Source organism: Tachysurus vachellii, chromosome 7 (genome assembly GCF_030014155.1).
Source record: "Tachysurus vachellii isolate PV-2020 chromosome 7, HZAU_Pvac_v1, whole genome shotgun sequence".
NCBI classification, from domain to species: domain Eukaryota; kingdom Metazoa; phylum Chordata; class Actinopteri; order Siluriformes; family Bagridae; genus Tachysurus; species Tachysurus vachellii.
This window is the reverse complement of record NC_083466.1, coordinates 21174302-21311690: the sequence shown is the minus strand read 5'-3', so window position 1 is coordinate 21311690 and position 137389 is coordinate 21174302. Positions and strand designations below refer to the sequence as shown.

Here is a 137389-nt window from a genome sequence, read left to right as displayed (position 1 = left end):
AACGAAGCCTATAGGAAACTACGTTGTTTTGAAAGATCACCATTCTATGTAGACTCTATCACTTCCTCCTTCTTCCCCTGGGTGCCTTATGGGGAGAAAATTCTGCAGAAAGACAACAGACCCCCAAGATTTCCCCACAACCCCCACATCACACACACACACACACACACACACACACACTGTTCCATTTGTGATTTTATCTGTAACCAAAACAAACTCATGTATACGTCACAGGGTGTTAGGGGTGCAGACACACGGTTGAGCTGTAGATCTAGTTTCCATGTCAAAACTGTAAAAAAAAAAAAAAAAAATTGTTTGGATTTAGAGAGTAGATAATCCCTTACAATAAGTGACAGGAGAGGAAAGCGAGCATGTATTCTTAACATCAGCTACCGACTTTCAGCTGGAGGTTCAGCTCAGGCAATATGCGTACCGTCAAAGACCTGCATGGAGAAAATGAGGAGATGGAGACGGACTGTGAGGAGAACAGAGGAGTGACAGACTGAGGTGAATGATGGAGAGATAAAGGAGGCCACGGCAGGGTCAAAAAGCACAGGATTTCCTATGGAGATTGGAAGCAGGCAAAAGTATTCGAATATGAATTTCATGTATTCGAATTATACACCTCACATTTAACAAATAAAGGTTTTTTTTTATCAGTTTCATTTTGATTCTTTTTAGTTTCTTCCTAATGTTACTAATAATATTAGTAATAATAATACTAATATTAATACTAATACTAAAAAACCAACTCAAAGATATAAGGGCAAAGCATCAGGCATTCTTAGGGAACAGGAGATGTTTTCAGAACTGTCAAGCAAATAAAGTTTTAATGTTAATTTCTAGTTTTCTGATGTTCCTAATAAAGAGGCCGGCGAGTGCATATGTAGAAATTTAGCTATATTAGTAGAACTTAAACATGCTTATTGTATCTTCATTTAACTCTCCGGCCTTCGTCTTTGTTTCTTTCCCGACCACGAGCGAAGATACACGACTCACTAAACGCTTAGTTCCCTCTCTCTAAAATTTGTATTTTTTAAAATTGAATTTTTATATTTGTATTTTCAGCTCTGATGTTTTTGTAGACAAGCAACTCACACACTCTCACACACACACTGAGGTCAAAGACATGTTCTCTCGTGTTCTGCTCCACAGCCTCATCTTGTGCCAAACAATGAAATATCCCTGCGCAATAAAACAGCTGGCACACAAACAATGTAAAACAGTGAGTATTAACTAGCACTGAATCTGTTCAAACTTTCATCAAATCTTTATATTTTTTTCCAGTTAATTAGTGTGTAACGACTTCATTTTGTTAGCAGTTCCTTGGGTAACTTCATATCTTATGTTCTTATGTGAACTGAATTGCATTCCATTTGTTAGGACTTTTCGTTTCTGCCTAATTTTGTTCCTACAGATGTTTACATTATGACTTCAACACTAATGAGTCATAATTCAAATAAAAATTACTTTTCCAACAAAGTAAAATGAGCAAATCAGTAAAGAAAGCAAACTATTACATAATACACAACTTAACAAAAACATAATGAAGGCTTTCATTGAAAGCAGGCAAAAATGTGAATATGAATTTCATATATTCGAATTCTAAACATTTCATTAATAAAGACTACAGTATGAATGCTTTCGATAGTAATTACTGTAAGTCTGGTTACACAATAATTACAGTAGAGCTGCTGTCTATATAGAAATATAAACCTTCTGCACAACAACACAACACCTATTTGGCATGTAAAGTGTAGGACGTAAAGTGTAGGACGTACAATGTTGTCTTTATATCTGGCAGAACAGCGTCCCCTACAGGCCATTTGACTCCACTCACATGTAATCATTAGGTACATAAAAAAAGCAGCATTTTTGAGCAAACAGTCATATTTTTCATAATATAAATTCATTGCGTTCATTTCCAAGGTAAAACCAGCTTCTTATGTTAGTCCTAAACTTGGGATTTGGGATAAACTTGTGAAAGTGACGTGACATACGGCTAAGTACGGTGACCCATACTCAGAATTCGTTCTCTGCATTTAACCCATCCAAAGTGCACACACACAGCAGTGAACACACACACCGTGAACACACACCCGGAGCAGTGGGCAGCCATTTATGCTGCGGCGCCCGGGAAGCAGTAGGGGGGGTTCGGTGCCCTGCTCAAAGGCACCTCAGTCGTGGCCGGCCCGAGACTCGAACTCACAACCTTCTTGTTACAAATCAGACTCTTGTTTTTAAGGGTACTTCAAAGCGGCGTAATATTTTGGTGTTCATGCCCTCGGTGTTGAGGAGCCTTATTCAACATCTTTCCTGCACCCAGCTGCATTATCTTAGACTTTGTTGTGAGGAAGGTAAAAGTGCCATTTTACTAAGTTAAACTATTTTTATACTGTGAGGGATTTTCAGGGAATGTTGCCCTTGTTTAGAAGTATTAGCTCAGTGTTAAAGGTATCTAACACCTTTACTAATCAGAAGGTTGTATGTTTGTGTCCCATGTCCAGCAAGCTGCTGCCCCTGAGCAAGGCCCTTAACCATCAGTTGTATAAATGTAATCAGTCTGGATGAGGGAGTCAACCAAATGTATTTGTGTGTTATTGTTTTCACCTGAAACCATTTTAGGTTTTTTTAAGACCACAAGAGGGTCATTTTTTAAATCAACTCTAGTTAGGTATTAATTTTTTACTCTATATTTTAGAAGAATTTACTAGAAGTTTAGTTTTAACTCCTGAAAAGTTTCAACTCCCAGAAAATAGTTCATTTAACTTTGTGCTAGAGTTTATAGGATGGTCACGCAAGTATACACTCATATGTAGTTCATATCACAAACTCACAAACTTTATTCGAAAGGCCAAATTTTGCTGTGATAAAGTCCTCACTTTCATAGAGAACAGTGCTGCTAAATCAATGAATATGAAAAGAGAGAATTAAACCCAAAACCCTAACCCACCAGGAACAATTCTAACCCACCAGGAACAATGTGGATGAAAAAGTAATTGTTCAGGGCATCCATCCAACTATTTTCTGTTCTGTATCCTAGACAGGGAGCTTACAGCATCTCGTGGGACATCCTGGATGGGGTGAGAAACCATTACAAAGCACAATAACACAAACCTTTTAGGGATGCAGATCAGACTATGGCATGAATCCTGTACCTGGAAGAACCCCCAGGAGTACAGTGAGAACATGCAAACTCCATGCACACACACTGGGCTGAGGCAGGAATCAAATCCCCAACCCTGGAGGTCAAACATGTTAACCCATTCCATGATTCTTATCATTCGGTTCATCTCCTTTCTGCTTTTATGACAGTGCGCACTCGAGCTGGCACGGACTCTACAGCTATGTGCAAAAACTTATGATCCATTTGAGATCAAATTCATCAGTGTCATCTAAGCACGCACTTCAGGAGAGGAGATTAGGTAGATTAGGAATGATGAAAATCTGACCCTTTGTATAAAGTAGTTACCATGTACACAATTCAGTACATGTAAATAGAAATGTTATAGAATCTTAAATATATTAAATACTGTATACTAAGCAGCACTATTGTTTATTTATTTATTTATTTATTTATTTTATTATTTAAAAATCTGTAATGTAATATAGATCGTGTTGTCTGCACGGTCTCGTATTGCAGTTTTTATGTACACATGGCCTTTATGTAGCTAGATTAACTTTTTAGTCCTTAGCTCTGTGTTGATTTATGTCTCCTCAGTTACCTCAGACTTGCTCATTGGGGATAAATACAAACACATTTAAATAGGTAAATATGTCTATTATTAATATTAATCTACAACTTTTATATAATATTGATATTTGTATTATATTCAACTTTTTTGTATTATGTTTCTTATGTTCTGTAAATCTGCTTTGAGACGATGTCCATTGTTAAAAGCTCTATGCAAATAATATTGAATTGAATTGAATTGATTTGATTTGAATTGAATTGAATTGAATTGAATTGAACTGAACTGAATTGAATTGAATTGATTTGAATTGAATTGAATTGAATTGAATTGATTTGAATTGAATTGATTTGAATTGAACTGAATTGAATTGAATTGAATTGAATAGTAGCTCTGTGTCTTATGTATGTAGCACCAGAGTCCTAGATGAATGTAGTGTCAGTGTCTGAAACCCTACTGTACTGTACAATGTAAAAAAAAGTGTAGCATGTTTGTGTTTACATTTTTTGACCAGTGGATGGCAGTGAGAAGAACAGAAAGGAGAACAAGGTTGTTAGGTCTGATCATGTCTTCAGCAGGTGGACGGCTGTACTCCAGCTATAGACTGCTCATTACACTAAATACTTTATCACTGGTTCTCAAAGATGGTGTTTTTTTATGATTTAATACAGTGGTTGAATTCACAGCTCAACCCACATTATTCTATTTATTATCTAGTTCTGTTTTCCAGCCTGTTTGACTGATCACCTGATTTCAATGGGTTTAATTCAGACCCCCAATAACCCTAAAATAAGTCTGTCTGTAAATCATATCAGCTTGAATGCTCTATGCTCTGGCAGTTGAAGGTTCAGGAACAGAAGGTTCTATGGCTCTAATAACTAGCCTAATATTTAAATAGGATTTTATCCCAAAAATAAATCTTTACTCAGGGGTCAGTGGAATTTATTTTAGAGACAAAGACATCCTTGGCTACAAAAAGGAAAGATTTATTTGAAGGCTGTCATCATCACCAGGTTTCTCTTTAGCTGACTAGCTGCCTTTTTGGTTTCTTTGGCTCATATTGAGGCATGTTACTGAATGTGAAAAGGACAGAAAGTCCATCACTGTTTTGAGGAAATCTAATTTATCCCTCAGATTGTTTTCATCTGTTTCAGGCTTCTTTAAATCTCACAATGAGTTACTGCTGCATGATTATTTGTTTAAAATTCTGTCAACATTTTTTCACGTACACAATCATACACAGTACAGCTTGCTGTAAAACTCTTTCTACAACCGACCATGTTTTAAAAAGCCACAGGAAAAAATAGTAAAAAAAAAAAAAGTAAATTAAAATGTTGCCATTGTCCTTTGCTTGCTCACCACAGCAGATCATACAATTTGCAGGGAATCGAGCCCAGGCTGTGGTGGTGAGAGCTGGACCACCAGGGACCCCAAAAGTAAAGTAAAATAAAATAAAATAAAATAAAATAAAATAAAATAAAATAAAATAAAAATAAAGATTAATGTAGAATTTACTACACAATAAAATGGGATTCGGATGTATTAGGAAAATGTAATAGACAAAATCTAGGAAAAAATAGCGTGTGAATACAGTGACTTGTGGAGTGGTGACATGAACAAATATGAATATAGTATTGTTGGTGTTTATTTATAGTTCTGTCATTTCTGGTGTGCAGTTTAAGACTGAAGAAAGGTTTCATTTTTACAGAGACACATTGAGTGCTTCAATCCCAGCAGTCAACAGGTTAGATGTCATGTTGTCGTAAGATGGTCACATTTAATAGAAAATGTTTTTTTTACCATACAGACATTGACAGAGTTGATTGTACAGTTTTTCTGAGGAAAGCAAAAACAAACATGTTTCTCTTCCCTGGAAATGTGTTGAGGTCTACTAATTAAATGCATTTCAAACAATCCAATCATCAGAACCTGATGATCCATTGATCTTATCTAAATTTACTCAATGTGGCCACTGTTAGTTTTTTATTAATTGGTCATTCTCCTCTAGAGAGACATGCTGTAAAATAATTCAGCACATTCATGGGTGAAGTCCAGAAGATGGTTATCCAATTTGGTGATAAATACAGCATAGTTCATTCATTCATTCATTCATTCATTCATTCATTCATTCATTCATTTTCTACCGCTTATCCGAACTACCTCGGGTCACGGGGAGCCTGTGCCTATCTAAGGCGTCATCAGGCATCAAGGCAGGATACACCATGGACAGAGTGCCAACCCATTGCAGGGCACACACACTCTCATTTCCAGCATAGTTAATCGTTCAAATTCAAATTTATTTGTAAAGCGTTCTTAACAATTGACATTGTCTCAAAGCAGCTTTACAGAACATAAACCTAAAACAAAAAGCTAATATTAAGATTAATATAATACAAAAATTCAAGATGAATATTAAATATATTTAAATGTGTTTGTATTTATCAGCAATGAGCAAGTCTGAGGTGACTCAGGTGACTGTGGTGAGGAAAAACTCACTTAGAGGTAAAGGAAGAAACCTTGAGAGGAACCAGACTCAAAGGGGGACCTCATCCTCATATGGGTGACACTGGAGGGTGTAATTATAAATATACGCTAATTCAATATACAGTCTGACAAATTTTGTATTGATGAGGAGTTTGTTGTCCTTAAAGACCACATGTAGTTGGCATGTTCTCATAGTATGTCCGAATACTTCAATACAGCAATGAAGTTCAGCTCACAGTCAGTCATAATGCTGGTATACAGCCATCACTGTTCCAGAAAAAGAAAAAAAGGTCATTAAAGAAAGAAGAAAGGCCTTAATCATCAACACTGTTGTCAGCTCTTCCTTTTATTTGCTTTCCACCACAACTCCATGGGAGGAAGTATCTGAAGAGGTTGTTGTTGGAACACAAGTTTACACAGTCAGCACTTTTTCAGCTTACGCTCAACTCAGCGAACTCGGTGGCTACATTAGTCCTCATTAGATCATGACATCTTCATCAAGTTTATCCAGCTCATCCATAATCCATGCTAGAAACACTGTACAGAAGCAATGCTTATCAAACTAGTCAGGAAACCGTTCAGCAATTTCAACCACATACTGTAACCTGAGTCACAGCGTGATCTTCACGTACCCGTAACAGTCATGATATCCAAAACCTCCCTTAGTTCTGTTAATATGGTCATAGGCAAATGATTGCTTAGGAGAAAAGAAAGAAATATAATTATCAATGTCAGCACGAACAATTTCAAAAGTTAGCATTTACTGTTTAAATGTGGTATAGATCATTTGTAATAGCTTGCATACAAACCTAATTTATTATTATTATTATTATTATTATTGTTGTTGTTGTTATTATTATTATTATTATTATTATTATTATTATTATTATTAAAATAATTAAAATGCTTGTGTTCATTAAGTCACAGTCCTCTATGACGGAGTTCATCAAGTTCTGGCTGTAATTTTATTAAAAACACGCACAGAGAAAAGCAGCAGCTGATTCATTCAACTCATCTTCAGTATCCGGTGTATCCTAAGGGCCAAAGTGGATTTTGATTTTGTCCCAGAATCACTGGGTGTGAGACAGGAATAGGACCAAAAGCAGGGCTGGAAGGACTTATCAACTTGATAAGTTTATGTCAGTTTTATTTTGTTGCATTTATGCTTTACTTGAGTCTTATTACAGTAAAGCTGTATACTTGTGCTCTTACTTATTTATATTTTCAAGAAGAACGAAAATCAAAGTCCGTGCCTGTACGCCACACATCAGTTATTTCTGTTTAGCATCCAATTGTGTACATGAATAAATGAAGAAAAATGAGCTGAAAATACATCATCTGTGACCTTCATGCCTTCATGCACAATGTAGTTAGTAGTTAGTAGTTAGTGCTATAGTTATCTTTGTGCATTTGAAGATGGATAATTTACAGGACTTCGGTGTGGATCTCGAGTCCAAGTCGCTGGTATTAAACCCAGTGAAATGACTGAATAAGCTGGATTCCGTAACTGGGACAGTCTCTGGCTTTTCATGCAAAGGGAATTTCAATTATTCAAAAAAATATACAAAACATATTGCAGTTTAAATGTAATGCTTTGTGTTTTATTAATTCTGCTGTATGTATTCTTGCTATGTTTAAACAGTTTGTTGAACAATTAATTAAATCCCCAAAACGACCTGGACTCAACTCCAACTCAACTGATTTTGTTTTTCTCAGCAACCATTCAGGAAAAAAAACCAGGGAAATTTTATGATTTGATAAAAAGATCCACAGTTCAGTAAAATGCTTTACACAACTTTATATGGTCATAAAAAAGAAATTTCAGTGGGTTATAAAGAAGTGAATTTAATGCATGATGAATTTCACCTTTGCTCTTTTACTACATCTTGTTAAGAAGTTCTTCTGTAGCAGCTTGCATTGCCCCTGTCCTCTGTGCAACACCATGATAACAACTGAAATATCAGTTACAATGATCAGCTAATCTTGTCTGAGTCACAGATTTACACAAGCACTGATAATATATTAATAAACCTACAACTTTATGAGTGAACACTTTAAGGCATTCTCATTACACTGCTGAAGAATGTCATATTTCATTTATTGGGTTTATTTCAAAAGTAATCATCATATTAAACAGAATTAATCAGGAATACAGAATTTTACCAGAATAAACAATCCTGGCTTTAGGTTTATAAAATTCCATCACAAATATCATCTGAGATAAATCCAATTTTTGTTTTTATTCACATACTTTTTTAATGAGATGGATAGAGAATACAGAGAATTGTAGAGGTCTATGTTTGAACCTCATTGCAAAATAGATTGTTTGCATTTCACTGGCTCCATCTGCTGGATATTTCAAACAATCTTAACTCATTTGAACACACTGGACTTTAAAGTTTAGTGAGTACAACGTTTATAACACTTACAACACTGACTTAACTGTGTCCTCCATGTGTCATGGCAGATATAATAAGTTGTAAGTATTTGCCATGATGGTTTATGTTCAGTTGTATAACATGTCATGTCATTATTACAGGGAACTCTCAGTAAGAGCTTTCATCATAGGTAATGTCATGACAATGTTCATTCATCCATCCATCCATCCATCCATTCATCTATCCATTCCTTCATTCAGGAGGTGTTTTATCATAGTCAGTGTAAGGATGAGACCAAAGCTTATCCCCAGGGGAGACACCAGTCCATCACAGGGCTCTAAGAACACACCCATTCACACTCATTCACTCATATGTATGGAGAATAAAAAATGGAGGAAGCCCACACTGACTGGAAGCCAAGCTCAGGATTGAACTGTGAACATTTAAGCAGCAACACTACCCACTACACTACCATAACACCCACTACACTACCATGACACCCACTACACTACCATAACACCCACTACACTACCATAACACCCACTACACTACCACGACACCCACTACACTACCATAACACCCACTACACTACCATAACATCCACTACACTACCATAACACCCACTACACTACCATAACATCCACTACACTACCACGACACCCACTACACTACCATAACACCCACTACACTACCATAACACCCACTACACTACCATAACACCCACTACACTACCACGACACCCACTACACTACCATAACACCCACTACACTACCATAACATCCACTACACTACCATGACACCCACTACACTACCACGACTGCACCCCAGACCTCCTCACCTTTACAACTGTTCTCACTAATTCTAAATCTTGTAGCCTAATGATCCAAACAGTCACACTCCAACATCTCATCTAAAGCCTTCTCAGAAGAGCACAGAAGAGACTGAATCTGGGATGGGATGTTCACCAAGCACATATGGTTGTGATATTCATTCATCCATACACTTTTTAGCCATATAGTCGAAGTGTTACATCGATTTTCCATGTATATTTATAATCACACCCTCCAGTGTCACCCATATGAGGATGAGGTTCCCCTTTGAGTCTGGTTCCTCTCAAGGTTTCTTCCTTTACCATCTATGGGATTTTTTCCTTGCCACAGTTACCTGAGTCACCTCAGACTTGCTCATTGGAGATAAATACATACATATTTAAATATATAAATATAGATAATATAGATATAGATAAATATATCTATAAATTTATCTTAAATTTTGCATTCTATTAATCTTTATATTATTCTTTATAATAACCTTTTGTTCTATGTTTATGTTCTGTAAAGCTGCTTTGAGACAATGTCAATTGTATAAAGCACTATACAAATAAACTTGAATTGAATTGAAGTGAATTTTCACCTCATAAAAAAAGCATCAACAGATGTCTCATCAACAGTGTTTGTGCCTGGGATGCAAGTGTGTATTCTGGTCTTTTCCCTGTGGTCTTGAGATACATTCCTGGTTCCTCAGGAGCCTGACCAGGAAATAGTGTTTACTACAATTAGGTAGCTACAGGAAAAGATTACGAGGTCTTTCACTTGTCCTTGCTTTATCTCAAGATCAAGTCAAGTCAAGAAGCTTTTATTGTCATTTCAACCATATATAGCTGTTGCAGTACACAGTGAAATGAGACAACATTTCTCCAGGACCATGGTGCTACATAAAACAAAGACAGAGATGAGGACTTATCTATGGCAACATTATTAATGCCTTGTTGCGATATCTTTAATCTACAAAAGCCGCTTTAAAGATGATAATAAAAAAACGTCTAGGCATAAACACCCAAGATATATTCTGTTATGGAGACAATTGAAATATGGAGACACATATTTACACAAGCACTGATAATATATTAATAAACCTACAACTTTATGAGTGAACACTTTAAGGCATTCTCATTACACTGCTGAAGAATGTCATATTTCATTTATTGGGTTTATTTCAAAAGTAATCATCATATTAAACAGAATTAATCAGGAATACAGAATTTTACCAGAATAAACAATCCTGGCTTTAGGTTTATAAAATTCCATCACAAATATCATCTGAGATAAATCCAATTTTTGTTTTTATTCACATACTTTTTTAATGAGATGGATAGAGAATACAGAGAATTGTAGAGGTCTATGTTTGAACCTCATTGCAAAATAGATTGTTTGCATTTCACTGGCTCCATCTGCTGGATATTTCAAACAATCTTAACTCATTTGAACACACTGGACTTTAAAGTTTAGTGAGTACAACGTTTATAACACTTACAACACTGACTTAACTGTGTCCTCCATGTGTCATGGCAGATATAATAAGTTGTAAGTATTTGCCATGATGGTTTATGTTCAGTTGTATAACATGTCATGTCATTATTACAGGGAACTCTCAGTAAGAGCTTTCATCATAGGTAATGTCATGACAATGTTCATTCATCCATCCATCCATCCATCCATTCATCTATCCATTCCTTCATTCAGGAGGTGTTTTATCATAGTCAGTGTAAGGATGAGACCAAAGCTTATCCCCAGGGGAGACACCAGTCCATCACAGGGCTCTAAGAACACACCCATTCACACTCATTCACTCATATGTATGGAGAATAAAAAATGGAGGAAGCCCACACTGACTGGAAGCCAAGCTCAGGATTGAACTGTGAACATTTAAGCAGCAACACTACCCACTACACTACCATAACACCCACTACACTACCATGACACCCACTACACTACCATAACACCCACTACACTACCATAACACCCACTACACTACCACGACACCCACTACACTACCATAACACCCACTACACTACCATAACATCCACTACACTACCATAACACCCACTACACTACCATAACATCCACTACACTACCACGACACCCACTACACTACCATAACACCCACTACACTACCATAACACCCACTACACTACCATAACACCCACTACACTACCACGACACCCACTACACTACCATAACACCCACTACACTACCATAACATCCACTACACTACCATGACACCCACTACACTACCACGACTGCACCCCAGACCTCCTCACCTTTACAACTGTTCTCACTAATTCTAAATCTTGTAGCCTAATGATCCAAACAGTCACACTCCAACATCTCATCTAAAGCCTTCTCAGAAGAGCACAGAAGAGACTGAATCTGGGATGGGATGTTCACCAAGCACATATGGTTGTGATATTCATTCATCCATACACTTTTTAGCCATATAGTCGAAGTGTTACATCGATTTTCCATGTATATTTATAATCACACCCTCCAGTGTCACCCATATGAGGATGAGGTTCCCCTTTGAGTCTGGTTCCTCTCAAGGTTTCTTCCTTTACCATCTATGGGATTTTTTCCTTGCCACAGTTACCTGAGTCACCTCAGACTTGCTCATTGGAGATAAATACATACATATTTAAATATATAAATATAGATAATATAGATATAGATAAATATATCTATAAATTTATCTTAAATTTTGCATTCTATTAATCTTTATATTATTCTTTATAATAACCTTTTGTTCTATGTTTATGTTCTGTAAAGCTGCTTTGAGACAATGTCAATTGTATAAAGCACTATACAAATAAACTTGAATTGAATTGAAGTGAATTTTCACCTCATAAAAAAAGCATCAACAGATGTCTCATCAACAGTGTTTGTGCCTGGGATGCAAGTGTGTATTCTGGTCTTTTCCCTGTGGTCTTGAGATACATTCCTGGTTCCTCAGGAGCCTGACCAGGAAATAGTGTTTACTACAATTAGGTAGCTACAGGAAAAGATTACGAGGTCTTTCACTTGTCCTTGCTTTATCTCAAGATCAAGTCAAGTCAAGAAGCTTTTATTGTCATTTCAACCATATATAGCTGTTGCAGTACACAGTGAAATGAGACAACATTTCTCCAGGACCGTGGTGCTACATAAAACAAAGACAGAGATGAGGACTTATCTATGGCAACATTATTAATGCCTTGTTGCGATATCTTTAATCTACAAAAGCCGCTTTAAAGATGATAATAAAAAAACGTCTAGGCATAAACACCCAAGATATATTCTGTTATGGAGACAATTGAAATATGGAGACTTTACATTTGTTTTGCTTAGAAATTTGACCAATATCTTTATATATATATATATATATATATATATATATATATATATATATATATATATATATATATATTAATTTTCTTTTATTGTACGCGACGTGACATTGCTGTAACATGTCACTCATATCATATCAGTGAATGAATCGTCATGGCAACTCATGACAGCACGTGACATTTCCTTTATGCTGGAGATATTTTAGAGCATAGAGACGTGAATAATTCATTAGCTTTGCGGCTGGATGAAGGGCCACGCCCACACACCGATGCTGTCTGACCAAAGATAGAATGCGTCAGCAAACGATTAATTTCTTCACACTGTGTTCTCGGGATAGTCTTCAAATTGGCTTTGACCCTGAGGACCGAAAAGCTGTTACATGAGTATAGTGAGAGAGGTCGGTGTGATTAAATATATCCACAGACACATGTATACACACACACACACACACACACATAGGAATATTGTTGTTATTTATGAAACTATGCTTGTAAAGCGAAAGACTATATAAAACCCTGCGTGTTTAAATTCAGGAGAAGGGCAGCATGGGAAACTTCGCCACAGACACACTGTGAAAAATTCCACATAAAAATGACATAAATTATCTTCAACACACACACACACACACACACACACACACAACATATAGACAAAATCAGGTCAGACTCCAACACTGACTTGTGCAGTTGAACAATTTGTCAGTTTGCTGACTAAAGAATTATCACACATTCAGACAGACAGGAGAGTCGAGGGTGGAGGGGTTGTGGCATGCCTGAGGAAAGGGAAGAAGCAGAAGGAACTGGATTGAGGCGGTCATGGAACGAACCTGCAGTTAGAGGTGAAAACAGACAGATAGTGTGTACACCATGTTCAAATACATCTGAGGGCAGACTACAGCATGACCTACTGAGTGTAACAGCTGGATTAGGAGATTCACGCTGACTCCAGCTGCAGATATATAGTACACTTCAATATACATGCCCACAAAAATCACTACTCACAGCATGTATACACACACACACAGGAAGCTGTGACACATGTGAATCCAGGTCACACGCAATAGCTAATCTGAAATGAAAGCAACGGCAAAACGTTAAAAAAATCATAAATCAAGGTCCACTGGACCAAAACTCTTACACGCAAAGGATTAACATGGTGACAAGAAGCTCAACAAGAAGAGAACAAGATAAGATCAATCTACCAGGATTTGGTTACTCAGCAGCAACCATTCAGCAAAACCCACAGAGAACTTTTCTTGGCTAATGACAATTTTTTTTTTTATTCTAATATTTTATTTTATTTTATATTCATAGTTATATGTATATGTAACAGACAAAACTAATTTTTAAAGTATAAATTTCACTTCATATTTTTTAAATCAATTTTAAAAATAAATAAATAAATAAATAAATAAATAAATAAATAAAAAGTATAAACAAACATGTTGGGACAAAAATACTACTTTTTATGTTTATATTAATTTATTTAAAAATTAAAATTAAAAATTTTTAAATCATTTTGAAACAACTCGATTAAACCAATTGAGCTCGATTCCAATATTTTGTGTGTGCACATCAATTTAAAGCAGTTTTCCCACTTTCTTCTTAGTATGGAGATTAACTCTGAGGAAAAGACTGTGTTCTGCTTATTATTATCACTGATGAGCTGATGTGCAGTGCTCATGTTGGTGGTTTTGTAAATCTGCTCCTGAGGCACATTCAGCTTTCTCACTTCAGCATTTTTTCCACAATAAAATCAGTATTCATTTTCAGTCCTATCAAACATGTCACTGAGGTGAGCTGCTCCTATTGAAGACTACAGGAATAATATTTCAGTAAATCTATTAAAACCTTTACCAGGTGTTGTCCTGTGCCTGGATATTGAACTCTGTGTCTTCTACTAGTCTACTACTCTACTAGCATCTTAGTGACAAGGTGACAGACCGTATGTCAAATAACAAATGAAATTTACGCACTTAACACTTTGTTTCATCTCCATTTCCTTACTGAAGACTGTAAACTGATAACAAACAGAAGCAGTTAAGTGTTGGGTGAGATGTTAGTGCTGTTTTTGGTGCTACAGTTTTGGAATGACTTTTGTAGCCACTCTCACAATAACTGATAACAGGAACTAAGATTCATTTTGCATGAAATATAGAGACTGACAGGGTGTCCCAAGAATCTATATACATGGAGAAACAAAACCATTTCTTGGCTGATCTGGGAAGCTATCACAAGGTTGTGATGAACTTTAACATGGAACATGGTCAGCAGCACCTCAGACACTTTGGCAATGATCACAAACTGGATCCAGTATTGGGAAAGAGAGACTCCATGTGTGTTTACAAAGAAATATCAATCATGTAGAAGATTTTTGTAAATAAAATTATTTTTGCTAAAAGGTTTTCATTTCTGGGGGGCACGGTGGCTTAGTGGTTAGCACGTTCGCTTCACACCTCCAGGGTCGGGGTTCGATTCCCGCCTCCGCCTTGTGTGTGTGGAGTTTGCATGTTCTCCCCGTGCCTCGGGGGTTTCCTCCGGGTACTCCGGTTTCCTCCCCCGGTCAAACCAAAGACATACATGGTAGGTTGATTGGCATCTCTGGAAAAATTGTCCGTAGTGTGTGATTGCGTGTGTGAATGAGTGTGTGTGTGTGCCCTGTGATGGGTTGGCACTCCGTCCAGGGTGTATCCTGCCTTGATGCCCAATGACGCACAGGCTCCCCGTGACCCGAGGTAGTTCAGATAAGCGGTAGAAAATGAATGAGAGATGAGTGAGTGAGGGTTTTCATTTCTTCTGTGTATGGAGACTTTTGGGACACTCTGTAGTTGACATGATAGCTAAAGGTCGGTTAAAAATTGTAAAATAAAAAAAAAGGAAAATATTCCAAATGATTTCATTGGAAACGATAGCACCCACTCTTACTGATTATTTTGTCTGAGATATCCCATCATATCACACTTTCAGTGTGTCTTGTTTACTGTATAACTAGTGATATGGTGTTACTGTTCATATGATTGAGTCCCAACACAATCCCCCTGAAAATCCCATTTCCACTCTACGATCAATCAAAACCATTAAGCTATAAAATTTCCATCAGCCTATTGAAAACAAACAAAGGGCAAATCATTCATTTCCATTTGGCTTTTACATTGAACACATTTTACACAATGGCTGTGTGATTAAAACGTTCACACCCATTCACATAGCCATCACTGACCTGCAGTGATCAATCTGACAATCAGTGAGACAGCCGTCTGCGGTCACATTAAAGGAAAAGCAGCACAGCTGGACTGCACAATCATGACTAAGAAACAATGTGAAGAGCTATTCTCAGATTAAAACAACAACCCTGAGACACAATGTTCTGATCTGAGAGTCTACAAATTTAGCTAAATAAAGAAGCTAGGTAAACACAGACACAGGAGAAGGTGTGGACAAACACGACCAAGGGCTTTGACACAGTAATTATAGTCTGTGTGAATGGCCTTCAAAGGCTTAGTCGTACAAACGCTTACAAATAAACACACATGTTCACATTAATCAGAGATTATCTCGCATTAACATAAGAGTGAATGCTGTGATTAATGGCATAAAGACTCTCTGGTGGACCTCAAGTATGCTAACACACAAAGACACACAACACAACACACAAAGAGAAAGGCAATCAGATGTAACCTTAAGCTTATTAAACTCACACACCAACAAAAAGCTACACATCATCACCAATCAACTTGTACACAAAATCAATCACTTTCACTCACACACACACACACACACACACACACACACACACACACGCACACACACACACACACACACACAATCTAAAGAGGAACAGGGGAGCAACAGAAGATATTGCTGAATAATTTTATAACATGTCAGAACCATCCTGAAAGCAAATACACAACCTAACACAAATATAGAAAGAGGGAACTACATGTATCGTCAACACTGCCTTTGGCCAGACATGCAGGGTCGAATTAAGCTAAATACAAAGTCGCTAGGGAGAGAAGTCTTCCTGGAAACATTGTTCTTAGAGCACATGTCTCTGTGCATGGTAAACATGCTTCTCATATTACACTCTCTCCAAAACACTCACGCCCCCTTTCAACCCCCTTCTCTGCTTTTCACGTTGGTCCTTGTTTCTCTTCACTCATCTTGCAATTCCATTTTCTTTTTTTTTTTCTGTAAATATGACACAAACTGCTCTCCATATCAATGTGTTTTTCTCTTACATGCATACAGACACCCCTTTAGCTGTCACGTCACGCTCTTATTTTTCCTCTAATACTGACACTAGTTCCCTTATTCCTCTTTATCCAGCTGTCTCTGCTTAGCAATTCTGGGTAGGTTACGCAACTCACTGAGAAGTCAGTTGTCTCATAGCGTAGGTCTATAAATGAGGTATGCAAGCAAGAGCCGGTCACATCATCATCCTCTACATGGTCAACAGCTCTTGGGAATTATTTTCCACCATGTCCTGCTGTCAGGATAGAGGGTTTTGTCCTTGCACTCTCTCCTACCGTGCACACTTATTTCTCTGTCTCTCACACACACACACACACACACACACACACACACACACACACACACACACACACACACACACACACACACACACACACACACACGAATGAACCAGGAAGTGTACATTAATATTTAACTTTTAAAAACAGGTTTTAATGTTCTTCTTTCCGTTTGTTCAGAATGTTCAAGTTGTTCCCTACTTAAAAAGTACATACCACAATAAGAGGTGTTTTACATGTGTTTGTGTGTTTAGAAAATAAACCCTTTTCTCGCTTGATTCTTTGAGTTAAGGAAATTAACATCTCAGCTGAAGAATGCCTTTCGTCATGACCTGCAAAGCAAGAAAAACTGTACAAACTGGTTGCCTGTGCATTTGATTGCATCTTAAATTATGCCAACTATCTCAGCTTTTCCACCATTTTGCATCCCATTCTGCACCCCAAATTCTCTGGCAGCAGATAACACACAAAGTACAGCACAACAGGCTTGCCTCAATTTTTACATGAGTCATAAACTGTGGAATTGCCCTCCCTCAATCTCTCCAGGACTTCTATTGGTTTGTTCAAATCTCAATAAATTTGTACCCAGTGTTAGTAACAGTTACTTTGAGTCATTTGTACAGCAACTTCGGATATTTTAAAGACATTACATAAATCATCTCTAAATTAATAAATATGCAAATCATTCCAGATTTCGTCCTCAGACAGACTTCTGATATTTCTTCAAAAGGTGTTTAAAATTCTAACTGCTTTTAGGTGATGTTATTGGTCCCTATTTTCCAGCCACTGGGCAGCAAATGGGCTTAAAAGCTTTGGTTATTTATTAACCCCATATCTCTTTTGTAAATCTGTGCACCTTTCACTGCCCTGTTATTACCAAGAAAGCACAGCATGAATCTAAGAGAGAGAGAGAGAGAGAGAGAGAGAGAGAATATAGACTTGGGCCATAATCAGTCTGAGTAACTCACTTATCTACACCTCTAAGAGTTGCTGATCAGTGACAATGTGTTGGAGTTTAAACTCAAGGCAGGGCAACAGGTCTTACTCCAACACTCATGATTCTGCTGCTACAGTATCTGCCCTACAAACGCCTCATGCCTATCAGCCTTTCTTAGGTTTCCGTTGTGTTAATATCTCACTTTTGTAATGCAGATGTGGCAGTTCCAGGTCTGGAGGCAGAACGACTGCATTCACAGTGCCTCCTCTGTTCTAACATGCCTGCTTCATGAACTTCATGAGACAGATTAGCTTTATAAGAGCAGAGTGATTAGACACCACTCACTGACATTAAACCTCGTTTGCATTTCCATATTCTCTGGCCTGTATCTGCATGATTTCAAGATTCTTGTTTAATTGTCCAGTTGCATGAATGAGCTAGAGTTCAGATGATCCCGTTAAAGCTGCAGGAGAGTAAATATGTACTTCTGTTATAACTCATTTTTAAAACCACACACATGCTGCACTCATGACTTGCTTCCATAAGGTCATTAGGCCAAAGATAAACAAGATAAGTGTCAGCTCAGCAAGCAGCAATTCGCCATACAGTAGCATAGCTATCACTCAGATAGACAGTTTCTATAAACATTTAATCTGGGAATGGTGTTTAGAAATGGTGTCACTTCTGTAATACTTCTGCTTTACAAAGGTAGAATGTGTTGAGGATAAGAATGGGAAGATTTAGGCCATGTCAGGTAAAGAACTTGGGCTATTTATTATTTTCTCGTTTATCCATGAGGAAATCTAGTGCCGTTATCATATCAGACAACGTCCTCCACCTCCCTCTCTCTCATTGTCTCTATCTCTGAACAAAATGGCCTTTGATCAAGACAGTTAAGATTAGTGTAATATATTACGTTTTTTTCTCTTATCAACACCACATCAGCATTGTTGAGGGAATCAAAAAATTATATTCATACTATATATTTCATTATATTACATTTTCCATTTGTAGTATATTTCTATTCATTTTGCTTTAGAAATGTTCGTCATTTGAACTTTCTTTAGTTTAGAACAGGAGGTTTGAGATTAATGGAATTAACAAAACGCAAACATAGGTTAGCCTAGGAATTATCACACAACCCTCTTTAAAAATATTGGGCAAACATTTGTCTCGGTAATCTTATTTGCACATAATCATGTTCATCAGCCAACAAGATGAATTTGAAACTAATTTTATCATCTTAAATAAGAGCTCGTGATGATTGTGATGCTTGTGTGACATCATGTCAATCTGAGGTTAGGGGCTCTGTGCAGGACACTCGATGTCTTCCGCTCCAACCTTTACCAAATTATGTCCTCATGGATCTCACTTTGTGAACATAAGCATTGTTATGATGGACAGGTTTGGGCCTCTTAGGTGCAGTGAAATTAACTCTTAAGGCTACAGCATACTGTAACGTCTTCTCTACAGGGACACTTGAGTTTCTTGCATAAGTGATTTATTGAACCAGGATACTGTGGGTTTGCAGCCACACAATCCAAGAACAAAACAAAAATAAAGAACAAAAAAGAACCCAGTCCTTTACTTCCAACCTGAACCTTCTGCTGTTCTTCCACCCCATACGCATCCCCAATGACTACCTCATAGAACAATCTCACCCACCACCCAATGATCCACCATCCCTCAGGGCCTGGCTTTTATAGTATACAGGCATTCCAATTACTAGTTTTCTGAAGCTTAATAAAAAGTTTTCCCAATTATTGTCCATCATAAATTCAGTGTGAGATATTATTCAAGGAATAATATAAGAAAGCTCTCGTGCTAAACCAATGAAGCAAACTTCAGCCACTAAACGAGTCTTGACTGATTCACTAAGTCTGGGAAAACTATTGATGTAAAAGTTCACCTGCAAGATATCTAATATCACAGAATCAATGTATATCAGACATTTCTCTTGCGAGAAAATAGCTCATATAGCCTTGTACACATGTGCTTGTGCCACACCTAGGGTATGCAAATTTCCTAACATCTCCATGGTTCATTGCAAAATTACAGTGAAGCTTAATTAGGAGCTTAGGAGTAAAGTATAAATGAGTCACTATAGGCAGAAAAACAGGATTTCAGTAGATTGTGTGTCTGGGTGTGCGGTGTTGGTGTAAGGAGGGATTGAACTTAACAGGGAGGAGCCACTGTTGGCTGTCTTAGGTTCAGGTTGGTTGGTCTTTATAACGTCATTGCTTTACGGGTTTTAAAGGCCGACTAAGCTCAAATAAATACACACATGCATACACACACATCATCATCGTCGTTGTCGTCGTCCTCATCCTCCTCCTCATCTTCAGTGCTATTGCATCAGTGCTGTGGGAGAGAATTCTGTCTGCTCGGAGGATGCGCTTTGGATACAAGGAACAAGGAAGCGCTTGAAGCACACGGTCTCAGTGAGGACAGAGGAAGGACATTCAGTTCAGGTCTACATCAGGGGGTGGAAGAAGCTGTCATTTTAAAAAAAAGTATATGTATAAATATACATTATTTTCCTTTTTTGTGCAGTTAATTTGTGGGGTCTCAGGATAAGCCGGAAACCTAAATTACACACAAAGATATAAATAGTAAACAAAGAGTCGCTCCACTGATTTGATCTCATTCCTAATGGGATGTGTTCTTAGCTTCATCTAAAACTGTGACGTCACATTGATTAGATTACAGTAATTGAAATTGAAAGCTGGTCTTTCATCATATCATATATGCATCGTGTATATCCTCGCTGTGTTTCCTATTGTGCTCTGTACGTGTGTGAAGACGCAGACCGGGTACGCTGATCATCTCTGTAAATGTCCGAAGACGCAGACCGGGTTACGCTGATCATCTCTGTACATGTGTGAAGACGCAGATCGGGTATGCTGATCATCTCTGTACATGTGTGAAGACGCAGATCGGGTATGCTGATCATCTCTGTACATGTGTGAAGACGCAGATCGGGTATGCTGATCATCTCTGTACATCAGCTGTTCCTCACCGTGTCCCATTTCTTTACGCGCATTTGAACTGAGATCAATCCGGTGTCGTCCCTCCCCAACGAAAACACTGCGCTCGTTCGGCTGCAAATCACACCGTGCACTCAAAACCAGCAGGCATCACCAACACAGCCTTCTCCAAGCGCTTTCTCTGCTCTGCTCAGTAGAAGTGGACATGACGGACGGACCGAGACACCGAGGAAGCGCGGCTTCTGGATGCGGGGAAGAAGCGACACAAGCCGGGAAAGGAGAAGGACAATCATCTGTGGCTCTGAAGAAGGAGATCGGGCTTGGGAGCGCATGTGGGATTATTATCGGTTAGTAATAATACATTTCTTTCTTGTAATAAGGCTTTATGAGTGATTACTTTGGTCCTCTGGCAATCCTGGGGATTTGAATCAATCTTACTCAGAACTGACATTGAAGTCAATTACTAAGGCATAATAATAATAAAAATATTTATCAGACATATTACTCAACTGACAATGAGAGTTCATTATTAAACCAATAACGGTTGTAGTATCTAACTGTCAGTGTCTAAGGTCCATTTTCAAGACAGAAGGTTAAAGGTCCTTATCCTACATCACTTGTACTTCCACACAGCTTAGTCCTCGATTGTGAACACAGGCAGGTAGCTAAACATTGATTGACATTGAAAGACTCAGCGCATGGGAGCAAAGCACATGTGAACAAACCTTTTGTTCTTTCCTACTGATCTGGCAGCAGCATTGCTTGTGACATAATGTCTCATGTTCATATTAGGGCGCGGAGTCCTTTTAGAGAAACGTAAGACTGTTCTCATGGGATTCAGTGAGCCAGGTGAGGGGGCGAAGGAGGAGCTGTGACCTTGAAAAGAAGCATGGCCATAAGGTTTCCATGGAAACTAAATAGTCTGGGCCTGTTTGATGGCTCTCAAGAGAGAGTTGAACCTCAGAGCTAGTGGAAGCAGAAGCATCATCATCATGTCTAATAATGCATATGTTAAATTGTTGTTTAGGGAAAATCAGTCACTACATCATCTTCTGCTCAAAGACAAACAGGAAGTAAACATTATTTGTCTACTAACTGTGCTGAAATATTTCCAGAGCTTTATTTCTTGATCCTGTAAATAAGAGTGCATCTGTACAATCTGCTCAGGTTCTGATCAAGTGCAAATTTCCAGCCAACATCATCACCACCATCACACCCTTCAATTAATAGATTAATAACTAGCTGCCCTAATTCTGTGTTGTAACTCAGCACCACTGCATATAAGTTTAGCTGCTTGATGTCCAAGATTTGCTTTTTCCACTATTTCATTCTAATGAGTTAGAAAAGAAGCTCTTGTTCTTGACACCCGAGTCTGACTGTGTTTATGTCAAATGTTTTGAATAATTGTTCCTATTAATTGTCACTGTAATTATGCTAACAATGTGTCCCATCAGCTCAGCGCCCAGACTGGTTTGATCATCTCACAACAGATTAACACCACACTGTGTTTCAGGGTGGAGTTTTCCTCTTTAGCCTTGTTATAGTCACTTGTCCACATGCTAATCACGTGAATATTATTAAAAGCTTACTGTTGTATTGGATCTCCCACAGGACTCCCAGCCGGCCTTTGTTCAGTGCTCGTTTCATTGAATTTCTCAGAAAGTATCAGGAACACCACTTTAATTTGCTTCAGCTAGGGTTTATTTGCATATACAGTACAGGGTGTCTCAAACGTCTGCATACTTAAGAATAATGAACATTTTTAATAAAATGCAACTTATTTATAAAGCATCATCTACATGATTGACATTTCTTTGTAAACAGATGCAGAGTTGCCCAACCTTGGCTTTCAGTTGTTGGATGATTTCAGTATGTTCTTCTTTTGTCTAAATTGTGATGAGGACAAGGTGATCAGGACAAGGTAAATGTTTCTTGTAGTTCCAGGTTGATGTTTAAGATTGATGAAGCTCTATTAAATGCTAAAGAAGCAAACGTGGGAGGCGGATAATCATCATGATGCATTCAAGATGATGAATGTTATTAGCCTGTAGGCCGTTAAACATTCTTTACCTCAGATATCCTCAGAGCTGCTTCGACTCAAACGCAGGTTAGCGGTGCTGATGGATTTACTGCTGGCCTAGTTGGAGTGCATCCAAGCACTAAATGTCCAGTAGCTTCCCTCTGAGTATGTGAGTCTGTGGTTGTTGAGGTTAATTTGTGGCTAATGTTTGTATGAATAGTAGTTTAATCGTGACTCTAGTGAGTGTGATAGTGTTGACTGTGATGCACCAAGCATTGGAAAAGTGAGTGAAGATAAAAATGCTGGTGGATTCCAGCATTTACAGTATCTGGTAAGTTTCAGTGAGTAAAGGAGTCATGCAATGCTTACATCATCTACACAGTCGTGTGTGGTTTGCAAGCGGAAGTAAAAGCTGCTTGTTTGCGAAACTGAAAAGAGCACAATTCTGTTTTCCTTTTGCTAAACAGATGCTTTTGTCTGATGCAAAAGTCGTCTATTGTAGGAGAAAAGCTCGGTATTTATTGTTAGTGCAAAATATTAACAAGGTCACAATAGTTCGAAACAGGATATTTAATGTTTGTGTATAAAATTCCTTCCGTAGAATGTTCAAAGAGCTGTATATGTGAACCACAGCAGGCTCATGACTATAGGAAGTCTTAGGCTAGATTATATCTCAGAGACACCCTGCGTCCCTTATTATTTATATCGCTAAACTCCCAAATATCCTCGCAAGCCTAATTATACAGTAGTACTGTACACACAGTGTTGCAAGCACAAACATTTCTTAATTTTTTTTGTCAGCATAGTAAGTGTAAAATAAGAATGTAAGGATCCAGGAATTTAAGCATTTAGTCTTAAGGCATTTATTTGGATTTTCTTCATGTCATCACATTGTCCTTTAATTGATTTAAATCACATTTAAAAAAAAACATCTTCCATACATGGTTACTTCGTGAGAAGGGTTTTTTTCTGGAAACTTTGAACACTTTTAATTTAAAAGAAAATACAGTCTTGCCACTGAGCTGTCAACATGGGCTATTTTTTCCCGTAAGACTCGTGGCAAATGCTTAAAGTTGTGTTCAATAACTGGGTTCTGTAAATACAAGTATAAGCTTTAGTTTCTCTGTCGTGTCTCTACTTAGTAAGTTGTTTCTTGCCAAGTTCACCTCACTGGCTGTGTTAATTTTGGGTTAATTTTGAAAGCCTAGAATTCCCGTATGCGATTCTCAAGCTAGAAGCTAAATAAAGGAGTGTTGCTTGGTCCATTAGAAAATAATGACGGCTCATGGTCTGTAATAATCCAGAGAATATTAATAGTAATTTATTGTTTCTGCCCTGGACAATATGGTGGCCCTTGTTCTACTGCTCTACAGGAATCAGTGTGGCTTCTGTCTTGTACTAGTGCTGTAACACAGAGATAAACACACTCTGATGATTACACTAAAATAATCCTCTTAGAGTTTACTGCTGCTAAATGGTTGTGCTGGAGAGCTGGTGATTAATCTGACTGACGGATAAACCGCCCCAGTGCTGGAGATTACTCTCCATCCTGCTTGTTCTCTTACACTCTCAGTGTTTCCCGTTAGCGGGACACAGAAATACAGCCAGATCAATAGAGCAACAGAGGAGAGTCAATATAGGGGGGCTGGAGGAGGTTAGTGGCATCTCGCCTGTTTGGGTGATTTATAAACATTAACACATGATAACATCATTGGCGTGGTGATAGGGTGCTGAAATGTAGGTTGGAGATTTGTTAATTGAATTTGTACAACAAAGCTGTATTCTCAGTTCTGATTGGTTTGAACATAATGATGTTCTGATAAATGGATAGATATTTAGCAATGAAACAAATTGTAATCTTCAGCATAGTGAAGTTTTCTATAAGATGTTGATTTAACCTTTATGGATGGAGTCTACATTGTCAGTGCATTTAAACAGTCAGTTAATCTTAAAGTCCAAAGGTACTGCGAGTGTAAGTTATTAGGCGTGTGTTCTCTGCTCATAATACCTTGTAAGAGCAATCAAGGTCTAGGCCTCAATAAAATAATCCGGCAACAGATTAAAGACAGTTTAGACTGATGGATTTAATCCCAACTTTTAAAAGAACCTCAGCATTTGGTTGCAGTTAAATCATGTACGTAATATTACTATTAAGTCTGACAGTGTGAGATGCTTGCGAGCACTCGGGTAGGATTGATAGGTCACACGACTGTCTCTGCTTTAGCAAACACTAATACGCACACAGAGAATAAGGAAGCAAGGGGAAGAAGTACGTGCACAGGAAGCTCTCGTGTTTGGCTATTCCACTGGAGTCAGCACTGCACTGAGGGTCCATTTGCTACTGGAGCTGCACGTGAGCTGCATAATGCTGTCTGAAGGAGAAGTAAAGAGAAACTAGTTCTAACCAGCCCTTGGGTCAGGTGTGCTTAAGTCAATTAATACCAGACTGCTGCCTTTCTTGAGTTGCAATTTGAGCTAGTTGGAAACAGATTACTGAACCCACTGGCCAGATCTTGCGCATACAAGGCGCCATGCGATGCCAGAGATCATAGTTGTGTAACTCATAGTTGGCCATGCTAAACTTTCATATCCAAACTAAAAAACAGGAAGTGAATATGAGCTGTGAATAGTGGTGCTTTATGATTCTCAGTTTTCTGCACTTGTGCATTGTGTGTATGGACCAGACAGAGTTTTATGTACCGATACCACCTCAAAAAGGGATAGTAATAATCAGGTAAACATCAAGGCATGAATAAATGTGATTATCTTATGTGTGACCTTTGGTCTACATATCCATATAATATTTGATTACTATTCAGCAGATTTTACCCATCTGGCTTTTGTTTGTCATTTCTGAGCAGATGAAGCTCTTCATTTATGGGTTCTTGAGGGTTATTTGCTGTGTTATGGTTTCTCTTGTAAGACTTGAATGTAGGAGGCAGATTAGAGAAGCTGATCTTCAAAAAGACTGTAAAGATTTCCAAGGATAAGGTCACATTGTTCATACTAAAGGTCACACAGGGATTTTCATGTGAACTTCATGGTTATTTTCTTTGGCCTTTGTTCCTGGAGAGTCTTCCCAGTATGCATGAACAATCCACTGGGAATAGAGCAGTGTTTGGTTTAAAACATGCACGTGTGCATGCATGCATATAGCAACTCACTCACACGTTCACAAGCTGTTGGAGGCACTCGGATCACACAGAACAAGGCGTGTCTTATATAAAATACACACACACACACACACACACATGGACAAGCTGTACCCATTAACCCCGGTCTGTGTCTCCTGTCTTTGGTACTGACTCAGCAAACTTCTCATGCTGTCCACTGGCCTTGATTTTTTTTTCTCTCTCTCTATCCTGACATCCTCATTTTGCTTTGATTTACACAACCGGGTCGATGCATTTTTCTGCTTTGCTGGTTTCTTTATAACATCCCATTTTTCTCTCCCATGCCAGCTGACATTGATCACTCCTCTTTATGTCATGTTTCTATCGGTGCTGCATCTTTCTGTTCAGAACATCTTTATTTCCAGACAGATCTGTGTTTGTCAGTCTTTCTATCTTTATTTCAGCCTCTTCAGCCTTGTTTGTGTCTTCCGGAGGGAATTGGTTCGATTTGCTGAGGATGCATTGTCACACTGTGACCTTTGGCTGCTACGTGTTCTACCCTTATCTGAAGCTGAAATGCTTTCCTGTCAGCTATACAAGGCCCAAGCGTACAAAGCATTGCATAAAAACATCCACAGCCATGATCAGTGATTGGCTCTTGTAAAATACTGTAACTAATATATTTCATTTTTTGTGCAGTGAAGCATTTATATGTGTAGTAATGCAGTAAATCACACACACCGGACAGATGCTGTAACTTTATAACTGATTTTTTTTCACAAAATAACCATTCAATTCAATACTCTGTGTGTCACAGGTAACATCATAGGCTCGGGGATCTTCGTCAGTCCTAAGGGTGTGCTGGAGAATGCTAGCTCTGTGGGCTTAGCACTCATCGTCTGGATCGTTACAGGAGTCATTACTGCCATCGGTGCTCTCTGCTATGCAGAACTAGGGGTCACCATCCCTAAATCTGGTGGTGACTACTCTTATGTTAAGGACATCTTCGGCGGATTGGCAGGGTAAGAATGTCTTTACACGAGACAATCCAGGTGCAGCTCACACACTCAGCTGCTTATAACAAGTAATTATAATTCTGTCATTCTGTCATGTCAATTATATATATGACATGACAGAATGACAGAATTATTATTATTTCTATATCTTCATCTGAAAGTTCTCACTGATAAACAATGGAACGTTCTAGCAAATTCAAACTCTCAATGACGGACATTAAAGTGCATTTGTTGTGTTCTGTATTCTCTGAGCTTTCGCTAATGCCTTTTGAATTGATTTTATTATAGTAAACTTCATGGCATAATGAATTGCAGGCATTAGGCTTACAAGATTATCAAAGCAGGAACTTATAGCAGAGGGAATATTGGAAAATTAATGAAAAGCCTTTGTATTTCCTTTCTTTCCACTCAGATAAGTCTCATGACTTGTCTCCGCTATTGACCTTTTCTTAAACCAGAAACTTAAATGTCATTTTCAATGTGTGTCTATAAGCATTCACCATAATTAGGGGGATTTAGTACAAACTGTGGCCATTTCCCAAAGCTAATGCAGAGCTTCTAATAGGCTTATGCATTATTCGCATACCAGTGAGTATAATCAATGCTTTTGAGCCCCACACTCACATAGTGTTACTCTGTGTGAGAAATACAAATACACTGGAAATGATTCCAACATATTTTGCTTCTCCAGAGTGTGATAGTGGGTTTAATATTATGTAATGCTACGATATGAGTGTGATATTTGTTCTAGAGTGGATTTAGTTTTAGGTATGGTATAGGTATGGACGTGTAGAAACACATGAGTCTACTTATAGATTGCAGGATCGTGTGATCATCTTTGTATGCTTTATGGTCTTGTGTGTTACAGGTTCTTGAGATTATGGATTGCCGTATTGGTGATCTACCCCACCAACCAAGCAGTCATCGCTCTCACCTTCTCCAACTATGTTCTTCAGCCGCTCTTCCCTACCTGCTTCCCGCCAGAGAATGGCCTTCGCCTACTCGCAGCCCTGTGTCTCTGTAAGTCCTCAAGTATAACACAGGGGAGGGGGGGGAGACAAATAAAGTGAGAGTGAGAAGACAGGAAATAAATGATAGACAGAGAAACACTGTGGTAAGACTCCACAGACACAAGCATAAGCATGTTGCATGCACTTTACGCATTTGGCGTTATGCCAAGCTCAGAGCACTAAATGTGGTTTTTCAGAGTATTTTTGGTTTCCTGAAAAAAAAAAAAATACTTCAGTAAATCGTTTATTCACAATGGATAGTCAGTGACATGATCTGAATTATTATTTCTCTCAGTTATATATATAGACACCATGTTATGAAGCTTTCCTGTCTATAAAAGTGATCTTGAAGCTATGTGTATATTTTTAGCATATTTGAACACCATTTCATGCACAATTCCTATTGACCTCCACCAAGTCATCGCAAAAGAAACATCTTATGCAAATGCATTGTTTTGTCATCTGTTTGTGATTTTCTTGCTGTTTAATGTTCCTTATTCATACCAGAAGGTATTCAGTCATGGTGCGTGCGCAGCCTTTTTCTCATAAAGTGGTTGCCATAACAACTTGCTCATCATGACGATAATCATAGGGGCTTGTACCAACAAAGCATCAGTGCTATAGAGCTGATCCAGGAACAGAGCTGATTTTTAGTGTAGTGGCATGCCAGAAAGAAAACTGACACCAGATCAGAACTGTTACTGGAACAATGCTGCGCTCATGAGAGGCTCTCTGAAGATCAGTGATGATGCAGTTCTTATAATCTGATTGCCAATCATACCAGAGACAAACAGTCTTGCTTTAAACCATATAAACACGTTTATTTCTCATTGGACTGCATTCACACTGCAAGGAAAACTAGACCAAGTACATTTTCATCTTATTTGTTTGTCCACAATGGTGTGATGCAAATTAGCATCGAACCTGACATTCGTAATTCCTAACTGGACCATTATATGTGGGACTGCAACTCAGTGCATATTTTAGACAGTCAGTTCATGCAATATTTACATCAGTCCAAGTAAATGTGTTTGTCTTGAAAATCTTTTGGAAACTTCCCAGAGAAAAGTCATTAAAAGTTACCCTGGAAATATAGAAATTCTGGATGGATTCTGTGTCTGCAGACGAATTCCTGATGCACTTCATATCCAGATATTTTTTTGGTGATCTATGAAACTTTGTCAGCTGTTGTTGTGGATGATTCTGGAAAACAATCCAAAACATTTAGACAAAACTGGGTTTTTCTCTGTACAATATATTTTACTTGCTAATTTCAAATTTGGCAAGTTGCCAGTTTAACAAACTCAGTGCAGCCACTGCATTCAGTCTGCCTACAGAGACCTAACTCTTTGCTGGTTGAAGATTTCTTCATGTTTCTTGGCTTGTTAAATGCTGTTAAAAAAAAGTCAGATGCTACTTTTTCTATATTTTATCTACATATTCTCCTACCGCAATTTGCCACCCTAATTTCCCTATATTCTATATTCTCTCTCTCTCTCTCTCTCTCTCTCTCTCTCTATGTATATATATATATATATATATATATATATATATATACATATGCATCTTTTTTATTCTTTTACCTTAGTGTGTATATACTGTGTGTATATAACATTCAAATAGTTTTAGGCAGAGTAGATAGATAGACAGACAGACAGACAGACAGACAGACAGACAGACAGACATGGATGGATGGTCCAGAAGCTCCTCTTGTTGCTGTAGCTGGTGAAGATCTGGTTCTACCCTGTTTTATCAAACCCAACACCAGTGCTGTGGACATGACAGTGGAGTGGTTGAGAATAGAGGACCAGACAGACAGACAGACAAACAGACAGACAGACAGACAGACAGACAGACAGACAGACAGATAGATAGATAGATAGATAGATAGATAGATAGATAGATAGATAGATAGATAGATAGATAGATAGATAGATAGATAGATAGATAGATAGATAGATAGATAGATAGATAGATAGAATGTAGGAGGAAAAAATGGATGTATGATTAGACCTGGAGCCTTTTTACAAACTTCACACTCCATCACAAATACCCCAGACGATGAGTGGAGACAGGAAAAACAGTTCCAAAGAACCAGAATCTGTTCTAGACATACAGTACATTGTGGAGAAGAGACGCTGACCTAGTTTTACCTGTTTGTCTAAAGCTGGTGTAAGAGGATCTCCAGGAGGACAGGGGGCTGTTCCACAACCTCTGTTTTTGTCTTTTTCACAATAGTGCCATCAGTTAGGAAGAAGAAATGCCCTCGGGATGCTTTACCTGATTTACAGTTGGATTAGACACGAAGAGTTGAAGGAAGGGCTTTTTTGTTTTTGTGTACTAAGTGTTTTTTTTCTTCTTTTTTCATTTTGTTACAGTAAGAATAAAGGAAGGAAAGTTACAAAGAACACACTGTTTCCGAAGAGTGCTCTCCTTGTACTCATCTACTTTATCCTACTTTAATGACACACTAACATTTGAAAGAAAGCTGTTGAATAAGACATTTTGGCTCTGGGCAAAATGAGCGGTTTGTTTATTTGTGCAAAGAATTCTGGGAGTGGTTGTGTGTCTATTTCTGCATTTTGTCAGCCCTTAATGAATGAAGTTTTTAAAAGTTATGAGAGTTAAGATTGGGATGCAGTTCTTATACATCTCTTATACATTTTCGCTTATTTTTTATGCATGCATTTTAAATCAGGGTCTCATTCATATGTATTTTCTCTATTTTTTACAGCATGCTACTCATTACCCAGTATCTTAAAATATGACTTTAGGAAAGATTTGATATTTACAGTTTACAGTTTTCCCCACACATGCAGAGAACACTTGGATTAATCTCATACTTATTTAACAGATTTACATGAAAAATCTGTTTAATGTGACATGAAATATCATGTATGTCTATAACATACTTTAATATTTAAAACACTCTAAAACACTTTATATTTTATTTTTTATTGAATTCATTTTTCTGACCTGTTTTTTATACAACATGAAGCCGTTTAACCCGTAGAGAAGTTAAAGACAGTCGACATAAAGATGACTAAAATCTTGTTTTAGCTTTGATTGCAGAGAATTTTTGAATAGCGACGTAACATGTTACTGCACCTAAATAAAGTCAAATCGATTCAGAGTGTAATCAATTACCAGCTGTTAAAATGTCCAAGTCATAATTAATTCTAGACACGAAATGTTTTTTGTTGATGACTTTTGGCTGAGCTACGTGCAAAAGGAAAACACATTGCACTTGTGGTTGATGTTCAGAGATTTATTATCACTGAGTGCAGCTTCTTTTTTTAGCCGTTTACTCGTTTAAACTGGTGCAGGTCCCAGCTATTATGAAAAACTGTTTATGTCGAGGATGTCAGTAAATAGATAAAGGCACCGCTATTGCTTAACATGGAACTGAATACTCTTAACATTTTCACCAGCTCAAGTGACACAAACCACTCGAGGTGTCACTTGTGCTGTTTATGTCTCCAGACCTTGAGATCAGCACTGGATGACGTGACAAATTATCAATTCACAGTGTTCTCTTCTGAGAGGACTGTGAGAGTATTTTATGTTCGATTGTAGTTATCAGGGTGTTTGGGACTCGGTTATCTTTCCTCAGTTGATCGGTGTAACTGACACCGTAAACACTGGCTCGTTGTTGTCTGATTTAGGACACGGTGTATTCCTGAAGCCGGTGTTATTAGTGTCCTAGTGAGAACTGAAAATCCTTGAGCTTCTCAGACACAGGATTGATGTGGTAGACAGGTTCTGTTACTTCACTGAGAACTTTATGCATGTGAGAGGTGGGATTTAGATGCTTTCCTGCATTGTAATGTATGTCCACATGTTGGACTGAAACTATAAGCATTCAGCATAATCACCTAAAGTCCAGAGGTTGAAGTTCACCTAAAGTACAAGTAAGCTGGAAATCAAGAGTGGCCCGACCTTTTGTTTATGACCTAAAGGTGTACTTTAGTCACTGCAGGAGTTTAGTCGTGTGTGTGTGTGTGTGTGTTTGAATTTGAGAGCCTTGTGTGATTCTTTCACCTGACTCATAATTTTATGTTACACAAGCAAAAAAACATGCAGCTAAAACCTGATTGACCTGATACCGATTGACAGATGAGCATGTTTTCCCTTTTTTTTCTTCAGTTTTACATTAAATTAAAATGGCCTGATAAAATCAAGGTCTATGTTTATCATGTTAGAGTATTAATATGGCATTGTTTATATTACTACTGCATGATTATATTCACCAGGTACCGAATGATCCCAGATCAGCTCTTTTAGTTGAATAGTTTCTTAATTTTAATCTTTATTTGAAAACTGTGTCATTAGTTACATTTAATGTTGTAATACACCCCTGAAACCTAGTAAATCAGTTGTAGTGGCTATATCCATACATTTATTATTTTCTTTAAATTAATACTAAAATGCATCAAGTCACAAAAAATCCTAAGACCTGAAGACTCATGTTCTTAATGTTAATTATTATAACATGCTCGTTTTAAATCTAAATGGTTCTAGGTTTAATCGTGGAAGAAATAATAAACAGTAGAAATATTAGCACATGAATATACTTTATGTGTTCATGATTCTGATGTTGATCTTCTGCTTTCTGTCTGTTTAAGTGCTGCTGACTTGGGTGAATTGTTCCAGTGTGCGCTGGGCCACTCGCGTACAGGACGTGTTCACTGCCGGCAAACTCCTGGCCCTCATCCTTATCATCATCATGGGCATTGTTCAGATCTGCAAGGGTAAGAACCATCTGCCTAAATGTGTCTCTGTGTATTCATGTATGCATGTGTGATGTTTGTGTGTGTTACTGCTTTCGATCGATCACACAAAGATACATCTTCCCCTTGTTGTCTGAAGAGAAGTCATCGAGGTCAAAAGCAACATGAAAGCCAAGCTGTGATAATTCTGTTTTCTCAGAGCATTGTTGAGGATTAGACAGGATCTCGGTACAGAGGGGTTTGTTATATCAGGGTTTAATCCACACATTGTTCTGATTTGACTGCATTGACAGCTGGAATTAGACCCTGAATACAGAAAGTAAACAGGAATGCTGTGAGTTTGTACTCGGTTTTTAACACTGCCACTGTGAGGGTATGGCTTTCTTGTTGCTCACTCTTGTGTGAGTGTGGATTCAATCAGTGAGCAAGAACTGAGAGCTTGCGGTTCAGAGTAAAAACTTTCATGAGACCAGGAGGTTTAGGTTTCTAATTATTCTTTACTCTTTTTCTGTCTCTCTGTACAGGCGACTATTATTGGCTGGAGCCAGTCAATGCCTTCGAGCCGTTTCAGGACTATGATGTGGGTCTGATAGCTCTAGCATTTCTGCAAGGCTCTTTTGCTTATGGAGGTTGGAACTTCCTTAACTATGTGACAGAGGAACTGGTTGATCCCTATGTGTAAGTCTCCAATGTTACACACTGATCGATGTTAATAACAAATAATATTGTAAGAAAATATCTCAAAAAATATCTAATGGCATAAATGGAGAAACTAATTGTTGAGATATTATTTTTAGAACTAGAAATAATATACTAAAGGCAATTCAGTTCAAAACAATGACAATGAAATGGCAGGCAGAAGAAACGTCTTTGTCACCTTTCTCTTACATTTCTTTCTTATTTTTCACCTCTCTCTGAACAGAAACCTGCCTCGTGCGATCTTCATCTCCATCCCTCTGGTGACTTTTGTTTACGTGTTTGCTAACATTGCCTACGTCACTGCCATGAGCCCTCAGGAGCTGTTGGCCTCCAACGCTGTTGCTGTGGTGAGTTTTCTGTGTCTTGATTATTCTGAATGAAACCTTTCACTAGTTTACAGATCACCACAGAGCAGAGTACTGACTTCTGTAAATGCTTTAGATTCTTTTTGTACCTAACTGATGAATTTTACTGTGTTTAGTATTTGATGACATATCTAAGTATCAATTGTTCCTACATTTTCCCCAATTGATACTTATGCCATACTCCAATATGAAAAACTGCATTATTTGTAAACTCAGGTCAACAAAACGTACCACTCGGATTGTTCAGACTTTTTCAGGCTCTTCTCCTCCACTATTTCTCTGGTTCTCTCTTGCTCGAGCTCTCATTCACCACTCTTTTGCTCTCTCCCAGACGTTTGGTGAGAAGCTGTTGGGAGTGATGTCATGGATCATGCCCATCTCGGTAGCTCTGTCCACCTTTGGGGGGGTCAACGGCTCCCTCTTCACCTCCTCTCGGTCAGTCTCGCCATCCATTTATTCATCCATCTTATCCATTCATGCTTTGTGATTACATGTGACCACGGTCCTCCACCTTGGGCTCATTGTCGTTCTTGTCTCATGTTACGTTATGTTCTTCCATATGTTCTCCCAATCACTGACCTGTCGTGCAGATATGTCCTCTGGCTCGTAAATATGTCTGGTTGTGTAGAATGTTCTCTGTTCTTTTCTCCTGGTATCTATCTGTCATCTTCGGATGTCATTCTCTCTTCACTCAGTGTCTGATGTCTGCTGTTGAATTGAATGTTCTAAAACTGCTGCGTGCACCATTCTCTACCAGGTTGTTCTTCGCCGGGGCCAGAGAGGGCCATCTTCCCAGCCTGCTAGCTATGATCCATGTAAAGCGCTGCACACCTATTCCTGCTCTGCTCTTTACTGTGAGTCACATACACACTACTTTTTCCTTCCACTGTCATCTTCAGCCGTTTAATAAACAGAATTCTATCTACAGTATCTATAAGGAATAAACGTAAAGTAGAAGTTTATTTCTTTTGTCTCTATACTTTTTCATTCTCAGTGTATCTCAACCCTTCTGATGCTGTGCACTAGCGATATGTACACGCTTATCAACTACGTGGGCTTCATCAACTACCTCTTCTATGGTGTCACAGTCGCTGGGCAGATTGTCCTGCGCATCAAACAGCCTGACATGCCACGACCAATCAAGGTGAGTGAGTCATATATTTCAAAAATTCTTATTAGCACATTACCGGTTATTAAAGTCACTGCGAAATCATATTTTTTTTTCTATGATGGATTTTATATCACCATAATGAAATGTCATTCAAAAAAAAAGAGAAACTATTGCTTCAAGAAAAACACATTCTCAGGGCTCTCAAGTTTTGAAGGCAATATTTACACAAAAAAAAAAAACAAAAAAAAACATTACAACATTAAAACATTCCAAAACTTAATATTTGAATTGAACAAAACATATTAAATTGTATAATGTAGTGCTAGAGGTTGGTAGCCTTATTTTTTCTGAGATTTAATTTATGATAAATTCATTATTTTATAAAATGTCATAAAGCCGGGGCCCCCAGTTTGAGAAGCACTGGCACTAGACTACTTGTTCTGAGCAGGTGTTGTCAGTGAACAGGCTGTAAAACTGTTGGCTAAGTTACAGACACTCATGAAAAACTGATGCTGATCTGGGAAACATCTCTAACAGCAGTCAAGATGTCATTGTTTGTGTCAAACAAGTTGTGAATTTGTTGTACCATTAAAACAGGAGATCACGACTTACTCTGTGCTCAAAGTGATGCTCGCAGCTCCTGTGGTTTTCTCTGTGGGTGAACGAGTATGATGCTGATCAATTCCAGGATTTGCTCTTTTTTCATTGGTTGTTACGTTAAATCTTACCCATATACAATAGTGCTATTTTCTGATTGGCTATTGTGTAGCCTCTTTTTTTGATTGGTTGATAAGTATCAGCTCGACTAAGAACCGAGACTCGCTTGATTAGAGACAGCGGTGCGGACTGATACATTTAGGGCGCTGCAGCATATTAAATATATGATAAATTGTCAAAAGGTTTTTCTGCGTGAGAAATACAATGTGTGGCGGGAGAGCGTGACAAAAGACCCAAATGCGTGACTGTCACTCTCAATGCGTGACATTTTATAGCCCTGCATTCTGATATTATGCAAATTACAGATAGCCCTTGGCCCTCCACACCCCTCTCTGGGAAACCAGTGCAACACAGACATGATTTCATGATGCAATATGAAATTTATTACTAACCCATTTTTGCTGATGAAATATTCAGCCATGTTGCAAGCATTTAGAATTTAGAATATGACTTTATGGTCATATGAAAGTTTATGGTTTAAATGATAGACTATGCAGTTTTTGCAATTCCACACCTTGAGCTGATCTGTGAGCCACGTTGAAATATAAATATATAACTGAAGAAGTGAGAGCTCCTGTTTCACAAAAACAGTGAGTTTTCTCAGGAATATCTAATAACACAAGAATATCTAATAACACAAGAATATCTAATGACACAAGAATATCTAATGACACAATTGTTTTGATCTCAGATCAGCCTCGTGTGGCCCGTGATCTATCTGTTGTTCTGGGCCTTCCTCCTGGTCTTCTCTCTGTACTCTGAACCTGTGGTTTGTGGCATCGGCCTGGCTATTATGCTCACCGGAGTGCCTGTCTACTTCCTGGGTGTCTACTGGGACAGCAAGCCTCAGTGCTTCAACACATTTGTTGGTATGTGGAATAAACTTGATCCCTGTCCTAATTAGTTTGTAATTTCTATGATATGAAATGTGACAGTATTAATAATGTGTTTTGTAATTTCCCACAGATAAGATGACATACCTGGGCCAGAAGTTCTGTGTGGTTGTCTATCCTGCAGAGGACGAGAAACCCGAAGATGGCAGCGGAGGAGAAGGGATCGAGATGAAGGAGGAGTCTGCTCCTCTGTCTGGAGCGAACAGCGCGGCACCAAACTCGGCCGATTGCTGAACACCACAATGCAAACACACACACATACATACACACACGCAGTCAAATGCAGGCTGCCCGACTGACACAGAGATCCACACTGATAAAGTGAGCGCGAACTCATTAAGCACACACTAGTACGCCTTTTTCGATTGCTGCATCTGCCTTTGCCTCTGCAGGGTTGTCATTTTTAGAAGTGAGGTAGATTGAGGTAGAGGTGACAGGACACAAGTGAGGATGGATAAAGGACCTTTACATTTTAACCTTAACACCTCAACATGGTCGCCATACTGTGGCGGCTTCTGTAAAGAATCCAGCTACATTTCTTCTATATCGATCATCTCTACGTCCTGTTTTACAACTTAGGGAAATTTAAAGATCATAAACCATCAAAACTGAATGTACAGAAGACACTACTGTTTTGGTGATGTCTGATTTGTAATACAGAAATAAATCCATCGTCTTTGTTGATGTAGAGATCCGACTAAACTAAAATTTCTTTATCATACACAGTTTAGCGTTGGACCTCTCATTCTCAGATCTCAAGAACTCCTCCCCTTTTTTACTAGATATATAGTCAGTGGAAATGTATATTTTACACACACACACACACACACACACACACACACACACACACACACACACACACTATAAACGCATGTTTATATATGCCACATCCAGATTCTCAGTGTCCGCTTAGTGCAGTATTAGTCTTTCATTACCATTTTATTACCTTGAGTGTAGTATGAACATACCAAAGTGTTTTAATTCCAATCCTTCACGGTAGATTCAGCTGCACCAATACACTAAGAACAGCCTGTGTGTGTGTGTGTGTGTGTGTGTGTGTGTGTGTGTGTGTTTTAATTCGTTTTTTTTTTTTTTTTTTTTTTTTTTTATAAAAACCCATACTTATTGTAATTGTTAATTTTTTATGATGTTTTGTCAGTCTAAATATTGTTATTATTACTTTTTGTGTTTTTCATTCAATGCTTTTGTTCTTTTCTTTTCTTTTTTCTTTTTTTTTATCCAATTGATAACTCTGGGATTTTCTTTTTTAAAGCTTGAGATAAATGTCTATAAAATATATATTTAAGAACCACATTATTGTGCTTCAGAGTAGTTTTCTACCAGAGTCTTTATCTGGTGTACAAGTACAAATCTAACATTTTAATTGCCTTAATTCTAATATAATATAATACTTAGATAATATGTCTGTATTTAGGCATTCATTTAATCACCATTAAACAATCTTTTTTTATTTTCACATTTTTTGGTGAAGATAAAACAGTTTAAAAACAAAAAAGTCTCTGAAATTCTATGCTAGCTGCTGACTTGCTTATTAGAATGAGCTAATTTAATAACAACCTCCATGATTTTACTGCTGATTTTCTGTTAGATTCACACACCCTGAAGTATAAGACACATGCATGTGTGTGAATGTGTCCTTTCATGTCGGTAAAAGAATTTTTTATAACTCGTTTGTCTTTTGTTTATTTTATTTTTCAAAAAAAAAAAAAAAAAGAAAAAAAGGAAAATGACAAGAGTAAGAAGGGAGTGCTATATTTTTGTTCTTAAAATGAATGTAGAAAAGACATGAAAATAGTTCAAATGTTACTTCGGAGTGCTATTGATATTCATATTATGATACAAATAAGGTAGATGTATTTTAAGTGTTAATGTGGGTGCAATAACTTTAACTAACTTTAACTGACCAAACCAGCCCTGTTCTTTCCTGTCTGTGTCTAATATAGTGTCACGTTCTATCTGTGCTGCCGCTGTAAATAAATAAATGAAGGTATACACAGCTGACTGTGCTTATAATGTCCATATTTGCTATTGTGAGATGCCGTTTGTGTAGCAGGATTTCATGTAGGATTATATTCTTCTAAAATATATACATTTTGTTGCCCAAACCTTTTAATTCTTAGATGCATGTTTGAAATAAATGATATGACAGAATTACTTACCAACAATAGCAAAATGGACAGAAAGTTCAAACTCTGCAGAGTCTGCTGTTGTGTCTAAAGATGCTACATGATGTTCTTGGTCACAGGGTCTATTGTTTATGTGCCTGCGTAGTGATGTCACACTTTTATCTAATTAATACTTGTGAAAAATGATCACCACTAAAATGAGTGCCAATTGTTCCCTATATATATATATATCCCTGATTAAATATATGTGTAAGTTCTGTATTTACGAGCAATAGAATGTTTAGTGCTGACTATCAGGACACTTAAGTCGTACGTCTCCCAGTAAAAGAAAGAAACACAGTTAAATCTTTATCCAGGCTTAAAAATCTGTGTTTGCTTTATACGTCTGTTTATAATCTAAACACATTGTTTTGCAAGAGCTTTCGCAAGAGAGTAATATGTACTAGAGCTTTCATGTTATACGTGATGAACGATGGGAAATCTTTAAAAGTTGGCACATTTCCTTCACCAAAAACACTGCATATCCAGATTTTTGAAGATTTCAATGTAACCCATGAGTGAAAACTTTAGATGTGTCCACAGGATATGACTGTACCCACCATCAGCAACACGTGATTGATGTCTGTGATATTTTAAACATCTTTGTCAAGTTGATGTTTCTATTTTACTTTATGGGTTTTGTTAGATTTGATTTTTTTTTGTGACATGAAAAGTTGGGTAAATTGTGTAAAAATTCTATAATAAAAAGTCATCCAAGACACATTACATCCAGATGAAGTTTCTACTGGTCTTGTTTTTTATGGATTGTGTGTTTCAGCTGTGTACTGAAGACTAATTACACTGTATACACAAATACATGGAGTGGTTTGTTTCATGACGCATGACTAAGAGGGCAGTGGCGGCTCAGTGGTTAATCTGTCTGTACTGAATGAACGGTTGTGAGTTTGAATCTCAGGATCAACATGTTGCCGCTCCTGATCCCCTGAGCAAGGTCCTTAAGCCTCAATTGCTCAGCAGTATAAATGAGATAAATGTAAGCCACTCTGTGTCTGAATATGTGACTGCCAAATGAAATGAACTAAAAGACGTGTTTGTTGTAAAATTGCACCACCTACAGGGAAAAGTGGACGTATAAAAAACGTGTAAAAAAGTATAACGCTGCCCGCCAATCGCTGTAAATGTAAATGTTCACACACTCAGCCTCACAGTCCAGTACCAGTCCGCAGGCCAACGTGTTTTTGGTTTGGAGAACCAGAAGGAAACCCACTGGACACAAACATGTGTAACTTTGTACAGAAAGTAACCTGAGCTCAGGACTGAACCTGTAGCTGTTAGTGGCAGTAACATTACCCACTGCATCACTGAGCCATGTTTTCAACTTAACATTACTAGGAGCTCTATAACAATACTGTGTAGGGCCTCACTTTGCTCTCAACAGCTGCAATTCTTCATGGTATAGATGAGACAAAATGTTAGAAACATTGCTTTGAGATGTTTGAAGTTCTACTGGATTCAGAGACCTTGACGGGGAACATAACTGGAGAACCCTTAACTCATTGTCATATTCCAGATTTTTCTGGATGTAGCTTTTAAAATATGGTAAATATTGGTGGCTCAAGTGGGTTGTTGATCAGAGGATCCATATTCAAGCTCTAGTACTGCCAAGCTGCCACTGATGGGCACCTGAGCAAAGCCCTTAACCCTCCTTGCTCTAGGGGCAGTTAATACATGCAAAGAAAAGAATTCCTCTGTGCTGTAATGTATATGTGGTGATAAAGGCTCAAACTTTATAAAGATCCATAAATTGTGGCCATGAACTAATGCACATATTTAGCAGCAAAACTCAAATAGACTGTAGGGTTCAAATGATGATGAATTTGCTAAGAAAATATTCCACCTCCACCAACCTGGACTGTTAACACAAAGCAAATTGAATGTATAATTTTGCAAGCAATGTTAATTTTTTTTTTTTCTCACTAGCTCAGTAATATGGGTCATTGTGTGGAGACTTTAGGCACAATCCCAATTAGAGTCATTTCCACAAAATAAGGAAAAGTAAATGAATTAAACGTATGTAACAGACTAAATACTGACATACAGGTCATTTAAAGTGGAATTTTTCCTGAAAAAAAAATATATATATAGTAACCAAGTAACTTTACTGTAGATCCTCTGTAATAACGACAGACACAAAAACTCAAGAGGAGAAAAACGTCAATACTGTGTTTTATTAACTGCTAATCCGATTGCATCAGTTTCACTTTAATAATGATATTTTCGGCATCGATCTCTAAACTTAACAAACCAAGCGTGACAGTTCTCTAAGAAGGATAAATTATGGGAAAAGGGATAAGGACAGGAAGATGCTGTAGTTTGCTACGTAACATAGAGACTTTTTTTTACACAACAGCCAGCGGAGTCGCCACTGTGGAGTTTGGGTGAGGTGATGGTTTAGGGAAGCGTGGCATGTGTGTTGAGGCTGCCAGGTCACGTGTTCTGCTGAAGGCAGGGCAGGTGTTTATAAAGCCTGCAGAAGGTTGTTGGGGTGTTGGTGCATTCGCCCTCCTCTTAATGCAAGGACCAGATGCAATACAGATCCACCCTGGATTTTATAATCTGCTGCTGTTTTCTCATCGTTCCTGAAAACATGCAGAGGAACATTTAGAACTGGAATAACGTGAAATAAAGAAAATGTATTTGTGACTGAAAAAGTGAGTGTGTAATCTGAGACGCCCCGTAGAACTGCAGAAAAGTCTGAAACACTGGACACTTTTTACCAAGCTGTAGAATCGTCACAAGATGCTGAGGATTCAACGTTTCAAAGCTGTTAGCACAGTGTTAGTACAGCACAAGTGCTGTATGGGAAAGTGAATTGGGTCTCTAATGTATAAAGATTTATTTTATGATTTACAGTGTGGACTTTAAAATGTGGTGATCTGCTGTGCTGTAAAGGTGGACTGAAAAGGTTGAGACATTACTGAAACTGGTGAAACAGTAAAGTAGGTAAATGGCTGGAATACAATTTAAAAAAGTCTATAATAAACTTATCATTGACTGAAGCAATTTTGCAGTGACTCTCAGAATTCAGGATGATGCTGCATTATCTCTACTAACATTCCTAGAACTTTCATCTCTGATGGTTATCACTAGAAAAAAAAACATGGCATTGCTAACTAGAACTAAACGACCATTCATGTTTAGCTAAAAAGCACTGCACAGTGCTGTGTTAGTGAATTTATTTACGGATTTGTATGGCGCTCTTCTCTTCTGAGCAGTCGTGCTCTTTTCCTGCTAATAACCACATTATAGTGACAAGAATTTTATAGATTTCTTCCCAGCTTGAGAAAGATTGAGATTTAATTTTTTTTTTTCAATTTCAAGATTTAATTCTCTGTGTTTTCTTGTTTTGCAATGTATACAAGAATGCACAAATGCATCATTGAATTCCTTAAACCTGTTCAAACAATGGAAATGACTAATTGCAGCACCCCTTACTCACGGATACGGTCATGAATAGAAATTTGACGTATATGAATAATATCATTACAGGTCAGAAAATGTTAACATTGTGGTTTAAAAACCCACTAAAACAATTATACTATATAACATGTTCAGATAGGATCAACTTAATAATTAGTTTTAAACAATATTCTCTTTTAAAGCCTGTGTGTGTCCTTGACTTCTCTTACATCTGTTTTCCACTGTAGATGAGTCGCTGTTGCTGGGGTGGAATTCCCTCCTTTTCCTCCACTCTTTCTTTTATTCTCTCCACCTACACACACACACACACACACACACACACACATTATATAACAATATGACATTATATTTAAATTATAATATGGAAATCTAGGCAAATATAAGACAGCAAGGAAACAATAATAACAACAAATAATAATAATAAGTAAATGTAAAAAAAATAAGACAGCAAGGAAATATTAATAATAATAAAAACATAATAATAAATTATAATATGTAAATGTAAGAAAATAAGACAGCAAGGAAATAATAACAACAAATAATAATAATAAATAATAATAAATTATAATATGTAAATGTAAGAAAATATAAGACAGCAAGGAAATAACAACAACAATAATAACAACAATATATAATAGTAATAAATTATAAGATGTAAATCTAGGCAAATATAAGACAATAATACAATAATAATGATAATAATACAAGTGTGATTTAAACTGACAGAGAGGAAACACACCTTGTCTGTGGGCTCGATGTCTATTTCTATTTCTTTCCCAGTCAGAGTCTAGAGGAGTTACAAACAGCACACAGCAGATGATTAGCTAACAATTTCACATAAAGCTTAGCTCCAGTTCCCTGGTGATTAAACACAACTAGATGACTAAATGACACACACACACACACACACACACACACACACACACACACACACACACACACACACACACACACACACATCACTCCTTTAGTTATAAAGCACAGAATATGTAGAAATTTACTGCACGTGTGTTAAAAAGCAGCCGTTTAATTGTAAGAAGTTTAAATGTACACAAGTAACGTTACATCCTGCTAAAGTGCTCGGCTAAAGATGCTAGTTAACCGGCAGCGTGATTCAAACGGCGACATAATTACCGACTTCCTTCTTACCTTCACTTTAATCAGCATTGTGGCTTTTTTGTTGCTTTAACACACGCGAATAAATGCAAGAATTACAACCAATAAAGTAGGAAAAAGACAGAATATTTCTTTATCAGCAATTTCCGGGATGTAGCTTTTGCATACAATTGAAGTTCCTGTGTAACTCTCAAATAATTCCTACCAGACACAAGTCTGAATGAGTTCCGACAGAAACAACGGGACAAGATTACTTTTCTTTTTCAGTTGTAAAGAAGAACAGATGCGACAATATAATAAATAAGTACTTCTTTTCATAGATAATACATAAAAATCATGCAAACGGTATGTGTTTAACTTGAAATGGAACTAAAAGCAAAAAGCGTGTCTGCATGGGTTGCCAGGTCATGGTGGAAAATCAATAAATAAAAATCCCACCCTGTAAAACCATTTTTGGACCTTCACCACTAATAAAGCTTAATTTAATAAAGCATTTTAGAAATCACTTTTTCAATGTTACAAAATATCCACCTAAGGGATATAACTACAAACATATATTCCACATTATTCATTCCCAACCTAAACAGATCAGGATCAGAATCAGAATCCGGTTTATTGGCCAAGTTTGTTGACACTCACAAGGAATTTGGTTCCAGCTGTTTGTGACTCTCAAAAGTACAGACATAAATAACACTATACTATACAAGACAAGATAATACAGACTATACAAGGAAATGCAGATGTGATACAATATAGACAGTATGAGAATTAAATATGAATACAGAATATATGACTGGTCAGTTATGTACATAAAGTGTGAGAAGTGCATGATAGTGCAAATAACAATATTGTGTAATATTATGCTTTTGTACAATATGCAGCAGCAGTAGTGTGTGTAACATATGATGTAATGACTGACAGTTCTGATAATGCAGTACTTATAGATATGAAACAGGGAATATAATTATGGTGAGTTGTTAATCGGGGTGATTGGGAAATGGTAGTGCCCAGAAACTTGAAGGACTCCACACCAGCTGCTTCACCTCCTGCTGGTATGCAGACTCATCGCCATCTTGTATGAGCCCGATGTGCAAAGTATCTTCTGCAAATTTCAAGAGTTTAATAGTTTGGTCACTTGAAGTGCAGTCATTGGTATAGCGGGAGAATTGCAGTTGGGAGAGGACATGTCCCTGAGGAGCGCCAGTGCTGATTGTCCGAATGCTGGAGGTGACACCTCCCAGTCTCACCTGTTGTTTCCTGCCTGTCAGGAAGCTGGTGATCCACTGACAGATGGAAGGGGGTATAGTGATCTTTAGGAGTTTGGAGTGGAGAATTTCCGGAATTATAGAATTAAATACAGAACTAAAGTCGACAAACAGAATCCGGGCATATGTCCCTGGGCAGTCCAGGTGTTGCAGAATGTAGTGCAGCTTAATATTGACTGCATCATCCACTGATCTGTTTGCTCGGTAGGCAAACTGTAGGGCAGGGGTCACCAACGCGGTGCCCGCGGGCACCTGGTCGCCCGCAAGGAGCACTTAAGGCGCCCGTGAGGCACGTTCTAAAATAGCACTGGTCAAAATATAGCTACGCCTAAAAAAAATTTCTTGCTGTAGTTTTTGAATAAAAAACGCTTGCATTAACGTAGATTTTAAAATTATTATTTAATATCAATGTAAATATTAATTATTTATATTTTAATAATAATAATAATAATTATTATTATTAAAAAGTGATCTGTGCAATTTTGCTCTTGAGGAAGTTTGTATCAAACCGGTAGCCCTTCGTACTACTCAGTTCCCTTGAAGTAGCCCTCAGTCTTAAAAAGGTTGGTGACCCCTGCTGTAGGGGATCCAGCATCCGTTCTGTTACAGTCTTTATGTGGGCCAGTACCAGCTGCTTAAAGGTCTTCATGGGGACCGGGATGATTGTGGAGAGTTTAAAGCAGGAGAGGACTTCACACAGCTCCAGTGATCTGCTGATCATATGGGTGAAGATAGGAGCCAGTTGGTCAGCACATGTGTGTATACATATATATATATATATATATATATATATATATATATATATATATATATATATATATATATATATATATATGACTCTGCTATAATAAAGAGGAGATGTGAACTCCATGTGGTCTTTGAGGAAAACAACCTCCTCATCACAACCTCTTCATAAACATTTATCAGACTGTATATTTATAATCACACCCTCCAGTGTCACCCATATGAGGATGAGGTTCCCCTTTGTGTCTGGTTCCTCTCAAGGTTTCTTCCTTTACCCTCTAAGGGGGTTTTTCCTTGCCACTGCTGCCTGAGTCACCTCAGACTTGCTCATTGGGGACAAATACAAACACTTTTAAATCTATCTAATATTAATCTTGAATTTTTGCATTATATCTTATATCTTTATATTATTCTTCATAATAACCTTTTGTTCTGTGTTTATGTTCTGTAAGGCTGCTTTGAGACAATGTCAACAAACAAACAAAAAAAACAAACAAATAAAATCTTTAATCAGAGAATAAAGTAGAGATTTGCAAAGCGCCAACCTGGCAACCTCCAGACAACCGCTGCATTTTGTCGTGTCCTAGCTTTTGTAGTCCATATAGACAAAGCTTCCACTGAGTTAGCGTTGACATATTGACTTATAAAACTACACTACACACATCAGTGAACAGGTCCAAGGCAGAAACACCGCCTTTATCTGAATGTCGCTTCCTGAAAAAAATCAACCGCTATTTTTCTCTTCGTAACAACCTCCAGTGACCCTGACAGCAGCACAAGGTACATTATAACTCCTGTTTACACTGTTTACATGTGTACATGTTACATATATGTGTGAGGTTATTGTGTAGAACTGACTGTGTGATGACTGTATGTCATTCCTGTAGATATTATGAGCTTTATGGGTTTAAACAGTGAGCAATGCTAAAGCTAACTTACACCAGGAACGACACACTAATACTGTCCTACAATAATAATAATTATAATAATAATAACAACAACAATAATAATAATAATAATATGATCTTTGATAATATGATATAGTTGATCTTTGGTATCTGAAACAACCTGGTTCATGATGTATGGAGTTTTTATTGAGGGACAAGATGACACTCCTGTTTTGTTGAGAGAATTTTATCTTTACACAAAATTTGCTATAAAGCTCTATGACCCCCATATGCCATAAATTAGCTATGACATGATGATCCCATATTGACATAGCAGTTTATTAACATACTCATGCACCTCTCTAACAAATGTTGGTGTGACTTGGCTGTACTTTTTAAAGCTTGCTGATGTTTACAAGCTACAAAGTGGAAATTAAAGTCTAAATTCGTGCCGGTTGTTTCATTTTCAGGTAATATGGTTCCACTGTTTTGTTAGCAAAACCTCAGGAAAGCTCAATTTCACGATACATATAGTGCATTCTGAGGATATGTTCATGCATCCTGATATGAAATCCATTCAAGTATTAATTTTTGAATGGAGAGTAAGATTTGTTCTCCTTACTTTGTGACACGTGTGATCCATTTCCACTTCTCGTTCTTTCCCGGCAGGAATGTGAGACGGCTTTCCTATCTGTCTAAACAAATAGAAGGTACAAAGAACGCACTGCTACGCAGCACAGAGATACTGTTTTCACACATACACAGATACACTAACAGTCCCAAGGTGAAGCAGTCATGCCTCGCATCGAGAACGACATCAAACTCGACTTCAAGGACGTGTTGCTTCGTCCCAAACGCAGCACGCTCAAGTCCCGTAGCGAGGTACACGGATGTCTGTTATTTTACAATTGTTCTAAATTTGAAATAACATATTGCCTTATTAATTTAAATAATACATGCATTTAAAATGGCTGATTGTCAAAGCAATCATGTTATTTTACATTATGCATTATGCCTTTCTCTCTCTCACACTTCTGTTCTTCTGTCTTTTATACTCCTGTATGTAAGGTGGATCTGATTCGCAGCTTTAATTTCCGAAACTCAAAAGGCATTTACAGAGGGATTCCCATCATCGCTGCGAACATGGACACGGTCGGAACCTTTGAGATGGCTGTGGCGCTGCATTCGGTATGAATCTTAACACACTTCCTGTGTGCAACCTACAATATATGACTGCAATGCTGTACAATAAGAGCATTGTTAGTACAGAAAGTAATTTATTTGTTCTGGGTTAAAGCGCATGTAATCTCACAAACTTCAAATAAGTAGGTTTACTAATCCACTGTTTTTCCTCCAGTTCTCACTTTTCACTGCCGTCCACAAACATTACTCTACAGATGACTGGAAAGAGTTTGCGGCGAAGCACCCAGAATGCCTAGAGGTAAAAAAAAAACTGTACATCATAGACGATGTAATATAATTAAGTAAATAATAATAAGAATAAGAAGCCTTATAATATATAAGAAGAAGCCTTTATTTACTTACTTGTATATTTATATACTAGACGTTATTTTACATGTTAAGATGTAAACATGCACAGAGATTCCTGTGGGTATAAAAGGAATACACAAGTGATTAACTTGCAGGATGATAACAGGCTTCACATCACGCCACCTTGTCATGTTTTAATTCCTTAGTGATGATTACACTTAGTAGTGATTCTGCTCCTAAGGTCACATTCCCTCTGTGTCTGTCTGTCTGTCTTCAGAGTGTGGCCGTCAGTACGGGAACAGGCGAGAATGATTTCGAGAGACTCGTTGCTATCTTGGCAGCTGTGCCTCAGATCCAGTACGTTTGTGTTGACGTAGCGAACGGTTATTCAGAACACTTTGTGCATTTTGTCAAGGACGTGAGGCAGAAATTCCCTTCACACACCATCATGGTCAGTGATTCACCCTGAATAGCAAACACAGCACACTGTTTATACAGACTGATAGTGAGCTAGAGCAATGGGATTTGTTGTAAACATTGTTGTAAACCTCTGTCAATCAAGGCTGGTAATGTGGTCACGGGAGAGATGGTGGAGGAGCTGATTCTCGCTGGTGCCGACATCATTAAAGTGGGCATCGGTCCAGGTGATAACACTATATCATGTCGTTCAATTCTTATGATGCTAAAACAGGTGGTTTTGGGGTTAAACAGCTAGTAAATAACATCCACTGGTATCTGAGTGTTGTCAGTCATTACATATGTGTCTTAATTTATATTATAAATCACATATGCTGGTTCTTCTGCACAGGCTCAGTGTGTACAACCCGGAAGAAGACAGGAGTGGGCTACCCTCAGCTGAGTGCTGTAATCGAGTGTGCTGATGCTGCACATGGCCTGGGTGGACACATCATCTCTGTAAGATTCACTTATCTAACTAGTCCAGGGCATTTATTTAGGAGAGCAAATCTTCTTGCTAGATTTTAATCAGTTTCTTTATGCTTTCTCATCCAGGATGGAGGATGTACCTGTCCTGGTGATGTCTCTAAGGCTTTTGGTATGTTTCCCTGCTCTGGTATATGCCCCATTCTGTGTATTGCACAACGCTAGCTTTTTGCTAGTGGTTATTAAAAATAATCTGACGGTGCTATTGATAAAACTATTACTGTTATTGGGATATATTTTTGTATTCTAAATTTTGCATCCTAATTCTTCAGAAAAACCTGAGAACATTATATCTATACTGTAGAGTTGCCTAAACGTTCACTACATCTGTATATAGTCACAGTATATAGTATGGATCATGTGACAGGAATTGTGATGATCTTTGTGTCAGTGGTGTATTCTGGGCTAATGGGCTCGGCTCCATTTCCTCCAGTGAAACACTACATACTGACCTGCACCGTACTGACATTTCAGAACATGTGTGACTGTGGCAGCAACTGATATATTCAAGTGGCCAGGCTGAAATGCACAGGCTTTTTATATCTAGATAAGTTTTTCAGCCATAACACTAATGACGTTCCCTGCATGATTTTGACATGGCTGTGAGTGTCCAATTTGCATAAAGGGTGACTATTACAAATCAGCAGGTCTAGAAGGGTGTATGTATAGGCTTTAGACTTTAAAGTGTGTCAGCATAAGCTGAAAACGTCAAAATTCATCAAATAAAAGTTGTGAGTCTAGCTCTACATTTAGAAACCTCCAAAGAGATCACGATTTGGTGTTTAGTGGGAGCCAACAACTTTACACACATCACATGTGGTAGCCTAGTGGTTAAGGTGTTGGGTTACTGACCGAAAGGTTGTGAGTTTGAATCCCAGGTCCACCAAGGTGCTATTGCTGAGCCCCTGAGCAAGGCCCATAACCTTCAGCACTCTGGAGAAGGGTGTCTGCTAAATGCCATAAATCACAACAGCCTTTTACATCTGTAACCAAAGTGGGGAAAAGGTCTTGGAAAATGCTAAGAATGCATAAAACAGTTGGATAGTACCTTCTGTTCCTTGGTTGTTTAAACTGGATAAAGGGGTTTACAAACTCAGAGTTACTCTACAGCTGGGGATTTGTACATTACCAACTTACTGTAGACTGTGTAAAGTCAAGTCAAGAAGCTTTTATTGTCATTTCAACCATATATACAGTAGCTGTTGTATTACACAATGAAATAAGACAACGTTTCTCCAGGATGATGGTGCTACATAAAAAAGACAGAGCTAAGGACTTAGTGAGTTAGTCCTAGATACATAAAGTGCATCTATGCAACCTGGTGTAAATAGTGCAGGACAAGAGAGACAAGACAGAAAGACAGTGCAGGACAAAAGACAGTGCAGACAAACAATACACAAAAGACAATACACAAAAGCAGCTCAGACCAGTGTACATACTGTATATTCTGCAGTACCTGTGCAAAAAAATACGGGAACACTTACTATAGTAGCAGCAGTTATATGAGGTATTGTGATGTATTGTGCAAAACAGCAACTGACTGAAATGTGAAAGACAACATGTGCAAAGAGCAAGAACAGTGTTCAGTACAGCATGTAAACAGTTTGATATGGTGGTGCTGTAGACATGGATGTATATTGGAAGAGTGTGGATTTGGTGTAGATCAGTGCAGTGTGTGTGTGTGTGTGTGTGTATGTGTGTATGTGTGTGTTGTGCTCAGTACAGTTTAGTTCAGTTATTGAGGAGTCTGATAAAACAGAGAACAAATCCTTGAAACAGGAGGCACACAACTATGAGGACACAGCAAAAAAAACAGACGCAGGACCACAGGGGGAACAGGTGGTCCTGTTCCCCCTGAGGAGACATGAGGAACAGGTGCACAGATCACAGACAGGGTTAAAGATCGAGGGGACAAACGTAACCAACAGACACAGGATATGAACAAAGCCTGTAAAAATGCCCCTTGGTGTTCAGGAAGGAAATAGTCCAAGTCATCCATGACACATTGAAAGACCAGCATTTCTATTCTGCTCCACGTGTCTAACATTCTGTGAAATATATTTGTGTGATGGACAGGCGCAGGGGCGGACTTCGTGATGCTGGGTGGAATGCTGGCAGGTCACTCTGAGAGTGGTGGTGAGACCATCGAGAAAAACGGCAAAAAGTACAAACTGTTCTACGGCATGAGCTCCGACACGGCCATGAAGAAGCACTCAGGAGGAGTAGCAGAGTACAGGTGAGAGAAAGACTACCTACTGATCAGAAGTTCATGAGGTCAAATCCCAACACTGCTGAGCTACCACTGCTGAGCAAGACCACAACCCTTCACTGCTCAGCTGTATAAATGAGATAAATGTAAATCGCCCTGCCAAATGTCTACTAAATCCTGTATATGTAAATGTCTGCACAAACTGTACATATAATAGATTGAAATATCTCCTGGAACTGATCCAAATCACTTCCCTTTTCCATCCACACTTTCTCTTTGACTATATTTTGCAGATCGCTGGTGGAAAATTTAGAGAGTCCATGTTTAGAAGGAGGCACTTTGTACTTAGATAATGCTGTCACACAAGCCAGTAATACCATGCACTAATATACAGGGTTCCCACGCGTCCTGGAAAACCTGGAAATCCTGGAAAATTAATGACCAATGTTCCAGTCCTGGAAAACACATGGAAAATGAGAGAAAACATAAATTGTCCTGGAAAAAATCTTGTTGTCCTGGAAAATAATTTTTAAATGTTCTTGATCATTTAAGGACAGTTTACAACTGGTCGAAACAATTAACGTTAGTAACAGAAAGCGCTCTGTTCAGGGACGCTGAGTTTTGACGTTTTTTTGTTATGCTGAGAATCTCGCTGTGACGGATGACGCTGTCTTGTGTCGGCGGTTTCAGGCGCTAGGAATGGTTTAAGTGCTCGAATGTTTTCAGCAAATGGTGACGGCTAAGCAGGTTATATTAACCTTGTTAATCTGAATATCATGTGCAAGGGGAATTTACAGCAAACTAAAGCATGCATGACTGCATTGGCCTGAGAAAGGAGAGGATGTTAATATGTGCGGTCTTTTTATTTTATAAATGTTGATATTTCATTCACATGACAAATTGTCTTTAAAAGTATAGTTAAGTAATAGCCATAAAGTGTACGTTGTTTTTAAGACTTCTGGAGAGAAGAACATATTACTTTAGGCTGTGAATCTGTGAGCCTTGTATTTTTTTGCTAAATTTGAAATGTCCTGGAAAATGATCTCTGAAAAAGAGTGGGAACCCTGATATATTCTCTCTCACTCTCTCTCACAGGGCGTCTGAGGGGAAGACAGTAGAGGTGGCCTATAAAGGGCCAGTGGAGGTCACTGTGAAGGACGTACTGGGTGGAGTTCGCTCCACCTGCACCTACGTAGGAGCCGCTAAGCTGAAGGAGCTGAGTCGCCGTACAACTTTCATTAGAGTGACTCAACAACTAAACACTGTGTTTGGGAGCAACGACTAAGACTGAATGCTGGTGTGGTCTGACAGATTTAGTGCATTAGTTAAACTAAAGAGCTAAACGATGTCAGATACATGTCAGGGTTTAGAATCTATACGTCTTTTGTCTGACAATCCCTCACATCATGCACACAGAATCACACAGTGACAAACCTTTACCCATAGTAGTGTTTTGGTTGTGACTATCAGGGCTAAGAGAAATTCACCTGCTTAGCCTTCACATAAATAAACTCTTCAGATTAACTTAAAAATCTCTTGAGAATGTCAACATTTTATCTTTACTAGTAGTGTTCCTTTAATTTCATTTACTGGGAAACATTTAAAATAGAAACGTATATATAGTGAAGCACTCACTGACTTCTATAACTGCTGTTACTTCATTGACACTGTGTCTTAAAGCCAAATCCTGTTAAAAAGCCTTGTGATTTCTTCCATTTATTGTAGTAACAATTTTATTAATGTACTTTTATTATTGACCTAATGTACATAGGTCAGGTTTTAATTAATTATCAGTAGTGTTTTCTGGTTTTCTACTAAATGGACCAAATCTCCGACAGCACTTGTTACCGTTCCACATTTATTTTAATTACTTTTGTCCTCTATGCACTGATGAATAAAGGAGATGACAGTCCTCTTGGCTCTGCAGTGATCTTGTTGCTAGTTTATTGTGTGTTGCTTTTTGTGTGTGTTTTATACTATCAGTACTGATCAATTCATCAAATATTTCATTTAAGGGCTTAAAATAACAGGAAATGCAACAGTTGTGCTCATTTTTTTAGGTTCATTTATAGCTGTTCATATGTGTAAAGCCCATTTTACACCAAAAGCATTGTGTCCCTTATGCATCTGGTCATGACGAATTCATTTGTGTACTTTTCCGGCACTGATTTAGTAACATAATATAACATAATGTGCAAATGTGCATTTTCAAATATAATTTAAATATTATAAAGTTATAATATTTATTAAGTCTGTATTTATCGATAGAGACTTTTGTACGTTGCTCTGGATATGGGCATCTGTAAAAGTAAAGAAAATGCTATAGCAGAACTTTCTCTTACATAGCCTACAGTCTTCCAATTAGTGTTCAGGGCTCAGACACTGACTGTGTCTCCTCAAAGACCTGATTGCCAGGAGGGAAAAGGTGTGGCACAAAAAAACGAGAGCAAACATATGATACAGACCTGTTTTTTGTTTTGTTTTTAACATATTTTGACATTTACTGAGAAAATAACACCAAATGAATGAAGTATTTTGAGTTTTTGAGACGAGATCAATTGATGAGACGCACCTAGTGTAAGTTGAATAATGTTGTTTTTGATAATGATACTCTATTTCAGGGATGTTTTTGTGTGTGACTCTCCTGACTCTGCAACTTTATGGAGTGTGTGAGAGTTTGCAGTTAAACCAGATCTTTCAGAAAGCAGGTTAACATTGAAGTACATAGACTTTAAGGGGTAGATTTAAATTTTCTAAGTTTTTTTTTTCTGTTAGAAGCAATAGGACAGGATCGAGTGTCCTAGAATAAAAGTTCAATCGATACCAATCAAATCAATAAATCAATCAATCAATTAACAAAATAATGGCTTTCAAATAAAGCATACAGATCATGTACCCATTTTAATTGTGCATTTATAATAACTTAAAAATGCTTCAAGGTTCAATTGTTTGGCCAGATCCAGTGATTACATAGAGCAATTAAGTTAAAATTCTATAGTAAAATTAATTGATTAGCGCTGGTCATTGTGATCTGATGTGATTGGTGTTCACATTTGAAATGTCCATATTATTAATATTTTTTCAATAGTAAGATGAAGTAAAATACTAATATTTGGGTGTTAGAGACTCCCTTTGTGATAGGAAGCATTTAGACTTTTTAAAAACGCTTTAAGTTTTATTTGGCTTAATTCTGTCTCTTCAAACTTTATCAACATTTTAAACACAAATAGTTTTAATGGAATACCTGGAAATTTAGTAGTAGGATTGAAGGGTCCAGAAGTGCATTTTATAATACAAGGTGTGTCCACTAATTAGAATCACAGGTGTCTACAATCTTGTACTCAGTCAGTGGGCCTATATATAGGGCTCTAGGTAGTCACTGTGTTGTCTGGTGACATGGTGTGTACCACACCCAACATGGACCAGAGGAAGCGAATCTAAGAGTTGTCTCAGGAGATTAGAAAGAAAATTATAGACAAGCATGATAAAGGTAAAGGCTATAAGACCATCTCCAAGCAGCTAGATGTTCCTGTGACTACAGTTGCACATATTATTCAGAAATTTAAGATCCATGGGACTGTAGACAACCTCCCTGGACGTGGTCGCAGGAAGAAAATTGATGACAAATCAAAGAGACGGATAATCTGAATGGTAACAAAAGAGCCCAGAAAGACTTCTAAAGAGATCCAAGGTGAACTTCATGCTCAGGGAACATCAGTGTCATATCGCACCATCCATCGTTGTTTGAGCCAAAGTGGACTACATGGGAGACGACCAAGGAGGACACAAATCATAAAAAAGCTAGACTGGAATATGCCAAACTACATGTTGACAAGCCACAAAGCTTCTGGGAGAATGTTCTATGGACAGATGAGACAAAAATGGAACTTTTTGCCAAGGCACATCAGCTCTATGTTCACAGACGGAAAAATGAAGCATGAACACCGAAGCATGAAAAGAACACCGTCCCTACTGTGAAACATGGAGGAGGCTCTGTTATGTTCTGGGGCTGCTTTGCTGCATCTGGCACAGGGTGTCTTGAATCTGTGCAGGGTACAATTAAATCTGAAGACTATCAAGGGATTCTAGAGAGAAATGTGCTGGTCAGTGTCAGAAAGCTTGGTCTCAGTCGCAGGTCATGGGTCTTGCAACAGGACAATGACCCAAAACACACAGCTAAAAACACCCAAGAATGGCTAAGAGGAAAACATTGGACTATTCTAAAGTGGCCTTCTATGAGCCCTGACCTCAGTCCTGTTGAGCATCTTTGGAAGGAGCTGAAACATGCCGTCTGGAAAAGACACCCTTCAAACGGGAAACAACTGGAGCCGTTTGCTCATGAGGAGTGGGCCAAAATACCTGCTGAGAGGTGCAGAAGTGTCATTGACAGTTACAGGAATCGTCTGATTGCAGTGATTGCTTCAAAAGGTTGTGCAACAAAATATTAAGTTAGGGGTACCATCATTTTTGTCTAGGTCTGTTCCATGAGTTTATTTTTTTAAATAATTCCATTGAAGCATGGTTGAAAAGCAATGTCTGTGTCAGGACTCAGCCCGGACTATGGCCACGTGCATTTGTTTATGTTCCTCGTCACGTGTCTGCCCCGCCTTTGTCTGCTCCTCCCGTCTCCGCACACCTGTTTCCTATTGTTATTACCTTTGTCTATTTAACTGTGCAGCGTTGCCTTGTGCAGCGCGGAATCAACTTTTGTCTGGTCCTGTCTCTAGTCCGTGTCATGTTTCGTGGTTTTCTGTTATTAAACCCCGTTTATTTTTGCTATCCTGCGTTTGGGTCTGTTTTATCCCGCGTTCGTCACAGACTGACTTTCATTGGTTAACATTCATAGAATTTTTATTTATTATTACTTTTGTCAGATTAAAGTTTTTTCTGTGACCATTGTGAGTTTTCTTTCATTGACCGAAGAGTACCAACAATTTTGTCCACGTGTGTAAATACAGGAGCATGTAACACAATATAACTAAATACAGCCATTTATTCAGTGTTTATTTGTGTTTGTCCACTAGGTGGCAGTGTTGTATAAAATATACTCCAATCTCTTGCTCCTCAAGTCAGCAAATAGTATTGTCACATGCAAAATGTGATGCAAAAGTTGTGTGTGTGTGTGTTTATTTTTTTCGTTAAACTGAGTTTTGTGTGCTATTTTCTATTATTGCACTTGACACCATGTGCCTTGTGTTTTCAATCTTGTTCTTTCCCAAATTTTGTTGATTACCCAAATTTCATGACCCTAGGTCAGGGTGGAAACAAAGATTAACTGATCAATTGGTATCTTTGTCTTATGGCTTGTGAACTTTTACCTCTACCACAGTCTGGTACAGTGTCCAAATCACTACAGATGCTGAACCCAGCCAGTCAATCTCCTAAACCTGGGGCAGACTCTCCACCACATGCATCAGGTCATGAAGCAGACATTTGTCTACTCTTATTGCACTGGATTAATAAATATAATGTGGAAATATTTTTTAAAATATTATAAAGATAACTGTAATGCTGAACTGTCTGGATGTTCCAGTAGGTGCAGAAGAAAATTACAGTTAGTCCAGAATCTTATCTACACTTCAGCAGCTCCCAGACAATTTTTTAAATTCATTATAACACACTACTATTGACATATAAAGTACTAAATGACCTTGTGCCAGACCTGTGTTTTTTGTTTGTTTGTTTGTTTGTTTGTTTATGATGCGCCACAATACTGAAGGCTACATGAGGGAACAGAGCTTCTCTTCCAAAGCACTGCAGTTTTCCAATTATTGTTCAGGATTCAGACACAGTCTCTATTTAAGTTTAGGCTGAAAACATTTTTTAGTGAAGTTTTTCTGATTTTTTTTCTAGGTAAAGGAACAGATCTGAGGTGTTAATGGGTATAGAGTGTTTTGGTGAACTGGGGTGTTTAGATGTCAGCACATTGACTCTTAGGTTTGTTGGCTTTCTTTCTTTCTTTCTTTCTTTCTTTTGAGGCAAGATGAAAGCAGAACTTCTGGTGTCATTGGTTTATGAAAACAAAGAGCTTTATGACAAACGCGACTACAAAAATCTCGATATTTCTTCTCCTTCTGTGTGTCAGAAGCATAAATGTACACAAGCGCCACCTTGTGTACCGGAGTATTTCTGTTATTCATTGAAGCATCTAATATCACGGAGTGAATTTGCACTTTCATTCTGCTGAAAATCTGCTGAAAATCTCCTGGATATAAACTTCGATAAACGTCCCGGTTTGTACGAGCTGACCTGTCAGATAAAGACGCTCTTTTAGCGAATTTAAGCGTTTTACTGAGAAAATAAATTATTATTTTATAAATTTTTATTTACTATAAAATTATTTTATTATTTTAAGTGTTCAGATGAGATAAATGTGTAATTAGTATAATATTATTTATCTTGTTAAACAGACTGAAGGAAAAATAATCATCTGTCATTCAGAGATGTTTATTCATTTGATGCTACTGACTGTTTACTTTATGGAACCTCAATCAGGTAACACACCCTGTGTGTGTGTGTGTGTGTTTCTGGGTGTGTCTGTGTGTGTTTCTGGGTGTGTCTGTGTGTGTGTCTGTGTTGGTCTGTGCGTGTGTGTCTGTGTGTGTGTGTCTGTGTGTTTGTCTGCGTGTCTATATTTGCGTGCGTGTTTGTATGTGTGTCTGTGTGCGTGTGTTTGTGTCTGTGTGTGTCTGTGTGTCTCTGTGTGTGTCTGCGTGTGTGCGTGTGTGTGTGTGTGTGTGTGTTTGTGTCTGTGTTGGTCTGTGTGTGTCTGTGTGTGTTTGTGTGTGTCTGTGCGTGTGTGTGTCTGTGTGTGGGTGTGTCTGTGAGTATGGAGTGTATGTGTGTGTGTCTGCGTGTGTGCGTGTGTGTCTGTGTGTGTGTGTGTGCGTGTGTGTCTCTGTGTGTGTCTGTGTGTGTTTGTGTGTGTCTGCGCGTGTGTGTGTCTGTATGTGTGCCTGTGTGTGTGCGTGTATGAAGTGTGTGTGAATGAAGTGTGTGTCTGCGTGTTTGTATGTGTGTCTGTGTGTGTGTGTATATGAAATGATTCTGCGGACAATATTAAAAAGGAATGGCAAATTATATTTGTCGTAATACAAAGCCTGACAAAACTGAAATGTAATCGCAATTTCCTTTTTAGATGGTTTCCAATGTCTGCACATAAACCTGTCAATCATTGTTGGGGGCAGGATTATATTATGGGGCGTTTTTATATCTGGAAGTGACATCATTCACGGTCATGTGCCTCGTGGTCAGTGAACAGGACAGAACACGTGTGAATTATTTCTCTACCGATTACCTCTTACTGTAAAGACATATAATTTTAGACAAGTTACTTCCATAACATGCACAGTAACACTTTATTTTAGGGTCATTTAACTAGTTGCTTATTAGCATGAATACTAATAGAATATTGTCTATTTATTAGTACTTATTAAGCACATATTAATGCCTTATTCTGCATTACCTTATTCTACATTCTTAATTGTACCCAATACTTGCAATAAAAACTTAATAACTACCTTACCATCTAAAGTAAATTAGTAGTGTTACCACATGCACAGATAAAAAACACACTCACTCCACCTGAAATGAAAAAAAAAATTCCATAAATCATTTAAATGTGTGTGTGGGGGACTTTCAATATTAGTTTCACAAAATACACAATTATTCACCTCAAGAGTGAATTTTAAGAAATTTTAAGTTAACTTTCCTAGCCTTTGGAGGAAGAGGAGTAAATAGATACATTTTCCTTTTTTTTTTATTTCTAACGTATCAAATTATTTCAACACATATCCTCTTTTAATAGGGTTTTGGAAAATGCTTGTAAAAGAGCTTTCTAAGTACTGAGAAGGCCTTGGAGTTCTCTATCTTTAACCATTAGTTACCAATAGACAATATACCGCTTTGTAGCATGAGAGAGGAAGGGCCCTGATCATTCATTATATTGTGATTTTATAGACATGATTCAAACACAGAGACTGAAGGAAGGAAAACATCCTCAATCATTGGCTAGATGTACAACGACTGATCATCTCCTGATCAGGAGAATCTTACCCTTACTGAGGTCTGCATAGAGTTGTTTATGAGCCAACTCGTCTCCAGCTCATTCTGACCCTCTAATATTTTAAACAAACAATCTCTGGTAATAAAAATTTCTAGTCACAACCAACTTCTGGTCCTGCACACAGAACGTCAGAACTTCACAAACAGCTTCTTAGTAAAAATGTCCATCACAATACCAAAAATAATGACTATTTTGCATGAAGGACTTTAACCATTTTAATTTTAAACACCATTTATAATGTTGAAATCAATCCTCTTTTGTAATGTATTGACACTTTTTCTTCCATATGAATTTAAAATTTGGTCTATATATTAATATAATCATATGTGTTGATGGGTAAGGAGAAGGCTGGGTAAAAGATCCTGGATAAACTATCCATCTTAGACAGAAGGATCCTTCCAGAAATTGTAAGATGTCTCTGTAGCCATCTGTTTAAAATTAATTTACATTTATCTAAATTATCCATATATTTTTGTCCATTATTTCTTTATCTTTATAAATAATGATTCCCAAATACTTTACTTCCTTCTTAATTTGAATGTTGTATAAAGACTTTAGTGGGCAGTTATGTAGTTAACATCTCACATACGACTAGATTCAACATTAAACCTGAATCTTTAGAAATTTGTTTAACAGAATGCAGAGCTAATGGTATTTGATGTTCATTTTTTAGATATAAAGTTGTCATCTGCACACTGCGTTATTATTTGTCTATCTAACACATTTAGCCCTTCAATATCATTATTTTCTATCAGTATGGATAGCAGTTCTGCAACGAGGATGAGCTGCCGCAATCTTTACAAATTCCTCTTTAAACAGTGATGTTCTTCCTCTAAAGGACTGAGCCTGACCTTCATTTCTGTCTTCATGATCCCTATAGAGATGCACTAATGAGTCTTCTACATATTTCTTTATGAAATTAATAAAACACACGGAGTTAAAGTGTAAAATAAAATCTGCACATATCCTGTTTGGGCCAAAGGTTGACTGTGAATGACGTCACTGCAGATACTGTACAAACCCATAATATAATCCCACACCCCCAGCAATGATTGACAGGGTTACGTGCAGATATTGGAAACGCAAATATAAAGGGAATTGTGATTTTGTTTAAGTTTTGGCAGGCGGAAGTGAAATAGCAAATTGGGAATTGCTATTGAGATTATTGCTATTGACGGTTTGAATTATGTGGCTGTTTTTACAACTACAAGTAGGAAACGTTTTCAACGTTTCACTGCTCATCTGAGTAACTTCTTTAGCCTGAGGGAATTTGGCAGGACGTTAGAAAGAAGTCCAGTTGGTATATTGATATGAATCCAGGCTCAACTACCAAACTCTGAGTGATACGTACATTTAGTTAGAACATTTCTGGAGTGACACATGGGAACTTAAATATCTTTAAATAGAAATTCTTCATTGTGAAAAATGACATACGCCACCACTTGGCAACATGCTGCAGATGTACAAAGCACATAGAAATGTATAAAACGGATGCATTAAACTGGCAGTACGCTCAGAGAGGCTCAGAAACAGCATCTGCAAATTCTTCCGCATACTTGAAACAAGACATGAAACAGTGCAAACAGACAATACAATACACTTCCTGGTGGGGAAATTCTTATTTACAATACTTCCTATAGCCCTTGAAGACAGCATAACTACTTGGCAGAGCATTTTATATATTTTACTTCAGTTCTAACTGTCGGTTTTAATATTAACAGTCTTAATCTCACTGTGTTTATGTAAGTTGTTCTTAATGAGAATTCATAATGTTAAAGTAATATAAATACAGGTTACCCTACAACCTCTATTTCCTCTTCCGATGTCCTTTTTTTATCCCATGTGGCACCATCAAACATGTAACAGTTCAAGTTACAGACTCACATTTTCCCCATTCAGATGTTTGATTATAATTTTTTGTAAACTTTTGTAAACAAAATATGTATTTTAGTAAATTCATTTAGTTGAGTTATATCTATTTTACATCATTACTATGTTAACTGTTCACAGTTAACTATTTACTTCTTATGTTTATTGATTGATGTTATTTTCTGTTATAAGAGCCATGAGGGCTCCCTCTGCTGGCCTGCAGAGGATTTGCTGCACGTTATCATCAGGACTCTAATTCCCACTATCCATTGCACCACCAACTCAGTACACCTGTTTCCTGTTTGTAATCACCTGGTCTATTTAAGCTCTCTCAGAACTCTCTTATGACGCGAAGTATTGTTAGCCTGTCTGCATACTGAGCGTATTTCTCTGTTCTGTTTATTGCCTCGTTTTTGACCCTGCCTGTTTTTCGTGTTTGTTATTGTTTGCTACCTGCCCTGACCTACGCCTGGATTATCGACGACTGCTTTTGGATTTCCTTTGTTGTTGGTGTTTTGACCCTTGCCTGTTTTTGGATTTTGCAAATAAATCTGCATTTGGATCTACGGGTTTCATGCTTATGACAGAATACTTCGCCCGACAAGATCCAGCAGTTTATTTCATCCACCCTGGTTTCATCACTGCATCAGCCATAAACCAACAACTAAATCCAGCATTCCCAGTAAGTCTTCCGGCACCTTTTTTGACTACTCATCTAGGATTCAGCAGTGATATTTCCCCGTTTCGTCTGGTGTGTTCCCGTACCCCGACATGTACTGATACAGCGGCATACAAATCCAAGTGTTGCCCCCCTCCTCTGAGGAAGAATGGTGGGACAGGTTGGAGGACTTGATGTCCCTCCGCCAACAAGGATGAGCAATGAGTTGTTTTGCCCAATTATTCTGGACATGTGCGGCTGGTTTGAACCTCAGCGATGAAGAATTAAAGTTGTACTTAAATGACTGTCTGGATGAACTTTTGTCTCAAGCAGAGACACAGAGCTTACAAATTTTGGACTTTTGGGGGTTTGTGAGTAATTTAGAAAGCCGAAGCCAATGGAACTTATGGGAAACCCTGGATGGAAAAACCATTGACAGCATGGCCGTCACTAGGCCGGTCTCTGCTCCTAAAACAGCCGCTGTCACGCCTGCCCCTACTCCCAAAGTGGCCGCCAACATGCCTGTCACAGATCATAAAATAGCCGCTCCTTTGCCTGAACCCTTGTCTAGGAGGGCTATCAGAAGAAAACGCTTCGCAAGCAAGACTGCTGTGTCTGCACCTACCCTTAAAATGGCTACCGTCTTACCTGCACCTGTTTTCAAGAGGGCTACTACTGTATCTGCACCAGTGGTTGATAGAGCCACTGTCCTGACAACACCTGTCCCTCAGAGGGCCGTTACCATCCCCACACCTGTTGTCAAGATTGCTGCCATTCCTGCATCCCAACCACTTCCCGAAATGGCTGCCTCACCTATCTCTCCTGCTCCTGCAATGCCACGACTACTAGTGTCTAGTCTACTGGATCCCCAGATAACGTCTGCATGAGTGACTAAGAGTCAAAATCTAGTTTTGTCAAGTTCAGTGATCCCCAGGGCCACCGAGGTATGTTCTCTCAGTCCCATGCCTCCTGTACTTGCTATGGCACCGCGGCATGCTTGCTGCCCTTCTGTTTCACCGGGCAGTTCCCAAATCCGCGACTCTGAACCATCTGCCTCTCCCGAGCCACCTGATTCATCTTCCACCAGACCCCCTGACTCGTATGAATCACCTGACTCGTATGAATCACCCGAACCTGCTGAGGCACTCGAACCTGCTGAGGCACCTGAAGCACCCGAACCTGCTGAGGCACCTGAACCTGCCGGAGCAAATGAATCACCTGAACCTGCTGGAGTAAATGAATCACCTGAACCTGCTGGAACAAATGAATCACCTGAACCTGCTGGAGCACCTGAACCGACCGAACCATTTGAATTGTCTGAAGCACCTGAACCTGCTGAAGCACCTGAACCAGCTGGAGTAAATGAATCACCTGAACCAGCTGGAGTAAATGAATCACCTGAACCTGCTGGAGTAAATGAATCACCTGAACCTGCTGGAGTAAATGAATCACCTGAACCTGCTGGAGCACCTGAACCGACCGAACCATTTGAATCTGCTGAAGCACCTGAATCTGCTGAAGCACCTGAACCGGCTGGAGCAAATGAATCACCTGAACCTGCTGGAGCAAAGGAATCACCTGAACCTGCTGGAGTAAATGAATCACCTGAACCGGCTGAATCACCTGAACCTGCTGGAGTAAATGAAGCACCTGAACCTACTGGAGCAAATGAATCACCTGAACCGGCTGAATCACCTGAACCTGCTGGAATAAATGAATCACCTGAACCTGCTGGAGCACCTGAACCGACCGAACCATTTGAATCTGCTGAAGCACCTGAATCTGCTGAATCACCTGAACCTGCTGGAGCAAATGAATCACCTGAACCTGCTGGAGCAAAGGAATCACCTGAACCTGCTGGAGTAAATGAATCACCTGAACCGGCTGGAGTAAATGAAGCACCTGAACATGGTGAAGCTAATGAATCAACTGAATCATCTATAGTAACTGGAGCACCTGAATCAACCATATCCTCTATGTCCGCATCACCTTTGAGCCATGCAGGGTCCACCTCTTGTTCTTCTGCTTCACAGGAAATCCCACACTCTCATGAACCAGAGTCCCCCGAACACTTAGTCACAGCTGGAAGGTTCGAACCTGGGTCACTAACCATGCACAACTTCCAAGGTCTCAATGTCTCATCAAAAACAGTCGACCCTGAACTATTTGCTTCATCTAAGATGGCCAACTATGAACTCTCATACCTGGCCTCCAGTCCTGCTCTGGTCGCTGGCTCTGCCTGCGGCACCGCCCTGGCCTCCAGTCCTGCTCTGGTCGCTGGCTCTGCCTGCGGCACCGCCCTGGCCTCCAGTCCTGCTCTGGTCGCTGGCTCTGCCTGCGGCACCGCCCTGGCCTCCAGTCCTGCTCTGGTCGCTGGCTCTGCCTGCGGCACCGCCCTGGCCTCCAGTCCTGCTCTGGTCGCTGGCTCTGCCTGCGGCACCGCCCTGGCCTCCAGTCCTGCTCTGGTCGCTGGCTCTGCCTGCGGCACCGCCCTGGCCTCCAGTCCTGCTCTGGTCGCTGGCTCTGCCTGCGGCACCGCCCTGGCCTCCAGTCCTGCTCTGGTCGCTGGCTCTGCCTGCGGCACCGCCCTGGCCTCCAGTCCTGCTCTGGTCGCTGGCTCTGCCTGCGGCACCGCCCTGGCCTCCAGTCCTGCTCTGGTCGCTGGCTCTGCCTGCGGCACCGCCCTGGCCTCCAGTCCTGCTCTGGTCGCTGGCTCTGCCTGCGGCACCGCCCTGGCCTCCAGTCCTGCTCTGGTCGCTGGCTCTGCCTGCGGCACCGCCCTGGCCTCCAGTCCTGCTCTGGTCGCTGGCGCCGCATGCTGTACCGCCCTGGCCTTCAGCTTCGCCGGCTCGGCCCTGCCCTCTGGCGCCACATGGAGCTGGCCCGCCTTCCCGCCCCCTGTTCCGCCTCCACTCCACCACCCTCCGGATCTATGTTGGAGTGTCTGGAATCCACTCCTAGGGGGGGCTCTGTTATGAGAGCCATGAGGGCTCCCTCTGCTGGCCTGCAGAGGATTTGCTGCACCTTATCATCAGGACTCTAATTCCCACTATCCATTGCACCACCAACTCAGTACACCTGTTTCCTGTTTGTAATCACCTGGTCTATTTAAGCTCTCTCAGAACTCTCTTACGACGCGAAGTATTGTTAGCCTGTCTGCATACCGAGCGTATTTCTCTGTTCTGTTTATTGCCTCATTTTTGACCCTGCCTGTTTTTCGTGTTTGTGATTGTTTGCTACCTGCCCTGACCTATGCCTGGATTATCGAATACTGCTTTTGGATTTCCTTTGTTGTTGCTGTTTGCCTGGTGTTTTGACCCTTGCCTGTTTTTGGATTTTGCAAATAAACCTGCATTTGGATCTACCGGTTTCATGCTTATGACATTTTCAATATTTAATAGGCTATATAGCTAATACAACATCATTCATCCACCAGAACAGTGGGACTCTAAGTGCCTGTTGGAAACTACTAACATGTATTTAACTTTAATGTTTGCCATGAATGACCTGTATTCCTTTAACATGACCTTAAATATTTTTTTTTTTGTAACTCATAAATATGATTTTTTTTTTCTGACACAAATAAGTAAAAACTTGATTCTATGTTCAGAAATAAGGTACACAATTAAATAAAGTCAGTATTGTATATTTAAATATAGTGATATTTTGTATTTGCTCTTTCTTTCACCACAATACAGAGAGTTTAGAGGTTATTGGTCCAGAAGCTCCTCTTGTTGCTGTAGCTGGTGAAGATCTGGTTCTGCCCTGTTTTATCAAACCCAACACCAGTGCTGTGGACATGACAGTGGAGTGGTTCAAACTCGATGTAAAGGACTCATTAGTGCATCTCTATAGGGATCATGAAGACAAAAATGAAGGTCAGGCTCAGTACTACAGAGGAAGAACTTCACTGTTTAAAGAGGAGCTACAGAAAGGCAACACTTCACTCAAACTCTCAAATCTCAGAGTCTCTGATGAAGGAGAATATAAGTGTCTTGTTCAGGACAAATCCTTGTACGATGACATCACTGTGAAGGTCATTGTAGAGGGTAAGATCAATTTCTGTGATGAATTTTTCACAAAATTTCAGAAAAACTAAATTTTGCTTTGTCTTGTTTTTAATTTTTAGTGTTGAACCTCAGTTGGGAAGATTTCATTACTGTTGTTTAATTATTATTGGTGTTTTCTTTTCGAATTTAGATTAGATTAGATTCAGCTTTATTGTCTTTACACATGTACAAGTACAAGGCAACAAAATGCAGTTTAGGTCTAACCAGAGTGCAATAGTAGCAAGTGCATGGTATACAGTTTTTACAGGATTTAAATAAGGTGGTGATATGGAAGTGATTTACATATGTGTGTGTACTATAAACATAATATACAGATATACATAAGGATATGTGCTGTAACAAAATATATGGCTATTACTATAAACAGTAATTTACAGATATGTATGTACTATGAATATAATATACAGATGAATATATATGTGCTATGAATATAATATACAGATGTCTATTACTATAAACTAAAATTTACAGAAGGGTATGTGCTATAAACAATATATTATTACTATAACCGAAATATGCCGGGGGATATGTACTATGAACATAATATAATATATTTTTGTTACTATGAATAGAAATCAGGTGGGTTTATACAATGTAAGGCAATGGTGAGCAGCAACGCAAAAAAAGAAGAGCAAGTGTGCAAATGAGCAGTTTTATGTAACAGTCCATTAGTGCAATAACAAATTGTGGGGTGAGAAATGAGCAAAAGTGATCATACGTTTTTGTGTAGACAGTCCATTAGTGCAATAACGAGGTGTGTGTGGGTGTGTGGGGTGGAAGTTGGCAGTAGAATGAAGGACAGTAAGATCAGCGAGGGGCAGAGTTCAATAAAGAGACAGCTCAAGGAAAAAAGCTGTTTTTTAGACGGCTGGTCCATAGACACCTGAAACGGCTGCCGGAGGGCAGAAGTGAGAACAGTTTATGGGCGGGATGAGAGGAGTCCTTAAGAATGCTGCGAGCAGTTCACCAGGATATCCGAGGAGAGCTGATTTTTCTTTAGTGTCCTCAGGAAAAAGAGGCGCTGGTGAGCCTTCTTGACCAGGCTGGAGGTGTTGGTAGTCCAGGACAGGTCCGCCGAGATGTGGATCCCCAGGAACTTGAAGCTAGAAACACACTCAACAGCCATCCCATTGATGTGGATATTGTCGTGTGTGCCTCCTGTCTCTTTCCTGAAGTCCACAATGAGATCCTTTGTTTTGGAGGTGTTAAGGAGCAGGTTATTGCATCATGTGGCTAGGTACTGGATCTCCTCCCTGTAGGCAGTCTCATCATTGTTGGTGATGAGACTGATCACTGTATTGCCATCTGCAAACTTGATGATGGAGTTAGATCCATTCACAGGCCTTTATGTTTATGTTTATTATGTTTGTGTATTACTGTCTGTTTGTATCATTAAAAGTTTATATTATTTTTTTCTTTATTAACTGTAGTTCAGGGAAGCCACCCAGTGATAATGATGGAGAGTTTTGATAACTCAGGAGGGATTAATCTAGTGTGTGAGTCCAGAGGCTGGTACCCTGAACCTGATGTTCTGTGGCTGGACAGAGAAGGAGTCACTCTGACTGCTGAAGATACACAGATACACAAAGACACTGACGGCTTCAGTGTGAAAAGCCACATTACAGTTTATGATTATAGCGACTCTAACAGGTTTTACTGCAGACTTCAGCAACAACATCACATGCTGGAGACAGAGATTATCATCAATAGTAAGTGTTTGTGAATATAAAACTTTTACACTTAAGTTAGATTGTTACATTCTACTGTAATAATTACAGATTAATGGTAATAAATAATGACACATGGACTTGATGAACACCATTTACGCATCTGAACTTACATGTTATTTTTATTTTATCTATTAACAATAACTGCAACACTGTTGTGTGTAATAATACACCTTGTACCTATAAATTAGTTGAATGGTTTAAAATATCTGATGTGTTAAATGTGGGTTTATTTTAGGTAAAGTCTTTGAAGCATGGAAGTGGATTGTTGGGATTTCAGTTTCAGCATGTCTTATTGCTGTTGGATTGATCGTAACTGCAGTTTGTCAACAAAAAGGTAAAATTTAATTAACTTTATTTAATAACACCACAACATTAAGTTATACTGCAGATTGTAAAAAAGCCATTTTAGACTTAACATAATTAATTGAGAGAGAACTTTTTACACTGTGCATTAATATACAATAGATATAAAAAGACTTTCGTCCTCATTGTGAAATTGTAAAAGTATAAAAATTAAGTAAAAACAAATAGAAATATTTTATGGAAAATACATAAATACCAAAAAAGTTACAAGAACCAATTTGTATAGGTTTTATAATTGGGGATGTGGCTGTCTTCAGAATTAACCAATCACCTTCAATCTCATTTTAAAAAGTAATTATCATACAGCTGTCATCAATTAAATTATTAATCAGAATAATTTAATTGATGACAGCTGTTTGATAATGTATGATTTTTTTCACATCACTAAGAACAGGATTTCTCTCCAAAAATGTGTAAATTTTCAAGACAAAATCTTACCAAGGAAGCTGCTAAGAGACATGCAGCAACATTAATGGAGCTGCAGGAATATATGAGAAGTACTGATTACCGTATTTTCCGCACTATAAAGCGCACCGGATTATAAGGCGCAGTCTCAATTACGGGGTCTATTTCTGTACTTAACCGATACATAAGGTGCACGCTAAAATATACGGTCTACAAAAAAGGTAACGGAAGCAAAACAGTGAGTTTAGTTGAATTTAACAATACACACATTATTTTTTAATCAATCTTCTCCCAAAAATCCATCAAAGTCCTCATCTACTGTGTCATCTTAACTTGGCGCAGTTCATTTTCTTGCTTCCTCCACTTCCGAACCATAGATTCATTGATGTTGAAATCTTTCGCAGCTGCTCTATTCCCATTTACAACCGCGTAACTGATAGCCTGTAGTTTGAATTGTGCCTCCTAAGCATGTGTCTTCACTGGTGCCATTTTCGGGGGTCCTTAGACAAACAAATGTTGTCTTCTTCTTCTGATTTTTATTGGTGGATGGCAAACCAACTTAAGGTGCATTTACCGCCACCTACTGGACTGGAGTGTGGAGCGCATAATGGTTGGGAAGAAACAAATCTTGTTTTGCAACATACCGGTAGTATACCTATCGGAGGCGTGGCGGAGGTAAGTGTACGTACTGTACGTATGTTCTCTGATTGCAGTTCTCTGATTATCACTGCCAGCGTACGTAGTGTATGTATTACGTCCCTGTGTCAGCGGGAAATGATCCGACAGTCAATCAAGCGGAGTGCTTACCAAAGTCGCACAACAACATGTTTACAGATTTTTGGAACTCAGTGCAAACATAAGGCGCACCGGATTATTAGGCACACGGACGATTTTTGAGAAAATTTAAGGCTTTTAGGTGCACCTTATAGTGCGGAAAATACGGTACTCTCTTAATGGTTTATTTTAGTTTATCTTTTTACATCACATCACAAATCTGTCATTTTAACTGGGGTGTATAGACTTTCTATTCCCATCATATTTGCAGAAAATTACAATCCACAATCTGCAGACATTGTAATGCCAGATGTCCAGTAGAGGACATAAGAGGACATAAAATGATGATATTGTATGCACAAGTAAATGCTGCTAAAAATAAATCACTTCTAAACAGAGCAGAGGAACAGATCAAATCTTCTCGTAAAAAAATGGAAGGAATTCTTTAATAATTCTTTTATTAATATTTTGCAAAATTTTCTAACATTTACTAATTTACTGTATGTCACTTGCTACACATTTTATAGCTTAACCACAACATAGCCACCAATCTGTCAGTCACTTGTGTAATCTGCAATATTTTGTGTTGTAATCATTTTAGATTCGTTTATATATAAAATTTCCACAAAATATTTCAAACCAAATTTGTTTCATCAAATCTTTTTTATCCACAGAGATGCAGAAGCAGTCCAAAGGTGAGAGAGAATTTCTTTGCGCTTTTAAAATCATACCTATGATGTAACTGAGCAAATTATAGATAGAACATCAATGAAACAATCAACAGACTAAAGACTCCAACAGACAGACAATTAAAATATGTTAAATAGTGAGAGGTGTCTTTAGTTATGTTTTCACCCTGAATAAATGTAATCACAAAGGTATCTGGAAAGTTTGTTAGGTTGTTTAGGCTGCTGTAGTGATGTAGGTCTCACACAAAAAAGTGTTTAAAATGGGTTTAAGACAATGTTAACTGTTTACTGATATTTTACAGATAGGGTGTGTGTGTGGTCAGAAGTAAACAAATGACTGAGACGGACTATTATTCTTACTGATGACTAAATGATCACTAAACACAGACATCTGCCATTTTATCAGGGGTGTACACACTTTTTATTTCCATTGTATTAGCAAAAAATTACAATCCATAATCTACAGCCATTGTAATGGAAGATGATCCACTAGAGCAGGGGTCTTCAATCTTATACACAAAGGTCTGGTGTGGCTGCAGTCTTTCAAAGCAGACAAATAAGAGGCATTGCTTGATATCTGAGACTGGATATGAGCTGATTAAAGTTGAGTCAGTTGTGTCTGAAATCCTGCAGCCACATCAACACTTTGTAAGTAAGATTGAAGAGCCCTGCACTAGAGGACACAAAATACAGATATAAGTGTGATGGTAGTTTATATACAGATAAACGCTGCTACAAATAAATCACTACCAAACTGAACAGAGAAACAGATCAAATCTACTCAAAATATTACTGGAAATTCATTCATTCATTTTCTACCGCTTATCCGAACTACCTCGGGTCACGGGGAGCCTGTGCCTATCTCAGGCGTCATCGGGCATCAAGGCAGGATACACCCTGGACGGAGTGCCAACCCATCGCAGGGCACACACACACTCATTCACTCACGCAATCACACACTAGGGACAATTTTCTAGATATTACTGGAAATGAATTATTTAATTTCATTAAATTTATTAAGCATTTGGTATATCAGAACAATATTATAGGAATCTGGAATGACATTCCATTAATGTTTATAAATCAATTTATTATATAAAAGAAAGAAAGAAAGAAAGAATGGTATTTGAAGACACCTGCATAGTGCTTTTATAATACATAGCATGAATGTTTTATAAAGCAGTGCTGAAACATTTGTCAAACTTCTGTCAAAATGTCTAGAATAAAATTAGATTTTAAAAGGAAGATAGAACAATGATTATTATAATAAGTTGACTGATCTGAGATGAGTTTTTACAAACTGAAAATTCTTGACACTTGGAGAATATAGACTGTAATGAATATAAATTTGATTAACACTTTAGTTCTAGATCATTAAAATGATTTGTATGGCAGATATTGTCAGCACTTCCTGGTTTGCTGCACCACTTCCAGGCCGGCGACCATCTTGGATTTGCACTTCCAGGGCGGCGGCCATTTTAGGTGTCAGGCACTATAAAAGGACGCTGCTTTACCATGGTCCCTTGCCAGCTTGCTCTGTGATTCATCCAGCCTTGTTCCTGGTCTGCCCTGCCTGGTTTGACTCGGTTTGTTTTTGGTTTCTGTGTTTTGCCTGCCCTGTATTACTCTGCCTGCCTGTGTACCGGATTATTGGACTGTTCCTCATTCTGTGTTTCTACCTGCCCTGTATTACCCTGCCTGCCTGTGTACCGGATTTTTGGAGTTTACTACGCTGAGTGTTTGCCTGCCTTGCCTGATTATTGTGTTGAGCTCATTAAAGACTAATTATTTACATTGGCGTCCTGCATTTGAGTCCTCCCTTCCGGCCAATCCTGACAGTACCATCTGGACAGTTATGGACTCAGCAGGCGCACCAGACCTGAGGACCCACCTTGGAAACCTGGCTCAGACCACCGCTGCCCATGAGAAGCAGATATCTGTCCTGACGAAGGCCACCAATGAACTTATCAACCGGCTCAGCGCCCTCTTCGGTTCAGTCACGTCGGCACCAGGGACTCTCAGGACCTTTCCAGCTCCTCATGTATCAACTCCAGCCCGGGAGCCACATCTGCCTCACCCTGAGCGTTTCAGAGAACCGGGGAATGTGGCGGCCGTTCCTCATGCAATGTGCAGTCATATTTGAGTTGCAACCCTCTGTGTTCCCATCTGATCGCGCCAAGGTGGCTTATGTTATCTCGCTGCTGACCGGCAAGGCCAGACGGTGGGCAACCGCCGAGTGGGAACGTCAGTCATCTCTCTGCCTTTCCTATGAAGCGTTCAGCAGAGAGCTTTGCAAGATTTTTGACTCTACCACTCCCCGACTGGATGCCGCTTGGTCACTCTTTGAGACATCTCAGGGCAATCACTCCGTAGCTGAATATGCGGTGGATTTTCGGACAGCTGCGGTGGATAGTGAATGGGGCGCTGTGGCCTTGTATGTTGCCTTCTACAGGGGTTTGGCTAATGAGGTCAAGGATGAGCTCAGCGCTCGCGAACTACCTCCAGAACTGGACGATCTGATCACTCTGGCTACTCGTGTTGACCAACGTATCCGAGAGCACCGCTCCGAAAGGGTTTCCCGCCGCTCATGGTATCCCAGCACCCGTCCTCCCACTCCAAGCTCCCCACCAAGTTCTTCATTACAGGGGACAGCCTCTGGAAGTTTCTGTCCTGTTCAGGCCATGGAAATCGTCCGGCGACACCTTTCGCCTACGGAGAAGGAAAGACGGTGTTCCCAGGGATTTTGCCTCTACTGCGGGCAGGCTGGTCACATCTCTCGCATCTCTGTTAACCATCAAGACCATTACCTGGCAGCCTTCATTGACTCTCTGGAGCAGATTCCGAGTTTCTGAATGAGGAATTGGCCAACCAACTGGGCATCAAGACTGAGCCATTGTTGTCGGTTCTCCAAGTCCGGGCGCTGGATGGTCACGCTTTACATATGGTCTCACGTCGAACCCAACCGGTACACCTGACGGTTGCCGAACATCACGAGTGGATTCCTGATAATTCCATCGCCTCAAGCGCCCATAATGCTGGGGTTCCCCTGGCTTCAGAAACACAATCCCCACCTGGACTGGACCAGTGGCCACATTTGGACTGGGGTACACACTGCCACATTCACTGCCTTGACCCGAAACCCCAGACTCAGCATCCAGTCGCTGAAGAACCTCCACCAGACCTCAATTCTGTGCCCCGGGACTACCATGACCTGGGAGTTGTCTTCAGCAAGACCAGAGCCTCGGTCCTCCCTCCTCATTGGCCCTATGACTGCGCCATTGACCTCCTGCCTGGAACTACTCCCCCTGTGGTCGTCTTTACCACCTGACCGGACCCGAGAAAGAGGCCATGACCCAGTACATCCAGGATTCTCTCAAGGCCGGCATCATTCATCCCTCTTCATCTCCAGCGGGGGCAGGATTTTTCTTTGTGGGAAAAAAGGATGGTTCACTCCGCCCTTGTATTGATTACAGAGGGCTTAACGCCATTATCATTAAGAACCGGTACCCCCTGCCTCTCTTGACCTCTGCCTTTGAACTCCTTCAGGGAGCTACCATTTTCTCAAAATTGGACCTATGTAATGCCTACCACCTTATCTGTATTTGGGAGGGAGACGAGTGGAAGACAGCTTTCAATACCCCTTCAGGTCACTATGAATATCTGGTCATGCCATTTGGCCTAACCAATGCGCCGGCGTTCTTCCAGGCCTTGGTCAACGATGTCCTGCGAGACCTTCTGAACAAATTTGTCTTCGTTTACTTGGACGATATTCTGATCTTTTCCCGCTCCTTGGAGGAACACAGAAATCATGTTCGAGTCATGCTCCAACGCCTCCTTGAGAACCATCTGTATGTGAAAGCAGAGAAATGTGAATTCCACACCACCAGTACCACCTTTTTGGGCTTCATTCTCTCACCCGGTAGCATACAGATGGACTCCAACCGGGTTAAGGCAGTGAGGGAATGGCCTACCCCAGAGAACAGAAAGCAGCTTCAGTGCTTCCTGGGGTTTGCGAATTTTTATCACAAGTTCATCAGGGGCTTCAGCACAGTTGCTGCCCCCTACATCGGCTAACCTCCACACTTCAAGCCTTCAGCTGGAATCCTGAGGCTGAGCGAGTGTTCACCAGACTCAAGAACCTCTTCACGACAGCCCCCATCCTGGCTCTCCCTGACCCAGACCGGCAATTTATTGTGGAGGTGGATGCATCTGATGTCGGCGTGGGGGCCATTCTGTCTCAGCGATCCACCAAAGACAACCGGCTCCATCCCTGTGCCTTCTTCTCTAGGCACCTCAGTCCAGCTGAACGGAAATATCCTATAGGCGAACGGGAACTCTTGGCCGTCAAGTTGGCCCTGGAGGAATGGCGCCACTGGTTGGAGGGTGCTGGGCAGCCCTTTCTAGTCTGGACGGACCACCGGAATCTTGAATATCTTTGCTCGGCCAAGCGTCTGAATTCCAGGCAAGCCTGTTGGGGCCTTTTCTTTGGGCATTTTAATTTCACCCTGTCATACCGCCCAGGATCCAAGAATGCCAAGCCGGACGCTCTATCACGGCAGTTCACCATGGAGGATGATGGAGAACCTGTCGTGGAGCATATACTTCCTTCCTCCGTCATGGTCTGAGCCCTTCACCTGGACATTGAAAGGAGGGTCCAGCAGGCCAGCTCCAGTCCCCCAGTTCCAGAGGGCTGTCCAGAGGGAAGGTTGTTCGTTCCTGACCATCTACGCTCCCAAGTCCTCCAATGGTGCCATAGCTCTCACCTGTCCTGTCACCCTGGCTCGGCCCGCACCTTGACAGTCCTCCAGCAACGCTTCTGGTGGCCTAAGCTAAGGAAGGATGTCCGTGAGTTCGTGGCGGCATGTCCTGTCTGCGCTCAGCATAAGACACCCCGGGGTTCCCCAGACGGTTTGCTCCATCCTGTTCCTGTCCCCAGACGGCCCTGGTCTCATGTCTCCATAGACTTTGTTACGGGCTTACCCCCATCTGCTGGGTTCACCACCATCCTCTCTGTGGTGGATCGATTTTCCATGATGGCCCATTTTATTGCCTTAACTTCCATCAGCCAAGGAAACAGCCATGCTCATGCTCCAGCATGTCTTTCGCCTGCATGGCCTCACACGCAACATTGTATTTGATCGTGCACCTCAGTTCACCTCTAACTTCTGGAGAGAGTTTTGCCAGCTCCTGGGGGTCACCATCAGCCTGTCTTCTGGGTTCCACCCTCAGTCTAACGGACAAACTCAGCGGCTAAACCAGGAACGAGAGAAAGAACTTCACATCCTCTGCGCCAAAGAACCTACGTCCACTGGCGCTGCCGACGTGTCTGGAGAAAGAGAAATTCACCCTAGCTTCCATGTCTCCAGACTCAAGCCAGTTCAAGCCTGCTCGCTGGTTGGTGTTGGATAACTTTTCCTGACAGTGAATGAAATTATCTTTTAAAATGTTAATATTTTTGTCAAATGAAATTTTGTTAGAAGAAACTATTATATGTGATGTAATATTCAGTAAGTAATATTTCCCCTGTATGCAATTTAGTGGATTACATTATTTTGTAAAATAATATTATAATAATATAATTTACAAATAATTCAGAGCTGAACTGAGCAAAGGAATCAACTTAAATCTGGTTTCTACACACATAATTCTTGAATAGAAAATAATAATGTATTAAACAGTATTTATCAAGTATCTAAGTAGATCTCTAATATTAATATTTTTCTCTTTTCAGAACTGCAGAGACTGAGTGTGGAATATGGTAATTACACCATTTATGTTTTGGATTAGTTAGATAGGTGTATCTCACAGAGATGATGTGAAATTTTTTTGTGAAAATTTAGGATTTTCTGTGAGTGTAATATATACAGTTCCCTCCAAATGTGTCGGGTTGTAAAGTCAATTGTATTTTGCTCTACACTGAACACTGGTTTGAGATTAACATGTGAACATGCAACAATAGATCAGATTTTCAGCCTCCTGACATTTACAGCTAGATGTGTTAAACAACTCAGAAAATGGCACCTTTTGTCTGAACCTGTGTCTTTTCAAGTGATATAAATGATTGAAATGTGACTGATACTTGTTTATAAGCATTGGGTTTAGCCAGTGCAACAATTTGGGAGGATCTGTAAAAAAAGAAAGAAATGTGACGATGGTAGTTGATGACAAACATCACAAACAACCTCCAAATCAAATCCAAAACACACTGCCAGCAAAATACTGGACTTAATCAGGGGGAAAAGTGGAAGGTTTTATATTGGCCAAGTCAAAAACCAAACCTTAGCAAACTGAGCAACATTTCACCTCCATTTCACACCTAAACTAACAATAACTGAAAGAAGCTGCCATACAATTATTAAAAGCATCACAAAATAAAAATGCAGCAAATGAATAAAAAATGAAAATTTCAGTAATTTTTGTACATTAGTGTATATATTATGATGTGTGTTTAATGTTACTTTATTTGGACTATAATGTCATTAAACTACATGTTTTCACAGAGTTATTAAAGAAGAAGCAGTATGCAGGTAAGAATAATTCTTTACAGTTAAAGGCCCCAGATTAAAACCATCTTAACTGTAATAATACAGCACTGAACTACCCACTTTTAGGGCTTTTGTTGCCCCACATTGCTTCCACATGCTCCTCTGCTTTCAGGTGCGAATCCACACAGGATGCAAAACAAACATAGAGACAGAGACATAAGCAGGTCAAAGTCACAGCACAAACCTCATAACACAAGCAGGTAGCAACAAGTAGCCAAAGTACAATAATAGTCCACCAGCTCAGGTCTTTAATCCACGATGGTCACTGTCCATAAACAGGAAATAATACACACACAGGAAATAATCCACGGGAAAAATGGGAGAGCAAAAATAGAAAAAACCCCAAAAACAAACAAAAAAACAAACAGAAAAAGCACCAGAGCCGAAAACCAAAACAAAGTGCAGCAGCAAAAAGAGCACGACTGATGTCCACAAAAACAGGTGAAACAAAAAGGAAAAGTAACTCCAACCTGGCAAAAGTCCACTTGGGCAAACAGCAGCGAGTCCCTGAGAAATAACTAGAACAGGAGGACGGTGAGAAAACTCACAGATCACGACGTAACTGGAGAGAGATCATCTGGTGAAAATCACGCAGAAACACGTAAATAGCGCTGTCTGGGATTCAAAGGCTGCTGACCGGTAAGTGACGTCGCCAATGACCGCCGCAAACTGGAACTCCGGAGGAATCCGCTGACATCAAGTCAATATTTACATCTATTTTTTCAGTGTTCACTAATTCACATTCAATATTTCAGTGTTTCAGCATAGAAAAGTCAAGTTTATCGTCCGTGTTACTCAGTGTTAGGTAAAGACAATCGAGCCTGGAGCATGTTGTACAGTTTTGTGTCCTGACATTAAATAAACACCAAATTACAGACTTGGAGTAAATCACTGTTCTTTCCCCTTCACTGTTTAGCTTTATGATTGGATTGAATTCAGCTTCACTGGATGATGATTTAATATTTTTACCTGTTTACTCATATCACACTGTGTGTTTCTCTCAGTGGATGTGACTCTGGATCCTGATTCAGCTCATCCATATCTCATCCTGTCTGCTGATGGAAAACAAGTGACACGTGGAGACACACGACAGAATCTCCCTGATTTACCACAGAGGTTTAAATTTTTTGGTGTTCTGGGAAAGCAGAGTTACTCCTCAGGGAGATTTTATTATGAGGTGCAGGTCAGAGGGAAAACTGACTGGATATTAGGAGTCGTGAGAGAGAACATTGACAGGAAGGAGTGGATTACACAGTGTCCTCAGAATGGATTCTGGACTGTGATCCTGAGGAATGAGAATCAGTACAGTGCTTATGATATTCCCCCTGTTCCCCTCACACTGAGAGAGAAGGTGGAGGTTGTGGGGGTGTTTGTGGATTATGAGGAGGGTCTGGTCTCCTTTTATGATGTGAAGTCCAGATCTCATATCTACTCTTTCACTGGTCAGTCTTTCACTGAGAAACTCTATCCATACTTCTGTCCATATTTAAACAAAAAAGGTAAAAATTCAGCACCACTGATCATCTCTTCTGTATTTAAGACTGAATGAATTTTCACCTCACAAATTTAATCATCTATTAAATGTTGAGAATAAATAAGAAACATTTTACTTTTTTTAGTTACATTTTAAAAACATTTTAAAAACTTTCCCTTTTAAAATGCTGTACATATTTTAATACCTGGTTTTAATTGTAATCCTAAAGTCTGTTATGATTATATGACATTATGAATGTGGAACTTTGTCATTACAAATCACATATAAATAAAGATAATTTACAGGTTTCTTTGAGTTTTACTGCAGAATTTAATTTGATCAATAAAATGTATAAAGTTCAGCTGCTGATGTCTGTGTAGATAAAAACAAACAAAACTCTTTCTCTTTAAAACTTCATCAAAACACAAACACAACCAGATTCATATTTTATTTAGAAATAAAAATCTCAGGTTAAAATCTCTTTATCAGCATTAATAAGCTCATGTCTAAAAGGATGGACAGAAGAGGGAGCTTCATTAATATTCATAGTGTAAGTGCTACCTGATTGGTCAGTGAAATGTTTTGACGTTTTGTGTTGATGCACGTGACCGTTCTTCTTGAGATCACATTATATTTGTCACGCAGAAAAAACTTATGTTTTTCAAATCTTTTTATTGAGGAAGTATCACAAACAGTCATGTACAAGCAGTTTAGAGGTATTCCCCTTAAACTTTTGTTATTTTAGAACACAATAAAACAGTGAGTAAAGAAAAAAGGCATATACAGGAGACAGAAAACACACGCAGTAAAAAATAAATAAATAAATAAATCAATCACATGGTAGAGTTTGTAGCGATTTAAAATAGTCCATGAAAGAGCACCAGAAAAACACCAGAAATAGTCCATGAAATTTTTCAGAGTTACCCCTGGATGAAAACTTTATCTTTTCCAGTTTAAGCAATGACATCACATTCTGGAGCCACACAGAAACTGAAGGTGCTTTAGAGGCTTTCCAGAGAAGTAAAATGCACCGTCTAGCCACAAGTGACGTAAATGTCAATATATCAGCCAGAGCAGGGTCAGTTAACACAGAGTTAACTGGGAATCCAAATACAGCTAAGAAGGGATCCATATGAACCTGAATTCTAAGAACTTTGGAAAGAATCGCGGAATACTGGCTCCAGAAGTTGTGAAGTTTAGGGCAGGGGAAAAACATGTGACCAAGATTACATGGGGTACCGTGACACTGCTCACATTGATCAGTTATCTGTGGATAAATTTCAGATAAACGAGACCTTGAATAATGAACCCTGTATAATACCTTAAACTGAATTAGTTGCAACCTTGCACAAGATGTGCTGGAGCGAATACATGATATTGCCTTTTCCCATCGCTGATCTGAAAATGTTATTCCTAGCTCTTGTTCCCAAGACCACTGAATTTTAGCTGTTGAATAGGTGTCTAATTCCATTAACTGTTTATATATTATTGATATAATAGATTTCTTGTTGGGCTTAAGAGAGACAGCAGCTCTTACCAAAGGTGAGTATTAGGAAGTGAAGGATGGGAAGGGAAGAGAGACGAAGCACAATGCCGAACCTGAAAGTAGCGAAATAAATGAGCAGCCGGAAGATTCATTTCAGAGGACAAAGTGGAAAAACTTGAGAAAAGGCGATCTTTATACAGGTCTTTAAAACTTTTAATGCCACAGTTTTCCCACTGTATATAGACAGCACTGGTCCTCAAGCCTACACCATAGCAATTCTTGTGATTGAAGCCAGTAAGTCAATTTGTGAATGTGGGCCGACCAATAATACAACAAAAAATTTGGTAAAGCCAGACCGCCACTAAATGTAAATCTCTGCAAAAGTGATTTCCTCACCCTGGGATTTTTACCTCCCCACAAAAAAGAGGTAATAAGTTGGTCCAGTGTTTTGAAAAATTTTTTGGGCAAAAATACAGGGATACACTGAAACAGAAAAAGTAGCCGAGGCAAAATGTTCATTTTAATGGCATTAATACGACCAATTAGAGACAAAGGGAGGGAACCCCACCTTTGAAAATCCGACTTGATCTGACTAAGCAATGGGGAGAAATTAGCCGAATATAAGGAAGGCAGAGTCCGGGTCACGTTGACAGAAAAACTTTTTGACTATTTATCATATATTTAATAAGCCGCAGCGCCCAAAAATGTATCAGTCCGCACCGCTCTCTCTATGGCTCTCTCTCCATCTCCCCTGGAGCTCTTAGTCGAGCCTGCCACTTATCAGCCAATCAAAAAAAGAGGCTACACAATAGCCAATCAGAAAATAACACTATTATATCTGGGTAAGATTTAACGCAACCAATGAAAAAAGTATATCCTGGAATTGTTTAGCATCATCCTCGTTCACCCACAGAGAAAACCACTGGAGCTGCGAGCATCACTTTGAGCACAGAATAAGTCATAATCTCCTGTTTTACTGTTACAACAAATTCACAACTTGTTTGACACAAACAATGACATTTTGACTGCTGTTAGAGAAAGTGTCCCAGATAATAGGCATTGTGGTTCCCAACCACAGCCCAGTGGTTCTCAAACTGGGGCCCCTGAGATGGTGCCAGGGGGCCCCGGCTTCATGACATTTTATAAAATAATGAATTTATCATAAATTCTGTGTAATTAAATCTCAGAAAAATAAGGCTACTATCCAACAGCACTACATTGTATAATTTAATATGTTTTGTTTAATTCAAATATTAAGTTTTGGAATGTTTTAATGTTATAAATTTTCTTTTGGGGGCAAGTAAGGATGCACTATCTAGTCATAATCTCTCTCTCTCTCTCTCACACACACACACACACTAGGTTAGGTTTACTAATCCACTGTTTTTCCTCCAGTTCTCACTTTTCACTGCCGTCCACAAACATTACTGGAAAGAGTTTGACTGGAAAGATGACTGGAAAGAGTTTGCGGCAAAACACCCAGAATGCCTAGAGGTAAAAAAATGTACATCATAGACGTAAGAATAATAAGAAGAAGCTGTGAGATGTGATTAACTTGCAGGATGATAACAGGCTTCACATCACACAACCTTGTCATGTTTTAATTCCTTACTAATGATTACGCTTAGTAGTGATTCTGCTCCTAAGGTCACATTCCCTCTGTGTCTCTGTCTGTCTTCAGAGTGTGGCCGTCAGTACGGGAACAGGCGAGAACAATTTTGAGAGACTCATTGCTATCCTGGCAGCTGTGCCTCAGATCCAGTACGTTTGTGTCGACGTAGCGAACGGTTATTCAGAACACTTTGTGCATTTTGTCAAGGACGTGAGGCAGAAGTTCCCTTCACACACCATCATGGTCAGTGATTCACCCTGAATAGCAAACACAGCCCACTGTTTATACAGACTGATAGTGAGCTAGAGCAATGGGATTTGTTGTAAACATTGTTGTAAACTTCTGTCAATCAAGGCTCATAATGTGGTCACAGGAGAGATGGTGGAGGAGCTGATTCTCGCTGGTGCCGACATCATTAAAGTGGGCATTGGTCCAGGTGATAATACTATATCATGTCATTCAATTCTTATGATGCTAAAACATGTGGTTGTGGGGTTAAACAGCTAGTAAATCAATCAATCAAATTGTATTTATAGAGCACCTTACAACAGCCAAAAGGAGCACAAGGTGCTTTCCAGTGAAACAACAATAAAAAAAATAAAATCAATAAGAACACAATGAACATAAAATAGCAGTTGAAACAGGGTCTACATGTTAAAAGCTTGTATGAATAAATGAGTTTTCAACTGTGATTTAAAAACACTCAGCACAGTGATGGATCGTAAGTGTGCTGGAAGTTTGTTTCACAGCTTTGGTCCCTTGATGGCAAATGACCGGCCTCCAAACTTCTCATATTTGTATTTGTGAATGACCTTATACTCCACCCTAAACCGCACCGGAAGCCAGTGAAGCGAGTGGAGGACAGGGGTGATGTGTGAGCGTTTGGATGTGCTGGAGAGAAGACGTGCTGCCTTGTTTTGTACCATTTGAAGCCGATTGAGAAGTGATTGGTTAAGTCCAGAGTAGAGAGCATTACAGTAGTCAATCCTTGAGCTGATGAAGGCATGTATAGCTTTTTCAAGGTCAGCTTGAGACAAAAATGATTTTACCTTGCTGAGTAGTCTTAGCTGGTAAAAGCTCGCCTTCACTACTGCACTGATCTGCTTATCGAAGTGCATACTCTTGTCAAAGAGAACACCCAGGTTACGCATGATAGGAGCAAACTGAGGTGTTAGAGGACCAAAACTAAGAGAACTTCTGGGTGAATCTGGGCTAAACAGGATGTACTCAGTCTTTTCTTCATTCAGATGAAGGAAGTTCTGGGAAAGCCACTGTTTGATATCCTGAAGGCAATTATGGAGCGGGTCCAATGCAGAACGATTACTCAGAATCACAGGAAGATAGATCTGGAGATTGTCAGCATAGAAATGAAATTGAACGTTGTGATTGGAGATGAGTTGACCAAGTGGCAGCATATAGAGTGAGAACAGAGTAGGACCAAGAATAGATCCTTGAGGCACACCAGATGACAGAGGAGCAACTGAGGAAGAATAATCATTAAGCATTACTGAAAAGGTTCTGTTAGTGAGGTATGATGAGAACCAATTTTGCACCGCACCCTGCAGACCAACAACATTTTGTAGATGAGAGATGAGGATGGCATGATCCACGGTGTCAAATGCAGCGGTTAGGTCCAGTAACACCAAAACCACAGAGCTTTTACCATCCAGGGCTCCAAGAATGTCATTATGGACCCTCAATAGCGCTGATTCAGGGCTATGGTCTTGACCTGAAACCGGACTGAAATGTATCACCAATGCCGTGCAGTTGAAGGTGAGACTGAAGCTGCGCGAAAACAAGCTTCTCCATCAACTTAGACAGAAATGACAGGTTAGATATAGGACGGAAGTTGGAGAGTATGGAGGGATCAAGGTTGGGTTTCTTGAGCAGCGGTCTAACAATAGCGTGTTTGATAGCAGCGGGAACAGTACCCACCCTAAAACAGCTGTTTATGAAGGGGACAAGGATGGGTCCTCTTCCTTCAAAATCCTGGCAGGAACAGCATCTAGGGGGCAGGTGGTAGGCTTCAACTCGTGGACAGCTTTTTTGAGGTCCACCAGAGTAACTGCAACAAAGTTCTCTAACACACATTGCGCCGCACGAGTAGACATGGCAACAACGGGGACTTGTGTAATGGTTTGCCTAACAGACAAAACCTTGTCCAAAAAATGTTGCTTGAACGCACTGCATGCGTTTACAGATACGTCATTCAAGGCGACAGACACCGGATTCATAACAGAATTGATAGTGCTGAATAAAATTCCAGGGCGGTGGCTATTGCTATTGATGAGAGCAGAAAGATACTGTCCTTTAGCTTCCTTCAGAGCACTCTGATAGGTGGCAAGACTCTAAACAATGTCTCTAAACATCTCCAGTGACACCTGCAGCCTGTCCTTCTTCCATTTTCGCTCAGCCTGTCTACACCGGCGCCTGAGGGCCCGAGTTGTTTCATTGAGCCAGGGGTCATGGAGCCAATGCACCATTGGTCGACTTTACCTTGTAGGGCGCAACAGAGTCCATAATCTGGGAGCAGATGGTATGGAAGGAGGCGAGGAAACGGTCCGGGCAAAGAGGCGATGCTAATTCAGCAGTAGAGGTGAGATCAGAAACAGAGAAGGCAGCAACAAAATCATCGACTGTGGATGAGGTAATAATGCGACGGCGATGGGGGGCAATAGACGTTGGTGCAGGTGGAAGAGCACAAATGTCAAACCTTATGAGAGAGTGGTCAGAGATAGGAAAATCCATGATCTCACAGGTTGACACAATCAGCCCACAAGAGATAATAAGGTCAAGAATGTGACCTAACCTATGGGTGGGACAGGAAATGGATTGAGCCAGATCTAATGAGTCTAAAAGTGCCTTAAATTCATTAGCAGGTTTATCAGAGGGGCAGAAAACATGAATGTTAAAGTCACCACAGATTAGAATATTGTCAAACTTTGCTAAAAACTCAATTAAAAAAATCCTTATTTAATTTGGGCGGCCGGTAGATTACTGCACATAAAATTGGACAGGGTAGTGTAAGCACAAATACTTGTAACTCGAAACTGGAAAACCCTCTAGTGGACAACTGGCGGCACTTCAGGGACTATCTATGAATGGTGGCTATCCCCCCGCCCCTACCCGTTTGCCGCGGCGTGTTTAGGTAAAGATAACCAGAGGGGAGGATTTCCGAAAAGTCGCTGACGTCACCTGGGGGAAGCCAAGTTTTGGTGAGGATAAACAGATCCAGATTGTGAGAGGAGATGACATCATTGAGGACAAATGTTTTGTTATTAAGCGATCTGGTGTTACAAAGTGCCATGCGGAACGTGGACAAGTTGACAGGCGACGATGTCACACGAGGAATTGGACGGAGGTTTCCTTGGACACAACCACGGGTGGATGTTTCAGCGTGGCGGGGACACGGAAACGGAACGCCAGTGTTGGAGCCAACCAGCCGAAGCCATCGGTAGCATTCCCGCGATCTTCTAGCATTTTCACATCCTGGTTGATCTTGACCTCTCGGAGACGAAGAATCCAGTCCTCAGCCTGACATGTAACCCGCCTCTCCGACCGCGTCTTCTGCGGAGCTTCCTTCCTGGTAGCAGACAGGGCGTCTCAGGAAAGGAGGGATTAATGTCAACAGTGGTGGTGGTGGTTTAAAGGTCTGGGTATTTAAAAGGCGATTAGTTGTACAACGTAGTTCCAAAAGCATGGTGCGATCATACACAATCAACGACGAGACGGTAGCAAAAACAAACATGAAAAAACAGAGGAGCAAGTGGCAGGCCAAACACAGCGGTGCCATCTTGTAAGTTCCACAAAAAAAAACTACTATCATCCACTGGTATCTGAGTGTTGTCAGTCATTAAATATGTGTCTTAATTATTTATATTATACATCATATATGCTGGTTCTTCTGCGCAGTCTAAGTTTGTACAACCCGGAAGAAGACAGGAGTGGGCTACCCTCAGCTGAGTGCTGTAATCGAGTGTGCTGATGCTGCACATGGCCTGGGTGGACACATCATCTCTGTAAGATTCACTTATCTAACTAGTCCAAGGCATTTATTTAGGAGAGCAAATCTTCTTGCTAGATTTTAATCAGTTTCTTTATGCTTTCTCACCTAGGATGGAGGATGTACCTGTCCTGGTGATGTCGCTAAGGCTTTTGGTATGTTTCCCTGCTCTGGTATATGCCCCGTTCTGTGTATTGTACAGTGCTAGCTTTTTGCTTGTGGTTATTAAAAATAATCTGACGGTGCTATTGTTAAAACTATTACTGTTATTGGGATATATTTTTGTATTCTAAATTTTGCATCCTAATTCTTCAGAAAAACCTGAGAACATTATATCTATACTGTAGAGTTGCCTAAACGTTCACTACATCTGTATATAGTATGGAACATGTGACAGGAATTGTGATGATCTTTGTGTCAGTGGTGTATTCTGGGCTAATGGGCTCGGCTCCATTTCCTCCAAACACTACATACTGACCTGCACCGTACTGACATTTCAGAACATGTGTGACTGTGGCAGCAACTGATATATTCAAGTGGCCAGGCTGAAATGCACAGGCTTTTTATATCTAGATAAGTTTTTCAGCCATAACACTAATGACGTTCCCTGCATGATTTTGACATGGCTGTGATTGTCCAATTTGCATAAAGGGTGACTGTTACAAATCAGCAGGTCTAGAAGGGTGTATGTATAGGCTTTAGACTTTAAAGTGTGTCAGCATAAGCTGAAAACATCAACCTTCATCAAATAAAAGTTGTGAGTCTAGCTTTACATTTAGAAACCTCCAAAGAGATCACGATTTGGTGTTTAGTGGGAGCCAACAACTTCACAAACATTACGTGTGGTTTAGGCATTGGGTTAGTGTTTGAAAGGTTGTGAGTTCGAATCCCAGGCCCACCAAGGTGCTATTGCTGGGCCCCTGAGCAAGGCCCTTAACGCTCAGTTGTATAAACTGAAATAAAATTCTAAGGCACTCTGGAGAAGGGTGTCTGCTAAATGCCATAAATCACAATAGCCTTTTACATCTGTAACCAAAGCGGGGAAAAGGTCTTAGAAAATGCTATGAATGCATAAAACAATTGGATAGTACCTTCTGTTCCTTGGTTGTTTAAACTGGATAAAGGGGTTTACAAACTCAGAGTTGCTCTACAGCTGGGGATTTGTACATTACTGTTATGCGGAAATGGAGGCGGAAGCCGAAGTAGCAGCAAACAAAGTTTAATAAGGCACAACCAGGCAGAGCAAACACAAATACCTGCAGAAAACGCAGGAATAATCCGGTGGTGCGCTCTGAGGGCGCGGCCCACAATGTCCTGAACTGACGAGAGGCAGTCCATGAAACAAAGAAAGTAAAGGTGCGCGTTTTGGAGAAGCACGGCACTGGGCTGGAATCGGGGGTAAGTAATCCACTCAGCGTAACTCCGGAAGCAATACCGATAATAAAGGACGGGGAGAGGGTGTGACGTGAGTGTATATATAGGCGGTGAAATGAGTGTGTAGATGAGTGTCAGGTGTGTGTGGTTAGTATGCTGGCGAGCAGCTCCTAGTGGGCGGGGCGCGCACGGGAGACGTAGCAGGGTGCTCCCTGACAATTACCAACTTACTGTAGACTGTGTAAAGTCAAGTCAAGAAGCTTTTATTGTCATTTCAACCATATATAGCTGTTGCAGTACACAGAGAAATGCGACAACGTTTCTCCAGGATCTGGTGCTACATAAAACAAAGAGAGCGCTAAGGACTTAGTGAGTTAGTCCTAGCCACATAAAGTGAAACTGTGCAACCTTTTGCAAACAGAGCAGGACAAGACAAACAAGACAGAAAGACAGTGTAGGACAAAAGAACAATACAAAACAGTACACAAAAGCAGCTCAGACCAGTGTACATACTGTATATTCTGTAGTACCTGTGCAAAAATACAGGAATGGACACTTACTATAGTAGCAGCAGTTATATGAGGTATTGTGATGTATTGTGCAAAACAGCAACTGACTAAAATGTGAAAGACAACATGTGCAAAGAGCAAGAACAGTGTTCAGTACAGCATGTAAACAGTTTGATATGGTGGTGCTGTAGACATGGATGTATATTGGAAGAGTGTGGATTTGGTGTAGATCAGTGCAGTGTGTGTGTGTGTATGTGTGTATGTGTGTGTTGTGCTCAGTACAGTTTAGTTCAGTTATTGAGGAGTCTGATAAAACAGAGAACAAATCCTTGAAACAGGAGGCACACAACTATGAGGACACAGCAAAAAAAAAACAGGGGTAAATAGGGGAGGTTAATTGGGGAGAAATGAGGAACAGGTGCACAGATCACAGACAGGGTTAAAGATTGAGGGGACAAACGTAACCAACAGACACAGGATATGAACAAAGCCTGTAAAAATGCCCCTTGGTGTTCAGGAAGGAAATAGTCCAAGTCATCCATGACACATTGAAAGACCAGCATTTCTATTCTGCTCCACGTGTCTAACATTCTGTGAAATATATTTGTGTGATGGACAGGCGCAGGGCGGACTTCGTGATGCTGGGTGGAATGCTGGCAGGTCACTCTGAGAGTGGTGGTGAGACCATCGAGAAAAACGGCAAAAAGTACAAACTGTTCTACGGCATGAGCTCCGACACGGCCATGAAGAAGCACTTAGGAGGAGTAGCAGAATACAGGTGAGAGAAAGACTACCTACTGATCAGAAGTTCATGAGGTCAAATCCCAACACTGCTGAGCTACCACTGCTGAGCAAGACCCCTAACCCTTAACTGCTCAGCTTTATAAATGAGATAAATGTAAATCGCTCTGCCAAATGTCTGCCAAATCCTGTATATGTAAATGTCTGCACAAACTGTGCATATAATAGATTGAAATATCTCCTGGAACTGATCCAAATCACCTCCCTTTACATCCACACTTTCTCTTCATGTTTAGAAGGAGGCACTTTGTACTTAGATAATGCTGTCACACAAGCCAGTAATACCATGCACTAATATATTCCTTTTCACTCTCTCTCACAGGGCATCTGAGGGGAAGACAGTGGAGGTGGCCTATAAAGGGCCAGTGGAGGTCACTGTGAAGGACGTACTGGGTGGAGTTCACTCCACCTGCACCTACGTGGGAGCCGCTAAGCTGAAGGAGCTGAGTCGCCGTACAACTTTCATTAGAGTGACTCAACAACTAAACACTGTGTTTGGGAGCAACGACTAAGACTGAATGCTGGTGTGGTCTGACAGATTTAGTGCATTAGTTAAACTAAAGAGCTAAACGATGTCAGATACATGTCAGGTTTTAGAATCTATACGTCTTTTGTCTGACAATCCCTCACATCATGCACACAGAATCACACAGTGACAAACCTTTACCCATAGTAGTGTTTTGGTTGTGACTATCAGGGCTAAGAGAAATTCACCTGCATAGCTTTCACATAAATAAACTCTTCAGATTAACTTAAAAATCTTTTGAGAATGTCAACATTTTATCTTTACTAGTAGTGTTCCTTTAATTTCATTTACTGGGAAACATTTAAAATAGAAACGTATATATAGTGAAGCACTCAGTGACTTCTATAACTGCTGTTACTTCATTGACACTGTGTCTTAAAGCCAAATCCTGTTAAAAAGCCTTGTGATTTATTCCATTTATTGTAGTAACAATTTTATTAAATGTACTTTTATTATTGACCTAATGTACATAGGTCAGGTTTTAATTAATTATCAGTAGTGTTTTCTGGTTTTCTACAAAATGGACCAAATCTCCGACAGCACTTGTTACCATTCCACATTTATTTTAATTACTTTTGTCCTCTATGCACTGATGAATAAAGGAGATGACAGTCCTCTTGGCTCTGCAGTGATCTTGTTGCTAGTTTATTGTGTGTTGCTTTGTGTGTGTGTGTGTGTGTGTTGTACTATCAGTACTGATCAATTCATCAAATATTTCATTTAAGGGCTTAAAATAACAGGAAATGCAACAGTTGTGCTCATTTTTTTAGGTTCATTTATAGCTGTTCATATGTGTAAAGCCCAATTTACACCAAAATCATTGTCTCCCTTACACATCTGGTCATGACGAATCCATTTGTGTACTTTTCCGGCACTGATTTAGTAACATAATATAACATAATATAACATTTTCAAATATAATAAAATTATAATATTTATTAAGTCTGTGTTTATCGATAGAGATGCTCTGGATATGGGCATCTGTAAAAGTAAAGCGAATGCTATAGCAGGGACTCGGATACAGACTGTGTCTCCTCAAAGACCTGATTGCCAGGAGGGAAAAGGTGTGGCGAACAAACGAGAGCAAAAATATGATACAGACCTGATTTTTTGTTTTGTTTTTAACATATTTTAACATTTACTGAGAAAATAACACCAAATGAATGAAGTATTTTGAGTTTTTGAGACGAGATCAGTTGATGAGACGCACCTAGTGTAAGTTGAATAATGTTGTTTTTGATAATGATACTCTACTTCAGGGATGTTTTTGTGTGTGACTCTCCTGACTCTGCAACTTTATGGAGTGTGTGAGAGTTTGCAGTTAAACCAGATCTTTCAGAAAGCAGGTTAACATTGAAGTACATAGACTTTAAGGGGTGTAGATTTAAATTTTCCAAGTTTTTTTTTCTGTTAGAAGCAATAGGACAGGATCGAGTGTCCTAGAATAAAGGTTCAATCGATACCAATCAAATCAATAAATCAATCAATCAATTAACAAAATAATGGCTTTCAAATAAAGCATACAGATCATGTACCCATTTTAATTGTGCATTTATAATAACTTAAAAATGCTTCAAGGTTCAATTGTTTGGCCAGATCCAGTGATTACAGGGAGCAGTTAAGTTAATATTCTATAGTAAAATTAATTGATTAGTGCTAGTCATTGTGAACTGATGTGATTGGTGTTCACATTTGAAATGTCCATATTATTAATATTTTTTCAATAGTAAGATGAAGTAAAATACTAATATTTGGGTGTTAGAGACTCCCTTTGTGATAGGAAGCATTTAGACTTTTTAAAAACGCTTTTAAGTTTTATTTGGCTTAATTCTGTCTCTTCAAACTTTATCAACATTTTAAACACAAATAGTTTTAATGGAATACCTGGACATTTAGTAGTAGGATTGAAGGGTCCAGAAGTGAATTTTATAATAGAGTATGCAAATAATTTCTCATCGACGATAACAGCAGTGGATAAATAAATGAAACAGTCTGTAGGTTTGTAGATTTTAATCTGTACTGAATAATACAGGAGCATGTAACAATATAACTAAATACAGCCATTTATTCAGTGTTTATTTGTGTTTGTCCACTAGGTGGCACTGTTGTATAAAAATATACTCCCAAATCTCTTGCTCCTATAAGTCAGCAAATAGTATTGTCACATCGATGCAAATGTAAAATGTGTGTGTGTATGTGTGTGTGTGTGTGTGTGTTTGATTATTTTATTATTTAACTGGGTTTTGTGTGCTATTTTCTATTATTGCACTTGACACCATGTGCCTTGTGATTTCAGTCTTGTTCTTTCCCAAATTGTATTGATTACCCAAATTTCATGACTCTAGGTCAGGGTGGGAACATAGATTGACTGATCAATTGGTATCTTTGTCTTATGGCTAATGACCTTTTACCACTACCACAGTCTGGTACAGTGTCCAAATCACTGCAGATGCTGAACCCAGCCAATGGACAATCTCACCCAGAGATACTTAACCAAGGACTAAAACAAACCAACGTAACCAGAAATATAATTTCCTAACATTCAATATCATAAAACACACTCTCACTTGTGAAATGTAATCCCTTGCTGTCTGGTTTTTATATTTCGTTAGTTTGAACATCCAAACGCAGCACAGAAGTCTGGCATCGTCCATGCATTTAAAATACAAGACCCCTGTACAAAGATGGCGGCGGTTTTGACGCATTTTTTAGGACCCCAAGGCGACATCTATGTATAGATATCTATGGGTTACCATGACGTAAAGTGGGCGTGTTTCCAGAGGTTGTAACGAGTGGTGTTGCTACCCCTTTAACAGATATATACACTAGATGTCGCCTTGTATAGGGCAGTACATTGAAACGAATGCGTCAATTGAGCCGCCATCTTGGTACAAGGGACCCCCTCCTCTTAATGCATTAGCGTCAATGTAGATAAAGAAATAAAATCACCATAAATCGTCATGAATGCCATTTTTTGTTTTTTTTGTTCGTTCCACAGGTCAGACATGTATTTATCATTGAGTCCACAGAAAAGTTAAGGTTTTGATATTAAGATAATCTACTTTTTCACAATATAATGCTTACATATAATAAGTTACATTCTTCCACTTGAGTAAACTTCAAATGAACAATCACTACTTACCTTATAACCTACTGCATGTAACACTGCTACAATGGTGTGACTATACATGTTCATTTAAACATTTAAATTGTATTGGTTTATTAAATATGACACACAAAGCAATTTGCAGGTGGAAGCAAATCACAAATTTGAGAGGAACATAAAGACTGTTCAATCTTTTATTTATTCCTTTCCCACAATACTTTTGCCACATTAAATAAGTATGTAATGAAGTCACATAAACCAAAAAAAAAAAAACAAAGTTTGACTTTGAGGCTGAACTATAGTATATATGAACTATAACTATGTATAGATATCTATCATAGATATCTATACACTAGAAGTCGCATTGGGGTCCTAAAAATGCGTCAAAACCGCCGCTATCTTTGTACAGTGCTCCTTTACCACAAATGCATGGACGATGCCGGACGTCTGTGCTGCATTTGGTTGTTCAAACGAAAGAAATCTAAAAACCAGACAGCAAGGATTAAATTTCACAAGTGAGGATGTGTTTTATGATATTGAATGCTAGGAAATTATATTTCTGGTTACGTTGGTTTGTTTCAGTTCTTGGTTAACGACCGCAGCTAATCCACGCTAGTTACCCATTAGTTTTTGACAGTTAGGAAAACAGACAATGTTTGTAGATTCCGAAGCTCTTAATACGGACATTAAAAATTGACCCATGATTTTTTTGCTTAAAGGTGAAGACCCAACTTTATGTATGTTTTATAAGATTCCCTTATCTGTCAAACATATTTTATTAGATTGTCCAGGACTTAACACAAGCAGAATGTATTGTTCATTTGAAGTTTACTCAAGTGGAAGAATGTAACTAATAAACTTACACCTATTAGCACTATGCATTATATTGTGAAAAAGTAGATTATCTTAATATCAAAACCTTAAATTTTCTCTGGACTTAATGATAAATACATGTCTGACCTGTGGAACGAACCAAAAAAAAAAACTAGAAATCACATTCATGACGATTTATGGTGATTTTATTTCTTTACCTACATTGACGCTAATGCATTAAGAGGAGGGGGTCCCCCGTACCAAGATGGTGGCTCTATTGACGCATTCGTTCCAATGTACTGCCGTATACAAGGCGACATCTAGTGTATATATCTATGGATATCTATGTGCCCGACAGACACTACAAAAATCTCGATATTTCTTCTTCTGTGTGTCAGCAGCATAAATGTACACAAGCGCCACCTTGTGTACCGGAGTATTTCTGTTATTTATTGACGCATCTAATATCACGGAGTGAATTTGCACTTTCAATCTGCTGAAAATCTCCTGGATATAAACTTCGATAAACGTCCCGGTTTGTACGAGCTGACCTGTCAGATAAAGGCGCTCTTTTAGCGTATTTAAGCGTTTACTGAGAAAATATTTTAAAATATTTAATAAATTTTTATTTACTATAAAATTATTTTATTATTTTAAGTGTTCAGATGAGATAAATGTGTAATTGGTATAATATTATTTATCTTGTTAAACAGACTGAAGGAAAAATAATCATCTGTCATTCAGAGATGTTTATTCATTTGATGCTCCTGACTGTTTACTTGATGGAATCTCAATCAGGTAACATACCCTGTGTGTGTGTGTGTGTGTGTGTGTGTGTGTATGTGTGTGTGTGTGTGTTTGCATGTGTATGAAGTGATTTTGCGGACAATATTAAAAAGGAATGGCAAATTATTTGTCGTTGTAAAAACCGTGACATACCTGACGTCGCGTACAGAGCCTGACAAAACCCAAATGTTATCGCAATTCCCTTTGCAGATGGTTTCCAATGTCTGAACGTAAACCTGTCAATCATTGTTGGGGGGCGTATATTATATTATATTATGAGGCGTGTTTATATCTGGAAGTGACGTCGTTCACGGTCAAGCGCCTCGTCGTCAGTGAACAGGACAGAACACGTGAATTATTTTTCTACTGATTACCTCTTACTGTAAAGACATATAATTTTAGACCGGTTAAGTGAGTTTGTGTCTGTTCCAGAGCTGCAGAAGCTGGGAGATTGACTTTGTCATTATAATGTTAAAGACTTATTTTTTTCTGTATCAAATGTACAAACAAAATAGACAAACAATCTTATTTAAAAATGTAAACAAATTAACATATTTGATGGACATACCAATAATTACCCATCAGAAAGATAAATCAAGAGAAAAAAGTAACAAAGAGAGACTTATTTAAATTAACTTCATCAAAAAGTGAAATCAGAGTAAAGGCTTTTGTATTATTGTATAATGTTTTATACATCTGTTTTATTTTGTTTAACCACTGACTAAAGTTGGGATTTGATTTAAACTGCCTACTTTTATGAATGAAAAACTTCAAAAAGTTAACAACAAAATCTAAATGTTTGTTCTCCAAAAAAACTTGATTAGCTGCACTGTAAGGGGTGGAAGTATAATCTCTCTGGATTGTAACCAGTTCTGTACATCTCTCCAAATGGGTTGTACAAATGCACACAGAAAGAAAGAAATGTCTAAACTTTTAATATTAGTTTCACAAAATACACAATTATTTACTTCAAGATTTAATTTTAATCTTAAAATTTTGAAGTTAACTTTCTTAGCCTTCGGAGGAAGAGGAGTAAATAGATACATTTTAATAGGGTGTGGGTAAACTGCTTTTTAATTTCTTAATTTTTTTAAAAAAAAAAGGTTAATTAATGTCAGAATATTTCAACACATCCTCTTTTTATAGGGTTTTGGAAAATGCTTGTAAAAGATTTCTTACAAATCTATTTGTACATTTTCTATCACAAAAATCAATACCTTCTAAGGAGAGCTTTCTAAATACTGAGAAGGCCTTGGAGTACTCTATCTTTAACCATTAGTTACCAACAGACAATACTGTATACTGTTTTGAAAAAATAGCATTTATTTGCACAAATTTGCACTATTGCACAAAACTAGGATAAGGGATTAAGCCTGGATATCTTGGTGATCCTGGCTCAATTTATCCGTGATCCGGTTGCACTAAAGCTGGATTAGGGGGCGGTACAATGTTATGGTATAAATTACCATGGAGATTTATTCTGTGGAGCTAGCCTGCTCCAGACCAGGATAAGTTCCAGTATCTATTAAATCTCATCCCTTATGTCAGTCAGCAGTCACCACAAACGGAAACCAATAGTTATTCCAGTGCACACTATACATTGTTATCACATATAACTAGACCCACCGTCATAATTTAAATGTTTGTGATCATTAATTTAAATCATTTTGGATAAATGATTATTTTTAGATGATTTTGCTGTCATTATATGACTTAAATGAAGTCATAATATTGTAACCTGTTGTTTTAAAGGAGGACAGTTGTTAAAATGACAGCTGTGGGGCATTTCGTGGAATGGTTCTTCAGTATGGTTTCACAAACAAGGACATAATTAATCTTTTGGCACATCAGCATCACATTGTCATACTGTAAGTATCAGGACTGTAAAAAGAATATGCATCTTTTCCGAAGAAAGCCACCCTCCACTAGGGTTGGGTATCAAAAGAAATTTTCCGGTTCCAATTCCAGTTCCAGTTCTGCCTTCGATTCCCGGTTCTGATTCCGATTCCATAATAAAAGAAATGTGAAAAATAATGCACAATACAGAAACAATTCCATTTGTGTTTATTAATCACTCTTTAAACATTTTAAACAGAGCATTTCAATTCATATCAATTTAAATTTAAATAAATCCAGCATCAAATTTAACATCCCTACCCTCCACCCTCATAAATTTATGCCTTTTTCCTTCTTCCTCAGTGTGGCCCTAATATTCTCTCGTATAAAATACACATTCCATATAAAAACTACGGTGGCTGAGAAGTGCAAAACAAATTAACAAATCCGAAAACACATTGGGGGGCACGGTGGCTTAGTGGTTAGCACGTTCGCCTCACACCTCCAGGGTTGGGGGTTCGATTCCCGCCTCCGCCTTGTGTGTGTGGAGTTTGCATGTTCTCCCCGTGCCTCGGGGGTTTCCTCCGGGTACTCCGGTTTCCTCCCCCGGTCCAAAGACATGCATGGTAGGTTGATTGGCATCTCTGGAAAATTGTCCGTAGTGTGTGATTGTGTGAGTGAATGAGAGTGTGTGTGTGCCCTGCGATGGGTTGGCACTATCCTGCCTTGATGCCCGATGACGCCTGAGATAGGCACAGGCTCCCCGTGACCCGAGGTAGTTCGGATAAGCGGTAGAAAATGAATGAATGAATGAACGAAAACACATTAACAAATCAGAAAACACATTAACAAATCCCAAAACACTAACAAACCAGAAAACACATTAACAAATCAGAAAACACATTAACAAGTCCCAAAACACATTAACAAATCAGAAAACACAAAGACATTTCAGACAACCCGGAAGCGGTTGGTATAGTTTGTGATTGGACAAGACACCTGTCACTCAAGGTATACATGAAGTTCAACAGTCTGCCGCAGGGAAAAGTTGGAATGAATGGATGGAATGAATTACTGTGGATTAATTCTGTTAGTTTCTTATATTTAAACGGAGAACTTTTCACATTACACATAAGATTCCATACCTGTATATCTTGAGTGACAGGTGTCTTGTCCAATGATTGATAACTTTCCATTCAAAAACGATACACTACCGTTTCTGGGTTGTCTGACTTGTCGTTGTGTTTTCGGATTTGTTAATTTTTTTTTTCGGATTTGTTAATTTGTTCTGGGATTTGTTAATGTGTTCTGGGATTTGTTAATGTGTTTTGGGATTTGTTAATGTGTTTTGGGATTTGTTAATGTGTTTTGGGATTTGTTAATGTGTTCTGGGATTTGTTAATGTGTTCTGGGATTTGTTAATGTGTTTTGGGATTTGTTAATGTGTTCTGGGATTTGTTAATGTGTTCTGGGATTTGTTAATGTGTTTTGGGATTTGTTAATGTGTTTTCGGATTTGTTAATGTGTTTTCGGATTTGTTAATTTGTTTTCGGATTTGTTAATGTGTTTTCGGATTTGTTAATGTGTTTCCAGATTTGTTCATTTGTTTTCGGATTTGTTAATGTGTTTTCGGATTTAAAAAAAAAAAAAAAAAATTTAACACAAAAAAACCCCAAATTCCTCTGCCACCAGAGGACATATTTAACATATTTGGTCCCTCAGCAACCGACCACTGTCGTCATCAGGGAAGATTGCCGGATTGTCCCAGTCCATGGCTGGTGGCACTCTGGGGGCCCTCTCCTTCCTCAGGCAGGCCACATTGTGGAGGACAGCACAAGCCACAGTAATGTCACATGCCCTCACATGGCTGACCCTTAATTTGTGAAGGCAGTGAAAGCGTGCCTTCAGGAGGCCAAAGATCATTTCAACTCTGGCCCTGGTCCTGGCATGGGCATGGTTGTAGGCCTGCTATGCTTCCTGGGGGTCTGTGAAAGGTGTCAGGAGAAAAGGCTGTCTTCCAGCAACACACCAGAGAATTCACCCGTCAACACAAAATCTCATCATTACTACCTCATAAACACAGTGTTATTCTTGACACAGTGATATTCTTGACATGTTTAATCTACATCACACACACACACACACGAAAAGAGACACGTTCTTTATCACACAAGAACATTCAATGGAGTCAGTGAGCAAGTGACCTTGGGTCCTTTGAAAGGCTCTATATAAATTAAAGTGATTATTATTTATTTACCATTTATTTATTCAATTCAATTTTATTTTATTTATATAGCGCTTTTCACAATCGTTTCATTGTTTCAAAGCAGCTTTACATTAATAAAAGCAGGAGAACACACAGAAAAATCGGTGGACAATATAAGACTTGGAGTACAACAGCTAAGATTAAACCGTACTAGTGAGCGTAGTAATAATGTAAGACTTTGATAAATTATCAAAGCCTTATACAGTGATGGAGTTTCTGTACACAATTTCACTCATATCTGCAGTCCATTTCAATTAAAAATTCAAATGTTTCATAATCAGAGTACAACTGCGTTTTTGGAGATGTGAATTAACTATTTGGATTGTAATTGTGATGTTTTAGCGGAGCGGTGAGTGTGTAATTGTGCACTACTTACGCATTCAGGTGGTCTGCAATACTTTGCCACGCTTTTTCTCTGTGCTTTATCACTGTGGTGGTGTTGCCTTTCTTCTTAATTATGTCTTTTGCCTCCTCTTATGCCTCCATGAGGATTTTTGCCTCCGACAGGGAAAAGTACGGCACTCTAGTTGCCATGTTGAATCGGTGAATCTGTGATCGGTGGCGGGTCTGTTTGAGTGAGCCGTGAGCGCGCACATATCCAGGATTGGTTTCACCTGGCTTGATGAATCCGTGTCTGCTCATCCTGGCTTGGTCTTTGTGCAACCAATTAAGCCTGGACGCACTTGTTTTGGATTCATTGAGCTCAGCTCAGTCATTTATCCTGCATGTCTTAATTCTATTTTTGTGCAACAGGCCCCTGAGCTAAATGCCTGTTACTACACAAATAACACCTCTTTTCTATCGTAGTAATGTAGAGAGGCAGCTACAACAGCGTTTTGCTAGTAACAGCTTTTAGCTCAGGGGCCTGTTGCACAAAAGTAGAAGTAGAATGATTTTAGTTAGAATGTGTGCTTTCAATTTTGGTTAAATATGTCCTGCGGTGGCACATATTGTCCTGCGGTGGCGTATATATATATATATATATATATTAGGGCCACACTGAGGAAGAAGGAAAAAGTCATAAATTTATGAGCCTGGCTCTTTCTGTGGAAAAGATGCATATTCCTTTTACAGTCCTGATACTTATGACAATGTGATGCTGATGTGCCAAAAGATTAAGTATGTCCTTGTCTGTGAAACCATACTGAAGAACCATTCCACGAAATGTCCCACAGCTGTCATTTTAAAAACTGTCCTCTAAAACAACAGGTTACAATATTATGGCTTTATTCTCAAAGTCTGTGAATTTTCTTTTTTTCCCTCTGTGGCCCTGATATTCTATCATTTTATATACAGCCTTATAGTCTATGGGAAACTGTAAATTATCTAATGATAGCAACATCATCTAAAAATCATAATTTATCCAAAATGATTGAAATTAATGATCACAAACATTTAAATTATGACGGTGGATCTAGTTATATGTGATAACAATGTATAGTGTGCACTGGAATAACTATTGGTTTCCGTTTGTGGTGACTGCTGACTGACATAAGGGATGAGATTTAATAGATACTGGAACTTATCCTGGTCTGGAGCAGGCTAGCTCCACAGAATAAATCTCCATGGTAATTTATACCATAACATTGTACCGCCCCCTAATCCAGCTTTAGTGCAACCGGATCACGGATAAATTGAGCCAGGATCACCAAGATATCCCGGCTTAATCCCTTATCCTAGTTTTGTGCAATAGGCCCCTGTTCCCTATTGTTAATTGTTATGTCTAATTAACCATGCCGCATTGCTGATGGCAGCGCGGAATCATCGTCAGTGTATCGTTAGTGTACCCTCGTAATTTGTCCTGTTTAGTTTTGTCTATGTTCCTGTTTTATGTATTTACGTCATTAAGTCCTATTTATTTGAAGCTATCCTGTATCTGGGTCTGTCTTCCTCCTCCTGGTGTGACAAAACCTTTTGCATTTCTGTTTAAAGTCCATCGGTATTTGAATTTTCTGTATTCCAAGTTACAACCCTGCTATATTTTAATCCTAATAGCAATTCCCCATTTGTTATTTAACTTCTGCCTGACCAAAAACTTAAATATAATCACAATTCCCTTTACATTTACATTATCTGCATGTAAACCTGTCAATCATCCATGGAGGTGTGGGTTTATATTATGGGGCGTTTTTGTATCTGCACTGACGTCATTCACAGTCGACCTTTGGCCCGAACAGAATATGTGCAGTTTTTATTTACTCTTTAACTCAGTGTGTTTTATTAATTTCATAAAGAAATATGTAGAAGACTCATTCGTGCATCTCTATAGGGATCATGAAGACAAAAATGAAGGTCAGGCTCAGTCCTACAGAGGAAGAACATCACTGTTTAAAGAGGAGCTACAAAAAGGCAACGTTTCACTCAAACTCTCAGAAAAGTTATATAATTATATCAATAACTCTGTAGCTCTGGGTCATTGAACCTGTCCAAAATTTCTAATTAAAAGAGGAATTTGTAAAGATTGCAGTAGCTCATCACTATTATTTATAACTGTTGCAGAATGTGTTAGATAGTCAAGTAATAATAACGCAGTTTACAGATGACAACTTTATTTCTAAAAAATGAACATCAAATACCATTAGCTCTGCATTCTGTTAAACAATTTTCTAAAGATTAAGGTTTAATGTTGAATCTAGTCATATGGGAAATGTAAACTCTACATAGCTGCACACTAAAGTTTTTATACAACATTCAAATTAAGAAGGAAATAAAGAGTGTGCACATCACAGAGGACCTCTCCTGGACTGAAAACGCAGCAGCACTGGGCAAGAAATCACAGCAGAGTCTCTACTTCCTCCACAAACTGAGAAGAGCCACGCCCCCATAATGCACACCTTCTACAGAGGCATCAAGAGTATTCTATCGAGCTGCATCACTGTGTGGTATGGTGCCTGCAACGCATCCTGCCGGAAGACGCTACAGCGCATAGTGAGAGCAGCTGAGAAGATTATTGGTGTCTCTCTCCCCTCCGTCCAGGACATTTACGAGACCCGTCTCACCCGCAAAGTCCACTGCATTGCAGGTGATCCCACCCACCCATCACATTCTTCAGTCTGCTGCCATCAGGGAGAAGACTGCAGAGTCTCCAGTCCAGGACCAACAGACTGAAAGACATCTTCATTCATCAGGCTGTCAGGAAGCTGAACTCGCTCCCGAAGTTGCCCCCTTCCCTTTTCTTTCCCAGGCACCATAGATCTTTGAACCCACCCCACCCCTCCATACCCCACACCCACAGCTCCTTCCACTCCCCTTCCCACTAACATATGATGACATGTACCAGTCACTTTGTGTAACATTGTTCTGCTCATCTGCACTTGCACTTTATCTGCTATATGCCTGCTTATTTAATTTCTATTGTTAATATTATCTGTATGCACCTTGGGACTGAGAATAACGCAATTTCAATTCTCTGTATGTACTGTACGTGCGCAAGTTTGATAATAAAGCAAACTTGAACTTAAGTATTTGGGAATCATTATTTCTAAAGATAGAGAAATAACAGATAAAAGTATATGGATAATATAGATAAATGTAAATTAATTTACAGATGGCTGCAGAGACATTTTACAGTTTTTGGCAGGATCCATCTGTCTAAGATTGATAGTTTATCCAGGATCATTTACCCAGCCTCCTCTTTACCCACAAACATGTATGATAAAATGAATAAATAGGGTAAATTTTAAATTGAAGTCCTTTAAATGGAGGTATATTTATATGGAAGAATAAGTGTCAATACGTTACAAAAGAGGATCTGATTAAAAAATATGAAACTGTGGAATAAATGCAATTGATTTCAACATTATAAATGGTGTTTAAAATTAAAATGGTTAAAGTCCTTCATCCAAAATAGTCATTATTTTTGGTATGGTGATGGAAACTTTTACTAAGAAGCTGTTTGTGAAGTTCTGACCGTCTGTGTGCAGAACTAGAAGTTGATTGTGACTAGAAATTGTTATTACCAGAGATTGTTTGTATAAAATATTAGAGGGTCAGAATGACCTGGGGCCTGTTGCACAAAAATAGAATTAAGACATCCAGGATAAATGACTGAGCTGAGCTCAATGAATTCAAAACAAGTGCGTCCAGGCTTAATTGGTTGCACAAAGACCAAGCCAGGATGAGCAGACACGGATCCATTGTCAGGGATCAGCGCGGACCTTTGGACACGTGCGAATGTTTTTATTATTGTCACGTGTCTGCCACGCCTTCGTCCGCTCCTCCCTGTCTCCTCACCTGTTTCCCATACTGTGATTGACAGTGTGTGTGTATTTATGTGAGCCACGTTGCCGATGGCAGGGCGGATTCATTAGTGTATTTAAGTTAGATTAAGTTACGTTAGTTCCCCGTGTCGTGTGGATGTCTGTTTGTTTCCCTTGTGTATTAAACCCCTATCATTTGAAGCTATCCTGCCGACGGGTCAATCCTGGATATGTGCGCGCTCACGGCTCACTCAAACAGACCCGCCACCGATCACAGATTCACCGATTCACCATGGCAACTAGAGCGGCGTACTTTTCCCCGTCGGAGGCAAAAATCCTCATGGAGGCATAAGAGGAGGCAAAAGACATAATTAAGAAGAAAGGCAACACCACCACAGTGATAAAGCACAGAGGAAAAGCGTGGCAAAGTATTGCAGACCACCTGAATGCATAAGTAGTGCACAATTACACACTCACCGCTCCGCTAAAACATCACAATTACAATCCAAATAGTTAATTCACATCTCCAAAAACGCAGTTGTACTCTGATTATGAAACATTTGAATTTTTAATTGAAATGGACTGCAGATATGAGTGAAATTGTGTACAGTAACTCCATCACCGTATAAGTCTTTGATAATTTATCAAAGTCTTACATTATTACTACGCTCACTAGTACGGTTTAATCTTAGCTGTTGTACTCCAAGTCTTATGTTGTCCACCGATTTTTCTGTGTTCTCCTGCTTTTATTAATGTAAAGCTGCTTTGAAACAATGAAACAATTGTGAAAAGCTCTATAAAAATAAAATAAAATTGAATTGAATAAATAGATGTGCTAATAATAATAATCACTTTAATTTAAAGTGACCCAAGGTCGCTTGCTCACTGACTCCATGGAATGTTCTTGTGTGATAAATTGTCTCTTTTCGTGTGTGTGTGTGTGTGTGTGGTGTATGTGTGATGTAGATTAAACATGACCGGGCCAAAACGGTCCACTTTTTACATCATGGCTGTGTCAAGAATAACACTGTGTTTATGAGGTAGTAATGATGAGATTTTGTGTTGACGGGTGAATTCTCTGGTGTGTTGCTGGAAGACGGGGTGTATGGCTGCCAGCCTTTTCTCCTGACACCTTTCACAGACCCACAGGAAGCATAGCAGGCCTACAACCATGCCCATGCCAGGACCAGGGCCAGAGTTGAAATGATCTTTGGCCTCCTGAAGGCACGCTTTCTCTGCCTTCACAAATTAAGGGTCAGCCATGTGAGGGCATGTGACATTACTGTGGCTTGTGCTGTCCTCCACAATGTGGCCTGCCTGAGGAAGGAGAGGGCCCCCAGAGTGCCACCAGCCATGGACTGGGACAATCCGGCAATCTTCCCTGATGACGACAGTGGTCAGTTCCTGAGGGACCAATATGTGTTGAATTATTTTAGTTAGTATGTGTGCTTTCAATTTCGGTTAATAGGCCCCAGTTGATATATTGATATGACTTCAGGCTCAACTACCAAACTCTGAGTCATACGTAAATTTAGTTACAACATTTGTTTTTGAGAAAACTGATTTCTTTAGTGGCACATGGCCACTTAAAAATCTTTAAATAGAAATTCTTCTTTGTGAAAAATGACAAAGGCCACCACTTGGCAACATGCTACAGATGCACAAAGCACATAGAAATGTATAAAACATATGCATTAAACTGGCAGTGTGTTCAGAGAGGCTCAGAAACTGCAGCTGCAAATTCTTCTGCATACTTCACACATTAACAAACTTGAACGACTGCATGGTGAAACACGCTGCAATCTGAGAAAAGAGTGTGCCTCCAGAACAGTGTGACTGATAAATGCCTGTTGGAAACTACTAACATGTATTTAACTTTAATGTTTGCCATGAATGACCTGTATTTCTTTAATGTGCCCGTAAATGTTTTTTTGCAGTACACAATTATTATAGATTTTTTCTGACAAAAACAAATGTTTTTCTGTAAAAATATGTAAAAATTCAGTCATGTTACATACACAGAATGTAGTGATATATTGTATTTGCTCTCTTTTTTTCACTACAATACAGAGAGTTTACAGGTTATTGGTCCAGAACAGCCTCTTATTGCTGTAGCTGGTGAAGATCTGGTTCTGCCCTGTTTTATCAAACCCAACATCAGTGCTGTGGACATGACAGTGGAGTGGATGAGAATAGAGGAAGTGGCTTCATTAGTGCATCTCTATAAGAATCATGAAGACAAAAATGAAGGTCAGGCTCAGTTCTACAGAGGAAGAACATCACTGTTTAAAGAAGAGCTACAGAAAGGCAATACTTCACTCAAACTCTCAGCTCTCAGAGTCTCTGATGAAGGAAAATATAAGTGTCTTGTTGAGGACAAATCCTGGTATGATGACATCACTGTGAACATCATTGTAGAGGGTAAGATCAATTTCTGTGATGAAGGTTTCACAAAATTACAAAAAAAAACTAAATTTTGCTTTGTCTTGGTTTTAGTTTTTAGTGTTGGACCTCTGTTGGGAAGATTTAATTACTGATGTTTTATTATTATTTATGTTTTCTTTTCTAATTGATGTTTATTACTGTCTGTTTGTATTATTAAAATCTAATATTATTTTTTTCTTTATTGACTGTAGCTCATGGAAGCCACCCAGTGATAATGATGGAGAGTTATGATAACTCAGGAGGGATTAGTCTAGTCTGTGAGTCCAGAGGCTGGAAACCTGAACCTATTGTCTTGTGGCTGGACAGAGAAGGAGTCACTCTGACTGCTGAAGATACACAGATACACAGAGACACTGAGGGCTTCAGTGTGAAAAGCCGCATCACTGTTTATGATTATAGCGACTCTAACAGGTTTTACTGCAGACTTCAGCAACAACATCACATGATGGAGACAGAGATTATCATCAATAGTAAGTGTCTGTGAATATAAAACTTTTACACTTAAGTTAGATTGTTACATTGTACTGTAATAATTACAGATTAATGGTAATAAATAATGACAAATGAACTTGATGAACACCATTTACGCATCTGAACTTACATGTTATTTTTATTTTAGCTATTAACAATAACTACAACACTGTTGTGTGTAATAATACACCTTGTACCTATAAATTAGTTGAATGGTTTAAAATATGTGATGTGTTAAATGTGGGTTTATTTTAGGTAAAGTCTTTGATGCTTGGAAGTGGATTGTTGGGATTTCAGTTTCAGCATGTCTTATTGCTGTTGGATTGATCGTAACTGCAGTTTGTCAAAAGAAAGGTAAAATTTAATTAACTTTATTTAATAACACCACAACATTAAGTTATACTGCAGATTATAAAAAAAGCCATTTTAGACTTAACATAATTCATTGAGATAGAACTTTTTACACTTTACATAAATATACAATGGATATAAAAAGACTTTCATTCTCAATGTGAAATTGTAAAAGTTTAAAAATAAAGTAAAAACAAATAGAAAAAATGTAAATATGTAAAAAAAAAAATTATTTACAAGAACCAGTTTGCATAAGTTTTATAAATCTGTCATCAATGAAATTAATCTGATTAGTTCAAAATAAAGATCAGCTGGATTTTGTTCACATCACTAAGAACAGGATTTCCCTCCAAAAATGTGTAAATTGTCAAGACAAAAACTTGCCAAGGAGTCTGCTAAGAGACATGCAGCAACATTAAAGGAGCTGCAGGAATATATGACAAGTACTGATTACTCTCTTAATGGTTTATTTTAGTTTATATTTTTACATCACATCACAAATCTGTCATTTTAACTGGGGTGTATAGACTTTCTGTTCCCATCATATAAGCAGAAAATTACAATCCACAATCTACAGACATTGTAATCCCAGATGTCCAGTAGAGGACAAAAGAGGACATAAGAGGACATAAAATGATGATAGTGTATGCACAAGTAAATGCTGCTAAAAATAAATCACTTCTAAACAGAGTAGAGAAACAGATAAAATCTACTTGTTAAAAAATAAATAAGTAAATAAATAAATAAATAATAAAAAACACATGGAAGGAATTCTTTAATAATTCTTTTATTAATATTTTGCTAATTTTTCTCACATTTACTAATTTACTGTGTGTCACTCTCTATACATTTTATAGCTTAACCACAACACAGCCAGCAATCTGTCAATCTTTTGTATTGTCAGTGTTGCAGTGCGTAATCAGGTTCGATTTGTTTATACATAGAATTTCATCTCTTTTTTATCCACAGAGATGCAGAAGCAGTCCAAAGGTGAGAGAGAATTTCTTTGTGCTTTTAAAATTATACCTATGTAACTGTGCAAATTGTAGTTAGAACATCTATGAAACAATCAACAGACTCCAACCTCCAACAAACAGACAATTAAAATCTGTTAAATAGTGAGTTATGTCTTCAGTTATGTGTTCACACTGAATAAATGTAATCACAAAGGTATCTGGGAAGTGTGTGAGGTTGTTTAGGCTGCAGTAGTGATGTAGATTTCACACAAAAAGTGTTTAAAACAGGTTTAAAACAATGTTAATACTTTACTGAAATATTACAGACAGGGTGTGTGTGTGTGTGGTCAGAAGTAAATAAATGACTGAGATGGACTACTATTCTTACTGATGACAAAATGATCACTAAACACAGATATCTGACATTTTAACAGGGGTGTATAAACTTTTTATTTCCATTGTATTAGCAGAAAATTACAATCCATAATCTACAGACATTGTAATGGCAGATGATCCACTAGAGCAGGGGCCTTCAATCTTATACACAAAGGTCTGGTGTGGCTGCAGTCTTTTAAAGCATAAGAATAAGAGGCGTTGCTTGATAACTGAGACTGGATATGAGCTGATTAAAGTGGAGTCATTTGTGTCTGAAAGCCTGCAGCCACATCAACACTTTGTAAGTAAGATCGAACAGCCCTGCACTAGAGGGCACAAAATACAGATATAACAGTGTGATGGTAGTTTATGTACAGATAAATGCTGCTACAAATAAATCACTACTAAACTGAACAGAGAAACAGATCAAATCTACTCACAATATTATTGGAAATGAATTATTTAATTCCATTTAATTCATTAAGCTTTTCGTATATCAGAACAATATTATAGGAATCTGGAAAGAAAGTGTATTTCTTTTTATAAATCAATTCATGAAAGAAAGAAAGAAAGAAAGAAAGAGAAAGAAAGAAAGAAGAGTTAATGCTATTTGAAGGCCAACTACATAGTGCTTTTATAATACATTCATAAACACATTAATGAAACATTTATGACAAACCTCTGTCAAAATGTCTAGAATAAAATTTTAAAATTTTAAAATAAAATTTTAGATTTTAAAAGGAAGATAGAACAATGATTATTATAATAAGTTGACCTGATCTGAGATATGAAAATTCTTGACACTTGGAGAATATAGAATGTAATGAATATGAATTTGATTAACACTTCTAGATCATTAACATGATTTGTCTGGCAGTCATATAGGCTTCATAAAATCAATAAGAATGCTCTATAATAGATATATACCACAGTATAGGGCAAAAATGTGTTCATCTGCCTTCTGTGAGGTTTATTAATGATATCTACTTCTTACAAGATCATGGAACTGAATGGTCAGTACATTTGTACACATTTTAATAGAGCTCTAGTCTAATACAGATTTTATCTATGAAGCACACATGCCAGACTAATTAATAATTTTAATGTCATTAAGTAATAATAATACATATATTCACTTTTATGAGGTTGTTCCTACAGGACCAGTTGACCAGAATGAAATTATCTTTTAAAATGTTAATTTCTTTTGTCAAATTAAATTTTGTTAGAAGATATGAAACTATTATATGTAACATGCAATATTTAGTATGTAATATTTCCCCTGTATGCAATTTAGTGGATTACATTATTTTGTAGAATAATAATAATATAATTTACAAATAATTCAGAGCTGAACTGAACAAACAAATTAGATCAACCTAAATCTGGTTTCTACACACACTTCTTGAATAGAAAATAATAATATGTTAAACAGTATCCATAAAGTATCTAAGTAGATCTCTAATATTAATATTTTTCTCTTTTTAGAACTGCAGAGACTGAGTGTGGAATACGGTAATTACACCTGATTTTGTGAAAATTTAGGATTTTCTGTGTGTAAAATTTACAGTTCCCTCCAAAGGTGTTGGGTTGTAAAGTCAATTGTATTTTGCTCTACACTGAACACTGGTTTGAGATCAACCTGTGAACATGCAACAATAGATCAGATTTTCAGCCTCCTGACATTTACAGCTAATGTGTGTATGTGTTAAACAACTCAGAAAATGGCACCTTTTGTCTGAACCCGTGTCTTTTCAAATGATAGAAATGATTGAAATGTGACTGATACTTGTTTCTAAGCATTGGGTTTAGCCAATGCAACACTTTGGGAGGATCTGAAAAAAAAGAAAGAAATGTGACGATGGTAGTTGATGACAAACATTGTGAGAGCTGTGAAGAAAAACCCCAAAACAGCATTCAGTAACATCACAAACAACCTCCAAAGCAAACCCAAAACACACTGCCAGCAAAATACTGGACTTAATCAGGGGGAAAGTGGAAGGTTTTATATTGGCCAAGTCAAAAACCAAACCTTAACCAAACTGAGCAGCATTTCACCTCCATTTCACACCTAAAACTAACAATAACTGAAAGAAGCTGCAATACAAGTATTGAAAGCATCACAAAAGAAAAATGCAGTAAATGAATAAAAAATTAAAACGTTAGTCATTTTTGTACATTATTGTATATATTATGATGTTGTGTTTGTTTAATGTTACTTTATTTGGACTATATTGTCATTAAACTACATGTTTTCACAGAGTTATTAAAGAAGAAGCAGTATGCAGGTAAGAATAATTCTTTACAGTTAAAGGCCCCAGATTAAAACCATCCTAACTGTAATAATACAGCACAGAACTGCCCACTTTAGGGCTTTTGTTGCCCCACATTGCTTCCACATGCTCCTCTGCTTTCAGGTGCGAATCCACACAGGATGCAAAACAAACATAGAGACAGAGACATAAGCAGGTCAAAGTCACAGCACAAACCTCATAACACAAGCAGGTAGCAACAAGTAGCCAAAGTACAATAATAGTCCACCAGCGCAGGTCTTTAATCCACGATGGTCACTGTCCATAAACAGGAAATAATACACACACGGGAAATAATCCACGGGGAAAATGGGAGAGCAAAAATAGTGAAAAAAAAACAAACAGAAAAAACACCAGAGCCGAAAACCAAAACAAAGTGCAGCAGCAAAAAGAGCACGACTGAAGTCCACAAAAACAGGTGAAACAAAAAGGAAAAGTAACTCCAACCTGGTAAAAGTCCACTCGGGCAAACAGCAGCGAGTCCCTGAGAAATAACTAGAACAGGAGGACGGTGAGAAAACTCACAGATCACGACGTAACTGTAGAGAGATCATCTGGTGAAAATCACACAGAAACACTTAAACAGCGCTGCCGGGATTCAGTGGCTGCTGACCGGTAAGTGACGTCACCAATGACCGCCGCAAACTGGAACTCCGGAGGAATCCGCTGACATCAAGTCAATATTCACATCTATTTTTTCACTGTTCACTAATTCACATTCAATATTACAGTGTTTCAGCATAGAAAAGTCAAGTTTATCGTCCGTGTTACTCAGTGTTAGGTAAAGACAATCGAGCCTGGAGCATGTTGTACAGTTTTGTGTCCTGACATTAAATAAACACACAAAGGTTTTAGTCCAAATTACAGACTTGGAGTAAATCACTGTTCTTTCCCCTTCAATGTTCAGCTTTATGATTTGATTGAATTCAGCTTCACTGGATGATGATTTAATATTTTTACCTGTTTACTCATATCACACACTGTGTGTTTCTCTCAGTGGATGTGACTCTGGATCCTGATACAGCTCATCCATATCTCATCCTGTCTGATGATGGAAAAGAAGTGACACATGGAGACACACGACAGAATCTCCCTGATACACCTCAGAGGTTTAATTATTTTCCATGTGTTCTGGGAAACCAGGGTTTCTCCTCAGGGAGATTTTATTATGAGGTGCAGGTCAGTGGGAAAACTGAGTGGATATTAGGAGTCGTGAGAGAGAACATTAACAGGAAGGAGTGGGTGATTACACAGATTCCTCAGGATGGATTCTGGACTGTGTGGCTGAGGAATGAGAATCAGTATGAGGCTCGTGCTGATCCCCCTGTCCCCCTCACACTGAGAGAGAAGGTGGAGGTTGTGGGGGTGTTTGTGGATTATGAGGAGGGTCTGGTCTCCTTTTATGATGTGAAGTCCAGATCTCATATCTACTCTTTCACTGCTCTGTCTTTCACTGAGAAACTCTATCCATACTTCTATTCAGGTTTTAATGAAGGAGGTAAAAATTCAGAACCACTTATCATCTCTCCTGTATTTAAGACTGAATGAATTTTCACCTCACAAATTTAATCATCTATTAAATGTTGAGAATAAAAAGTTAAAAGTTAAATTTTAGAAACACATTTTCCCTTTTAAAATGCTGTACATATTATTTTAATACCTGGTTTTAATTGTAATCCTACAGTCTGTTATTTATGATTATTAGGGCCTGAGCACCGAATGGTGCGAAGCCCTATTGTTTTTCCTCGGGAGTATTATTTTTAGGGCCTGAGCACCGAATGGTACGAAGCCCTATTGTTTTTGCTCGGGAGTATTTTTTTTTTTTTCCCCACACATTGGCCAATTGGGGTCCCTTAACATGCTCGAAAACTCTTGAAATTTGGCACACACGTCAGAGTCGCGCGACACTAGGATTGGACAAAGGTTGGAATACGGGCGTGGCAGGGGGGCTCTGTAGCGCCCCCTGTAATGCAAAAACAAACATTGGTGCACAGATCGGGCAATTATGTACGCACATGTACGAGAGTTGGTACGCATATAGATCTCATCGACCCGAACAACTTTCGCGCTCTAAACTATGAGCTCCGCCCAACAGGAAGTCGGCCATTTTGGATTGTTTTATAAGTGCATGCGGTGAACTTTTAAATACTCCTCCTAGGGAATTCATGCGATTGACATCAAACATTGTGAACATGATGCCAAGACATTGCACTTGCTAAATTGCGAAGTGAGTTTCGATATCTCGAACGGTGCTGCCATGGCGAGGCGACAAAATTATGGCGAATTCAGAGAAACAGAAAGTGTCTAATATCTAAAGCAAAAAATGTCTTATTGTGATGACACGCGGTGTGTATGTTCGGCCAAGGATTCCGATCGCATCTATGTGCTTATTGTGAGTCCCAGGTATAGCGCCACCAACAGGCCCCAGGAAGTGTGTCAGTCACAAAGGTGGATTTTTTGTCAGCTTCATGCAGTAAACTTTTAAATACTCCTCCTAGGGGATTCATGCAATTGAGACCAGACTTGGCCAACATGGTGCAGAGATATTGCAGATGCGAAATTGCGAACGGATTTTTGATATCTCAAACACTGTTCTCATGGTAACGTGTCAAACTTTACTTTCTTTTTCAGGCATATTTAAGTCTTTTGGCGTGCTTAGATTAACTTGAAATTTGACACATACATCACATTTGTCGGCTGTTAAGTGTGGACAAAAAGGTCAGACAAAGGTGTGTCTCTTAAGTGGCTCACTAGCGCCCCCGTTTGTCTAAAATGTGGGGTTTCATTTACCTACAGTCCCCAAATGGGTCAGTAACAACATAAAATAGTCCACTGATATTTACCCACTTGATGCACTTGCCCACCGTGCATTGTTTTCTGGAAGGCACCGTATAGCGATGAACAAACGTGCGAAGGCCCGTCATCGCTGCTTGCAGCTATATTTTTTTTTTTTTTTTTTTTTCCCCCCACACATTGGCCAATTGGGGTCCCTTAACATGCTCGAAAACTCTTGAAATTTGGCACACACGTCAGAGTCGCGCGACACTAGGATTGGACAAAGGTTGGAGTACAGGCGTGGCAGGGGGGCTCTGTAGCGCCCCCTGTAATGCAAAAACAAACATTGGTGCACAGATCGGGCAATTATGTACGCACATGTACGAGAGTTGGTACGCATATAGATCTCATCGACCCGAACAACTTTCGCGCTCTAAACTATTAGCTCCGCCCAACAGGAAGTCGGCCATTTTGGATTGTTTTATAAGTGCATGCGGTGAACTTTTAAATACTCCTCCTAGGGAATTCATGCGATTGACATCAAACGTTGTGAACATGATGCCGAGACATTGCACTTGCTAAATTGCGAAGGGATTTTTGATATCTCGAACGGTGCTGCCATGGCGAGGCGACAAAGTTATGGCGAATTCAGAGAAACAGGAAGTGTCTAATATCTAAAGCAAAAAATGTCTTATTGGGAAGACACGCGGTGTGTATGTTCGGCCAAGGATTCCGATCGCATCTATGTGCCTATTGTGAATCTCGGACATAGCGCCACCAACAGGCACCAGGAAGTGTGTCAGTCACAACAGTTGCATGTGGTGAACTTTTATATACTCCTCCTAGGGAATTCATGCGATTGACACCAAAAGTGGTCAACATGATGCCGAGACATTGCACTTGCTAAATTGCGAAGGGATTTTTGATATCTTGAACGGTGCTGCCATGGCGAGGCGACTAAGTTATGGCGAATTCAGAGAAACAGGAAATGTCTAATATCTAAAGCAAAAAATGTCTTATTGGGATGACACGCGGTGTGTATGTTCGGCCAAGGATTCCGATCGCATCGATGTGCCTATTGTGAATCTCGGACATAGCGCCACCAACAGGCACCAGGAAGTGTGTCAGTCACAAAGGTGGATTTTTTCACAGTTGCATGCAATGGACTTTTAAATAATCCTCCTAGAGGATTCATACGATTGACACCAAAAGTGGTCAACATGATGCTTAGACGTTGTAGATGATAAATTGCGTAGGGATTTTTGCTATCTTGAACGCTGTTCACATGGCAAAGCGTCAAACATTACTTTCTTTTTCAGGCATATTTAAGGCTTTTGGTGTGCTTAGATTAACTTGAAATTTGACACATACATCACATTTGTCGGCTGTTAAGTGTGGACAAAAAGGTCAGACAAAGGTGTGTCTCTTAAGTGGCTCACTAGCGCCCCCATTTGTCTAAAATGTGGGGTTTCATTTACCTACAGTCCCCAAATGGGTCAGTAACAACATAAAATAGTCCACTGATATTTACCCACTTGATGCACTTGCCCACCGTGCATTGTTTTCTGGAAGGCACTGTATAGCAATGAACAAACGTGCGAAGGCCCGCCATCGCTGCTTGCAGCTATATTTTGACATTATGATTGTGGAACTTTGTCATTACAAACCACATATGTAATAAAGATCATTTACAGTTTACTCTGAGTTTTACTGAGGAATTTAATTTGATCAATAAAATGTATAAAGTTCAGCTGCTGATGTCGATCAGATGTAGATAAAAACAAACAAAACTCTGTTTCAATTTTTAAAACTTCATCAAACAACCAGATTTTTTTTTTTATTTAGAAATGAAAATCTAATTTCGGTCTTTTGTCATGCTCTCCTTGTCACATCCAGGGAAGGAAGGAGACAGACCCATATGCAGGATAGCTTAAAAGGAATGGGGTTTGATAAATAGTAAAGACACATAAAATGACAAGAACTAAAACAATACAAATGACGAGACCTAACCTTGACTAAACGTAACCAATGATTTCGTAACCTAAACGTAAACTAAACTAAACGTAACCAACGATGGCAGCGCGGCTCACTTAAATACATAAGACAATGAGACACAATTAGGAACAGGTGTGGAGGCAGGGAGGAGTGAACGAAGGTGGGGCAGACACATGACAACAACAATAACAATAACAATAGCACATGGCCAAAAGTCCAGGCAGATCCCTGACACTCCCGCCACACATTGTATTTCTCACGCATAAAAATATATCATATATCATATATTTAATATGCCACAGCGCCCAAAATGTACTGTATCTGTCCCCACCGCTCTCTCCATGGAACCAGGCAGGAACCAAGCATGAACTCCTCTGGAGTTCTTAGTTGAGCCTGCCACTTATCAGCCAATCAAAAAAAGAGGCTACACAATAGCCAATCAGAAAATAGCACTATTGTATCTGGGTAATATTTAACGCAACAACCAATGAAAAAAAATCATATCCTGGAATTGTTCAACATCCTCCTTCATCCACAGAGAAAACCACTGGAGCTGCGAGCATCACTTTGAGCACAGAGTAAGTTGTGATCTCCTGTTTTAATGGTACAACAAATTCACAACTTGTTTGACACAAACAATGACATTTTGACTGCTGTTAGAGACGTTTCCCAGATAATCAGCAGCAGTGTCTGTACCTCAGCCAACTGTTTTACAGCCTGTTCACTGACAACACCTGCTCAGAACAAATCTCAGAAAAATAAGGCCACTAACCAGAGTTGGGAGTAAGTCACACATGTGCAAGTCACAAGTAAGTCTCAAGTCTTAACCTTCAAGTCTCAAGCAAGTCCGAGTCAATTTTTGTTAGAGTCAAGTCAAGTCAAGTCAAGTCAAGTCACTGCTTTATGTCAAGCAATTCAAGTCAAGTCGTTGCTTGAGTCAAGCAAGTCACTGGCAAGTCATACAGATGTTTGATGATTTAACTAAATGTATATATTAAACAGTTAAATCTACAGTATTTATGGACTATGAGAGTTTTATTGGCACCAGAAAATATTTATTTATTAATATATTTATTTTATATATTTATTTTTAAAAGGTGTCCACATACAGGTGAGTTGTAAATACAATAAAAATCTAAAAATGAATAAAAATCAAAACAACAAAGAATAAGATGTAAATGTAACTGAAATAAGGCACCATAAAAGCATGAAATGTTTCAATATGCCTCAAACATGCCAGAAGACCATGGAAAAGTTTATATAAAAAAAGTACAATGGTTTCTTTGCAACCAAATGGCATTTTTTGAACAGACATTCCCTTTTAATGTGACATGAACACATCCTTACATTAGATCCTTCCTTTTTAACAACAGAATAACAACAACAATCAATCACGTCAATCAAAAAACGTAAATTATTGAATCACACAAACGAGAGAGAGAGAGAGAGAGAGAGAGAGAGAGAGAGAGAGAGAGAGAGAGAGAGATGATTGGAGTGAGAGTAATTTAATTTAATTTAATTAAAGGGATAGTTCACCTAAAAATGAAAATTCTGTCATTTTCTCACCCTCATGATGTTACAAACCTGTATAAGTTTCTTTGTTTTGACACACATGCAGATGGGAAAAAGAATACTATGGAAGTGAATGGGGCTCATGAATGGTTTGGTTACAAACATTCCTCAAAATATCTACATGTGTGTTCATCAAAACAAAGAAATTTATACAGGTTTGTAACATCATGAGGGTGAGAAAATTATGAAAGATTTTTTTTTATTTATGGGTGAACTATCCCTTTAATTTGAATGTGTGTGTGTGTGTGTGTGTGTGTGTGTGTGTGTGTGTGTGTGCGAGACAAGAATATGGCTGTGCTTTATAGTTTTTTATTTTTATATTTATATTTATGTTTTTTATATATAATGTGCATCCCATAAAAAATCCATACGCTTTTCACTCAAAGCCTAACACTGAAGACCAATTATAAGTGTTATTGCAAAACAGCTGACATTTCCACATAAACAGTGACCAACCATTTACACTACATTGCGCTTGCAAAAAAATTAAATTTGATAGAACTTTGTCACTCAATTGTGAGCGATGTGGTCGCATTCTGCTGTTCTTCTCTTCTCATCTTTCACAAAATCCCGGTACCCGAACTTAATTATTTTTGGTGTAGCGCCTTCCATGTTTAGTCACGACTGTTAAAGTTTATTAGTTAGTGCGCGCGCTCCCTCTGCTTGCCTGCTGCGTCACGTGGTTAGATTACGCTCTTGCGTGCGTTTAAAAACATTCATTCATTCATTCATTTTCTACCGCTCATCCGAACTACCTCGGGTCACGGGGAGCCTGTGCCTATCTCAGGCGTCATCGGGCATCAAGGCAGGATACACCCTGGACGGAGTGCCAACCCATCGCAGGGCACACACACACACTCTCATTCACTCACACAATCACACACTACGGACAATTTTCCAGAGATGCCAATCAACCTACCATGCATGTCTTTGGACCGGGGGAGGAAACCGGAGTACCCGGAGGAAACCCCCGAAGCACGGGGAGAACATGCAAACTCCACACACACAAGGTGGAGGCGGGAATCGAACCCCGACCCTGGAGGTGTGAGGCGAACGTGCTAACCACTAAGCCACCGTGCCCCCCGCGTTTAAAAACAGATTTAAAAAAACAAACAAACAAACAAGTTATTTCGAGTCATTTAACTCAAGTCCGAGTCAAGTCTCAAGTCATGAATGTCAAGTCAAAGTCAAGTCGAGTCTTTTTGTAATATTTGTCAAGCAAGTCTCAAGTCTCAAATGTGCGACTTAAATCTGACTCGAGTCAAGTCATATGACTCGAGTCCCCCATCTCTGCCACTAACCAAAAACACTACATTGTCCATCCATCCATCCATCTTCTATAATTTAATATGTTTTGTTTAATTCAAATATTAAGTTTTGGAATGTTTTATGTCATACATTTTTTCTTTTAACGGGAGGCAAGTAGGGATGCACTCTCTAGTCATAATCTCTCTCTCTCTCTCTCTCTCTCTCTCTCACACACACACACACACACACACACACACACACACACACACACACACACACACACAAATGAATAAAAAGAGCATTGTTAGTACAGCAAGTAATTTATTTGTTCTGGGTTAAAGCGCATGTAATCTCACAAACAAAATCTCAAATGTAATCTCTCAATAAGTAGGTTTACTAATCCACTGTTTTTCCTCCAGTTCTCACTTTTCACTGCCGTCCACAAACATTACTCTACAGATGACTGGAAAGAGTTTGCGGCGAAGCACCCAGAATGCCTAGAGGTAAAAAAAAACTGTACATCATCGACGGAAAAAAAAAATAATAGTAATAATAATAATAATAATAATAATAATAATAATAATAAGCCTTTATTTACTTACTTGTATATTTATATACTATACATTATTTTACATGTTAAGATGTAAACATGCACAGAGATCCCTGTGGGTATAAAAGGAATACACTTTGAGATGTAATTAACTTGCAGGATGATTGAGGATGAGGATGTCATTCAATTCTCATGAAAAACAGAAAAACAGGCTAAAACAGTAGGTTTTGGGGTTAAACAGCTAGTAAATAACATCCACTGGTATCTGAGTGTTGTCAGTCATTACATATGTGTCTTAATTTATATTATAAATCACATATGCTGGTTCTTCTGCACAGGCTCAGTGTGTACAACCCGGAAAAAGACAGGAGTGGGCTACCCTCAGCTGAGTGCTGTAATCGAGTGTGCTGATGCTGCACATGGCCTGGGTGGACACATCATCTCTGTGAGATTCACTTATCTAACTAGTCCAGGGCATTTATTTAGGAGAGCAAATCTTCTTGCTAGATTTTAATCAGTTTCTTTATGCTTTCTCACCCAGAATGGAGGATGTACCTGTCCTGGTGATGTCTCTAAGGCTTTTGGTATGTTTCCCTGCTCTGGTATATGCCCCGTTCTGTGTATTGCACAGTGCTAGCTTTTTGCTTGTAGTAATAATAATAGCACATCTCACAACCTGAGGCTTTGCTAGTGGACGTTCCCTGCACGATTTTGACATGGCTGTGAGTGTCCAATTTGCATAAAGAGTGACTGTTACAAATCAGCAGGTCTAGAAGGGTATATGTATAGGCTTTAGACTTTAAAGTGTGTCAGCATAAGCTGAAAACTTCAACCTTCATCAAATAAAAGTTGTGAGTCTAGCTCTACATTTACTGTAGAAACCTCCAAAGAGATCACGATTTGGTGTTTAGTGGGAGCCATCAACTTTACAAACATCACATGTAGCCTAGTGGTTTAGGTGTTGGGTTACTAATCGGAAGGTTGTGAGTTTGAATCCCAGGTCCACCAAGGTGCTATTGCTGAGCCCCTGAGCAAGGCCCTTAACCTTTCCTATAAATGGAAATAAATTCTAAGGCACTTTGGAGAAGGGTGTCTGCTAAACACCATAAATCACAATAGCCTTTTACATCTGTAACCAAAGTGTGGAAAAGGTCTTGGAAAATGCTAAGAATGCATAAAACAATTGGATAGTAGCTTCTGCTCCTTGGTTGTTTAAACTGGATAAAGGGGTTTACAAACTCAGAGTTACTCTACAGCTGAGGATTTGTACATTACCAACTTACTGTAGATTGTGTAAAGTCAAGTCAAGTAGCTTTTATTGTCATTTCAACCATATATACTGTAGCTTTTGCAGTACACAGTGAAATGAGACAACGTTTCTCCAGGATCATGTTGCTACATAAAACAAAGACGGGGCTAAGGACTTAGTGAGTTAGTCCTAGATACATAAAGTGCATCTGCGCAACCTGGTGTAAACAGTTTGATATGGTGGTGCTGTAGACATGGATGTATATTGGAAGAGTATGCATTTGGTGTAGATCAGTGCAGACCATGTGTGTGTGTGTGTGTGTGTGTGTGTGTGTGTGTGTGTGTGTGTGTGTGTATGTGTGTGTGTTTGTGTGGTGCTCAGTACAGTTTAGTTCAGTTATTGAGGAGTCTGATAAAACAGAGAACAAAACCTTGAAACAGGAGGCACACAATGGGGACACAGCAAAAAAAAAAACAGATGCAGGACCACAGGGGTAAATAGGGGAGGTTAATTGGGGAGGAACAGATGCACAGATCACAGACAGTGTTAAAGGTCCTCAATTTTTATACGTAAACAAGCGTAAACAAAGACAAGTGACACAGGATATAAACAAAGCCTGTAAAAATGCCCCTTGGTGTTCAGGAAGGGAATAGTCCAAGCCATCCATGACACAAGGAAAGACCAGCATTTCTATTCTGCTCCATGTGTCTAACATTCTCTGAAATATATTTGTGTGATGGACAGGCGCAGGGGCGGACTTCGTGATGTTGGGTGGAATGCTGGCAGGTCACTCTGAGAGTGGTGGTGAGACCATCGAGAAAAACAGCAAGAAATACAAACTGTTCTACGGCATGAGCTCTGACACGGCCATGAAGAAGCACTCAAGAGGAGTAGCAGAGTACAGGTGAGAGAAAGACTACCTACTGATCAGAAGTTCATGAGGTCAAATCCCAACACTGCTGAGCTACCACTGCTGAGCAAGACCACAACCCTTCACTGCTCAGCTGTATAAATCCACACTTTCTCTTTCACTATATTTTTCAGATCGCTGGTGGAAAATTTAGAGAGTCCATGTTTAGAAGAAAGCACTTTGTACTTAGATAATGCTGTCACACAAGCCAGTAATACCATGCACTAATATATTCTCTCTCACTCTCTCTCACAGGGCATCTGAGGGGAAGACAGTGGGGGTGGCCTATAAAGGGCCAGTGGAGGTCACTGTGAAGGACGTACTGGGTGGAGTTCGCTCCACCTGCACCTACGTAGGAGCCGCTAAGCTGAAGGAGCTGAGTCGCCGTACAACTTTCATTAGAGTGACTCAACAACTAAACACTGTGTTTGGGAGCAACGACTAAGACTGAATGCTGGTGTGGTCTGACAGATTTACTGCATTAGTTAAACTAAAGAGCTAAACGATGTCAGATACATGTCAGGGTTTAGAATCTATACGTCTTTTGTCTGACAATCCCTCACATCATGCACACAGAATCACACAGTGACAAACCTTTACCCATAGTAGTGTTTTGGTTGTGACTATCAGGGCTAAGAGAAATTCACCTGCATAGCCTTCATATGAATAAACTCTTCAGATTAACTTTAAAATCTCTTGAGAATGTCAACATTTTATCTTTACTAGTAGTGTTCCTTTAATTTCATTTACTGGGAAACATTTAAAATAGAAACGTATATATAGTGAAGCACTCAGTGACTTCTACAGTATAACTGCTGTTACTTCATTGACACTGTGTCTTAAAGCCAAATCCTGTTAAAAAGCCTTGTGATTTCTTCCATTTATTGTAGTAACAATTTTATTAATGTACTTTTACATAAGTCAGGTTTTAATTAATTATCAGTAGTGTTTTCTGGTTTTCTACTAAATGGACCAAATCTCCGACAGCACTTGTTACCATTCCACATTTATTTTAATTACTTTTGTCCTCTATGCACTGATGAATAAAGGAGATGACAGTCCTCTTGGCTCTGCAGTGATCTTGTTGCTAGTTTATTGTGTGTTGCTTTTTGTGTGTGTTTTATACTATCAGTACTGATCAATTCATCAAATATTTCATTTAAGGGCCTTGTTTACGGGCTTAAAATAACAGGAAATGCAACAGTTGTGCTCATTTTTTTAGGTTCATTTATAGCTGTTCATATGTGTAAAGCCCATTTTACACCAAAAGCATTGTGTCCCTTATGCATCTGGTCATGACAAATTCATTTGTGTACTTTTCCGGCACTGATTTAGTAACATAATATAACATAATGTGCAAATGTGCATTTTCAAATATAATTTAAATATTATAAAGTTATAATATTTATTAAGTCTGTATTTATCGATAGAGATGTTTGTACGTTGCTCTGGATATGGGCATCTGTAAAAGTAAAGCGAATGCTATAGCAGAACTTTCTCTTACATAGCCTACAGTCTTCCAATTAGTGTTCGGGACTCAGACACAGACTGTGTCTCCTCAAAGACCTGATTGCCAGGAGGGAAAAGGTGTGGCACAAAAAACGAGAGCAAAAATATGATACAGACCTGTTTTTTTGTTTTGTTTTTAACATATTTTAACATTTACTGAGAAAATAACACCAAATGAATGAAGTATTTTGAGTTTTTGAGACGAGATCAATTGATGAGACGCACCTAGTGTAAGTTGAATAATGTTGTTTTTGATAATGATACTCTATTTCAGGGATGTTTTTGTGTGTGACTCTCCTGGCTCTGCAACTTTATGGAATGTGTGTGTGTGTGTGTGTGTGTGTGTGAGAGAGAGAGAGAGAGAGAGAGAGAGAGAGTTTGCAGTTAAACCGGATGTTTCAGAAAGCAGGTTAAAATTGATGCACATAGACTTTAAGGGGTAGATTTAAATTTTTTAGTTTTAGGGGTGTAGATTTAGATTTTTAAAGTTTTTTTCTGTTAGACTCAATAGGCCAGAATCGAGTGCCCTAGAATAAAAGTACAATCAATCAATCACCCATGGGCACGGTGGCTTAGTGGTTAGCACGTTCGCCTCACACCTCCAGGGTTGGGGTTCGATTCCCGCCTCCACCTTGTGTGTGTGGAGTTTGCATGTTCTCCCCGTGCCTCGGGGGTTTCCTCCGGGTACTCCGGTTTCCTCCCCCGGTCCAAAGACATGCATGGTAGGTTGATTGGCATCTCTGGAAAATTGTCCCTAGTGTGTGATTGCGTGAGTGAATGAGAGTGTGTGTGCCCTGCGATGGGTTGGCACTCCGTCCAGGGTGTATCCTGCCTTGATGCCCGATGACGCCTGAGATAGGCACAGGCTCCCCGTGACCCGAGGTAGTTCGGATAAGCGGTAGATAATGAATGAATGAATCAATCACCCAATCAATCAGTCAGTCAATTAATAAATCAACCAATCAATCAATTAACAAAATAATGGCTTTCAAATAAAGCATACAGATCATGTACCCATTTTAATTGTGCATTTATAATAACTTAAAAATGCTTCAAGGTTCAATTGTTTGGCCAGATCCAGTGATTACAGAGAGGAATTAAGTTAAAATTCTATAGTAAAATTAATTGATTAGCGCTGGTCATTGTGATCTGATGTGATTGGTGTTCACATTTGAAATGTCCATATTATTAATATTTTTTCAATAGTAAGATGAAGTAAAATACTAATATTTGAGTGTTAGAGACTCCCTTTGTGATAGGAAGCATTTACACTTTTTAAAAACGCTTTAAGTTTTATTTGGCTTAATTCAAACTTTATCAACATTTTAAACACAAATAGTTTTAATGGAATACCTGGAAATTTAGTAGTAGGATTGAAGGGTCCAGAAGTGAATTTTATAATACAGTATGCAAATAATTTCTCATCGACGATAACAGCAGTGGATAAATAAATTAAACAGTCTGTAGGTTTATAACAGTCTATACAGCCATTTATTCAGTGTTTACTTATGTTTGTCCACTAGGTGGCACTGTTGTATAAAAATATACTCCCAAATCTCTTGCTCCTATAAGTCAGCAAATAGTATTGTCACATCGATGCAAATGTAAAATGTGTGTGTGTGTGTGTGTGTGTGTGTGTGTGTGTGTGTGTGTGTTTGATTATTTTGTTATTTAACTGGGTTTTGTGTGCTATTTTCTATTATTGCACTTGACACCATGTGCCTTGTATTTTCAATTTTGTTCTTTCCCAAACTTTGCTGATTACCCAAATTTCATGAAACTAGGTCAGGGTGAGAACAAAGATTAACTGATCAATTGGTATCTTTGTCTTATGGCTTATGACCTTTTACCACTATCACAGTCTGGTACAGTGTCCAAATCACTACAGATGCCGAACCCAGCCAATGGTCAATCTCACCCAGAGATACTTAACCTTCTAAACCTGGGGCAGACTCTCCACCACATGCATCAGTTCATGAAGCAGTCATTTGTCTACTCTTATTGCACTGGATTAATAAATATAATGTGGAAATATTTTTTTAAATAATATAAAGATAATTGTAATGCTGAACTGTCTGGATGCTCCAGTAGGTGCAGAAGAAAGCTACAGTTAGTCCAGAATCTTATCTACAGAATCTTATCAATAGCTCCCAGACACACTTTTAATTCATTATAACACACTACTATTGACCTATAAAGTACTAAATGACCTTGTGCCAGACCTCTGTTTTTTTTTTGTTGTTTTTTTTTTTTTGTTATGATCCACCACAATACTGAAGGCTACACGAGGAAGCAGATGAATTTAGAAAATGCTATAGACTATGTGGAATTTGAAGTACTATATAAATCCTTCAGGGTTTTGTGAACGGTTTACCTTTAATACTACAAATATTGCAACATGTAGGAAAATGAGTTTCCTACATGTGAGAAAAGAATATATTGTCTTCTGTTAAAGCTGTGTACTATCTGCTTAACTCACTTTGTTCTAGAGTAGTGTGATTTGAATTTTGTTATATTCTATACCATTGTTGATCTAATAGTGTTGGTCTCTGCTTCGTTGTTCTCTCAGCTGATTAATCAGGAGTGGTTTCAGTCTCCCTTAAGGTGTGAATTGTGGGCAGGGCTTACTCATTTAAATTGAAGGTTCTCAAAAAGCGGTTTGTAAGTATCTCCCTAACGTGTTGTAAAATAAGTGTCTAGTACTGTTTGATATATTCTACCATACCTTAAATCTCACTCTTGGTTGACTGCAGATACAGTATGTGCCTCAAACCCATCTCTGTACTCAATTCCTACTGTCACAGATGCTCTCTTCCACAGAGCAGACGTCACAATCCCAGTAACCTCAGCTAACCTCCTCTATTGTGTAAGTCTCAAACAGTGGTGGTAGGTGGGCTCTGGAATTGCCAGTCTGCTGTAAAGAAAGCTGATTTTATCTCTGCTTTAACTTCCCATTACTCCTTTGATTTTCTTGTGCTAACAGAAACCTGGATATCCCCACAGAACACTGGTAAAGCAGCTGCTTTATACTCACCACAAGAAACAGGCAGGGGTGGTGGTACAGGTTTATTGTTGTCAAAGACATGGTACTTTACACCTCTCCTCTTGTCTCATTTAACCATCTCCTCTTTTGAATTCCATGCCATTTCAGACACATCTCCAACCAACCTTGTTATCATTGTTATCAACCTCCAAGATCCCAATCAGTCTGGCTTTAAAGCAGCTCATTCCACAGAGCTTTCGGATGGTCTGAGAAACTACATGCTGCTAGATCAGCCAAACTATCATCCGTCTTTATCCTCCTTGACCTTTCAGCAGCGTTTGATATGGTCAACCACAAGACTCTCGACACAACTCATGTCGGATTCGGCCATTTTTTTTCGACCTGCTGGCAGGTATACCTATGAACGCAATTCGTCCTCTGCAAATGATCCAAAATGCAGTTCTCGCATACCACCCCGCTGCTGCGATCCCTCCACTGGCTTCCAGTAGCTGCACGCATCAGATTCAAAACACTGATGCTGGCCTACAAAGCTAAAAACGCACCAGCTCCCTCTTACCTCAAAGCCGTCATCACTCTTCGCACTGCACCCCGCACCCTCCAATCTACCAGCACTGCTTTTCTTTCACTGCTTGACTGGTTCCACCATCTCTCAGGGTAAGAGGCAAGTATACTACAAGACTATTCTCTGTTCTGGCACCAAGGTGGTGGAATGAACTTCCCCTAGGGGTCCAGACATCTGAGTCACTGGCTATTTTTAAACGGCGATTAAAGACCTACTGATTCAGGAAACACTTCAACTAGCATTTCTTTCCCTATTTTTTGCATTTATTTAAAAAAACAGTAAAAAAAAAAAAAAAAACTTTGAAACTTTTTCATTGTAACTTTGAACAATGTTTTAAACTCATGGTATCTTAACCTAGTGAACCAGCATTAATGTATCCAATGATAGAGACTTAAGCACTTATGTACGTCGCTCTGAATAAGGGCGTCTGCCAAATGCTGTAAATGTAAATGTAATGTAAATGTAAATGCAAATGAGTTTCCTCAAAATGCAGGAAAAAAGGTCCAACACAAAGGTGTTGCTCAACAAAACGAAAGCGACAAAAAATTACACACCTGCCAGACAAAGAATTTAGCATGTTTTACTTTTATTTATTAAGAAAATAACACAATTGTAAAGTAATTTGAGATTAATGTTATTTAGCTTGAAACTGAAGGAATAATGAATCATTCTGGGATGTTTATTTGTGTGACTCTCTTGACTCTCTACTTTATGGAACCTCAATCAGGTAACATACAGTACACGTGTGTGTGTGTGTGTGTGTGTGTGTGTGTGTGCGAGTGTGTATGTGCGTACGTGCGAATAAACCTTGCTTTCATTAGAAGGTCCTGTAACCGCTACCGTTGTTTTGGGTGTAAATCCTGTTAAAAACAATGGACTGAGACTTGGTTTAAACAAAACCTGGTGCAAGGAAACTCCGAATGTTTTGTGTCCAGACCCGAATACGTTCTATAGCTGAAAAAACTGTAGTTTACATGTAGAACCATAAACTTTAGTTGAACTGCGCTAGAAGGAAGTGGGGTGAAAAATGTTGTTGTACTGTACAGCCAAGAACAAACGCTTTGAGAATGTCTTAATTATAATCTAAGTATAATATAAGTCTTCTGCCTCAGTTTTTATCTGCATATACTGTTTGGGGCATCTGGAAACAGGCTTGTCCAGGGAAGAACATGAGCAATACAATCAGTCCTGTGTCATGCCAAGAGTACGCATCCATGCATTATTATAGTTTTTCTTTCTTGTTTTGTCGTGATAACGATTTCATTTTCTTATGATCTCTGCATAAGGACATGCTCTAGAGGCTCCAAAAGCGCAGTAACGCAGCATCAGGGATCATCTCATGCGCTTTAACTTTGATCAGGGACTCATGTGACTGACAACTTCCACATAAGTGTACGACACTTAAGAAGGAGGCTGTGTTATCTGCATCTTTATCGTCGCAGACAATATAGTGACCCTAATGCGGTTAATTCAGCCGATGTTTCTGAAAGCACAGTTATACTAACACAGAGCCGATCGGCCCTATACGCTCACCTACGCAAGTTGCGTAAGGCCCCGCAAATTACGCAAGGCCCCGCCTCCCCCTGCCTCATTTTACAGCGCGTGTTAATATTTACTGTGTAGATGACAATATGAAGCGGAGCTATACATCTGGCCATGAAAAGAGAAAAGGAAACAAAATGAGAGTGAAATGCGAGAACAGAAATCAGGTAAACTTGTTCTCTTCAAGTTTGATGTCAGCAAGAGCAAATATCAGTAAAGTAAATTGTGATTCTGTCTCTAGTCTCTATCTGACTAGTTAAATTAGCTGTGCAGTGCTGACAGTGCATCTCTTGGCCTGTCCGTCACACAACAATTTATTGCGTGAACATTCGCGTGAATAAACGCCCGTGTTTATAAACGGCAGCTCGATGACCGCGTCGCGCGTGAACATGCGTTCATATGCGCGTGCAATCGTGCACGAAATGACACGCGCGCTTTACAGCAGCATCTGTGTTGGGACCAGTACAAAAAGTAGCGTGATAGCGCTCCTAAATGACAATGTTTATAGTCTCTCAATCAAGGTTACAACAACGTTAATGCAACATGGAAACCAATGGATTTACATTGGAATGGGCATAATGCCAGGTCAATATGAATGCACATCCCTCAGTAAATAATAACCATCAGGGATCAAGTATTGCTCTCATGCATAACTATAAAACACAGTGATACGGTATGGCAAGCCATTTTAGCTTTTATACATTCACATGATATGTATTTTTGATATCAAGAATTCAGTATTCAATACTTAAAATGTAAATATTAAGAGTGTGATTTATAGTAGTAACCATATTTTTGATATCAGGAATTATATTTAAATTCACTTGCTTTAAATATTCAACTCAAAATTCTATTTAAAATATTCCATTCAATAAAGATTTGTTTATAGCTCATTTAATTCTGTATTGTTTTACTCTTTGACTGAGTTTTACTCTTTGACTGAGAGATGGAGCAAACTTTTTTAAAAGGAGGGAGGTTTGTAGTGGGAGCAGTGGGGTGTCAAGTGTGAATGTGTGGCAAATGGTTTACATCGCTCACGGGTCAGGTAGGAGGGGCCCCTTAGCAGAATATTGCTTAGGGCCCCAGGGAGGTCAGGATCGGCTCTGAACTAACAGAACATATATTGTAGGTGCGGCTTTTAGATATGAAGCCTAAATAGTGCTGAAAGAGGAAAACGAGCGTCTGCAAGTTCTTACATAACAGAACAATAAATTAATACAAAACGATCATTTTTTATTAAATGCATGACAAAAGAAATACAAAACAATTGACATTATTTATGTGAATAAAAGCATAACGTTTTAATAATCCATAACATATTAACAATACGGTACATGCAGAGATCACAAGAAAATCAAGAAAAGCTACAATTACTTAATGCAACAAATAAAATTAAATTAAAACAGGAAAAACTACCTCACATAGGTCAAAGTAAGCTCTGTCCTGTTAGTTAGTTAGATAGATATTAATATTAAGTATTTGTTTTTTTCTGAAAACACAGGACAATTACAGGTGGTTGGTCCAGAAGCTTCTCTTGTTGCTGTAGCTGGTGAAAATCTGGTTCTACCCTGTTTTATCAAACCGAACACCAGTGCTGTGGACATGACAGTGGAGTGGATGAGAATAGAGGAAGTGGCTTCATTAGTGCATCTCCATAAGAATCATGAAGACAGAAATGAAGATCAGGCGCAGTCCTACAGAGGAAGAACATCACTGTTTAAAGAGGAGCTACAGAAAGGCAACGCTTCACTCAAACTGTCAGATCTCCGACTCGCTGATGAAGGAGAATATAAGTGCCTCATTGAGGACAAATCCTGGTATGATGACATCACTCTTCATGTTATTGTTGAGGGTAAGATCCATTTCTGCAGTGAAGAATATAACAAGTGAATGTTATAATTAACATAATTAATGGTTTGTGCATTCATGAACCATTTTTAAAATCTGTAGGAGTTCACTCACTGACTGTCTAATCCAAGGTTTCATCCATGATCCTAGAGCCCCCCTGCCCTACAGGAAGTGCTGTTAATTAGCTGATTAGTTGTATCTTTTGAGAATAAAATATTCTCCAAATTAACTAAATATTCATTAATTTTTTTATTGAATCTTCTAATTAACATTTTAACATGTTTACACACAGTTATTTTTGTTTATTGATTGTAGCTCATGGAAGCCACCCAGTGATAATGATGGAGAGTTATGGTAACTCAGGAGGGATTAATCTAGTGTGTGAGTCCAGAGGCTGGAAACCTGAACCTTATGTTCTGTGGCTGGACAGAGAAGGAGTCACTCTGACTGCTGAAGATACACAGATACACAGAGACACTGAGGGCTTCAGTGTGAAAAGCCGCATCACTGTTTATGATTATAGCGACTCTAACAGGTTTTACTGCAGACTTCAGCAACAACATCACATGATGGAGACAGACATTATCATCAGTAGTAAGTGTCCAGAAATAAAACATTTAGATTTAGATTGTAACATTCTACTGTAATCATCACTGCATTATTACAGTATGTTGGCTGTGCACCAAATTCGGATATGTTGTAGAACCTGGTCTGAAGTTTGTTGCTATTACTTTTCTAAGCGATCCGAGTACCGGTACTTCCGGTACCGGGTCTCAAAATGGCCTTTTTTCCCATAGACTCCCATTATTAAATTTGGAGGTTTAAAACTCGGCAAGCTTTCAAAATATCTACACCAAACTTGGCCAACTCCTTTAGGGTGATACTGTGAACAAAGTTTTAAATTGGTGTACCGACTGGCCTTTTGGTTGTGCCACAGCCCCGCCCCCAAAATATGCAAAATCAAAAAACTTTTTACAACATGGACATGTGACATATCAAAACACTCACAACAATGTGTGAACTTCCTCACGTGTATTCTGATGATGTCACGTGACGTCACGTGAAAATAAAAATTTTGCACAACATGTGCATGTGATTTATCAAAACACTCAACACAATCAGGGGAACTGCCTTACGGGTATTCTGATGACGTCATGTGACGTCACGTGATGTCACAACAATTAGCACAACATGAATATGTGACATATCAAAACACTCAGCCCAATGAGAAGAACTTCCTCAGGAGTATTCGGATCACATGCTCATCTCCACTTGCCTCCAAATGTTTTGGCACCACTTGCCTCCAAAAGAAACACTGACCCTTATGTCCACTCGCCTCCAAAAAGCACCGGCCTTTGCGAATACTTGCCTCGTCAAAGCCAACATCAAAGTTTGTCGCGATGAACTTTACAAATCTAGCTTTTTTTTTGCTTTTTATGACATCTGTTGGTGATTTGGCTGCAGTTCTTTCTGTAAGAGTGTGTTTTTAGTTATTATATAACTATTGTACAGTTTCTTAAACATAACTTAGAGACATTATTTTCATTTCAGGTGGAGTCTTTGGTGTTTGGAAGTGGGCTGTCAGCATTTCAGCTGTAGCATGTCTTTTTCTTGTTGGACTGATACTAACTGTGTGTTTTGGCTACAAGAAAGGTAATATTTCTATCATTTTTCTAAGTCCACAGATTCTATTAGAACAGAAAAGAATGCACTCATTGTCAATTTCTGTGCAGCTCAGGTCATGTGTCCAGATTTGTCCTAAACACTAAAGAGGCTTATGGGGTGAAATCAGAGTCACCAAAACCTAATAGTATACTATATAATTCAAATAAATAATAAAATAAGTAAACAAAACTGCCTGATTTTTTAAAGCAGAATTCCCAACACTTTTATAACATGATTTAACATTATTACTTTCAATACACACTTTTACACATTACCTTTTGTATGTTCAGGTTCAGTTTCAGGTTCTGCTGACTCTCAGTTCACTCCATAGAGAGTAAATTAGAGAAGAGTAAAGATACAAACACAGTTACTGTTCATTATATGACTTGTTTTCTATATGACTTATAACAGACTTGTGACATAATATTCATCTTTGTGAGGTGAACGTAATCATTTAATAAATATATAACATCAGAGGACAGTTACATTTTATAACTGCAATCTGATTGTGTTGTCTATTCACCTGTTCACTACATTATACTGCTGAATCAAATTTTTAGTTTTATTTGTGTAAAATTTACACAAACTACTCAAAATTTTTTATCTATTTTAGCCTCAGAACTTCAACAGGAGAAGCAACATGCAGGTAAGAATGAACTCTGTGCTTTTAAATTATGTAATGATTGTATAATTGAATTAAATCATAAAGGTAACTGGGAGGCTGTTACACTGTATGGCCTCTTTGACAGAGACACAGTTTAACATGGTAAAGGTTCACAGTAAGATGCAGTTTGGGGCATAAGGCAGAATCCTGTATATTTTAGTTAATGCAAAAAAAAACAGAATAATCTACTGAAAATGAGTTAAGGAACGCGTATTTGGTCATTTAAATATAGTTCTATTTTATTGGTTTGTATTTTTGGTCTGCAGTAGACATTTATATATTAATTATTATATTGTTGTGTTCATAAGAACTTCTAAAGAAGAAGATGTTTAGAGGTAAGAACTATTTTAACTTCAATGTGGTAAAATCTTTCTTGTGTGTATGTGTGTGTGTGTGTGTGTGTGTGTGTGTGTGTGTGTGTGTGTGTGTGTAAATCTATCAGAAATGTGTTGAATAAGCGTTATTTACTTACCCCCAACAACCTACACAAATACACAAACCTTTTGAAAGAGTTACATTGTGGAGCAAAAATGTCAACCATTTTATTTTATTTATTTTATTACAGATTACCTATGATACACTAACTATGAGATAGCAAGAGACAGAGATATACAGTAGAAAGAGAGAGAGAGAAAGAGAGAGAGAGAGAGAGAGAGAGAGAGAGAGAGAGAGAGAGAGAGAGAGAGACTAAGCAACTAAAAAAATCTTTGCCTCTAACAGTTTTTTACATATCGGGATTTAGAGACACACTGTTTCTGTGAATTAATAATTATTTTTGTTAATGAAAATGGTCTGTGTTTCTCTCAGTGGATGTGACTCTGGATCCTGATACAGCTCATCATCAACTTAATGTGTCTGTTGATGGGAAACAAGTGACACGTGTAGACACACCACAGGATCTCCCTGATTCACCACAAAGGTTTAAATTTCCATGTGTTCTGGGAAAGCAGAGTTTCTCCTCAGGGAGATTTTATTATGAGGTGCAGGTGAAAGGGAAAACTGAGTGGACATTAGGAGTCGTGAAAGAGAACATTAACAGGAAGGAGTGGATTCCACGGAATCCTCAGAATGGATTCTGGACTGTGGAACTGAAGAATGAGAATCAGTATAAGGCTCTTGCTGGTCCCCCTGTCCCCCTCACACTGAGAGAGAAGGTGGAGGTTGTGGGGGTGTTTGTGGATTATGAGGAGGGTCTGGTCTCCTTTTATGATGTGAAGTCCAGATCTCATATCTACTCTTTCACTGGTCAGACTTTCACTGAGAAACTCTATCCATACTTCAGTCCTCGATACAAAGCAGATGGTAGAAATTTAGCACCACTGATCATCTCTGATGTTACTGAATAAATATCTGCTTTACATTCTATAATATTTTAAACCTTTTTCATCCTGATATAATCATCCGTTTATTTATGTTAATTTTAAATAATGTAAAATTAAACAGAGTTTATTAGGAATTGTGTTTAAATGAACACTAATAATATACTTGTGTGAAATCAGCAAATAAAATCAGATTAAAGCCATTATTAGATTTCTAGAAATTCTATGAAGACACAAGGATGTTAGTGGTTTATTTAGAGTTTATATGCTGTTGGTCTGATTCCTTTTAGAAACTCAGAAATAATGAAAGGATTTAGATACCTATTGAAGCTGAATCAGACACATCAGCTTCCATCTCGGAAAATGCTACTTTATTTGTTTACTTTCTAGCTCTTTTACTTGAGTTGATGTTAACTAACATTCTTTCCACCACTAACAAGTGGTGTTTTCAGGTTAAGATTCAGGTTAGTTTTCAGGTTAAGATACTGTTCAGTGTTTATTTTCTCCTGAAGATGATGTCAGTTTTTATTGAATGGTCTTAATATTTGATAAATGTTTAGTAAAGTTTGTTTTGTGATTGGATGTGTGGATGTATTTGAATTAGAGCTGCATCTCTCCACAGACCTGCAGTTTTAACCTGGAGGATTTGGAGGATTCACTAACATCCCTGTAGTCAGTAACTGTGACTAATGTGTCATTTAAAGATTTGTTATATTGCTGAATGTTTTGTATGAAGAAGATCCAGGTGTTTTTTTTATTGTTTTTTAAATTAAAGGTTTGTTCTCTTACTTTTTTGTTGCACCAGTGAACATAAACAATAATATAGAGGATTGTCTCTAGATCCATCATGACCTATAACAGGCCAGCGGAGGTCACTGTGACTGACATACTGGCTGGAGTTCACTCCACTTGCATCTGAGTCACTGTACAACCTTCATTAGAGTGACTTAACAACTAAACACTGTGTTTGGGAACAACGACTAAGAAATTGATATTGATCATTTTATAGTAATAAACAAATAAATAAAAATTACACATAGTGACAAACCTCACAGCTTTCCTGCAGCACTGAGTAATTGAGTATCTACATTTTTCTATGACCAGAGCTGTTCTGTGCTAATTACCTAGCTACACACCTGAACACTGTAATTCTATCCCTTGATTTTGCTCCATGTTGAGTCCATTTAACAAAGTATTATTAAATACAGCCGATAATTCAGTTTGTGTTACCGTATTCAGTTTGAGTCCACCAGGTGGCGCTGTTGTGCAAAAATCTCTATAATCCCAAATCTCTATATATGTCAGACCTGATGCTGAGTACTGAAGAAATAAAAAAAAAGTGTTTTATTATTTTACTGTTTAACTGGGTTTTGTGTGCAATTTTCTATTATTGCACTTGACACCATGTGCCTTGTGTTTTCAATCTTGTTCTTACCCAAATTTTGTTAATTACCCAAATTTCATGAAACTAGGTCAGGGTGAGAACAAAGATTAACTGATCAATTGGTATCTTTGTCTTATGGTTTATGACCTTTTACCACTACCACAGTCTGGTACAGTGTCCAAATCACTGCAGATGCCGCCAATGGTCAATCTCACCCAGAGATACTTAACCTCCTCCACCTGGGGCAGACTCTCCACCACATGCATCAGGTCATGAAGCAGTCATTTGTCTACTCTTATTGCACAGGATTAATAAATATAATGTGGAAATATTTTTTAAAATAATATAAAGGTAATTGTAATGCTGAACTGTCTGGATGCTCCAGTAGGTGCAGAAGAAAGCTACAGTTAGTCCAGAATCTTATCTACAGAATATTATCAACAGCTCCCAGACACTTTTAATTCATTATAACAGACTACTATTTACCTATGAAGTACTAAATGACCTTGTGTCAGACCTTGTGTTTTTTATGATCCGCCAAAATACTTAAGGCTACAGTACATGAGGAAGCAGAGTTTCTCTCCCAGAACACTGCAGTTCTGGAAATCCTTCCAATTAGTGTTCAGGATTCAGATTCTTTATTTAAGTTTAGACTGAAAACACATTTGTTTAGTGACGTTTTTCTGAATTTTTTTTCTAGGTAAAGGAAAAGATCTAAGGTGTTAATGGGTATAGAGTGTTTTGGTGAACTGGGCTGTTTAGATTTTAGACACATTCACTATTAGGTTTGTTGGCTTTCTTTCTTTCTTTTTTCGAGGCAAGATGAAAGCAGAGCTTCTGGGGCCCGTTTCAATAAGGAGGTTCAACCAACTCTGAGTTTAAACTTGAACTCTGAGTTGACAAACCCTGAGATGGGATATTCTGAGTTTTCGGTTACAGAACAGCTGAAAAGAGTTAGTTTTATCTAAACTCTAAATTGACTGACTCTGAGTTAAGCGCGTGCACCACAACTATAAAAAGCCATTATCAATAGAGCGCAGATATAATGAGTCACTATGGCAACAGCGTCAGACAAAAAGAGGCCTGCATATTTCTCACCAGCAGAACTGTTTATGAAAATGCAGAAATGCATAAGTTTACATTTTAATTACTTTTATACAGTGTTGGGTGTAATTAATTACTAAGTAATCTAAATACTGTTATTTAATTAAAGACTATAGAACAATTCTGTATAAAACAATAGTGGATTTAACATCAAACTTTAAAAGGTATATATTTAATGTAAACTTCTCCCTCTAGTTACAGACTTTGGTCAATTCAAGGATAATTCATGCAATTGTATATTGTTTATTTGAAAGCATTAGAAGTGCAGTTTCTTGTCTCTCCTTATTGTTCAAGTGGTTGATGTTGATTAATAATTAATAAGTAAGTAGACCAAATTAGTAAGTAGACCAATACTTTCTAGAGATAGTAATTATTACATTAATCTAATTAGACTTGTTGAAGGTGTAATTTGTAGTTAGTAATTAAGAACTATTTCAGAGTAAATTCCCAACTGCTATAATATCAGGTGAAACCAGAAGAACAGTATTTTATTAAACCTATTAATTTAATTTTCATGTATAGGTGCAATCCTGCAGGCATTAAAAGAACGGGGTAGCAGCATTAAAATGAAATATAAAAACATAATTCAATCAGGTAAGCCTTCAGCATATCATAGGTGAAGGGTACCTGGCTTTACAAACATTTGACATATTAAATAACTAAATAGCATTCAGTGTCTGGAAGTGCAGAACCTTTTTTATCACGGGTATAAATGTTCATTCTCATGAAAGAAAGAAGGCAGAGGCTCGCAAAACAGGGGGAGGACCTGCACCATCACCTCTGACAAATGCAGAGGAGATGGTCCTGAGCCTGAATGCTGGAAGGCCAATTGCTGAGGGAATTCCTGGAGGAACTTCATCAGAGCCAGTCACTCCAGAAGATTTAAGTGCCTGCTTAAAATGTAAGAGGTCTACCTACAGTATGTGTTATTTTTTATATAGACTTTTTGTGATTTTCCATTCATATTACTTTGGGTTTTGTTTTTGTTGGTCCCAACAGATTTCTATGGTAATATCTATCTCTTGTAGCCTCGTGTCCCAACAGAACTCCAGGCAGTTGTAAGTAGCCTACTCAATACACCATAAATTATGACAAACAGTATTATAAAGTGTACACTATCAAATGCTCATCTTCACAGGATGATGGGGATGAAGAAACCATTTCTGCTGCCACAGAGAGGCCAACAGAGGTAATGTTAATATCAAACAATCTATGATGTATCAAACAGTCTTTAATATCAAACAATCTATGGTGAATCAAACAGTCTTTAATATCAAACAATCTATGGTGTCTACACATCAAACAATCTACACATTCACATTTCTTTACATTTTTATGTGGAGTAGCCTATAGAATCTGTTTATATCTATAAATGGTCATTCTTATCTATCCCGAAAGGCAGATCTGGAAATCCAGATTCTGAAACAAAAGCTAATGGTGAGTGTATCGTCAAAGGTACTTCTAGGCAGTATTGAAACTCTGGTTGCAAAGGGGTGGAAAGTTTCCGGAAACTTTCCACAGGAACTTAATCTGGGGAATTTTGGAAATATTCCAAATTGGAAACTTTACAGGAATTTATCTGAATTTACAGGAATTTATGGGAATTATTTGGAAATATAGTGAAATTTATATAAACTATATCATATACAAACATAAATAAACATTTTGTTTGGTCATAACACTCCTAATTTACTGCTTATTAAGAGTTAATAAGGTAGTAACTATATTTAGGTATGGGGTACAATTAAGAATGTAGAATGAGGTAATGCGTCTTGTTCACGAGTGAGGGAAGGATGGAGCGGGAGATCGACAGGCGGATCGGTGTATCTTCTGCAGTGATGCGGTCGATATACCAGTCTGTTGTGGTGAAGAAAGAGCTCAGCCGCAAGGCCAAGCTCTCTATTTACCAGTCGATCTACGTTCCTACCCTCACCTATGGTCATGAGCTTTGGGTCATGAGGACAAGATCCCGGATACAGGCGGCCGAAATGAGTTTCCTCCGCAGGGTGGCTGGGCGCTCCCTTAGAGATAGGGTGAGGAGCTTGGTCACTCGGGAGGAGCTCAGAGTAGAGCCGCTGCTCCTCCACATCGAGAGGAGTCAGCTAAGGTGGCTCGGGCATCTGTTCCGGATGCCTCCTGGACGCCTCCCTGGGGAGGTGTTCCAGGCATGTCCAACAGGGAGGAGGCCACGGGGAAGACCTAGGACACGCTGGAGGGACTATGTCTCTCGGCTGGCCTGGGAACGCCTCGGTATTCCCCCAGAAGAGCTGGAGGAAGTGTCTGGGGAGAGAGAAGTCTGGGCATCCCTGCTTAGACTGCTGCCCCCGCGACCTGGCCCCGGATAAGCGGTAGAAAATGGATTGATGGATGGATGGATGGATGGAATAAGGTAATGCAGAATAAGGCATCAATATGTGCTTAATTCTTCTTCTTCTTTCGGCTTTTCCCTTCAGGGGTCGCCACAGCGAATCATCTCTCTCCACCTAACCCTATCTTCTGCATCCTCAACACTTACACCCACTAGCTTCAAATCCTCATTAATTACATCCATATACCTCCTCTTTGGCCTTCCTCTTTGCCTCCTGCCTGGCAGCTCCATGTCCAACATTCTCCTACCAATATACTCACTCTCCCTCCTCTGAACATGTCCAAACCATCTTAATCTCGCCTCCCTAACTTTGTCCCCCAAACGTCCAACATGGACTGTCCCTCTGATGTACTCGTTCCTAATCCTGTCCAATCTTGTCACACCCAAAGAGAACCTCAACATCTTCAGTTCGGCTACCTCAAGCTCTGACTCCTGTCTCTTCTTCAGTGACACTGTCTCTAAACCATACAGCACGGCCGGTCTCACCACTGTCCTGTACACCTTCCCCTTGATTCTTGTTGATATTTTCCTATCACACAGAACTCCTGACACCTTTCTCCACCCACTCCAACCTGCCTGCACTCGCTTCTTTACTTCTTTCCCACTCTCTCCATTACTCTGGACTGTTGACCCCAAGTACTTAAACTCCTGTACCTTCTTCACCTCTTCACCCTGTAACCTTACTGTTCCACTTCCCTCCCTTTCATTCACACACATGTACTCAGTCTTACTACGACTGACTTTCATTCCTCTTCTCTCCAGCGCAAACCTCCACCTCTCCAGGTTTTCCTCCACCTGCTCCCTGCTCTCACTACAGATCACAATGTCATCTGCAAACATCATCGTCCAAGGAGACTCCTGTCTGACCTCCTCTGACAACTGGTCCATCACTATAGCAAACAGGAAGGGGCTCAGAGCTGATCCCTGATGCAGTCCCACCTCCACTGTAAACTCCTCTGTCTGACCTACAGCACACCTCACCACTGTCCTGCTCCTCTCATACATGTCCTGCACCACATACTTCTCTGCTACTCCTGACTTCCTCATACAGTACCACAGCTCTTCTCTTGGCACCCTGTCATACGCTTTCTCTAAGTCTACAAACACACAAATATGTGCTTAATAATATTAGTAATAGTAATAAGTAATAAGTAGTAATAAATAGCCAATATTCTATTAGTATTCATGCTAATAAGCAACTAGTTAAATGACCCTAAAATAAAGTGTTACTGTGCATGTTATGGAAGAATGCAAGTACATGCAGGGGGTTTGGCCTCAATGGCCCTCCAGTAAGCAAAAATTTTGCAACCCTACTGTAGTTGAAACTATATTAAAATCAAACTTTTTTGAGGGAAATAAAGAACACCATATAAATTGCTGTGATTTTGTATTCATTCATTTTCTTTTTGTTTTTGTTTTGTGGTGGTGGATATCATGATTAATTAGCCTTACTAATATGTTCTGCATCCCCGATGTTATACACAAAACTACTATTTACAAAGAAACGTAAGGCAACGCAAAGCATCTGCTCGGATGTAAGAACACGGCCGCGATGGCTGATGTTTCTGATGTAAGGATGGATGAGATTATGGATCTTATTGACTGTAAAGAAAAACGGTATGACCAAAAATCCACCCTGGGCCTCAAAATCCTCTCCCGACGTAAATGTAACTCCCTACAAATTAATACAGACTCTTCATCAACAGGATCATCTGTAAAAGGACATTTTATTCCCTTTGATGCTCTCTGTGTAACTGAAATGTGGGCAATGAATGAGGTGTTTAAACATCGCTTCCGCTTTAAAAAAAGGGGAGGAGACCGAAAGAAACTCTAAGTTACTATGGTAACTGACTCTGAGTATAAGTTACCTCTCTTTCAGAAACGGGCTTAACTTAACCTGCTTTCCCAGGTTTAACGAACCCTCATTTCAGTGTTAACATACTGAGAGTTTTCACTTAACCTCCTTTCTGAAACAGGCCCCTGGTGTCATTGGTTTATGAAAACAAAGAGCTTTATAACAAACGCGACAGCGACTACAAAAATGTCCATAATATATTTCTTCTCCTTCTGTGTGTCAGAAGCATAAATGTACACAAGCGCCACCTTGTGTACCGGAGTATTTCTGTTATTCATT

At 38.8% G+C, this 137389-nt stretch overlaps 8 protein-coding genes across 10 annotated transcripts; 7 read left to right on the top strand and 1 right to left on the bottom strand.

Moving 5' to 3' along the window:
• The first annotated feature begins 20450 nt into the window (after positions 1–20450).
• Positions 20451–39758, top strand: slc7a8a (solute carrier family 7 member 8a). Of its 2 annotated transcripts, XM_060874917.1 has the most exons (12): positions 20451–20692; positions 20982–21513; positions 27117–27321; positions 28184–28335; positions 32951–33076; positions 33580–33733; positions 33978–34101; positions 34451–34554; positions 34877–34973; positions 35114–35263; positions 36639–36816; positions 36914–39758. In XM_060874917.1, exons 2-12 carry the CDS (start codon positions 21372–21374, stop codon positions 37072–37074), a joined length of 1593 nt encoding a protein of 530 aa, XP_060730900.1. In that variant the 5' UTR covers positions 20451–20692; positions 20982–21371; the 3' UTR covers positions 37075–39758. The 2 variants fall into 2 exon arrangements, with proteins under 2 accessions (XP_060730900.1, XP_060730899.1); XM_060874916.1 differs by having other exon boundaries at positions 20451–21513.
• A 1443-nt stretch (positions 39759–41201) lies between these two features.
• Positions 41202–43785, bottom strand: LOC132847996 (NEDD8). Its single transcript, XM_060873498.1, has 4 exons — positions 43617–43785; positions 43207–43254; positions 42677–42759; positions 41202–41626 (listed from the first exon to the last, which is right to left on the bottom strand). Exons 1-4 carry the CDS (start codon positions 43632–43634, stop codon positions 41506–41508), a joined length of 270 nt encoding a protein of 89 aa, XP_060729481.1. The 5' UTR covers positions 43635–43785; the 3' UTR covers positions 41202–41505.
• Positions 43786–46223: 2438 nt separating this feature from the next.
• On the top strand, positions 46224–53033 carry gmpr2 (guanosine monophosphate reductase 2). Its single transcript, XM_060874907.1, has 10 exons — positions 46224–46372; positions 47149–47361; positions 47548–47667; positions 47837–47920; positions 48248–48421; positions 48533–48614; positions 48779–48885; positions 48982–49024; positions 50989–51148; positions 52217–53033. Exons 2-10 carry the CDS (start codon positions 47275–47277, stop codon positions 52404–52406), a joined length of 1047 nt encoding a protein of 348 aa, XP_060730890.1. The 5' UTR covers positions 46224–46372; positions 47149–47274; the 3' UTR covers positions 52407–53033.
• Positions 53034–57279: 4246 nt separating this feature from the next.
• On the top strand, positions 57280–77967 carry LOC132848852 (butyrophilin subfamily 1 member A1-like). Its single transcript, XM_060874902.1, has 9 exons — positions 57280–57354; positions 57532–57616; positions 65412–65762; positions 67214–67492; positions 67749–67847; positions 69730–69750; positions 75476–75502; positions 76245–76271; positions 77294–77967. The coding sequence occupies exons 2-9, from the start codon at positions 57565–57567 to the stop codon at positions 77836–77838; spliced, it is 1401 nt and encodes a 466-aa protein (XP_060730885.1). The 5' UTR covers positions 57280–57354; positions 57532–57564; the 3' UTR covers positions 77839–77967.
• Positions 77968–79353: 1386 nt separating this feature from the next.
• On the top strand, positions 79354–119355 carry LOC132849238 (GMP reductase 2-like). Its single transcript, XM_060875494.1, has 7 exons — positions 79354–79368; positions 80931–81104; positions 81216–81297; positions 116466–116572; positions 116669–116711; positions 118121–118280; positions 118542–119355. The coding sequence occupies exons 1-7, from the start codon at positions 79354–79356 to the stop codon at positions 118729–118731; spliced, it is 771 nt and encodes a 256-aa protein (XP_060731477.1). The 3' UTR covers positions 118732–119355.
• On the top strand, positions 87295–88706 carry LOC132848863 (GMP reductase 2-like). The gene is made up of 2 exons (XM_060874915.1): positions 87295–87525; positions 87871–88706. Exons 1-2 carry the CDS (start codon positions 87359–87361, stop codon positions 88058–88060), a joined length of 357 nt encoding a protein of 118 aa, XP_060730898.1. The 5' UTR covers positions 87295–87358; the 3' UTR covers positions 88061–88706.
• Positions 92465–109632, top strand: LOC132848846 (butyrophilin subfamily 1 member A1-like). Of its 2 annotated transcripts, none has more exons than XM_060874893.1 (9): positions 92465–92528; positions 92707–92791; positions 103151–103501; positions 103717–103995; positions 104252–104350; positions 105317–105337; positions 107164–107190; positions 107937–107963; positions 108985–109631. In XM_060874893.1, exons 2-9 carry the CDS (start codon positions 92740–92742, stop codon positions 109533–109535), a joined length of 1407 nt encoding a protein of 468 aa, XP_060730876.1. In that variant the 5' UTR covers positions 92465–92528; positions 92707–92739; the 3' UTR covers positions 109536–109631. The 2 variants fall into 2 exon arrangements, with proteins under 2 accessions (XP_060730876.1, XP_060730875.1); XM_060874892.1 differs by lacking the exon at positions 92465–92528 and adding an exon at positions 102177–102476 and having other exon boundaries at positions 92778–92791; positions 108985–109632.
• A 4666-nt stretch (positions 119356–124021) lies between the features above and the next one.
• On the top strand, positions 124022–131393 carry LOC132848854 (butyrophilin subfamily 1 member A1-like). The gene is made up of 7 exons (XM_060874905.1): positions 124022–124088; positions 126405–126755; positions 127067–127345; positions 128303–128404; positions 129030–129062; positions 129389–129415; positions 129888–131393. The coding sequence occupies exons 1-7, from the start codon at positions 124022–124024 to the stop codon at positions 130424–130426; spliced, it is 1398 nt and encodes a 465-aa protein (XP_060730888.1). The 3' UTR covers positions 130427–131393.
• Positions 131394–137389: the final 5996 nt, after the last annotated feature.

Bases quoted from the DNA above. Each gene is read 5' to 3' on its own strand.
- slc7a8a (XM_060874917.1), top strand. From the start codon at position 21,372: ATGACGGACGGACCGAGACACCGAGGAAGCGCGGCTTCTGGATGCGGG. The intron at 27,322-28,183 runs GTAAGAATGTCT...TGTGTGTTACAG, and splicing joins ATCTTCGGCGGATTGGCAGG to GTTCTTGAGATTATGGATTG. The intron at 34,974-35,113 runs GTGAGTCACATA...TTTCATTCTCAG, and splicing joins TTCCTGCTCTGCTCTTTACT to TGTATCTCAACCCTTCTGAT.
- LOC132847996 (XM_060873498.1), bottom strand. The intron at 42,760-43,206 runs GTGTGTTTCCTC...GTGTGTGTGTAG, and splicing joins ACATCGAGCCCACAGACAAG to GTGGAGAGAATAAAAGAAAG. The intron at 41,627-42,676 runs GTAAGAGAAGTC...GCATGTTTTCAG, and splicing joins ATCTACAGTGGAAAACAGAT to GAACGATGAGAAAACAGCAG.
- gmpr2 (XM_060874907.1), top strand. From the start codon at position 47,275: ATGCCTCGCATCGAGAACGACATCAAACTCGACTTCAAGGACGTGTTG. The intron at 48,422-48,532 runs GTCAGTGATTCA...CTGTCAATCAAG, and splicing joins TCCCTTCACACACCATCATG to GCTGGTAATGTGGTCACGGG. The intron at 48,615-48,778 runs GTGATAACACTA...TCTTCTGCACAG, and splicing joins TAAAGTGGGCATCGGTCCAG to GCTCAGTGTGTACAACCCGG.
- LOC132848852 (XM_060874902.1), top strand. From the start codon at position 57,565: ATGTTTATTCATTTGATGCTACTGACTGTTTACTTTATGGAACCTCAA. The intron at 65,763-67,213 runs GTAAGATCAATT...TATTAACTGTAG, and splicing joins TGTGAAGGTCATTGTAGAGG to TTCAGGGAAGCCACCCAGTG. The intron at 76,272-77,293 runs GTAAGAATAATT...TGTTTCTCTCAG, and splicing joins AAAGAAGAAGCAGTATGCAG to TGGATGTGACTCTGGATCCT.
- LOC132849238 (XM_060875494.1), top strand. The intron at 116,573-116,668 runs GTGAGATTCACT...TTTCTCACCCAG, and splicing joins TGGGTGGACACATCATCTCT to AATGGAGGATGTACCTGTCC. The intron at 118,281-118,541 runs GTGAGAGAAAGA...TCTCTCTCACAG, and splicing joins AGAGGAGTAGCAGAGTACAG to GGCATCTGAGGGGAAGACAG.
- LOC132848863 (XM_060874915.1), top strand. From the start codon at position 87,359: ATGGACAGGCGCAGGGCGGACTTCGTGATGCTGGGTGGAATGCTGGCA. The intron at 87,526-87,870 runs GTGAGAGAAAGA...TCTCTCTCACAG, and splicing joins GGAGGAGTAGCAGAATACAG to GGCATCTGAGGGGAAGACAG.
- LOC132848846 (XM_060874892.1), top strand. From the start codon at position 102,284: ATGATCTTTGGCCTCCTGAAGGCACGCTTTCTCTGCCTTCACAAATTA. The intron at 103,996-104,251 runs GTAAGTGTCTGT...GGTTTATTTTAG, and splicing joins GACAGAGATTATCATCAATA to GTAAAGTCTTTGATGCTTGG. The intron at 107,964-108,984 runs GTAAGAATAATT...TGTTTCTCTCAG, and splicing joins AAAGAAGAAGCAGTATGCAG to TGGATGTGACTCTGGATCCT.
- LOC132848854 (XM_060874905.1), top strand. From the start codon at position 124,022: ATGAATCATTCTGGGATGTTTATTTGTGTGACTCTCTTGACTCTCTAC. The intron at 124,089-126,404 runs GTAACATACAGT...CTGAAAACACAG, and splicing joins CTTTATGGAACCTCAATCAG to GACAATTACAGGTGGTTGGT. The intron at 129,416-129,887 runs GTAAGAACTATT...TGTTTCTCTCAG, and splicing joins AAAGAAGAAGATGTTTAGAG to TGGATGTGACTCTGGATCCT.